The following is a 144,179-nucleotide window of genomic DNA, read 5'->3' on the forward strand; positions in this document are numbered from 1 at the left end:
TGCTGCAGCTTCCATAGTCCCTGACAGCCATATTGTTCGTTGGCCCTGTGTTATTGGCCCCAACTTGACCTTAAAGTTCATTTGACAACTTTTCAATGAGGTAACGTTATTACAAGCTAAGCTTGCCTGTCGGTGTCGTAGACGATTATTTGTAAAACTGCAGCGTGCGCAAAACACGAAGGACACAGGCAGAGTTAACAAGAAAGCGCTGGTAACAATTAAACACTTCTTGGGTATTTCGTCTTCTGTGCGCGCTGCAGTTCAATAAATAACTCATCCAACTTACAGTCGCAAGCGAGTTTGTAACGGATATTGATCTGGGAGGCAGTATAAAAAGGATGGCTGGGGTGATATTGATACCAGGGGGCCGTATAGGCCGTATTAGGCGGGCCGCGGCCGTATATAGGCGGCCGTATGTAGGCGGCCGTATATATGCTACCGTTTATAGGTGACTGTAACCGCCACCGTCGCTCAGTGGCTATGATGTTCTGCTGTTGAACCCAAGGTCTCGGTTTCGCTTCCTGTCCGGGGCTGCCGTATTCCAAAGGAGGCGGAATGCAAGAAAGCTCGTGCACTAAGGTTACACGTTAAAGAGCTCCAAGTGGCCGAAATTCATCCGAAACCCCCATAAAACCAACCCATAAACCAACCACAACGTTTCTCATAGCCACGTGGTGTTTTGGGACGCTTAACCGTGTAATTTGATTTTTTTTTATTCTTCTGGCCCTCCGTCAGTGGCTGCCATGACGCCAATCCATCTTTATCGCCTGTATTGACGACTCGCTGCGATAGGTGATTGGAAACGACTAGAATTGACTGAAAACAATCATTGGAAAGAACCCATTGCTATAAAATACACTGGGAAAATGTGCCAATAGAAATGCAGCGCTTTCACCTTGGCGATTGCACGATATATTTGTGTTTGATTCATTTCAATAATGTTTCGTGTATATTCAGTTATGTAAATGTGTATTTACATGTGTTTATTTGTCCCTACGTGTGGGTGCACATGTATCTGTGCTTATGCATTTTTATGGGTATTTATATACGTCAGTGCGCAGATATATGGGCACGTAGTATGAATCAATAATGTGGATAACACTTTTTGGGTTGTCACTACTGCGGGCTACTGGGCCCCCTGGCCTCCGTCAAGCTGCATGCTTACCGTTTTCTCGCCAGACGAGCCTTCAACCCGACGTTCGTGTGCATTGTGAATAAATAAAATGGAAATTTGAATTTATGCTTAATATGTCCTGCATCACATATACGTTGCCACTGGCGCTTTCTTATACTTCCTGTTGCACCGCAGGGGGTCTGGACCTCCGCCAAGCAGCACTCAGGGTGAAGCGGCCTTCCAAGTGCTGCTTCGCCCTGGATCTGTCCACCATGCAGTGGAGAAGGTGAGCAAGACGCAAAGCTGAGCACGTGACTCAAGCGCCACGACTTAAGCGCCAAGAGCCAGCTAGAGAAGCACGTTCTTTTGAAGAAGGTGGAGCCGTAGTGTGAAACGATATTTATCGTTTCATTTCTCATCCTTTTTTCCTTCGTCATTGGCTGGCAGGACGCCACGCCTACGTTATCACCGGCACCGGCCACGCGTAAATAATATACAGCCCCAGTGTGATATCAGGGTTGGCGCTCAGTTTCGCGGGAAATCTACCAGATACAGGAAGATTCGCGAGAGCGAAAATTTGCATGCATTCAAAAGTTGCTCCACCTTGCGGATTTGCGCAGAACCCATTAGGTCGATTCGTGGTCCGATCTCTGAGGCCACGACTGGTTATTGACGAAGCGCTTCCTGCTGTAGATTATGTTGCCCTGCCAACTGACAGCCTGATTACCAGAGTCACGAATCGACACGACGTTGAGTCCTGTTAATAACGGTGTAAATGTGCTGCAAATGCCCTCCAATCCTTATTTGTTTACACTTGACAGAAAACTTTAAAAAGTAAACAAGAAAGGCTGCCATAATTCGGCTACCTTTACGTTACACATGAAACCGACAATTGCAGTTCCGGTTTCGCAAACACCGGGTGGGGCTGCAACTTTCGCTATACCTTTAAAAAACAACAACGCTGAAGCCTAATTTTCGCTGCAAAATGTTCTGCGATGGATCGCACAATTAAATCGGCAAACAAACAAAAACAATTTTTAATGAAGTATTAAGCTTGGCCTCACCTCATGCATTACAGTGCTCTAAACACTGCAAGGTACAAGCAATCCGATGTCTCACTGTATGCAAACGAAGAGACATACTTGCCTCCGAAAGCCCCGAGTTGGTTTCGAAAATACAAGTGTCGCTGTATACACGGACTATAGTGAGCAACGGCACGCAGCCCGATACATCCTAGGAGTACCATTCAGCCACTGCGAGCCAACATGCATAATGAAAATATTTCATGCTCTCAAAAAATGTATGAAAGCGTTCAGGATGAGCTCCCGGAACGATGTGCGCACAAATCTTCAAACACGCTAAAGTTCAGCGTTCTGTGCGGGTCAACTGAAAGTTTTATCAGCGAACCCGCGCACAGGGCAAACGGGAAGCGCTTGAGGTGCCGTGAATGTCTGAGATGGCGTCAAGCGTTCACTTGAAAAGGCACTGTGTAGAAGCCGTACGTGCAGTGGCGAGCACTGTTAGGGTGAACACCTCATTAGTGTTCACGAGCCTATAGCAGTTGATGTTTAGTACGAAATAAAGAAAACTATTGTTTCTTTTATCGGCATCATCATTAGGCGTCGTATTCGGCAGATTTCCCCCCCTGAAGTAGAAGGTAGGTTGAAGTTATACCAACTTGAATACTAATGAGGTGATCACCCTAACAGTGCTCACCACTGTATACATACTTAATGCATACATACTACATACGTACGTACGTAATACACAAATAAACAAACACACACGCAAACACCCATGCATATATTTCTACTAGTATTTCAATTATTTCATGTTGCCTCCTTAGCTAGTACAATAGATTTCAAAGTATATATTTCAAATAACATCTAGTAATCGCTTTTAAAAAGGCATAAAACGCTACATGGCCGTCCTAAAGCAAACCGAGAAAACACACGTATCTCTTATTTATTTAAAGCACTACTCTACGAGCCAAGTCGAGTCACTCAGGCTTAATTGCCTGCAATGGCCTTCGCGAAGCACGCCTTTAGTTCGCTTCATCCTGCTCCAGGTCACGACAGGCGTCGGCTTCCCCGTCTTTCAAAAGTTGAAGCTGCAGTGATCGTCAGGGAGTTCACGTTTCCTTTTCTACGTCACTGCACGCTGCGGTACTTAAACTTTCAGACGACAGTGTGGACTGTGTTAACGTATCTCTTCTCGTAGCGTTATGCCGTGTTATAACCCGCTCTGCGCTACAGTTATACCAGCTAACCAAACTGTTCATGCACTTTACAAAGTCAAGGACGTTAACTGCGGTTGTTTTTTATTTCTGTTATCTTTTTTTTTTTACACTCTCGAGGAAATACAGCGTACTTAGATGCTGGCTCAAATAAGCAAACACTACGTAAGTGAGCAAGGAAAAGAGAGTTTTCAAGCAAGAAGAAATTGCCGCTCATTTTAACTGTCGCGGAAGGCTACAAATGGGGCCATTTAGGTTAGAACGACTGGAAGTCGAGCATGTTGGTAAGGGTTCGTTACATTGTCGCGATTTAAGCGTGCTTCAAAATTTGTAGACGGTATAATTCTGTTCAGACGAAGTTAGCCTTACGGTTGAGGCATGGCGGATCGTTAATAGCGGTAAGCACGTGCGTATGTGTCAGCCCTCGGTTATGCGCCTAAATAGGCACGCCCGAACTTCTTTCGCGAGTCCCCGCACGTGTCTATATTTGACGGGATGGTGCTGCCTTGCTTTGAGCATGCTCAAATAAGCTTCTTTTTTTATGTCTTTCTTCTTTTCCGCCAGTGCGCGACTTTTCGGTTGATAGTCGGCTTTTATGTTGCACTTGTAGTCCCGCTTGTGATCTTCAATGCCGATGCAAAGGCGCTGATGCAAAGGGGGCGTGCTCTCGCTCAACGGAATGGCGGGGGGCGCTCGACGCCGAACGCCAACTATTTTAGCTCTTTGAGACGCACTCGCTGTCGCGCGAGAGCTTTTTTTTAACACGCCTTTTTTAATTCTAGGAGAATTTGCTTATTTGTCTGTGGCATACAGCACAAATCTATTTACTGAGCTGGGGGTCCGGGGGGTAATCTTTGTGTGTCCACCTAGCGGACATGTGCATTTCGTCTGCAGCTGAAGTGCTGATTGGCTGGGGGCGCCCGTCTTCTTCTCACGCATGTCCTAGCCCAGCCAATCAGAACTGCTGAAGCAGACGAAATGAACATGTCCACTAGGTGGACATTCGACGAGGTGTACATTACTTCAAAGTGTATAAAAGACGAATTAGTCATTTTTCGCTATAAGCTTTTTAACTACATAGTTTAGGGAACATATTGCAATTTACGAAGTGGTCTTCAATCAATAAAAAAAAAACGTTGTGGTTATGTACAGGCTGGCCGACATGTCCCAGGGCCGGCTATTCCATATCCTGGTAGAGTACCAGGGCAAAATCTATGCCATCGGTGGGTTGGGCGACCGCAATAGGTGAGTTCACGTCCCCCATAAGGCTAATCACGTGACCAATGAGGTGGATAACCTTGGATAGTTTCACGAAGGCCACTTAAGCCTTAATTTAACTACAACCTCACGAAGAAGCTTTGGTAGAGGCGGCAGTGCCACATATTATTCTTCACGAGTACTAATACAAATTACTTGTGTTTTGATTGTTTCTATTACAGTTTACTACCATCGGGCTCTTTTAGAAAATAGCAGGCAGATGAACAGCGGACACACAGATAGCGGACGGACGGACGGACGGACGGACCAGATAGATAGATAGATAGATAGATAGATAGATAGATAGATAGATAGATAGATAGATAGATAGATAGATAGATAGATAGATAGATAGATAGATAGATAGATAGATAGATAGATAGATAGATAGATAGATAGATAGATAGATAGATAGATAGATAGATAGATAGATAGATAGATAGATAGATAGATAGATAGATAGATAGATAGATAGATAGATAGATAGATAGATAGATAGATAGATAGATAGATAGATAGATAGATAGATAGATAGATAGATAGATAGATAGATAGATAGATAGATAGATAGATAGATAGATAGATAGATAGATAGATAGATAGATAGATAGATAGATAGATAGATAGATAGATAGATAGATAGATAGCCAAACATAAACACGACAATAAAGCAGTCATTCTAAAATAAACCGCAGAGCGCTATCGTCTGCTGAGTGCTACGATCCGTCTGCTGGCCGGTGGAGGATGTTGAGCGGACGGCTGTGCTGCTCTCGCATGGCGTCAGCCTCCGTGATCCTGGAGTCATGTCGCCTGGTGCTTGCGGGTGGCGCCATGCGTCCTGTCAGGGACGCCGGGAGCGCGTACCTCGTCGACGACGTGGTCTCGCTAAGGTTGCCGCAGCTCACGTAAGAACGCCTAATGAATAATTTGCGCACGCGCAGTCGGCTACACTAGTTTACGGGACACGGGAGTTGCGAAAAATCTGAATTCCTGCGATACCTAAGCACGTCGCCTCGAATTCAAGGTTTCGCTGTGTAGTAATAGGTTGTGTCCAAATTCATTGCCCCAGCAACGGCTGCCTCTGGGTGACAGAAACCAATCTCGAGGGCCGTGCTTTTGCTGACAGCTTGCGCCGGAAGCGATTGCGGAGCCGCAAACACGTAATAGACGATATATTTTGGATGTAGTATATTATCTTTGCAGTCTACATAACAAAGCATTAAATTAGAAGCGCTATGCTTCGAGAAAATACTGATATGACATATCTATTAGTTTTCATTTGCCTGCGTTCTAATATTGAAACCCCAGAAAAGATACAAGCAGGCCTCGGAGTGCCCCCTAAATAATTTACTTCAATAACTTTCTACAAGCGACTTTCGGTTTCGTTTCCAGGGGAGTGCCTGTGTCGTGACATCAAGATACAGATGGCGGTCACGTGGGAACAGCACGTCGCGACGTTTTGGCACACGCTCCAGCCAGAGACTCCCTTAGGGAAAGGGAGCCTATACAGTTATTCTAGCTGCAGCCATCTCGGTCGTCTGCTATGCTGCTATTTATTGCGCGGGCCGACGTAGCAGCATTACAGACCGTTTAACGAGCCGGAGCAAGTGCCAAAACGTCGTAATGTGCTGCTCCCACGTGACCACCTTCTGTGTCATGACATCACGACATTACACCTCTTAGGAAACTAAACCGGAAGTGGTTTGTAGAAAGTTATTGATGCGAAAGCGTCAAATGGCTCCCTGAGCGAGAAAGCCGGCGTCCGGCGTCTGTAGCAGCCTAAATTCCCATCGGCTGCGACGCCACGGCATGAGCGCGCCTCGACGGAGCAGAGCGGCCGAAACTAGAGTTGCTGTATAATGCTCTAGCCGAAACTCACTGTACCGAAACAGGCACCAGCGCGCCTGGTGTTGCATGAGGGGAGAGGGCATCGCCACGACGCTACGTCTCCCTCGCTCTCGCTCTCCGAAGCATGTGTTATCGGCGCGTTCTTTGTCTGCGTAAGCTCTCACCTGCATTCTAACCAAGGAGGTCTAAGATCAAAAGTTAAACCTCCTTGGTACTAACTGCGCCTCGGTGCGGTCAAATCAAAACGCCCCAAGCGTTTCAACGCGCTCGGTTGCCCGCGAGGAGTTCATAACTCGAAGGGCCGCTCAGCGGCGTTCAATTGGACATTAAATGCTTCCGCATTCACAACTCACAGGAAGTGCTTAGGTATCCTCGGATTTTTTTTTTTTGGGGGGGGGGGATAATTTAGGGCATTTTCAGGCTTGCCAGCGTGTTTTCTAGCATTTATAGGCCCAGGACATTCATTTAAAGCCAGAAAATGAAAAGCTAGAAATGCGACGTGAGTAACTCAAAGCATGGCGATTCTTATGAAACTGAGAGTTGGCCCCTGTGCACGCATTTCGGAGGGCACAGCAGGCAACGCTGTAGCGGACTAACGCGATGGTGTGTACATCGCAAAGTTGTTCTTGTGAAAGTAGGCAAGATGTTAAACTGCAATGAATATGGTAAAACCTCATTGGCTCATGCAATCAGGCTAGATAACTATTTGTCGCCGCCCCGTTTCAAAGGTGGTGCCAATAGAAATCATCGTCATCATCATCGGATTTACTGCCGCCACAGTAAAGTTCAGAGCCAGAGGAATCGTTGAAGAATTGAACAATGTAGTAATAAATTTGAAATGTTTCATCCATGAGATGATGTATGCATTGCGCTTACATATTGTGTCACAAGTTCATTTCTAGATATGTACTATTTCTATTTCAATGACATATACATTATACCGTACTCTCTGCCTTCGAATTTTTCAGGCTATACGTAAAAATCATGGTTCTATTTTTTTTTCATCCATTCCAGATCCTTTACTACAAAATGTATGATTGAGCTAGTGCTCGCATGCATAAATATTACCTGACCCCATGACTATAGCAGTAATGCCACGGGCTCAGATGAAATGCTCATTGATGTTGTATGTGTATTTAACTGAATAAAACATTCATTCATTCATTCATTCATTCATTCATTCATTCATTCATTCATTCATTCATTCATTCATATAATAGAGCCGATTAATCTTTATTTTCCTCTGGAGATGATAGGACCTAATAGAAAAGCTGCACTAAGTTTGACAGGCTCTCGATCTTTAGTGGGGTAGAAATGTAGCAGTACTATGAATACAGAGAAGGGTAACGCCCCATCAAGCGCAAACGGACAATATCAAAATATACCGCGAATTTCGTGCTGCGAGAAACAAACCAAGAAATCAGAAAAGCAAGATACTGTTAGCTTCACCATACATACAATCATTAGAATATACCTACAGTGCAGTGAGAAGAAAAATTAATAATAATAATAATTATTAGTACGTTGCCTCTCTCAAGATAAGCATAGAAGAAAAAATCGGCGTGACAGCATTTTCTAATTTCACGTGCATTTGGATATGGGTCGTGAAAGTTAATTGATGGAGTGATTGATTGATTTATTGACTGATTGATTGGGATTCAACAACTCAAGCAACCCTGAGGCTATGAGGGACGGCTGTCGCGTAGGTCTCCGGATTGAATTTAACGACCTGGGATTCCTTAACGTCCACTTATGTCTTAATCACCAACCGTGCTTGCATTTCGCCCCATTCTGATTGCGGCTGCCGCGGACGGGAATCCAACCCGCCACCTTGCGCGCAGCAACAGAACGCCAAAACCTGCACTGAGCCACCGCGGCGGGTATATATAAGTCGAAATCTAATTTCAGCAAGCGCTCGACAAGACATTCATTGCAGTAATGATGCGCGAATATTCGAAACGTTCGAACAACGAATCGAATAGTGTCCTAATCGATTCGGCGTTCGAATCAAATATTTTTTTTCGAATATTTCGAAACTGTCAACTGCGCGCAATTAAACTGAGAATTCGAGCAAGATTGCGATAAATTTAATCCCCGCGGCCGTATTATAAAGGCATAAAACATGAAAACTTACGTCTACCGTATTTACTCGAATATAAGGCGACTTTTTTTTTCTTTCAATGTTACCCAAAATACGCTATTGAGCGATATTCGTGAACAAAGCTTTCAAAAGTATCGAGCTCACGGAGTTCCTCCGTGGCGTCCGCCCGTAAAGACAGCCTGAATTAAGAGTACCCAGACGAGCTTTAAGGAACGCTGCGTCTCCAACGCACTCGACGGCACCGATGACGACGTTGTTTGGGATGCCGAGGACGCCTGCGAAGCATCCCACAAGGTGGTGGTGGTACAAACTTCTATTGCCTTTGATGGTGGGGGCGAAGCTCCCTACGTGGCACTTGGGTGCTCTCCCTTATATACTGTGAGGACGCACCCTTACAAAGCGAAGGAGAGCCACTGGAGCGTAGACATTCTCATAGCACTGGAGATGATCCGGCACTGGTCTTTTGGGGAAGTGCAGGATCAAAAGAAGGATGGCTTCTCTGGCAGTTCCGACGAGGGGATGCAGTTTGTGGCACCGACTGGTGATATTTAGTAAAGCCGAGCTTACGGTATACAAAGGTGTATCATGTTCAAAAGTTTTCTGTGTCTCTAAAAAAAATGTTGGTCGACCTATATTCGCATTATATATTATTTTATTTTTTATTTCTCGGCGAGTTCAATATGTCGGGTCGACCTATATTCGTTTTCGGCCTATATCTTTGAGCAAATATGGCACGTTGATCAGGGAGCCAGACTTTACAAGCTGTAGAAGCAGAAGAGTCCTGTGTATGCTCACAAACAGCTTATTCCTGATAGCCCATGCATTCGTGGTTTTAAAGAAGAACGCTTCGTAACGTGCAACGTAATGACAGAAACTTAATAGTACTAGTTTGTAAACGTCGTTTTTTTTTATCAATTGTAAAAACGGTTGTTCAAACGTGCAATGTAATGAGAGAAACTTGCTAACGTTAAAAGTACTAGTTTGTAAACGTCGTTTTTTTTTTTATCAATTCTGAGAACGGCTGTTCATTATATTCGAAGAGCATTCGAGATTAGATTCAATTCGATTTGGCAATATTCGATTCGTATTCGACTGGGCTTTAACAATTACTATTCACACACCCTTATATTACGGGTTGACATTTAGGTGAGGTGTAGGTACGTATTAGTGGTGAAATGAGGGTAGCTCGGGAAAAAAACGAAAAAAAAAACAATGCCGAGAAAGAAAAGACACCACAAGCGCCTATCCACAACCAAAATTAAGTTGAACGAAACAAGTATTTAGAATCGAGCAGTACTAACTGCGCAGTTGACAAAATTGGACGAAAATCACACGCACGGGTGAATGCCAGCAAAAGAACCGAAAAGCAGAGCGAATGAATAAATCAAGATTCATTGCACCTGATTCCGGTACAATCCAAACGGAATCCCTGGCAGCTGCACTTGGAATTGTATTACATTGACCCGCAGTACATAATCGTACGAAAGAGAAGAAAAAGCTAAGAAAGATCCTTCACTTATAGCTCCAGTCAGCGGGAAAGCTCTCTTTAAGCGTTCTGTCTTGCGAGAGCTTAGTGCTAATAATTAAGCGACTTCCAGGGTTGCAAACGGATTAGCGAGGTTGCAGTAGAGGCTTCAAACAGCGGCCCGAGCGAAGTCTCAATCGAGTCCCCGAACACTTTCTGTATACAGCCTTAGGAAGCAGCGTTTTCATGAGCCAGCGACGGCCACTCTTCTGCAATCAGGCCGGGTGGAAGTTTTAATTAATTTATACCCCCTTTCGCGATACAGCCGGGATGGCAGCGTACCCTTTCTAGAATAAATTTGATATACCAGATGATGTTGTTGTTGTTGTTGTTGTTGTTGTTGTTGTTGTTGTTGTTGTTGTTGTTGTTGTTGTTGTTGTTGTTGTTGTTGTTGTTGTTGTTGTTGTTGTTGTTGTTGTTGTTGTTGTTGTTGTTGTTGTTGTTGTTGTTGTTGTTGTTGTTGTTGTTGTTGTTGTTGTTGTTGTTGTTGTTGTTGTCAGGTGAACGCGTTTGTTGTCACGCCGAGGGCATTCTAGAATTGAAAAACGTTCCGTAAAGTAATTTGTTCAAGCTTCTTAATTATAGTCAACGCATTTCGATTTATTGTGCCAGTAGTGTCCGCCTCTTCGTACTGGACAGTTCGAGAATTAGAATTGAGCTATCTGTCACAAGCAACTTGAAAAAACGTTTGTTCAGTAAAGAAAAACAAAGGAAACACCCCATGTAGCAAAATGCAACACTAAAGCGTCGGGGTTGTAACGAAAGAAACTACAATTTGGAGACGTTTTTCTTTAGGTGTCACACAAGAAATCAGGCCTGAAAATCTCCAGTTCTACTCTCTACGGCACAGTCTCTGAATTGGCAGGCTATAGTCGTCTCGCATCCTATGGCAGCCTGTAAAATAGCCCTTATGGCGGCGATGACGACTGCAATTTCTGCATTTGAATGCGTGAAGCCATGCGAGTTTCTTGGCGTGCTCACCCTCGTTGGTACCTTTGCGTGCCGACCATTGTTTTCTCAGGCTCACAAATAGTCGCACGCCGATGCGTTTTCGTCGTTTGAGTACGCACGACTAGAGCGTACTAGATAGCATGACGTCAAAATCAGGGCTACATCTCTCACGCAAGAGTCCCTTCCGGATTAAGAAAAGCTCAGATTCAGTATGTCGCGAAATCGCGACAACAAGCTAGAAGAGATCAGGCTAAAAGGCAGCAACAGACAACAAGCTAGAAGAACCATAGAGGACATGTGCACAGCTAATATTGCATTAACCAAGTGTATTCTACTTAGCTGCTGGCGCAAGTTCTCTGCGGCGACGTATACGTTAACACGCAGCCTTGCTTTTTTTTTTTTTTTTCGATCGCCAGGAATTTCTCATGTAACATGAAAACATCTCTCACGTCGTAGTTGGAAAAAGCGTCACAAGCTTTCGCCACAAGCGCTGTTGCTGACGCCTCCGGAAAATCGATTTGATAATAATAATACCACAGCCACTTCTACAAAGCAGGCAGCAATAGCAAACATATTCAGAATGAAAAAGATTCAAGTCAATGCACTTCCATATGAAACAGTCACAGAAATTAATGAAAAAAAGGCAAGATAATACTCTTTACTTATCATGTAAGCAAGGATTGATGAAATGTTCGTGTAGTGTAGAGAAGTAGTTTGTAAATCAATATCTGGTTTATAAAATAAATTTAAATATGGTTGGCAGTGTGTATTATATTTTTTGCATAGAATAATTGGTATACCGTGAAGATTATACGCTCACGTCGATATTGAATCACCAACTCGCCCAAGCTTGTACTTTATACGTTTACGGACGAGCTGAAATGATCTATTTAGAAAATACTGTAAATCAGCTCTAGTCACATGATGAACGCTGCGCATACAACACTTGCTATACAGTTAACCCTGGCGCAAGTGTCTAAAGGGAGCTGCAAGCTTGGTGGATCAGCCAGCATGAAAGATAATGGGTTATAATTCGCCTATACATTGCGTACTTCCGGCTTCAAAAGTATTTGTGACGTTGCAAATCAATCGTTTTCAACAGCATATTTCGTAACGAGTGCAACAGTTTCGCAATGTTTATGCATGTGAGGAGAGACTTAATGCCTTGCCACGAGCGAGAATAAGAGATTTGAAGTAGCTTGATTTTTTTTTTTTATTAGTTACAGCCGTATGAAAAAAAGAGAGAGCAACAGACCATGAAGTCGGAAAAACGAAACATTTATTTGTGGCGAGCTCCTTCACCGGAAGAGTGGGAGATGAAGACGAAAACTTACAACCCGGAAGACCAGATACCGTTGGCGGAATGGGCTGATGGCGTCGCGGCAAAACAGGCGCCACGCTAGCCCACTCCGCTGGGAAACAGAACTCCACTCAACCTCGATAATAAAAGTTTATTCTCTCTCTTTCTCTTTGTTGGGATGCTTTGCCACTATAGAGGAAGTCAACTGTTATATCTAATTGAAATGCAGAAATCATAATAAAAAGGGGGAAACGAAAATGGAGTTGCTGTTCAGGAAACGGGGATTGGTTGGAAATTTAGAAAGATAAGTGCCTAATAAGTAACGCCATAAGAATGCCTGGAGCAACAAGAACAAAAATCAGGGAAAATCCATCTACTACCCAATGCATTCCCGTGGTAGCCCAACGTTCTCAGCGCCGTAGCTCTATTTATTTTTGTTGGAAACTCAACGTTCTGCCTGGTTAGCTTAGGTTAGGTTAGATTATGCATTGGTTATGCATTGTGCAGACCCGAACACCTCGTCAGCGACCATCGCTTCCCGAGGCTCCCATCGGCTCGCCTGTCGTCCTCCATGACAGTGCTGGCCAACGGCGCTGTGCTCGTCGTAGGGGGCGCCACGTATGGCCCCTCGGGCTTTCGTAGCCTCGACGACGTGCTCCTGCTCAAGCATCCGGGCGCGGATGTCACGTGGACCAAACTGTGCCCGATGCCGTTCCGGGTTCACTCGGCACTGTTGGTCGCCATCGGTGAGTACGGGGCGCAAATGATCGAGTGTATAAATGGTGCTCCAGACTTTAGGTGCGTCCATATAGCACCATTATAGCACCCCTTTTTCTCGTTATATAGGGTGTTCGTCAAAATAGCACTTTTTTATTACACATCAAATAGGGTGTGAACGTGCAAACTGGGTGCGAAGACATTAGAGTGTGTTTGTGTTCGACAAACGTGAAATGCGACATTGTTAATCAACGAGCAGAATGTGCTGCACTGAAATACCCAATTTTGTAAGCTATGCGTTTACGCATAGTTCATGATTAGATGAATGCATCATTTTGCTAGGCTGAAACGCACGAAGAGAAGACAGCAACTTGTCGAACCGAACGTAACTAATCTGTCATCGCTTCAGTACAGTGACGAAGGAAATTCACTAAATCTTATCTCGCATGTCATATTTATTGAAGGAGGTCTAATCTGAAATGCGTCCCAGCTCACCACGTACAACCATATATACACGTGCCCGTAGAAAACAATGATTTTGAAGGTAAAAAAAGTTCACCGACGATTACGATACTCCCTAATGCGAATTTCGAGCACAACTGTATACGTGTTTTCATTTCGCGATATGTTGGGTGGCTCGTGCGGCACGTTGCAAACGGAGCGAAGTGTGGCGCGACTGCCTCGCTGATCGGGAGATCGCGAGAGGCAGCGCGTGGGTGACGCGTGGCCGCGATTCACAGCAGCCGCAGCTGACAGACATCCGCTCATGCAGCGCTTTGTTTCCATACAGGCAATACGCTAGGGAGCCTACATGCAACGCCGTTTTAGGGTGGTGACAGCCTTTGTAAGGGCACTTGCCGCCACCAGCTAAATTGGCGGGTTAAATCTGGGGCACAAAATGGCGAAAGACCAGCTGACAGACCACATTTCCCGCAACCTTTGGTGACGTAAAATTAATTAACTTCTTTTAATAAACTTTGGAGACAAATGGCGCGTCTGAGCGCCGTACACGGCACGTCTACCTTTTAGTTAAACAGACTAGTAAGGACAGTCTTTATTACAGCACACTTCGAAAAACACCCTTTATATATTATGCACAACTGGAAGGCAACGACAATGCTTAATGCAGTTCACATTCTTGGCGTGAGATAATACTACCACGAGCACGCCATCGTGCCTTATAACTTGTTGCTTCATATGTGTCGCACGACATGCAATATTAAAGTAAGTTTGATGTGTTCAAATAACACGAAAAGGCAACTATATATAGTAATGATGTATGCAGGTTTCTTGTGCGCACTGAGGAAAAATAAAGAATTTAATAGATCGCGTGCCAACATTTGTACATCAGAGCATGACAAAAAGAAAGGCAGAAAGACTGGTGACCAAAATGGTTACCCACCAAATTTGGCGGTAAATAGCGATCACAGTTTTGGTGTTGTCGCCACCCTAAAACAGCGCTTGCATGTAGGCTCCCTACAATACGCGCTGCTCTGGCGCCATCTCTTAGCCATCGTCGCCGCAGCGCCCGTCTTGCGCTCTCTTCGCTATCGCTGTCTTTCATCCCCCGCTGTGCTCCTTCGCTCGGTTACGCTGAGGGCGCCGACGCTCACAGCAAGCACGGGTCCCTAAGAGCGGCGCTCTAAAACAGCGCATAAAACGATGACGGAAGAAAATAGAATACTTACCATGAAGCACTGACTAACAATTTGGAGAGCTTATTGCGAAAACAGCAAAAATAAAGAGGAAAATTAATTAACGTGACACGACTACAAGAAACATTGTCGCAAGATGAAACATATGCGTTTGAGAGCACCCATATTCAGCTCTAACTAAAAAAAAAATGGCAGACCTTGACTGTGAATGAAAGAATCGGCGCGCAATACTGCACATGTTTTATCATTGGTTTTTCTATTTCTTACTGCTGTCTTCGCAATAAACCCTCCAATTTGTTAATCAGCCCTTTGAGGTGTGTGATCTCTTTTCTTATGTCGCCGTCGTTTTATACGCTGTTGAAGAAGTAAATCTTCAAAAGTATAGTCGCGATAGAAGCGATAGCTGTATATTCGATTTTACTAAAACGAGAAAGTTCGATTTCATTAAAACGTTACTACTTGCTCGATTTTACTAAAACTAAAGCGAGCAAGTGTCTGCAAAAAACGGAAAGAAAACTTTCAGGCGTGACCTTTTAACGAACCATTAACTTACTCTTTCTAGGCTTTCTACTACAGTGTTACAAGGAGGGGACAGCAATCATTAGTAGCGTATAGAACAACGGTCATGGGCAGTTGTACGATTCTTGAGAAACACCGGCAACACACAAAGGTAACAAAATAGTAATAATATCGGTGTAGAAAGCACGGAGAAAACCTGCCGGCAACGCTTGTCATTTTGTGCAGCGCGGATGACTCGAGTACAGCGTTCACGCTGTCTGCCTTATTTTTTTTTTCTCTTTAGTTTTTTGTCTGTCTGCCATCTGCAATGTACAGAATTGGTTATATGTACGGGACGTGTGTTTTCCCAGGCTCATTGCTGGCGCAGTAACTCTCACTCACCTTTATCACTCACCTGCACGTACCGTACAAGCACTCTCTTTCATGTCGTCTGAAGCGGACAAATATGACGTATTAGTTTGCAGCTTTACGCGAAATCGTCGCATTTCTTTCTAATATTTCTTCGAATTTTACACCGAAGTCGCAGCGCGGGCAAGTTCGTGTGTGACGTCACGGTCTTTCTCCGCCCATGAACGGCCAAAACACTCGAAAATACTCTCTAATTCGTGACGTAGCTCTGATGACGTACCGGCGCTTTGGATGTGCGCGCGACATTCAAGAGAGGGAACTGTTGGCCCTAATTTTCTTCCGTAGCAGCGAAGGTTCCCGGCACATAACTGAAAACAGCGTCTTGGAAGAATACCGCGCGGTTCAAAACTGACTCGCAGCGCGTGAATCCGCGATTGGCTGACGAGTATAAAATGGACGTCCCGAGCGGCGACTGCACAACGCAGGCGACGGGAGGGACGCATCGTTCGGGAACGAGCAGGGGCAGTCAAGTGGCGCCGACTCGCGGCAACCGAGGAAGTCGCAGAAGCGGCGGCGGCGCGGCAACTTCAACGACGGCAGCGTCGTCGTCGGGAGAAGCGGCACTCGCAGGGGCATCGGCGGCACTGCCGCCGTCATCGCCGGAAGCGGCAACGTCACGGCGCGCGCGCCGTTCGACATTCCTTGGGTCGTCGACGCAGTTCGCGAGAAAGCTCACCGGCAGCACGTTTGCCTACTCTTGCGACGTGTGCGAACCAGTGTTACCAAATGGTTTTTTTTTTTAAGCGTGTCGCTAAACTGAGACAAAAACGTGGCTAAATTTCCGCTAAATTTTGCTGAAAGGTCGCTAAAAATTGTCGCTAGAAGTTTTGAGTAAATTTTAGAGGAAAAGCGGTTCGGTGTGAGAAAAGGAAAGATTGGCGCTCTCTTCTGCTGCTCAGCGTAAATTTTAGATAACGCAGGCGCTCTGGAACTATGTAATATAAGCTAACGTGGCTTATGTCTAGGGTCCGTGCCGGCTGACGATATAGCAATAAATTTTCCAGCAGCGTGTGTAGGGGGCTCTTACCTTGCTGATATACTTGCACAACATCGAACGATGACAGCTGAAATTCGGCGTTCGCACTCAGATTTTGAGGTTATAAATTCAGCACGGATCCAAAGAACACGGGTAATCTGATCTTTCTAAGAAAGCAAGCGAAGGCACAAGGTCCTCGTTACCCTGAAAATTGTACCACATATATGCCCTTTATCAAAGCACGCATGCGCAGAGTAACCGCTAAGCCTAGATAAAGGAAAGAGGCACGTACGCGTACTTCCACACGGCGTCGCACCACAATTTTTGCTATAGGCGTGGACGGCGCCGAGGTTATACCCACGTACAAAATAACACGTATTCTCGTTTCAAGAGGAATGCATCCAACGTCGACGCAAAAGGCGCGCTCAGCTATCATGCCATTTAGAGTTGCTTAAATAGGAAAATTCATCAGTGTTTATGACTATGTCAATGACTTTCTTTTCTTGGGGGGGGGGGGGGGGGGGGGCAGCAGATTTTTTGCAATTTTGCGATAATCAAAAATACACTGTTAACACTAAATGAAAAAAAATTATTCTGAGGTTTTACGTGTCAAAACACCGTATTGGTGCACGCCATTTTGGGGGAACTTGTAGTCTTGTATTAATTTTGACCATGCAGCTGGCGTTCTTCAATATGCACGCGCCTAAATCTAACTACGCCGAGCGTTTCTTCGTTTACTTCCCACCGCACGTTGAATGACTTACCTGGAATTGTCGAATCGAAACCGCATTTGACGACTGCTCAGGACTGCATTTCAAGTAACATTACAATCGTAGACCACATATAGCACCAGTTTTGAAACATGCTCTGCGAAAGTTTCAGAGTATCATTTCCAAAGTCACTTAGGTTCAGCAAAGTGCTGTTCGTAAGACATTTCTGCAGCAGTTATAGCACAGCTCGAAAACGCGTGGTACGCATACGCTGCACCGACTTCCAACCATCTAGATATGCATATCTAGCTGCATAGTTAGGATCGCAATATATAAGGCGTGCTGAAAGAAGAAAGCATACGAGAGATAAGGAGCACGAGCGCCATGAAAGAATAAAAAAAATGTGGGGAGCTTGCACTAGTGGTGCAAGGCTGGAGTAAACAGCAGAGCTGGTGATCGACCTAGCTTCTTCCAGGTTTTACTAGGCTTGGCTAAGTTTTGCTGGGAAATGCTAAGTGCTGCTAGGCACGGTACGTATTCCGAATCGGCTCGCCGCCGACGCGCAGATAGGGTGGCTAGAATTCTAGCCACCCTAGCGCAGATTCTCGCTTGGCCGCGCGACGAGCTTCAAGATGAGCGGCGGCTTCTTCGGGTGTCCGGACCTTCTTTGGTCATGGGTCAAGGCTACATGTACTCGCCATAGAGTCAACGAGAGTTCTGCCGCCATCGCGGCGGCTCCGAGCTTTTATCTCCCGGTGACGTCAGGACTAAGCTCCCGCCTCCACACTTGCCGGGCACAGCCAGACAAAGCCCACACAGCCCGCGAACCGTGTTTGCGCGACGTGACGTCACGGATTTTGGCTCCGTCTACCCGGCGGAGGGAGGAAGTTTTGGCGGGAGGGCGGGAGCCGGAGTTCTGGTCAGGTCACGTGATCCCTCGACGGGCGCGCGATGTCTGTGGCTAGGCCACGTGGGCTATTCAAGTACGCTGTAGCTAGGCGAAGCATGTGCGTGGTAGCTGGGAAGGGTGGCGTGAAGAGCTTGGCGAAGCGATGGCATACCTCGGCTACAGTGTACTAGAATACTTCGGTATTCTAGTACAGTGTACCTAGGCGAAGCGGGGGAGCGGCTATGCCAGGTGGTTGCTAGGCGACGCGAAGTGACGTAATAGCTAGACGGATGGAGATGCGCAGTCGTAGCAGCTGGCGCGGCGGCGGAGGAGCGAGGCGCAGATGTTCCAAGTTGTTGCTAGGCAACGCGGGGTGACGTCATCGCCAGGCGCAGTTTCAGGTCTACGCTACGCGGCGCAACGAAGAGCTTAAACATAGGGAGCCTACAAGCAAGCGCTGTTTTTGCATGTATGCTCCCTACTTAAACAGCTCCGCTGTTAAAAGGGGTTTTTCATTCACTGCTACGCAAAGGTACGAACAAAGCCTCATACACATGGCAAAAAGTGACGTCATCGCTGTTGCATTCTGAGGACACCGGACAACGCAGCCGAAGCATACAGATATAAAACAGATATGGCAGGATCGCCAAGCACGCATATGGAAGATGCGACCCTGAACTTGCTGGCGGGAATGATAAAAAAACTCGTGACAAATCACGTAATGGCCACGATTGCGGGCGTCTTTATCGCCACGGCAAGCGTGTGAGAGATATGCTCGCAACTGGTATATAAGTGCTGGGATTACTACTGCGCGAACCCGAGAAAGGTAGTATAGTTCGTCGCGGCGCTTGCCCACGTGAATGAATCGGCCGCTGCTCATTGGCCTCCCCGACCAGCGGCGAGCGGCACGCCGCAAAAATGGCTCCGAGACCCGTTGTATTCAATTCGCTCCGCGGCATGAAAGCGTTGCCGCAAGCCCTTTTTCGCGGCGCGCTTTCTGCCGCCTGCGTTTTAGCGCGCAGCTCTTAATTTTTGACGCCCGTTTCTGAGGCGAGCGTTGGCGTTGTCCCTCGTAACCGAGCGAACGAGCATAACGAAGGATGCAATCGAACGCGGAGCGGAAGATGAAAGACGGCGATAGCGGAGAGCGCGAGGAGGAAAGCGGAGGAGGAGGGTACAGCGGTGCCATGAGGCGGAAAGCGGGGGAGGAGGGTATGGAGAAAGCGTGAGAAGAAAGGCGTAGTGCCCGACGGCGCCAGAGTAGCGCGCCGTCGTCTGTTCACCGATGGCATGCGGCGAGCGCGTCCAACGATAACATATATGAAAACAAAGCGCTGCATGAGCGGAGGTATGTCTGTCTGCGGCGGCTGCTGTGAATCGCGACCACGCATAACCCACGCGCTGCCTTTCGCGATCTGCCGATTAGCGAGGCAGTCGCGCCACACTTGGCTCCGTTTGCAACGTGCCGCACGTGATAGATCAATTGTCTGCGCCAGCCAATATATCGCGAAATGAAAACACAGCTGTTGCGGTCGTACCACTTCGTTGCTGGTTTGCGATTGCCATGCGAGTCTGGAACACTGTGCCCTCTTCCTTGCAGACACGGACGCGTACGCCATAGGCGGATGCACGGACCGCCAGGACGGTGCCGGCACCCGCGCGGACATGCTGGTGATGCGAGCAGGCTGCGCGGGGCACCACCACGAAGACCAAGAGCTGTGCTGGGAGCGCTGGGGCACGCTGCCCGGCCGATTGGTCGGCATGGAAGCCGTGCTCTTCCGTGCCGAGGACGCCCGACCCAGCGACCCGAGCGCCTAACGGCGGCCGAGACGCACGTTACTGGGGCGGTCGCGTAATATTGCGCGCGGCGCGAGATTCGTTCTTCGTAGAAAAGGAAATATACGTATACATTTCAAGTTTTAAAATAAATCAGAACTGTATTATCAATTTTTCAACTAAGTATTGGGCACTTCACTACGCAAAAAGCTTGAGTGTGCCTATGCAGGTCCTTGTAGACAACAGAACATCATCAACGTACTGCAAAAGTTGAGCAGACGTTTGCATAACCAATGACGCATACAGAATTGTGTTCAGCGATAGGTAACAGTATCATTAATGTATGCGCATCATTGACTTGAAAAATACATTTGTACAGGCTAGACGACATACGTACAGTCAAACACAAAAGTTTACCGACCATGGGGTCTCAGAAAATGTTCAATTCCAGAGCAGCCGGTAGCTGTATCCAGAAAAACCGTATACGACAATGTTGATAGCATATTCTAGTCAAGCCCCTAAATGAAAATACCAGGTTGCATTGTGAGGCTGCGGAGATATTCAGCTTTTTCTCAGATTTCATGGTTCGTATTACTTTCTGGTTGACTGTACATGTGTGTGATTGCATATGAAAAAAAAAAATCGTACGAATGCACTTTGGTATGAAAAAGAGTGGGGCTAAGTACTCCATGTATTGATATCTTAAGTATTCTGAAAGTATTAAGTATTTTGAAATATTATCTAAAACGAAACCTGAAAGTGATCCAACAGTACTGTCTAACTTGGTTATAATGAACAGGCTCATGCAATAAAAACAGTTGACTATATCAGGTACCGAACCTAAATAAACTTTTGTGGTGCATTTGGCACATATGCATTTGTTATCTGCTACAATAGAGAAATATAACAAGCAAGAAACCCATTTAATTGATGCCAAAACAATGCGTGGTAATTTTTAACTGTGCCTTGCATTGTTTCTTAGTCACTTAGAATGGCATGCAATTAGGCGGCTTTATAGCAGTCAATGGACGCCCGGAAGTTCCACATATCCAATGTCCAGTTCATCATATGGAGCTCTCTTACGTAAGTACCGGTCAGCATGTTTGGCATGTTAAATATGAAGAATAATTTCGCTTTATCCAGGTTCGACTGTAGACATTATTCAGGCTAGACTGTATTCAACTTTGCTGAGTAACCATAAGCACAAAATTAAGTACATAGCAAGCGTGCTTACCACTGCCAAGCATTTGGTGCTACTCGGACAACTTTCAAGCAGGTGTCGCCAGACTACAGTAGTTAAGATTCTGGGTCATGTCAGCACGTAATTTTTCACAGATCCAGTGACATTACAATGATTCACTACAGGATGAAGGCCTCTCATAAGCATCTCCAATTGTCTTGCATCAGCAGACTCCTTGCTTGTAAATAATGGCTCACTGCAGGATGAAGGCCTCTCGTAATGATCCCCAATTACTTGTCTTCTATTAGCAGACTCCACGCCTGCAATTATCCTCATTCCATCATGCTACTTAGTTCTCTGCTGTCCTGCACTACCCATCCTGTAATTCTAGTAGGCCAGCAGGTATCTGCCCACTGCATTACATGACTTGCTCAACTCCATTGCTTTCCCATAATCTCAACTAGAATGTTGGTTACTGCTCCTTAATGTCTTGTACACACCACTGTCTTTCAGTCTCTTAATATTCAACTTATTTTTATTCCATTGCTTACTCCATGGTCGTTAACTTCTCGCACTTGTTAACTTCCAAGGTTCTGCACCTTATATTAGTAATGGGAAAATGTAGTGATTGTACAGCTTCTGTTAGCGGTAAGTATAGCGGTAAGCTGCCAGTCATGACTTGGTAATGCTGACCTTATGCCCTCCAACCTATTTTTATTCTGTAAGTTTCCTTCACATAATTGGGATCCCATGTGACTAATTGGCCTGGATAAACATACTCTTGCAGATTGTAGAGGCTGACTACATATCACAAATTCAAATTAACTTGCCCGGCTACTGGACATTATCTTAGTATTCCACATCTTTATACAAATCTATACTGCAAATGATACACATCTATATACTGCAAAGATGAGACAATGTACAGGACTCAAGATAGAGTTGATCTTTTATTTATCTCTCAACGCAAGGAACCACCAGCTCACACAAATACCTCCAAGGGCATCCAAGTCTTCTCCTAGTTCTCAACTGCACGCATAAGATGGAAAAAAAATTCTCAGCATGACTCAATCACTCACTGCGCTCGCTCTCAATGAACCACAGCCACCGCAGTTCATGCAGCAGTACAGGGCAATATATCGAGCAAGAGAACACGGCACTATAAACACAATGTAAATCACCAAAGTCCACAACTCCGTGTTTAGCAGCAGTACGCAATCAATGATGGCACGACACAGAGCTACTCTGCAGTGCTGGAGCAGTGCAATTGGAACGAGCTGCAGGAACAAACCATGCACGGTTCATATACTTCGTACACTGTTACAAGTTTGTGACCTTCAAATGAGCTTTCAGTATATCGCCGAGGCAACCCAGCAGACGCAATATCCACAAGGAACGAAAGAATGAAGATTGGACTACTACTTCACAAAGTCGCGCACACTTCACAGTGGGTGCTGTACACACAGTTTCAAGTGTTGCTAAGAAGGAAGAGGACTTGCGGAGCAATAAATAATGTACAAGTCATCCGCACATTAAGATGTGCTGTCCGAGTTTCCCCTTCGCTTCTACGCACAGTGCTGCCTAACTGTACAGCTTCCAAACCGTATCAAGTCTCGCAAAACACTCTATTACATGATCTCAAAATGTTTTGACACACAGGAACCCAAACAATATTTTGGACACACACAAGAGCAATCCTCTGTCCCACTCAAGGTAGGGCATATTGCACCAGCTTTACATTAAAAAATATGAACAAATAATCGATAAACTAGCACTAGTGTAAACTGCTAATTCCTACAGTGCTGATCCTTCATACCCAACTGGACTAGCTGGCTCGGGTCGACCACACGACACAATTTAGTGGTAATCAAAGACGGGATGCAAAGCATGGGCAAATAGGGAACACACGGACCTACAACTACGTTTGGTTTCATTGCTGCCTATGAAGGTTTCTGTGGCGATCTGCACACCACATCATTTAGATGTAAGCCCCTTGCTTTGTCTGCTGCAAACGGTGCTTGAGGTTTGCACAAGGTAGCGCACCTCTGACGACTAACGATTCGGGAGATGAAATAATCCTGTCACCAAACAGGCGTGCATTCAAAGCCGTTCACGCTCACTCACTCACTCACGCAGCGAATATTTTCATGACAAGACTATTTTGGCAGCTGCACCAGAAGCAAACGAAAATAACTGAAAAAAACCTGAGTCGGGCACGCCCTTAAGTGCATCAAAAAACTGCGAAAAAGGACACAGCATTTGGGCAACTGAAAGTGGTTCGAGAACGCTTGCGACCTGCCAGTCATAAATGATATGAAAAGTGATAATTTGGCAACAAAGCGATGATGCAAACAATTTAGCCCTTGAGCCTCTTAAGAAGCAGCTTTTGACATTGAGAAGCTAATGTCATCACGCATCATCAACAATGAGCCCACTGTGTTGCTCTGTCACCTCTGTATGCAGATGCATCTCGGCATTAATCTGTATTCAGCTTAGGAATGAAATGTTAGGTTTTTCATGAACCCAACACTGCAGACCACCAAGTATAAATAAGAATTTCATTCCCACACAGGTCTAGATATCTTGCAAACTAAAATTACGCAATACAAATGCCATTAACTTGAGAAGTCGGACTGGATGTAAAGACATGGGAAGTGCAACATACAACACTGTATGCCATATAGTATTTGCACCTTATCCAAACATACAAATTAGCTGAACTTATATTGTCATTATGAAAAAAAAATCCAACTTGCCCCATTGCAAGCTTTTATAATGTGTGTAGCAAGAACTCTAAACTAGACCGATGCATGTTTTATCATTTGATACAACTGTCCCATAAAAATATATAAGCCAGATCTAATGAAACTCAGCCTGTTATTATGCTTTTACCTTCCCAGATTTGCCTACCATGATTTGTCAAACACCAAGCTGGTACCCAGAAACAAAATGAGCGCAGCAACTGTACCATACGCATTTCCTTTCACAGATCATGGAACTGCAATGCCAGAAGAGACATAAGCACACATATTTATGTCAACATGCACATCGCTAGATACTTGTATAACTGGCGAGAGTAGTGTTATGTACAAAAAATAGATATGCAAAACCATGTCACGAAACAACATATACTTTTATGACACGCATGCACAGCGTTTTGTAGACTTGGAGGAAGATGATGCGAACATCAACACCATGCTTCAAAAGGTGCCGAAGAATAGGTACATGGCTAAGCAGACACTCTACAAGCGGTGGAAAAAAGATGAACACTGATGGTACAATGAACCTATGGTTGTTAACAAAAAAAAAAAAAACCTTTCAGTAAAGGTGAACTGCTCAACAATGACAGATTATGCTTAAGAAATTCCCTAAGTGATTGCACATGGTATACGCTGTACAAGCTCATGTGCCGCGCGTTGTAATCGCGTCGCCAGCTGAGCCAAAGCTTCACAAAAAGTGCCTTCGCCAACATGATCGCAAAGCTGCAACAGCGAGAGCGACTTGCTTGAATCGTGAGGAAGTAGTTCAGCGACTTGCGACTCGGATTCGCAAAACAATCGTTTCTATCGCTCTAGCAGGCAAAGCACGCAGGAACCTTATCAGTATGTCACCTTATTGGTATGAACCTTTGTCACTATGAATACAAAGGGTGCCAAGTTCTCGGATTCACTAACTGCCAAGAAATTATGGCTAATCTTTTCGAAAAGGGTGTGCTGAAGGTCCTGTGCTGCAAGGTTTAGCTGCAGCAAGAACTAAATGTAGAGGTTGTTTTAAACGTTTCAAGAAAAAATTAGTGCATTTTAGAGAAAAAACAATCCACTAAATTTTCAGTGAGAAGAGAAAAAAATAAAGAGCATGTGCGAACACTAATCTGCGAACATGCTGTTTAACTGCGTGTCTGCGTTGTATCTAAATTTCTGGAATTTTTGGTGCATGTGTTACACATGAAAATAAAGCAACATGTACAAGTAATAGCATGCTGTATCATGACCCAATCGCTACGATGTGCTCAAGAGGCACATCAAACCAGTAGTCTATCAACAAGAGCTTGGCGCCCTCCACATTCAACCTGTAATCGCATATACTTTCTTTTATCTTTTTTTTTCATTCACACGAACTTTGCCGTGCCTCACTTATCTGGTAAGCACAGTTCTGGAAGCGAACACTTGACAACGAATAGCAGAACACAAGAACATCGCAACATCCCCTCCCTGCTTCAATTCGCTCGCATCACGAGACATGTTTGAATACACGGCCTTTACAAGAAAGACGCTCCGGAGTTTTCTCATGCACTGTGGGCGAGATTAGAGGCATCAAGAAATCTGGCATCGAAGTGAAGATAGTCGCTATCCTCTTCAGCAAAGCTGGCTTCCAGAAGCAGCTTTCAATGCAGAAAATCGCCAGTAAAGCCAAAGAGCTTCTACCACTTTTAAACGACATCCACAAGCTGTGTTATCATAAGCACATTGTTGTAAACGTTTAAACAGTCACGTATGACTTATGCTTTTCAACAAGAAACTTCATCTGTGTTTTATTCCCCTCACGTCTGTGTCATACCTTTTACAGTTTGGGACGTTTTGCATAAGACAATTGCACATGTTAATCCGAGTGGTACATTTTATTGAAACCTTAAGAATTTTTAAGTAATTGGAGCATTCGTTTCTCTTTAAAACAAGGTTAGCCCTGGATTTACTGGAAAAGAAAAGAAAAAGTTTATATACACAAAACAATTTTGTTCTTGCAATTTTTTTACAATGTAAATTTGTTCTAAGTGCCTCATAACAAGAAGCAGACATTTCCCAACAAATATAAGCTTAAAAAACCAGTGATAGAATGAGTACATGACTGACAAAGACTTGCTCAAGAAACAAAAATATCAGACAATCTGGGCGCTCCACTTTTTAAATTTCACCGTGAAGCATGCGAAGATCTGTATGATAAAAAGCTGCAAACACAGATGTGTTGAAAGCTTGCTTCGTTAAAAAGCGGCATTATGGTTGAGAGGCTCAAAATGCAAGACTAGAATGTTGCTATCACACCTCCGCAAAAATCTAGTCAAGCATTTCTAATGAGAACGCACTCCAAAAGTCAATTCTAAGCAGAGATTTTACTTTTACAAAGCATGGTCCATTTAGTAGACACATCCAGTTGGAGAGATCTTGAAGCCATCTATGAGGCCATTACTGGTGCCTATTTCGCACACACCACGTGGCTATGACCTTATGTACAAGGTTTCAAGCCTACATCGCAATTGAAGCAGACTAACTGCTGGCGAGTGCAGCAATGTCCTGACAATCTAAGATACACAAGCTGCCTTTCTGACAAAGGAGTGTGGCTCGCTACCTTCCCGGAATTTTAACTGCACACCAACTGAAGGGTACAACTGTCCTCAGCCTAAAAAAGAAGTAAATCTAAAAATTCTTGAGATTTCTTACCCTGTGAAGAATTTCAAAACCAGCGCACTGCACTAACTTTAAATTCAGGTGGCTACAACTGCACGATTCCACTGAGTTTGTCTCTCAAACCCTGAACTTACAATAGCTGAAATTATACGAATGGAACAGCATCAGCATCTATGCTGTGCACAAGGTAGTATGCTGTGCACAAACTCGACACGCAATATTTCGTCCGACATGGAGGATGCTAATTTTAGCTCGACGTAGCTACCAAAAGACCATAATGTTGGACGCTTTTTTCTTCCAATGCAGGAATCCCATGCAAGAACTGCAGCCATTCGCTGTAATCAGCGTAGATGTATACACTGCCAAGCTCTATAAGCGGGTTCATTTGCTTCCTCAAACAGTTTGTTTACTCAGTGCCCTATGCCAGAATAAAAAGGCGAAAACATTCATGTAGAACATAAAATTCTAAAACAACGTTGTTCAGTTTCAGTGCCCTCACAAAAATCAGGTGTGAATATTTCATAGCCTATCATGACGTCGAAACAAACATGACACGAGGTAAAGCCGAGAAAACAGGTCACAGAAATAATCAAGTTGTGCACATGCACAAAACATCAATAGGAAAAAAACACCCTGGTTAAAAACATACAACATCGATTGAATAAAACAGCCGGGTTGATGCTGTGCAACGATCACTTCTGTCAGTGCTTTCAACATACACGCAACATACATATCTGGTGCATTGGTCAGCACTCCAAAAATGTCACCATGTTTCCGCTGCCACATGTGATCCTGTCATACCCGACGAAGACTCAAATCGTGCAACTGAATGCATAAAATTCATACCTCAGCTTCAAAAACGAAGCCAGAATGATTCTGTAGGGGCATCAATTGGCTCATACAAGTGAGTGGTAAAACATTACATCAACTTGGCCCAACACGGGAGCACATATAGGGCAAGACTAAATGGTGAGAACACATAATGAAGACAACAAAAGCACAATTAATGTGCAGTCGTCTTTGTGCATGCACTTTTAATTAAAGTCTCGTATTACTTGCACTGATTAGCTCAAAATCACACCAATCACGGGGTTCAGAGAAAAGTCGTTTGGCAACTGCGAAAGATTCTTCGGTTCACTGACCCTTGTTAATGCAGCGAGCTTCTTCGCAATGAGGACACTGTGCTGGTAAGTAGTCCACACACTCCTGTTAAGCATAACATCAAGTTCTTCTGATGTCTCAAGAAAGTGGCACGAGCAGGCAATGATGCTCCCAGGAATGATCGTTCCACAACATGGCCCCTGTATTTGTACACTTTAAATAAACTATATATAATAAACATCGTATAGCTGTCTCTCTGCACACATTGAAAAACAAGTGCAAGCTCTAAAACAAGCTCAAGCATGAAAGACACTTGAAAGTAAGCGCAAACCTAAGTCCAACGGCTCGAGTGACTATGGCATGGGTGAGAGCTGCTGCACCGAGGGGCTAAGCCTGTATCTGGCACGCACGAAATGCAACCACAATTAGGAGCCACACGGTTTGGTGACGCAGATTGTTGCTGCCTTGCTCCAAGTCTGAAACAATGCTCCAATAAGTAAAAGCATCACTTGGGTGGCAGCAGTGATAGTTCTTCGACAACTGTCTGGAGACCCTGTGCCATGAAGCATTGGCAAAATGCCGCTTAGAGAGTGACAGTTGAGGAGGCATGGTTGTCAAGCCTAGATGCTGCACATAAAATGTAATAAGGAACATGCGTACGTGTGCAAGTCTTTCTGTTTAGCAGATGTGACTTCACCCGAATCGAACTGAAAAGGTGCAAAATCTTATCTGCTACAGGCGATTTTCTAAAATTACTTTTTAAACAAAAGAAATAAACATAGAAGTCCAGGCTAGCAACTTATCACAAGAATAACCACTGGCTATGGTCAGCACAAGGGTATGCACCTTCTTTCCTTTTAAAGTTAGTCACTGTCATAAGCGCGGTACTGCCAATGAAAAAAAAATTCATCCTGAATTTGTGGTTTCTATTACTTAGATATGCAAAAACTCAAGGAGACTACGAGACACAGATTTTAACATTGCGATGACATGTCGTTCATACAACTTTGACAGTTGTGGAAAGCAAAGAGTCTCCAAACAGTCTCACATTCGTTTTCATGAAGCAATAAAAAAAAGATCTTTCTCACGAGCGAGCCCAGCGCACTTCTCATAATAAATACGTCTCACACGAGACAAAGTGAGAACAAAGAGAACAACGGTGTAGCCCTAGCAACCAGACTCCCCAGGATTCTGTGGCGCAAGCGGTTCGCAGACTTCAACCTCCGGCTAGCCTTGGACGCCAGTCTCGCGATGCATGGGTCGAGAGCCGAGGGCCGAGGTCGGCGCCAGAGTAGGCCGCAAAAATGATCCGGGGCAAGCGTTGCTTCTCGGCGACTCCTCTCTTTACGTTGGACATAAAACTGCAAAATGCAATGCAAGACATGCAGTGAACCCTGCCACTGTACTCACCTTCAAAAAAAGCTCACCACTCAGCAATGGCAACAGGTGACAACCTCCGACTGGCGACAATGGCCGACGTAACCCGTTTCTTATATAGCAGGCAATGTTACAAAGGCTAGAGATAGAGCATACCATATGCGGGATGATGCGACTGGATAATGAAATGATTAACGCACCACATCATGACAGCACAAGCCCAAAGACAGATAAGTGTGAGCAGTGCAAATGAGAAGGTGCTGTGCCACGAGCTTTCCCACACAGCATGCCATGTTTTGCACATACCATGCACATCCGTTGGATATCGAGAAATGACTGCTGCACTCACGTTGCAATTTCGATTTATTTATTTTAAGAAACTGCATACTAATAAAATTATTCTTGCCAGCTTTTGACCACTTTGACTCCTCCCATACCCTTTAAAAAAATTCCCAAATTTTTCCCGCTTCTTTTTTTATGGTGCCTCATTTCGTGCACATCTTGACCCAATTAAAAAATGTATATGTATGAGTAATCATTTCATGCATATTCAGCAAAAATTTGAAGGAAATCAATTTGTGCCAGAAATGAGCCTTGTCTAACCTGGCCTTTAAGTCAGATGCAAGTTTAAAATTAAATTTTCCGAAGACATGGCAATGGACAGATGTAACATGCAAAATAATGTGAAGATACGATAACAGAGAGATGTAATAAGACAAATAGAGTGTATGTGAACCGAAACTGATTTCGTAAATCGGACTTTCCTTTAAAAACACATATCAGTTTCAAGCATCATTTTCTGGACACATGGCAACAGACAGATGTAGCACACAAAATGAAGTGCGCGATCGCAGAAACTCAGTTGTGCAGGACTGAAATGAGCTAATGAGCATGGTTCACTTCTGGTATACAACATTAAAAAAAAGTGTGCCTTGCACAAATGGGACTTGTCTGTGATGATCGTGTTGGTAGGATAAGCACAGCTTGGCCTGATAGCTGAAGGGTTCAGATGTATGGATAACTACCATATTTATTCGAATATAGAGCGAGGTTTCTACCCCAGAATCCTTAGCCTCGAAGTCACCTCCCGCCATATCCGCTAATTTTGCCTTTAGGTGTGGCTTCACGGCAGCGCGAATTTCGCCTTATAATGTGGCTTTACGGCAGCGCACACCGCGATGCCATGAAGCTACACTATAAGACGATATTTTTTTTCCTTGGGTCCTCCAAATGGCATTCTCGCCTTAAAATCGTGACTGCCTTATGATCAAATATGGTAATTTAGACACAGCTGAACAGCTTCTACCCAAGGCTGTGACAAAACAAACTTGGCTGGTCAGCTTGACTAATGCTCTCGTCAATATGGTTGGCCAACCTACCTTTCAGGATGTAATCTGTCAAGAGCGTCGGCACTGTGGGGCTGTCATCATTGATGGCGCGGAGAACTGAGAGTGAAAGTGGGAAAAAAACAACTGAGTCAATATTCCGATGAAAGTTACTGAAGTCATAATTGCAGTCAAAAACTCAAACTGTCTGATCAAAGCTGTCATGTTCTCATGATGACAGCTAATGAAATCTGTTGCAGGTGATCACCTTTAGAGAAGGGATTCCAATGAGAAATACTGAAATATCTTAAACAGCAGGGGTGTGCAAATAGCAAACAGTAGATGAAAAAAAAGGTGAATATCATTCAATGTAACAAAAAATTTCACAAAATTTAATGCTTACAAATTTTGGGCAGAAAAATATGGTGCTGCACATGTTCGGGAGTCTCCCAGCATTGCATAACAAGAATGTATCAAGCTATCAATAACATAGGTACATAGAAATCAAGTTGTACAGTTCAGCCTACCCTTACTAACGGGAACACCAAGTTACAATGCCAGCACTGATTACAGCTCAGTTATAGTGCATATATGAAGGTCTGGAAAATATTTTTATATGAATAAAATCTCTGTTCAATAGAATGAAGTGATTTTTTCTCTCTGAAACTAATGAATCAGTGATGTTCTGCTGTACTGAATACCAACGAGGTCCTCAGTTTGATAGTGGACCTGTGTTTCATGACAATCATTTATTTATTGCGTAGAAAAGTTTAGCTTTCCAGTTTTTCTTCTAAATACAGAAGGGCTATCCCAACTTTACTGCAGGTGAGCTATCGTGAGGCCAATCTGCACGACAGATGAAAGGACCGCGCATCATGTCACTCTATCACCGCTCCGCCTTCACCGACAGTGAAGAGCAGGTGTCATCTCCACCGTTTCATTGTAAGGTTCAGCAGAGTGATTTGCCACCTGTTAAAGATTATGAAACCTGCTGCTAAGCGTGCGACACTCGTCCCGCTTTCCCCCCCCCCCCTCGCACTTCCTCCTTCATCCGCCATCCGTGCAAATGCGTGCAACCACGACACTTTTGCACCCATCGTGTTAAGCTAAAGCTAGTCTTGTGACTGGTAGCACGAAGCTACGAAAAAAAAGTCATCAGAGACACTAAAGACTGCCTATGTGAGAGAATGTGAAAGCATTATACCGTGTGTAGACCTCGAAACGTCATGAATGCGCTCATTTTATACACTCATGACGTGGCGCCACCTACTCCGCATTGTCTGCACCGTCATGTGCCCAATGACGCATGCACTAGGCCACACCTTTAGTCAGCCACATGGCTGCCACATGATGTGCGCAATCACACATGCACTAGGCCATAGCCTTCTCACCAAGCTAACACTCCTCACCAGGCACCAAACTAACTTTATAAGACGACGCCCGATTAGGCCTAATGGCATAGGCAGTTTCGCCATGACATAAATTCAGTGTAAGCAGCCGCGAAATGGTTGCCGATAGTATATTTATGCGGGTGGATCATGTGATTGGTCCCGAGATAACACGTGCAGGTTGGATTGACGGCTGTTGAAGCGGCCTGAAGACTTTTGCACCCACCGTGCTAAGCTAAAGCTAGTCTTGTGACTGGTTGCACGAAGCTACGAAAAAAAAGTCATCAGAGACACTAAAGACTGCCTATGTGAGAGAATGTGAAAGCATTATGCCGTTTGTAGACTTCGAAACGTCATGAACGCGCTCATTTTATACACTCATGACGTGGCGCCACCTACTCCGCATTGTCTGCACCGTCATGTGCCCAATGACGCATGCACTAGGCCACACCTTTAGTCAGCCACATGGCTGCCACATGACGTGTGCAATCACACATGCACTAGGCCATAGCCTTCTCACCAAGCTAACACTCCTCACCAGGCACCAAACTAACTTTATAAGACGACGCCCGATTAGGCCTAATGGCATAGGCAGTTTCGCCGTGACATAAATTCAGTGTAAGCCGCCGCGAAATGGTTGCCGATAGTATGTTTATGCGGGTGGATCATGTGATTGGTCCCGAGATAACACGTGCAGGTTGGATTGACGGCTGTTGAAGCGGCCTGAAGATCGTCGCTGCGTATTCAACACGATCCACGTGCCTATCGGCGGCTAATCGACTCACTGAAATACGCGCCGCTTTTGTTGCCGTTCCCTCTGTCCACGTCGCGTTATCATTTCGCTCAGTCCTGACGACCCGGCTGAGCATTGTACCAACGGAGGTGGCCCCGACCGGCGCGTCACCGTTCAGCGAATTGCGGCACTTGGGCTCCGTGTGTACGATCCCAGCCTCGGGCTGACGTCGGGTAGCGCTCGCAGTGACAAAGTTGACTACTGCGTTAGACGGGGCGGCCCGTCCGCAGCACGCTTGGCGCTCCTTTTGAGACACAAACAAAGTGAAATGCCAACTTCGAAGGGTAGTGCTTTGGCCAGTTGGTTGCTAGATAATATAAATAATAGATATTCGAATCGAATTATTGTAACGTTCACTATTCGATTCGGTGATACTCAATATTCGCACACACCTATTAAATAACACAAATCCCCACACGCACTCTGTGGGGTTACGAAAGCAGTATTCAGGAATGCCTGGAACCATGCATGCAAGCCAGAGAAGCGTAATGGTAGCAATACCACGTTGATGAGACATGATATCATTGAAAGGATTGTCTGACAATTTCAAAACCAGAAAAAAGGCATAATAGAGACAGTGCATGAACACTGGTTCACCAAGGGCTAGTTAGTGTTCATCATTATTGTTACTGTGCTGCTTCATTTTTCGACTTCGAGAAACAGAAAAACAAGAGGCAAACCCTTACGCATGTATAAACAGGTAAATACAGTATGCTCCACTGTTGAAGGGAACACCTAATTAGTATTTAAACTAACGTAGCTTGAACATATACCAACACGGCAGGAAAAAGGTGCTCGATGTCGTGCTTTAGGCAGAACTGAAATAGTAATAAAAAAAAATATTGCCGAGGCCTTTATACCAGAACTGAGCTGTAGAGAGTCCCAAAATATGACCTTCGTGTTCCCTTTAAGAGCAAGCCTTAGCTCGAGACTAACCCGAATTTCTTTACTTAAATATACATGTAAAATGCAGAAATCCTTTCACCAGACCACCACTGGACCGCTTTTAAGGAAATTTGTAGCATTTTTGCGAGAAAGCTAAATTTCAGCAACTGTAGGAAAAAGAATTGTGACTCAGGACGTCATACTTTTTATGAAAACTGCTGAAAATTGGTATGTTTCAGAAAAATTGAAGCACAAATTATAAACTATAACACGGCAACAAAAACAGCTATTGCAGTTTTATAAACTGTATCTGTTAGAGCATCTCAAGCAGACACATTTGATACATGAGTTTACAACTTAAGTAAAAATGTTACAATGTTTATGAAGGTATAAAAAATAGTGCCACTCACTAATTACCGGTATACATTTCGAAGCAATGTAGAGTAGGTAAGTTTTGCCCACTTGAGATGTCTCAATAGGTCCAGCTTACAGAATTTGTGACATCATTCTTATTGCCGAGTAACAGAGTTGTAAACTCGATGCTTCAGGTTTGTTATAGTATATGGCGATTTACATCAATTATTGGCAAATATTTGACAGCCCTAGTGAAAAATCTGCTCTCTGCAGTCAGTAAATGACATTAACTTTTTTAATACAATAACCCTCACCACATTCGGTGCAGTGGATGCCAAGGAAAATGATTTCTCCATTCCCATGAATTTAGATAGGTGCTCCCAAGGTAAGCGTTCCTCTTAACAGTGTACCATACAGTACATACATGCTTCTGCAAGCATGTGTGTAGGTGCTTAAATCCTGAGCAATGAACTTTGAAAGTTTCACATTTAAAATGAACATATGAAGAAACAAAACTATGTGGCAAGAGAGATCTGAAGAAGTGAGATAAGGGAAGTAAGGCAGCTTCATTACGATTGCAATGTTTCCTGAAAAATCATCTTTGGCTGTACTGCCCTAACTAATTTATGCAGTGGTTTGTGTGACAGACATGCAGCTTGGTGTGACACTCACTTTTGATGAGGATCTGTAAGGAGGCGTTGTTTGGAGGGCCCTTGTCAACGTTGTAAGGGATCACCGTGGTGAGATACTGCACAGTGGAGAAGGAAAAGGCAAGAAGTTTATTCCCTTAAGACTGGGGGGCGCACAACGGGACTGTTGATCACAAAGGCAAGGCCGATATGGAAGAAAAACGCTTAACCTTGTACTTGGCCGCGCAATGCTTGAAACAGCGAAACTGGGCGATTGAAGCCCAGCATTTTCCGGAAGTGTGCACAAACTTTTCATCTTATTACTCATGATGATAATTTCTTTTCGCGCGTCTCGAACTTACAGCTGTCACTGCACGTTGCATTGCGCAGCTTGCAACACTGACACCGCGTTCCAAGAGACCCGCTCCGTGAATGCATCTCTCTCTCGCTCTCATAGCACGCAAAACCTCTTCACCTCGCAGAGCATGAACGTATGAATGCGCCAGCTGTGAACGAAGATGACGACGCTCGAACGCAATCATATGGTTCGCATAAATGCATGCTCTGCAGGCGTGGCTGTATAGCTTAGTGGTTACGACGCTCGCCTTGGGACCGAGGGTATGCGGGTTCAAATCCCAACTCGGCAAGAAAGTTTATTTTCTTTTCTTTCTTGGTAATTTCTTGCTATGCACCACAAATTACGGCTGGCTTACACAGCTTCGCTGTTAAAAGAAATCTTAATCTGAGCATGAGCAGATTTAACCATTTGGCTGCCGGTGTTTTTTTTTTTTTTGCAGCTGCTCCTTAACCCCCGACGTGTTTTTTTTTTTCCGTGTTGGCTCAGCGTACATTTATTTCACACAAGCGAATTCTTCACTATCATCATCACTTTCTCCCAATTCAAGGAGACAGGCCCAGTACACACCTTGGGTTCGGGCACACCGTGGTTGGCCGGGCGCCCCTTGCGCCGGTCGATGTGGAAGTGCCGACGCTTGTTCTGCACACTGAGCAGCAAAGAGATGAAGGTGTTCTTGAGTTCCTTCTCAAACTCGAGCTCGTCCCGCAGTGCCAGCTCCTGGATGAGCGTCTCCGAGTGCTCGCGGATCAGCCGCTCCAGCTCCACTAGCACCTCGTTCAGCTCAGCCGTCGAGAGCGTCTTGAGCCCTGTAAGGCGCCAATAACAAAAAGACATCCGACGTGTCGGCACTGCTACCATGGCAAGCTTTGTTTCACAAATCAGTCCTGCGAAAATCTGCAATGTGGAAGAAGTTGCAAAAAAGGTTAAAACTGTCACACAAAAGGCTTTGCAGCGAGTTGTGGGGATCAACCGTAGAACCAACACCTTTCTGGGGCGGTTGCTCTACCATCTGAGCTAACCAGGAGGCTAGCAGATTGTCGAGGGAGACTAAATCGACAACTTGGAGTGCAAATTTCTGCAAAAGTGATTTGCTGAATTCAGTGTCTCTGCGCTTCCAGTTGTCGATTGGTTCGGCATCACTCTGCAATCTGCTAGCCTCCTGGCTAGCTCAAATGGCAGAACAAGCTCCTCAAGAAAGGTGTAGGTGTCGGGTCCCTGGAGCCGGACAAAATTTCCTTTTAAAGGAAAAGCTTTCTTTTTTAGAAACCCGTACAACTTCCTTTCTAGCTTCATGCTAGTACTGAGTGGATGACAACTGGTACTTTTCATGCTTAGGCTGAACATTGCCACATGTCCGGTCAGTCACTCTTTGCTCATCTATGCTTGTCTTCTGCTAGGACAATGTTGTGGGGATCATCAAAATCACGTCTGCTGCAGAAAGAAGCAATAAAGTGACCACCATGTGAGGAAACCATGCGTAGGAGCATGTGCAATTTGGAGGCTACAGAGTCAGAAAAAGGCTCCTTGCGTGGTGCGACCAATACTCGAAAGAAAGCATGGAATATGCAGCGTGGAATAGGCTATATATGTAGACTTATTAAAGAAAACAAGGTATAGAGGTTGTACTATAAGCAAGCAGCAGAACTGCACAAAGGACTGACTGACTTCCACCATAGGAAGTGCATTTGAGCGCAGCATGTGTCCTACGGTCTAGAGATACGAAGTGCGGAAAAAAAGCGGGAAAATTCCGGAAAAAAAACAGGTTTCTTTCCGTTTTTCTCGGCGCACTTGGAAAAATTGGCCAAAATTTCCACGGGGAAAAACGTACAGAAATAAAACTTGGGCAACACCTAGCGTTGAACGTGAAAGGGAAACGCAGAACGCGAAACCGAAACGTCGCACATGATACTGAAACAGCATACGACGGCTGACCACTCGCCATCGATATCACATAATGTCAGCTCCGGCGTCAGTGTGGCTTCGTCATTCGGGTGCGGTGTCTCATGTTTTGGTGCCCGTTATTGTTCAATTTTGGCTTTCCCTCATGCACTTGTGCAACCTGTGGCGCAAGTCCGCATATGAAGCCGTGTGGAAGCAGATTCTGCAATGGTACGGCCAATTTCCGACGTGTGGATGCACTTCACGGTCGGGGAGACCTTCACGGTCGGGGAGACATCTTGATCCATGTTTCCATAGCCGAAGCCACGACGAAATAGCCACAGAAGAGACATTTCAATGTTCTTTGTTCTAACTGCCGTAACAATTCTAAGAAGCCGCACCCGTCCACAGAGAACTAAACGCGTTCGCGGTGATGTTTCTGGCTTGTCTTCGATTTGTTAAACCCTGCATTCATTTGTGAAAAGGCAGAAAGCATTTCACTTCTGTTATTTACATAATCAGAGTTATGGCTTTTGACATTTCGCAATAAACTATTAATCGCATGCTCAAGAAACTTTGTTCTTTTCCATTTTTTCCAAAATTTCGGGAAAAAACGTGAAAAAAAACAGGTTTTTTTCCGACTGCTCAAAATTTCCGGAAATTTTGCATCAAAGATGACCCTTGGCCATGGTAGGACTCCTAAGGGTCACGGTAGGACCCTTTGAGTGTGTGTCATTGACATCCTAGTTTATTCAGAAGTACTTTGGCTAATTTTGTGCATTAGACGTGAATGCTGAGGAGCTAGCATCAAGCTTATTGTTCCATATTTCATTTCGTGCGTTGCCTTTTGCAGTTTGCAAAGCGCTGCTCAAAAACTACTCCAAAAGGCCGAGTCGCTTCAATGTTGAAATCTTAACCAATATTTACTATGCCAGTTTTTGGCAGCTTTCGTAGCAATCTATCACCTCGTTTAAACCTTTTAAAAAAGTTTTGTTTTCATACCTTCACGATTAAATAATCTACACAATGAACGTAATATACACCTCAGAATAATCAGAAAGGAGTCATCTTTCGATTCCCATCATGCTTATTTCGTGAGCAAAAGTGTGATAAATAGAGGCTTTGTTTCTAGGGTTCTATTTATCTCCACAAAACAGAGCTGCCAACTCACTTTCCCCATAGACGAGTGACGAGATGGCATGTTTGGTCATGGCATCGTTGGCCGTCTTCTCCGGGGAGCCGTCCGGCGATGGAACCCCTTCGGAAGGGCCGTTTTCCTGCAGAAAGAAAGCAAAAACCAAACACAGGGAGCTTCAGTATGAGAAAATATTTACCTTGGCCGCTGCTGACTGAGCTTGCAGACTTTGTTTCTGATGATTATTTTGGGATCTTCCTTGGCATAGCCAGTGCAAACATAGCAGAGTACACAGGTCAGCAACTATTTCACAACTTTCCAGCACAAGGTTCCTCTTGAGGCCCAACTCCGGTTTTGTGTACAGGACCCAGAGGGAGCAAGTTCTCTCATCAGGCCAGCAGTGAAAAAAATTTGAATAAAACTAGTGGCTTTTAAAACATTTGTGCCACGTTCCAGCGATGAACTAAGTGAAATGTAACGGCAAGCAGGCTGGAGAACAAAACTACCTCATCTCACAGGTTCAGCATCGCATGTGCGAAAATTCGAAATCATATCTTTTGGTCGGTTTGCATTTTTAGGAAACCCTCTTCACATTGTATTTCAGCTCAACACTCTACAGCCTTAAATATAGCTGGGCAAGAAGCACAGAACGTCCTATGCAACAAGCCGCCACTTTGAAGCAGGCATGCAAGAAATCATTCAAGATTAAGCCATATAATGACTGCGAAATTTGAAAAGAGACACACTACCAATACTCTGTACATTCAATGGTGCTTGAATAACAGTAAATGGCAGTGACAGCTTCATGATGTTTCTGTACTCTGAATAATGTTTACCGAGTAATAGTGATAGTATATCAAGGTGACCAGATGAGTTTGGGCCAGCATGTAGATGGTGCTCTCAAAACAAGCGCAAAATAGTGGCACATACAGTCTAAAAATAGCCAAAAACAAATGGAATGTTCTTCTCCAAAGCATCTAGCCTCTGAAAATGTGGCTATTAAATACACACTCTGTTTGTACATTACACATTCATGTGCATCCAGAAAGATGACTGAATTTGCTAAAGATAGTAACAATGAATGGTGGAAAACTAGTCATCATCATAGCTGAGTGATTGACGTGGTTTAACATACCAAATGAAAGCATACCTGTTGGGCCTCCCGCGTCACGTAAAGTGCTACTTCATGTGAATAAAGCTCAAACTTCAAATGCAACACAGGGAACATCAGAAAGAAACAATAGTAGTGGAGTGCTCCAGATTAATTTTGACCATCGAGAGTTCTTTAATGTGCACAAAAAAGCACTGCACACAATCATTCTGCCTTCTACCCCTATTAGAATGTGGCCACCATGGAATCAACCCCACAACCTCCCATATGATAAAATTTGCATATTTTAACGAACGCTACAGTGCACACTTTCTGAACGCTTCCTGTAAAAGACTCTCAAATTCATACATTACAGATGCATAAGTGTACAGAGAGATGACTGAATTCAACTGAATTCAATTAGGTTTTATTTCCTTTTGTAGAAAAGAGGAGCCAGAGCGAAAAGCTGAGAAATCAACTTGAAAAGGGGTTCCGACTTCCTACAACAATTTCTTAAAAGGTATTAAAAATCAGTCATTGTAGTCAACGCCACTACTTTGAAGTAAACAACAATAGTGACAGCTTGTGGGTTGCTGTTATATCACTTCTGACAAACGTTAAGTAATTGACGGAATTTAACCCTGTAACGTTCAATATTAGGGTACCATGTATGGTAGGCTGTTTTGATACCTCAAAAATAAATTCAAATATGCTGGAGCGAGTTTTCAGTTGTAGCTAGTTCAGAAAAGAAACCGCTAATTATTCACTAATTAATTATTTACTATACTAATTAAGCTTAAAATCACATTAAAACTTCACCATTCTTTTTTACAAGTGTACGTTTCATAGTCAGTAATGAAAGCGTACAAGTCAATTTAACTTTTTCTTGATGCAGAAAACATTTAACTTTTTCTTGATGCGTTTGGTCATTACAGGGTTTAATGTCTCAGAGTACGAAAGGACTCGCGCACACGAATCCTTTCGTTGGCAGCGAGGGAAATAAGGATGCCAGGATTGACAGATGTCGAGAGAGAGAGACAGTGACAACCGAGTGTACTGTGAGATTAGTGTGATGGTCATCAGTTTAGAGAGTTCTGTTCATCCATAGTTTTTTTCTTGCTTTTTTTTACGTGAGGACAGATGTTCTGTCAAGTGTTCACACCATTGATTCCCTCCCTACCTGCATGATCTCGTCAATCTCCTCAAGCACCTGCTCGGCTGTGAAGATAGGCTCCTGCTGTAGACTGGAGAGGATGAGTGCGTGAAGGTCCAGGTCCTTGGCCAGCTCTTCTTCATCGTCCGAGCCATTGTCAAGTCCACCATCCAGACGCTCCGATTTCTGCAACACAGAACCAGGCCACGATTTTTCACAGAGAACCATTTGCCACTCGGTTGCTATTCACCATTAATATGAGAGCCATCTTAATGGCAATATTTCTCCGCTAAGCGTAAGTGTTTCTATTGTGCACCTGTGTTGCTGCTGCAATGAAAGATGTCAAGTGTCTCACCGCTCGTTCATTGAGGTTGAGCGCTGGCAGCTGCAGTTTCCTGGCGTAAGACTTGGACCAGTCGATGGGCAGGATGTTGCCAAAGTTGCCAGTGATCGTCCACCAAGTCCTGGTAAGGAAGGAAAGAGGCAACGAAATTGACTGACCTAAACAGCAACAATTTGATATCCCTTACATGTAAACATGTGCACAAGTACATGTGCACAAGTATATGTTAATGACTAAATTGCCCGCGAGGCAGTCACAAATAACTTCATGCTAGAGACACAGTACAAGACAGCTATGTGCCCGGTCCAATTTCAGCGATGTGCCTGGTCCAATTTTATTTAAAGGTCTATGAAACAGATGCGGGCCACCATATTTGCTCTCGACCTATTCTGAGCATGTCAAAGAAGTAAAAGCAAAAGGCATTATAATAAGAAAGTCATCAGTCCCAGAACTTTTAAACACAAGAAAAGTGTGACTAAAAATATTGGGGGCTCTATATGCCGCACTTCACTCTCCCACGTCGTTGAAATACAGTAGCCAACAGCAGCAGGGCATTGGTCTTAGGAAGCAAAAGTTGGTGCACCATAATTGCCAAGCCTGCGCAGCATGTTGATGGTGTCATTTCTATAGTCACAAGAGCTTCTGCAGAACATAAGTTGGCACGCCATGTGCTTGGTGTGTTGATGGCATCGTTTCTGTGCTTACCCCACCTTCTACATGGTTGTCATGACAATTAGGCGATAATTAAAATGGCTGTAAAACATAATGTCATAGTTTTTTCACAGTGCTCGCAATATCATGCGTACATAAATCACACATTAGATTTCTAACCAACGATCGCGGCACCGCAAGTCAATGTTACATCCAATGAACAAAGTGCACAAGTTCGGCAAATTCTAATGATGCCATCAGCAGTGCCAACACGCTTTCTCAGACGTGTTCCAGGGACTCTTTAAGGGCAATGTACCGAAACATTTGGCTCGCTTGTTCTAAATACATATACTCAAGGCTTCTTTGCTGCAAGATCTGGCAGTACTGACTGTAGCTTACAATCCGTTTTGTTAAGTAATATGTTAGATCTTTAATATTATATTAGTTATTATATTAGTTACGGCCATGTAATGCGTAAAGCAGATAACCAGTGGCCTATTACAGTAATAAATGGGGTGCAAAGGGATGAGAAATGCAGTTGAGGCCCACAAAACTAGCTAAGTGGTGCAATGAGATTAGGAAATTTGCAGGCATAGGATAGGGCCAGCTGATGCCAGACAGAGTTATTTCAGGTCTCTGGCAAGGGATATTCATCTGGCAATGGACATAAGTTAGGATGACAATGTTGATTATGAGGCATTTACAAGCCTGTTTTATCCAAATGAAAAGCAATAAGGTTGTGTCATGCTGTAATGAGAAAAATAAATACAGTCGAACATGCAAACCAGCCTTGTAGACCACAGGGTAAGATTGGGAAGGCAATCCTGTCTCTGCTTCTACAAAGCCGACACTTGGGCCCCCAAAACGTAAAAACTATTGCAATCTGTTTTTATTCCAAATCTGCCATTAGCCCTCCATAATAGGTCAAATTGGCTCGGGCTCCGCCCATTCGCACATATGAGCTGGACTCTAACTATTCTGACCTATCACGGATGGGTAATGGCAGATTTGGAATAAAGCCAGATTGCAACAGTTTTACATTATACCGGCCTTGGTTTCACAAAGGCTGTTTGCTTGAGACAAGACTTCTAAGCAACACTGGCTTTGTAATTTTTCTACATGAAGCAGAGAGCGAACATATACCGAGGTCAAACGAGATAATGAAGAGGTAGACATATCTGACTGATTATGGCATGGAAAAGCTAGGCGTACAGGTAAGAAAGCTTCTGAAGATCATCAAAAGAACTGCAACCCACTGCACGGGGGAGGTAAAGAGTAAAAAGACGGCAAAAGTAAGCATGATTACGCTGAAAGCAACCTCAAATTGGCGCCTTGCTTATACGACAATAATGCCACAAACACTTCATTGACTCGACATAGTGGGACCTCACACGACCACACATACCGATGATGCTATAGACCTGATCAATGAGGAAGCGTGCTTTTCTTTTTATTCTGGGGACAAAAGCTGAAATATTGAATGAAAAAAAAAATCTAATGAACGGGGCTAATAGAAGAATGACACGTTTCAATACAATCGCTTCCGCAAGGGGGCGGCACGATCGTTAGGGGCTGCAGCGGCAGTGATCGACTCGCCGTCCCGCCGCCGTAACGGAAAACACGAGTATAGCAGACGACAGTGCACAAAGCAGAAAGTAAGAACGAGGAGAGCTGGGGCCGCGAAAAAAAAAAAAAAAAAAAACAAAAACAAGCTTAGAAACCCGCGTGCGCGGAGTGCGCTTTATTGATTGACCCAACGAATGCGCTCCATAAACCGCGCCGACACCCGACCCGACGCCAATGTATCAGGCCAGACGGCGCCACTGTCCGATGTCGTTACTGTCGCTTACTTCCTCTCTCCCTCTGTCGTCTGGAAAGCGCTTCGTGGATTGGGACGCGGAAAAGTATACCCCGTCACGCTAATTGCGTGCAGTAGCGTGCGTAAGCTACAAATGGCACCTTGCAGCCACTGAGTGTGTGCATACGGTCACCATCGTACTTAACCGGACCCCGGAGTTTTAAGCGCCTCTCCGCTGGAGACTGCTACATTTGATGTTTGCGCATCACGTTCCGCGTTCGTTGAAGCATGGCCGGACTAGAGAGGGGATACGCGCGCTCTTTGCAAGAGCGCACAGAGTCGTTAAAATTAGGAGCACGTGTACGACACCCGCCCGGAAAACTGAATTTCGTCGCCGTTGTCTTTCCATGTCGCCTTTTCATGAATACGTACATTGATAGCTAAGTACACTGTACACAAAAGCATGCACTTGTGTATAACACGGGGGGGCTTGCTTGGCGCTTTTCGGCCGGACCTGATCCTAGCACACCTGATCCTTGCACCATTAAACATACACGTGCATCATCATCAAAGGAAGCGTTGCACCATAGTGGTTCGCCAAAAAAAAAAAAAAAAAAACCGACCCGGCTGCAAAGGGAACGGGACAATAGTCACAACGAATACGGTTCACTATGTTTCTTATTAAACAAGTTCTTCGTAATTGGATTAATTCTGCCCACATGATCCGCGCACATCGATCAACCCCCGGCCACCTATTTTCGCCTGCGCTCCCAAAACTCCCATATCGAACAAAAACAAACTCAATAGCTCCGCATGCACATAATGATCACATTCATCTTTTATAAAAGCCCGCATGTTGCCATAATATCATGTGGAATCTCCATATGTTTACAAGTCCGACATGATACATATGGGAACATGAGGGGTTTTGTACACGATCCCCACGTGTTCATGCGGGATTACTATAGATACGACGCTTATGGGCTTTCTCCCATGTCCTCATGACGTCACGCGCTGCAGTTAAATGTCACGTGATAAACTAATAACCAGGAACGCGAAACACGAAAAGGCTTCGCCAACGAGTTTCTGGAAGGATTACCGAAGCAAAGCTCGACACCCAACGCAGAAAAAAACACGATATAGCTCTAAGCAACGAGATATTGTTTTTTTTTTTTTTTTTCACAGCCAAAAACGCATAATCCGTAGCGATTTTTTTTTTCTTCCTGTTATTGTAGTTGTTGACGGTGTCGGCGCGGGTACATGGAACCCAGGCACGCGACAGGCCAATCGATGCGTCCAGTCTCCCGTGTGAGAGACCTTAACTTTGGTGCAGCAGCATCGACGGCGCTCTGCGCGGAGACGATACGAATGCTTTCGGGAGCAGCAGCTCTCCAACGTATCGCATTAGAAGAAATAACGAATGTGCGTGAAGAACAAGACGAACGTACCGAGGGGTTACTTCGATCTCCCATCAAACGTGCGAAGAACAGGCAATGAAAAGCCGGATAAACAATGAAGTACAGTGGAATCTCTTGAGGTTCCGTTTAGAGAGAGTCCAATGTATACATAGCTGTTATCAATGTAGTTCAAGCGTATAACTGATAAGAAAAAGAGAAATTAAAGTGAACGAAGAGACAACTTGCCGCGCCGATGGGAGCCGCATTTACATCTTCAGCAACGCGCGTGCGGTGCTTTAATATTCCATTACGGAATAACAAGGCAAGAAATCATGTGATGCGACGATAAGATAACAAAAAAGCGTCACTCGCTGGACCAACTATAGCCCACAAAGTGCGCGAAACTTTCTCCCTTTCTCAGCTCGGCGCAATTTAACAAAAAAGCGTCACTCGCTGGACCAACTATTGACCCTTTTCGCGGCGATCCCGTGGGCGCTGCCATGTTTGATCACGTGGTGACGCGTCCATTGCTTGCCTCAATTGCCTCCTTGTTTACAATGGAAGTGTATGACGCCGGCGCGGCTTAGAAAACCTCTGTTTACGGAGATATCATAGACGGTGACTAGGTGGACGACGCGAAGCTTTGATCACAGCTTCAGAGAACATGCAAAAGCGCTTTTGGAGCTGATTAAGCTATGTCCAAACGGCGCAAGCAGCGTACATGGTGCTTGTTCTAAAGAGTGGGGCTAAATATGTATTCCAAGCTATCCAAGCTTTCCGATTATGAATTCAGTCAGGATTAGTGTGTCTTGCTTTGTTCTTTATTCGGCAAATATTTTGAAGCAGTGGCTTGTCAGTTTCTGACTGAGTGAAGTTCCTCTCTGCGGCCACTATCTGATTATTTTCTGCCTAATTGCTCGCGGGTGTGCTCAGTTCCGATAGATTTGTTCTTGCTGCGCACAAGGCTTGAAATGTAGCTGTTTTGTACAAATTGTAATACCTTGTAGCAAATATACATATATTACAGCTAGTAACTCGCTTACTCTTGTGGACCGTCACGAAACATTCAGTTTCGACCGTTCGTGAGCCATATGTGTAGTCCGTCATTTAATGTGCGTATTCTGTGCATATATTCAAGTGTGCGCCCATTCACTTATTCTTCATACGTCGGCGATAAAGTGGGCTCTAAGTTTTCCTCCCACTTGGGACAGATGTGTATAGATAACGTGCGCGAAACTTACTATGACAGGAAGCGGCGCTACTCCCTTTGTCATTGTTTAACGAGTGGTACTCACTCTTGCCAACGTTCTGGGGATGAAGCCCTTTCTTTGAAGGTTAGCGATACAAGGCTGGCGGATGAGCAAATTTCTGTATCCTCGAGGAAAGCCGTACATAACGAAGTGCCGGTAACACGTTCGGACAGTTGCAGCAGCGGTCCGCGAACTTGACCACACAGATTCATTCCATTCTTTAACATGCCAGTCACTATTTTTGCAGCCAACTACTGCACAGTTCTTCAATCCACATGATTCAATCCAACATGATTGGAGCACAGGTGGTTAGCGAAAACTCATTTGCATTTCCGATAATTGATCGCACAGAAGCAAGGTAGAAGCGGTAATGGTTTCGTATTCGTGCGCGGTCGCTGAGGAGAGGTATGGCGCGCCGCCGTGAGCGCCATCTCGTTTCTCTAAAACAAACTGCTCCGCGAAAAGGGTCAGATAGCCCACAAAGTGCGCGAAACTTTCTCCCTTTCTCAGCTCGGCGCAATTGCTGAATTCTTATCTTTGAAAACAAGTATACAGACACTTTTTATGTTTACAGAGTTCCCGGAGGAGTTCCAGTTAAGCCCTCTGGAACCAACACAAGTTACAATAGCCTATATATTTCATAGAACTCTCCAGCTGGCACCTGTTCTGCTGTGGAGTTTCAGTGTTCGACAATAAATTTTTTATTGTTAAGTACAATAGCAACAACAACAAAAAGCCGATACATATGCTCGACGCATGTCTCACACAAAGTATATGTGCCTACAGTATACTCTGCGACAAAACACTTCTTTTTTTTCTTGGCTAACTTGACCGTCGGAAATGCAGGACAGGAAGTTTTCTAGGGTCCTGAACACACTGCCGTGACAGAGCGGAGAAAAGGGTCTATAGAACAGTACCGTTGGTTAGCTACGCTGGTTATGCGCTTGCTTCCCACTGCCGTTCAAGACATGCATAACTCGGTTAACAATGGAGCACCTGATAACTTGTTCGACGTCTCTTTTTCTCTCTTTCTATTTTATTTTGTTACTATTGGTAGTATTTTTTATAATTTTTTGCGGTAAATCAAGGTCCAGACCTTCTAAGCCATACAAAATTAGCGGAAACCGCCCGAGCCACTGCATCAGTGGTAGCATTAGCAGCATACAGTATCAGAGGAGGCCATATTCTGGAACATCGATTTAAAAAAAGAAAAGAAAAAAAGTCATACGATAAGAGGGACGCCGCTAATCACCTGCAACGTCAACTAACAATGCACTGTTATAACTTCGTCACAGCCAACCCGAAACAAAAAGTTATCTCGCATGCTAAATGAACCGAGAATATGTGGCTTTTGCCTTGCCGTCTCCTCCTTGGATATGCAGCTATACATGCAACTACGGCTACGTGCAGTAGTAACGCAAGAAAGGGCGACGCTACAGGCCATTTATGGCACCACACGAATTATCAATTAACACAGCGGAAGTTCACGGTGCTGTCGTCAGTCACCGTCCGCCTAAGCGGAGAGTGACGTCACCCTGCGTTCAACGAGGAAACGCGTATTACCCGTTCGTATAACCAATTACGCACAGTCATTTAGTTTAATGGGCACAAGCGTAAACACGACTATTAAACGCACAATTACGTGCAAAATATTGCTGCGTTCACACTATCGGTTGGACTCTGTGCAGAAACGTCACAAATGTCGTTCGCTTTACAGTATTCATGTTCAATGTGGCTTGTGGCACTTGTAGAGTTTTTTTTTCTTTTTTTAACTTCGAAAGTGCGTGGCTTTGAAAGTGACGTAGGGCCCTCGGTGGTTGTCGAGACCAGCGCAGATGATGCGCCGCTGTTCTTGAACGAAGTGCACGTAAAAAATGCAGAAACGTATCTTTCTAGACAAAGCGCGCGACCGATTCGAATGAGAGTTGTCGCATTTGAGACAGAAAAGCGAACGTTTGATCCATGGCCTCCAGCTAGTCTTGCAAAAAAAAAAAAAATGCCGAGAAATCACTAAGTTAAAAGAAATCGAAGCACGGCAATTAAAAATCCGCAACTCTGCACAAGAAGAAAGATATCGCCGGTGCACATTATTATTATTATTATTATTATTATTATTATTATTATTATTATTATTATTATTATTATTATTATTATTAACAACAACATTATTATTCAAATGCACCTGAACAACAACTCAAGCAGACAAATGTAGTGTATTATTTATTTCACAAATTATGCGAAACTTTTGCTACTACATTTACGAAGGTTTTTGGGAAGTTCAACTCAGAAAATAGTAGTATATTTCAAAGCGATGTATAACATCAATCGTGTCTGCTTTAGATGTCTCAATATGCACATTTACAGAATTACGATATCGTTTTTTGTTGCGGAGTTAGAGCTGTAAACTCGATGCGTTAGTTCCTGCCCTTCTTTTTTTAATTCTATTTTCAGTAACTTATACCAAGAACAAGAAAAAAAAAAAAGAAATTGGCGGAGTTTATAAAGAAATCTCCTAACAGTCGGTAGAGTTTTAACTTATTCTTTCAAATGGAACAAACCGTATCGAATTCGGTGTCGTGGGGTCCGGGAAGACCATGGCGCTATCAGCTAAACCTTCCTCTTAAAGAAACTAAATGCGTTAATCTCTTGCTGCCCATTTCGTGCCCGAAAATAAACACCCGTAGACGAGCCACAGTGAACATCTGAAACGCCTCGAATTTCGATAGTAAGGAGCAATAAACACGCAAAAAAAAGAAAAAAAAAAAAAAAAACGCTCGACGCACCGGTCTTTCCTCATAGAGAGTATGTCCTCAAGGCAAGTTCAGAATGTGAACAGCAATATAACATTTTTACTAATCATCGGACAGACCAGCGCGCCGAGCCTCGGGCGTGAAGTACGATCGATCCCGCAAATAAGAAAACAAGATGCAAACAAGACGCCTCGCGAGGGGATTCGAACTCACCACCTCGCGTTGCACTGAGTCCGCGACTCGACACGTTAAACGACTGAGTCACGGACGCACAACGCGCGAAGCCATTGCAAACGCAGCTTTTGTTAAGTTGTACACTCGCTTTTGTCGTCCAATATAGCCAGAATGAACCCATGCCGAATTCCGGTAACCGAGGCGCTCCGGCACGTATTAAAAGCACGTCAGTCAGTTCCCGCCAAAATCTCGTTTGGCGCGAAATTCAAATTCAAACTTCGCAGCCGCTGTGTTGGTATACGTGCAAGCAACACCGTCGCCCTGTACAACTACATGCACTTACACAAAATGAACTGTATGAGCCAGCTGGTGCACGTTCTCGAGGCGCTCATTATTTACTTAATTAGTTACTCAATTAATCGGTGAGCTCATTGAGCAGACATAGGCTGGATTGTCAGTTGAAATGCAGCGGTTGCAGCTTGACTGGGCTTAAGACGATTATTACATGCATTTATGGCAACAGCGACGCATAGAACAGCAGCGGAACACTGTTCCACGTGAGTGTGGTGACTGAAAGCAATTCACAAACCATCAATATATAAACTGCAATAGTAATATCAACGTATTATTTCGATGACTACACAAGTGTCCCTCAAACTACAATCCAACAGGTATCAAAACATCATTACACTAATAACAGATAGTATCGTTATCCCCTCCTCCCCCTAAACGCATATATTACCGCCGAAATTCCTTTCGGCGCGAAATTTGAATTCAAACTCGGCCGCAGCATTTTTGACGCTGTGTTTTCGTGACATACGGACTCAAAACGTGCCGTGAAATGCATTGCTGTTCCAGCTGACTTTTTTTTTTTTTTTTTTTTTTTTTTGTGCCTCATATTTTGCGGGCTTTCTTTCAGACTTTGTAAAAACGTACTGAGCAACAGAAAGCTGGATCGGAACTTTTTCAGCATGGCCTACAATATTCTAATCGACACTTCTTGCTCTTAATATAATATTTGAGCGATTGATTATTACAACTAACTACGTAATTCGGCGAGATACAAGAAATTGTCTCACTTGGTCAAAGCGACAGGAAACATTACGAAGGTTGTGTGCAGCTACCTCGCACTTACACTTTTTAACAGCGGAGCTCTTTAAGCCGGCCGTTAAGTCCGTTAGTCGTCCACAAAAAACGTGGGCCGATCCTGGCGGTAGTGCAGAAAGGGTCCAAGCACAACGGCACATACCCCTGTGAACTAGCGAAGCTGAGCCGGGCGAAGTCTAGCTAGGCATGGTTGGGACTACTTAAGCTTATCCAGTCATCGATAGGCAATCGATAGCCAATCAATAGCTAATCGCTAATCGATCAATAATCAATAAATTCCGGTAAATGCTGGGGATGACTTGGTATAGTGCTTAGCCTAGCCCAAATACGTAGTCGATACCTTGCGATAGCCTTGCTGGGCACTTCGATGGTCTGCGACGAGAATTGGTGCATTCAGCATTACACGAGCGTTGGCCTGAACGCCAAGAACAAAAAACAAGTATATCGACTGACACAACAGTAATTGCAGACGACGTGCCCCCATCACAGCGGTGCCTGGAATCCCCACTACACTACTACAAATATAGTTGTCTTTATTTGCCCCTTCTCTCTTCTCTACTTTGAATGACCTCCACATGCCTTTTCAGCGCTGAAGGCCAACGCTGCCATCTATCACAGCCGAGGCATCCGCGAAGCAAGCTAGCGAGTAGCTTGCTTGCTTATTCATCGTTTCGTGCTCTCGTTTCGCCGCGCCTGCTTCTGGCGACTCGTGACGTAAGCGACCCAGACCTCCGCGTTCCAAAATAGTTCCCCTCTTGCCTCCGCTCGGCCAACGCCTCGAAATCGTGTAGTGGTAAATGCGCGCAGCGCCGTGGAAGACCACAGCGTCGTGTGTGCTGCAGCCATCCAGGGAAGCGAGCGCGCAGACTGTGTTCCTCCGCAGCAATGTCGTCTGCTATCAGAACGATAGATTGCACTGCAAGATCCACGGTAATGTCGTCTGCTATCAATCGGAGCGACAGATAGCGCTGCAAGTTTCGAGTCGCTTGCTTCGCAGCGATGTGCCGCATTGCTGTGCGCGTTGCCGCGCTTTTCAAAAGCAATGTCGTCTTCCATCAGAGTGACGGACGAAACTGCAAGTTGCGCGTCATCTGCTTTGCAGCAACGTGCAAGTGTATTACGGCGAGCGTTCGCTGAAGTTCAATGTCAACTGCAGCGATGCTGGAGCTTGCTTTAATACAGTACCACTCGCATCCCCCGACTTGAAATATAGCATTAAATTCGGGAGTGTTACGTGCCAAAACTACAATACGCCACTACGTCACCACGGCGGGTATCTCCCTACTCGGTGAAAGCTACAGCACGGCTAGAATTTTCCAGAACGTCGCGGAGTTTCAAGCGTGACCAGACGCTTGGACTGTGCGCGGCGGCGAAGTGCCCGCGTCGTCGGCCCGGAGTTTTTGCAACGCAGTAAAGCCGCGCGCTGCTGCGTAGTCTTCCTCCGTGGCCTCTCTTTTTTGTCCCCCACGGATCGATGCAGCAGCCGTGACGTCATTGCCAGCGGATGGGATGCTGCTACGCTACGCTTCTGCAATAGCGACTGCTTCTCCTTCATCCGCCGTCGTCTGCTTCCTCGATCCTTCCCGCGCCTATTCGGAGCAGACCGACTCATGCATCCCTCGGTCCCCTGTTCTCTGCCAACGGTTCGCGGAACGAAAAAGCTCTTTCTGCAGTTCGCGGAATAAATGCGCAGCAGCTCTTTTCGCGGCGGTAACACGACACCTCGCTATCGCCTGGTCGTGGCCGGGGCACGTTTTTCTCAGCCAGCAGGTTTCGTGCGCACTTCGCGGTCCTATAGCGTGTCGTCTGCGCCGCTATTGTGCAGCAGACGAACTGTAATGTGACGGAGATCCTTTGTCTAGGTTCCATGCCTATATGGTCATAGGAGAATGATGTCCCTGACGTCACCCAACCCGGCCAAAAAGTCTTCTGTCGGAACAGTAGCTAGAGGCTATATTGAAGGGCCTCTTTCAACACAGCCCTTTCGAAGTGACACTGCCGACGCCGTCTGTTTACTGTCTGCGCACGTTTCACTGTCGACAGTTTTCGTCTGCTTCAGCAGACACGGGACGATCCAGACGGCATGTGTCGTCTGCACCGCTATTGTGTCGCAGACGCATGAGCAGGGATCGTGAGGAGCGTGCCAAGCGACTGATCTCTTCGGCGACACAGAACGCACCTACGCAGTTAACAATTCACGTCGCTAAACCGTTACCGGGGCCTTGTGTGCCTTATAACTGCAGCCCTTTCGTAGTATGAGCGCAACACCAACTTCCTCCGCTAGTTCGTTCTCTCCGAGTTGTGTTCCTTCCAGACGGCAATTTATTTGTCTGCATCGGGGTTACGCAGCGGCAAGTTGAGTGCCGTCAGCGTATCGCCTGCAAGCCGTCTGTACCGACAAAAACAAGCGAGTTACCAGCGTGAGTTGCGATAAACTGGTGTTTTGCAGCACCTGATTCGGTTTAGCCATTGAATTAACTGATATGCAGGGCTTCTCGCGTTTCGCGTATCCAACAGGGATATAATCAAATCGCTCATTTAAAAGCTATACAACGCAAACTACACAGCAAACCAACACATTTCTGGTCGCGCACAGGACAGCTACGTTTCGAAATGAACGCCCCGTTCATTTTTAACATTTTTAACAGGATGTATACTGTGACAACTGAAGAAGAATTAATTAGTAGATCTTGCATTGGTGATCAAGAACAATAGCTCAACAACATGACAACGCACACAGGAAGAGGAGCGAAGTCTTTGTCAATTCCCTTCGTGTATGCGGTGTCTTTTTGTTGCGCTAATTTTTCTCATCAGCAACCGTGACAATTCCTCTGCGAAAACAACCTGCAGGATCTATGCAGTGAAGTACCAGAAGCACTATCACGTATGTTTGAGACAGTTCAACACAAACAGGTGCTGTATAGGCGAAAATAACAGACGGCTATCACGCTGTTTTCCGCTTTAAACAAACATCTTCGCAAGGCAACTTTTGTAAACTTGGCTGCGGTTATTAATCTTTATTCCCGTAGTAAGCATTCATTCTTCTGATGCCCATACGGAATGCGACGGCAGCGCCACCGCACCTTCGTGACGTCACACTGTTCTGTTGCAGACATAATTGTGCAGCCATCTTCAGGAGACCTTCGTCTTGCCGTTTAAGTACGAACTCTCCCAGCCAACGTCGTCTGGATCGAAAGCAGTGCCCGCTAAAAGAAGGCATTGTGCAAACAAACGGAAGGAAGACTATTACGGCACGCTTTAATTGTTGGCCACCGAGGCTCCCTTTGTCGTGGCAAGCGCTTTGCATTCCCAAGAGCGGCGGACACTATTCAAGGTTTCACTTCCGTCCTTTGTCTCAGAAGAGCGCACCTATAGTATTTTGCTCGCAACGCGTGCGCGTTCGTGCAGAAGCGCCAAGGTGCAAGGTCAGCCACGCTTAGCTGAAACAACGTCATGACATTCGGATTCAAGCGCTGATACGAACTTAAACACGCGGAACGAAAGCATGTAGACGAGTATCTCATTTACAAGTATCTGCATTAACCGTCATGTCTGTCATGTTTTATGGAATGAAAGCATGCAGACGAGTATCTCATTTACAAGTATCTGCATTAACCGCCATGTCTGTCATGTTTTATGGAATGAAAGCATGTAGACGAGTATCTCATTTACAAGTACCTGCATTAACCGCCATGTCTGTCATGTTCTTTTCTATGACGCCGACATGTCAATCTTTGTTAGCGTGTTTCTCTCACGCCTGATGTACTGCTGTTATATTCCGCAGTAGTTACGTTAAATGTGTCATTTTCCGTGCCTGTGTAAAATCGACTTGTAGGCCGCTTCTTCGGGCGGTCGAACTAGCCGCTCGACTGGGGCAGTCCTGGCATTTAGAAGCCAGGGTTGATACCAGCTAATCCTTCCTCTTCTCTTCTTTTATTCCCCTCACCCCTCCCCTGTGCAGTGAGGTGTCCTCACAGCGAGAGACAGTTACGGCGCTGCCCACTTTTCTCTTCAATTTACTTCCTTTAAAAGTCACATACTAAATCGACTTGTAATGTGTGAATGCAAACCTCTAAAATAATGCCATGAAGAGGTGCTGTAGGTAACCTGTATAAGCAAACGTAAGAAACGTCGACATATACGGACTGAATAATGCAACCACGCACAGACCCCCCCCCCCCCTCCCTAACCATTCTCTGTAAAAATAAAACATAACAATAATCGAACGACCCGTCGTCCTGTAAATCGGTGTTGGGGAGCGATTTACTCCCATGACTACCATATTCTAAAATATACTCGAATGCTCCTACCCAAAGTAAAAGCCTAGTTATAATAAACTTCCAGGAAATTCCGGAAGAGGAGCGACGGAATCTTAACAAATCGGAAAATTCTGACGGACAGCCACAATATTCCGAAGTAAATTTGCCCAGCCGAGAGGCACAGACTTTTTTGTTGGCCCGTCTTGAAACCCACTCTACTTCCAAGTACAAGACTACTATGCTTAAAAGAACAATGCAGAAGGAGCTTCCGCGAGCAGAAGGAACAAGAGAAAAACAGAAGTTTCGTCTGCTGCCTCGTTAGCAGGGATAAGAGCCGAAGCGAACCGGAGCATTTCGGTCGCGCTGACTTTCCGTACGAGCATATTTCGAAGTATTTCCTCACCAAGACAAGCTCTAAATGTCGAAAGCTAAGAAAAAATGCCGCAAGCGCTTCTCCCAAGAAAATAATGTTGAAAAAAAAAAATCGTCTGCTCTAGAGATGGCCCTGCTAGCAGACGACACGAATGGCGGCCGTCGGCGCTGGCAGCCTGCCCGGAGTCTGCGGATCCCCGGAAGGAAGCAGACGACAAGCTACTCTCCCAGCCGAAAAAAAACGGTGCAGCAGAGCTTCTAGAAGCCAGGGCTGGCACAAGGTAATCGGGATTCTGTATTTAAAAGCTATAGCCACATGTAAGAACTTTCGCTCTGGCGCCTAGCGATTATCGTTATTATTTGATAGACAAACCCACGGATGCAGGTCATTAGATAATCATTTTCAACTTCCAAATAACTCCGCGAATTCGGCCCTGGCTTTCGGAAGCGCTGCATCGTTTCTGCAAGACGGACGACCCCCCTACGCCTTGTCGTCTGCTCGCTCCAATGCGCGCGCCTACGACAGCCAAGGTCGTTTGCACAAAGGCGCAACGAACGATATAACAAGCCGAGGCGAAACAAGAATTCAAGAGCGAAAAATAAAAAGAAAGAAAGAAACAGAGCGAGGCGCCAAGCGAAAGGGGAAAGTGCGTGCAGATGCATCAAAATGGAGGCCGCGTCCGCTGGCTCTGATTAGAGCCTCTTTAGCGGCTTTGGCCTGGACATACAAAACGGCCCGGCAGATCTGATAAGGTACCCGCTCACTCCAAAATGCCGCGCACAAGATGCCGATCAGAAAGGCCTCTCTCTCATGCGGTCCTGGAGTCGACTTTTGATACCATCTTGGCGCTTTAATCAACGCGAACATTCAGCCAAAAATTAAAGCGTGACCTCAGCGTGCTCAATAGCTGAAACGTCGATCAGCCATTCACATGCTGCAGCTGTAGCAGTTTGCAGTCCAACCGGCTAACTTCTATATTTATTGATGCTTCAGAATAGCAGTGGTCAGGTTCCATGTTTATCACCTTTTTAATTTTTATTTGTTCTTGCTGACTGTACCACTAATGTAGTTCGGTCTGAAAATACTAATGCTGACATCCTTAATGCAAAGTGACATGCTCAGGAAAGATATCACTTGAGATCTGTTGAGACCATCTCATCAACAAAGCTGATGCAACAACCCCACATGGGGCATCACAATCCAGCACAAAAATATGTGCACACCTATGGCAGATTCTGCTTGTCAATTCATAGCAGCAACGTCTCCGCACTATGATATGCAGTAAACAAAAAGAGCACGCTTAGCCGATTTATTCATCACGCAAAACTACATTAATGAAACGATGAAGGTTTTTAGTTTGTCCAAATACACATAGCATTTATGCAATACCGAAGATGTAGACTTGAATAGCTACACTAGTGGCGTCATCTCATGACGTTGAGTTCCACCAGAGTGTATAAAACTATTATTTTAACAGCAGGTAATGTACTAGTCATTTACTGGTATAAAGGTATTTGCAACAAAACAATCGTGAATGTTTGGTCGCTTTTCTTTTCGTTATTCGACAAGAACAGCATGAAACAAAGAAATGTTTCTGATGCTCCTGGTTGAACAAACAGCTGCACGGTGACGCTACCAGCACAGTTACTGCCATTCACATTTTCCGGTATGCTGTAAAGTGCGAGACGTAGCCAGACACACCAAAGCTCTCCGATTCTTCTCACACCAAACTTGCCAAAGAAACTAAAAGAAGAAACAAACCCTCTGCATATAAAAAGACTTCTAAGAGAAGGCTTCTAACAAACCAGTGATATTCATTACAAGATGCACAACCTGGTACAATGAACCCTTGTTATAATGAAGTCATGCAGGACAAAAAATATTTTCTTTATAAGTAGCATTTCGTTAAAAGCAGAGCTGCCCTAAAAGAGCAGTAGTAATAGCATGCGCACTCCAACAGCACAGGAGCTTGTAGAATGTTTGTTAAAGCAAAGCAGCACTCAATAGCGGTGAACTTTGCCTGCTGACTATCCTCATGTGATGCAGTCCTTTGTAGTGCTGTTTGCTTCTCCAGGTTAATACAAAGAAATGCAAAGGTTCATCATATATACTGAACCAAGCAGTCCCTGTACATTACCCGTTTTCACACTAAGCGGAGTCTGGCACGCCACTACATCTGGAATAATCCGGGATGAACTGCACGCACTGCAGTCGGAAGCACAAAAAGCTTTGAATTAAGCAATATTTTCACATAAAGTAATTTCATCATAACAAGGGTTCACTGTGCTTTGCTCAACCAAACCATACACAAGTCTTTCGGTTAGTAGAAATCGCATTCGAGCTGAAAGTGGCATGCTAGAGAGATGCAACAACAGGAGGAAACTGCCAGAAAATGGTGACATTTTATTACTAGCACACCAGCTCTTCAAAGCAGACAAAACTTCAAAAGCGGCAACAAGCAAGAAGGCCAACATGGAAACATTATGTAAACAATTACTTGCCAGAAGGAACAGGACAAACACAGCAAGCAAGAATGCATGCACATTTATAAATCCGTTAACCTGTGCCACACGGGTAAAAATAAAATGACAGTAAATGCACACTGCATTAAAGGTCGATGTCATCTGCGTGATGCCTCACGAAAACGCTTAATGGTGTTAAAGCAATGCAACTTGCGATGTAGTGCGTTCTGGCATCTCATTAGGCCATTGAATACATACGCTCGATCCCAATGGTGGCAGTTACATCTGCACGCAAATAACATGTTCCTGAAATAAACTGAAATAATTCTACATAAAATATACTAAATAACGTTTTAGCATTTCTTTTTGCAGGCTAAATCAATTTTGTCCTGATTATATGACAATTGGAAAACAAGCTTACCCTGCTATTATCAACGCAATATTTCGAGTCATTAAAAATCTGCCCTTGCAGCAGCAACTTTGGATGCAATGGCATTAAGAAGCCTAAAGTCTTGGACAACTAAAAGCATTGGCTTCAACCTGTGTGGCACGGGTATCAGCTTCCAACATAAATGTAAAATCAGAATAGTGCATGCAATCGACGGCATGAACTAAATAATAAAAATTGCAATTACGTGCAAGTCTCAGACAGAACAGAAGAAACTAGACTGGACACAGTGAAACAGAAAGAAATATGCATGGGGAGACAAATGCAAAAAAGAGAAGCACGCAGATTACATTGTTGCAAGACCGAAACAAACAAGTTGAAGTTTCAGATAAACAGTATCGACACTAAGGCAAGCTTACAGTAAGAGGCAAAAAAAAATGTCAAATAAAAATCCAGCATTCCAAATGGCCTGTCAATGCATCTGGAAACACTAAAGGATAACTTTGAATAAAACGCAGAGATATGTAATAATACACCAACACAATAACAATCAAGGAAGAATGTATCAGGTAAAGAGATGTGTTTGCGCGCTTCACAATGGTAATTATATTCCACACATTCTGTCGCAAAGCTACAATTTCATACTTACACTGTCACAACACTGTCACTACAGTAAAACAAAATGTCACAAATCATTGTGACAAAGATGAATTCTTGCTTGATGCAGCTGTTTGAAACCGATACCATCTATATCATTACGACTTAAACTGATAAAACAGCCATTTTACAGAGGTGAAAACTAAGTGTGACAAAAATAGTAATACCCACAACCTAAAGTTCACTGAGCTCACTACTGGAATTTGTATCAGCAAGCCCTGTGCAAAAATATGAAAATTAATCACTGCTTTCCCTAAGGTAATGGTGGTTATTCTGAGGTTTTGACAGCGGCATAGTTATGAAAACAGTAACACTTACTTTCTACATGTTGTTCACGCTACGAATGGTATTACATGGTATTACAAAGCCAGCAGTGATACACGAATTCTAAAGGTAACATTGACATTGACTGTATATATGACACCTCGTAGATTTGCAAAGCTTCATAACAAAATGATTCAAGTGAAACACGTTTATCCTCCGAGTCTTGATGCGTTCGGTGTAGATGCGTATCACACCACACAAGACATAGCGGTAAATCAGAAGTCTCTTCAAAAGGTTCAGTCACGGAGAGGTGGCCCCGACTAGCTGCCAACTACATGCATGACTAAGACTGAAAAAAAAATTTACGACTTTTATTGCCTCCACAATTTCAACACACTAGTGGCCGTGACAATAAGCGATCTTTTATTCTTCCTACGAGTCACGACCGCTCTAAACAAACAGTGCCAGGAGTTACTGCAGTAAAAGGCGTGTCAACAACCTCAAATCCCACCCCTATATCGGCTTCTAGAAGCTAATTCTTCAAGGCACACATGTTGTCACTTTCCGTTAATGTGCTATTGTACACATAAATTATGCAAAATATACTTTCCTTCAGTGCAAACTTTTTCTGCCTTACACATGCATGCTTTGCAAACATTACTGTGGTGAACCAACAGGTTTCACATCGAAAGTTGTGAATGCTGCCTCTGACACATCACGAACGTCTATCTAGACAAACAAGAACTGAAATTATACACATTAACTGAGTAACCTATACTCTCCGTAGGAATTAAAGTAAGCATGACAATGTTATGGCATATCCCACTGGGCACATCTATTTGTCCTAGTTTTAAGATTAGCGTACATTCACTATGTGCTTCCAGTGCACAATTTAGACTGAAGTCAACGAACGTTATCAAGACACAAAATCCAGCCCATTGTTAAAAACATTGTTAAAAATAAATGTGACACTCTCCCAAATAGATAATGACAAAGTTTTAATTCTGCTTATGTTGCTTCTCTCACAGATAAGATTATGTGCACCAATATCGCAGTACTTGACAAATGCAGAAGTGGACATGACCGACTCTCCTTGCACAAGCTTTATCTCCTCTCAGTAAAATTCTGCAACAATACACAAATAGTGTAAGATCTCTGAGCGTACAATTTGTAGCTCATTTACAGATTAGGATACGTATGCGATAACTTTCATTAGCTAACATTTTTCTCTTGCCTAGAATGATAGCATCACCTTTAGTCAACTTGGAATGTTCAAAACAATCCTGAAATGCTAAGTATGGTTTGAGATCAAATTACGAGTTCACGAATCAAATGTTTGCACTGACACAGGAGATAAATTGGTCTATAGGACGTAAGTTGTGCCCAACTCTGCTGTTGTAACATATAGTAGTGCATTGCCTGATTCGTTAAAATGCAAGGGCACTTTAACTGACATTGAGGGGTTTTGCCAGATGCATACATTTGAGATGCCCCACCGCATAATTCCATCTAGGTCATATTCTCTTTTAATGCGACCACACCTAAGGGTTAAAATTTTTAAAAAAATTAAAAAATAAAACGCAATGGAAAGACGACTAACTTTTTTTTTTTTTTTCCCCGGCTCGGTTCCAATACGCTACAAGGATCTCCGATAACACCGGCGACACGATTCAATGAGGAAATGCCCGCTTATACGAACCGTGAGAGACCCGAAGCGACCGAGGCAGCGGGAGGTGCTATATTAAGCGGGACCCTCCCAACGGGGCTCTCGCCTATACAAACGCGACCCCATCGTGGCCTAGATTTACAAAACGGCAGTAGTACCACACCGACACCCTACACCCGACATGCCCCCTTGCACGCACATACCCTTCCCCGCTCTCACCTACCAGAGAGAGAGAGAGAGAAAACGGCTAGAGATAAAGACAACAACGAAAATTAAGCAAGTAGTTTCGATACAAGTCCAGCACGACGTCAGAACGTGAGGCACGAATTCGTCTCCTGCGCGACCTATACGTCGTCTATCCTCCTTAAATGTCCACGAACCCGACCCTACATCGACAGGTTACAACCATCGCTGAAGCGTACGGGACCGAGGGGGGCAAAAAATGAGGGGTTGGGGGTGAAGATGCTGAAACAGCTAGCAGACGAAAAGTTTCGCAGACGTCGTGGTTTCTGATGAAGGAAGCGGCTAACAGGCCAAAAAGTTTTGCAGACGTCGTGGTTTGTGACGAAGCGGCTAGCAGACGAAAAAAGTTCGCGACCTCCTAAAGCAGGTGTTACGAAACGTTCGCATGCGATAAGCAAGCAGCGCAACCTCAACTCGAAAGACCCATTAGCATGACGAGAGAAACCTCGAGCAGCAGGCAGACGAAGCGGATAAAAAAGAACACATCCGCGGAAAGGCGAAGATAAGATATAACGTTTTCGGATAACAAGCATACAGGTATCCCGCGTTTCACCGGTGAAGGAAACGGTCGCAATCTTGTCGGCAGATACGGGTATCAATTACGTAAACACGTCGTTAAAGAAACAGTCTTTTAGATCCGAAGTGTACAACGATCACAGAACTTCTATACGCCTTCATTCCACCCTCCTCTTATACTCTTACTTATTTTTCTTAAATTCTTACGAGGTGTTTATTTTTCTGAATAGTTTAGGCAAGAAACAAGCAAAGCATTCTGTACCAAAATTACGCACGCGTTGTGCTCGTGTTGACATAAACCACGATGACAAAACGGCACCTCACATTTTCGGTGCTGCACCACATGCGTAGGGGAAACATGCATTTTTTTTTTTTTTCGTTAAGTGAAGTCGGTTAACGGAAATAGACGAAAATAGTGGCACACACAGTTGCTTTATTTTATGTATCTTTTTCCTTTAGGCGAAGCCCGACATAAGAACATCCGAGGCGTGTTTTCCTTTAAAGCAAAGCAGCTAGGACACAACTGAAACGCGTCGAGCGCTTGCGCTCGCTTGAGAAATACAGCTGATTTCCGAGAGCATCCAGCGGAGTGGGAGTCGCTCCCACGGCAACATCCTCCGTACGTCGCGCTTCAAACTGCGCTCCGTCAAGCCAATTAAAGCAAGCCATCAAAAAGAAAAGAACGAATGAGAATGCCGCCGCTCCTACTTACTGACACTCGTTCAAAATCTCCTCCTGCGTTCGGATTTGCACGGGCGCTAGCTTCTCCACGTTCTCGTCGTAGTCGCAGAAGCACTTTGTGATCTTGTCGTCGAAGGTGTTCACCAGATCCTCGAGCGAGTTGGAGAACGTCTCGCTGAAGTTGCAGTCCGCGAAGGAGTTGTCGTTGGCTGCCACGCCGTTGTTGCCGCCGCCGCTACTACTGTCGGTGGTGGGCGTCGATTTGGTCGACGCGTTCGAGTTCTCCACGTCCTCGGAGCTCTGGAAATCGCTGAAGTCTGACCACTCTTCGGTGCGCGCTAGCGGCGCCTCCACCTTCAGTTCCGCCATCTTGACATCTCTCATGGTGCCGCTCTCGTGTCGTCTCGCTGGCGACGGTGCCTCGCGAGATGCGGCAGCAGACGACGCTCTGAAAAGGAGAGGAGGGCAGGAGGGGGGGAAATGCGCAGCGCTGCTTCAGTTTCAGTTTCGGTTACGAACGGCGTTCGCATTTTCCTGATCGCTACGCGCTCAGAATCCTTTCCATGTGCTCAACCGATGTTCTCACCGATTCTGCGGCAGTTGCCAGAAGCGTAGTAAAAGAAAAAAAAAACTAGGCATCGCGCTTCAGTACTCATTTATGAGAATGCCGCCACTCCTACTTACTGACACTCGTTCAAAACCTCCAGTTTAAATTAAAGTTATTAGGCTTACCTAACTTTCCGAGGTGGATAAGAAACCTGGGAAAGCTTCAGCTCATGGCGTCCTATATAAATACATGGGAAAGGAGAATTCGTTTTTCTCGACAACCATTTCACCGAATTTGGGTAGATTCGTTGCAGTAAAAAGAAAAGGTTAGAATCTCGGGACTGCAAGAAGCGGATTTCTTTTTTGGACCGTAAATTTTTTATTGAAAATTGATGAAAATCGCTCACCGTAAGAAAACGAAACTGTCACGCTTGCAACTCTAACTCAACAATGAAAAACAATATGGCAGGTCTCTGAACTGCACCTAATAATACATATAAAGCGGACAAAATTGATGTATTATACGTGGTCGTCAAATACAGCCCTAATATGTGAGTAGGACTTTTGCGAAACCACCGTAATCATTGTAGCAAAAGCACGTAATATCAATATTAATGTATCAAATTTGTACGCTTTGATTGTTCTAACGGATGGAGTTTACAAAACTGCGATATCTGTTTTTGGTGCTGAGTTACGGAATTGTAAACTTCGTGCTTTTAATTTTTTGAAACATATTAATTTTCCGCAATTCTTGTAAAAAAAGATTCAGGCCTTATTGCAAAATTCCTCTTTCACCAGTTACTAGAATTTAACTTTCTCTCTGAAATGCTACAAATTTCATTAATATCGGTCCAGGGGTTTTCTCAGAAAAGCATTTCTGCGTTTTACGTGTATTTTAATAGGCAATCAGTGCTAATGCTGCTGTCCTCAGTTTAGCATCTAATATTCTAGGGCTTTTTTCTGGGTAAAAAAAGAAAAACATCGTTTGATGTTTTCAGGAATAATGGAACAAAATTGGCAAACAAGGAATTAAGCTGTTGTAGAATGTGTGTTTAAAACGTCCAGGAAAGCGTGAGCTAGTCGATCCTTAGCACAGAGGATCATAATTCAAGGCCATCCTTTCCTAGCCACAGCAGTAATGACATCATTGCCCGAAGTTACGGTTGTCGCGGTATTACTGCGAATTTGGGCGCTTTCGTTTTCGTTCTCCTGAAGGCCACGACTGTTAAATCAATGTTTACATATTACCCTCAGCCATAACTAAATAGTAATTCATTGCAGTGAATTGTGACGGCACAGGAAACTGATTCGGCAATTAGAAGGCGGCGTCCCAACCCGCCTTTCGCTATCACTCCGTTTTATGCCAGTTGAACTCGGCTGAGTTTATCTGCGATTGCCAGGAGTGTAGGCTATTCGCGCTACTTCTGTTTCGGGCGTAGTTCACTCTAACCAAACTTGTTTTTTTTTTCTAGCGTCGCTTTAGAAAACACAAGAACCAGACGAGTAATACTTTCGGTTTTCTTCGTTATATCCTAATCTTCGTTATAGCGAATGCGGAGAGTAAGCGGGGGGAAACCACATGTATCTCACCTCTTAGCGGTTCCTTTCCGTGACAGCGCCGTGGCCTCGCACCAGCGCCTGGACTTGTCTACCTGAAGAATTAGAATGAGAAGAAAAGCGAGAAACGGTCACGTATCTTGCCGCTAATTAATTAATAAGGTCTAATTAATCAAACGTGACCACATCCCCGGGAACGACGAGAGATGCACGATGACATCGCATAAATACCACGGAATAGTTCAGATGTCCCCCTACACCTCAACCTCGAAGCAAGCACTGTTTTTTTAAGGCAACCAACGATCAAAAAAAAAAAAAAATTCACCCGACGATCGACTTCCGGACCAGAGAAATTACTCACCCTCCCAGGCATCTTGGCCGGCCCATTCGCAGATGAAACTTCGAAGCAGGAGTATATGTACTTCCTCAATTCGCCGTAGTAATCGGCTCAGTCACAAACAACCCTGGTGTTTAGGACGAAATGCAAGTCGTTTGAAACCAATAGACTTCTGAGACAACAGCAAACTTCGGCTGAACCGCATAAGCGACATAGAGGTCTGGTCCAGCAGAAGACGAGTATGACTGAAGCCCCGTGGAAGGCCAACCGAAGTCAAAGTCAAGAACGGTCCCTGTCCAAGGACGACCTGCGCTGGGCTATGCGCAGTCGCGAGCAACGGTCTATGTGTCCGTCCCCTCAGTGGTCAGCGGTGTTCTGCGCCTCTCTCTGTCCCAGGTGTGACCCTTTAAGAAGACGGTTGCGGCCCCCGGCAAGAGGTCAGCCGCCAAGGTCAAGCGCGACAAATCGGATATCGTGCCGCGAGGTGGTGGTTGGTGGTCGTGACAAAAAGAGTGAATATCCGGGACTTTTTCTGTTCTGTTCTTTTCTCTTTTTACTCCCTTCGTGCTGCCATTGGTGGGCCGGCCAAGATGCGCGCAGTTGTGGACGTTTATTGTTGCCGCTGGTATTGTTTGTTCGAACGGGTTGTGTTGGGCGCTATATTATAGCGTATAACAACGGTCTACCCTTCATCGGCCGTATCAAAAGCGCACGCGCATGCGCGGATCTTGATGGACAAGTCAAAGAAAGAAACCCTTCAGTGCTGCGCCCATATAAAGCACACTAACTGCATCCATGTGTATTCTCGCGTTAGCGTCCGTATTGGATGCATGAACTGACCCGGTTATTTCACATTATATATATATATATATATATATATATATATATATATATGCAACGCACAGAAGCGATACGATCGAAAGAGGACGCGTCGAACAACGTCAAGGTAACGTCAAGATGGGGTTTGCTGGGTCACGTGACTTCATTGTGGAGTCAACGTCTTTATAGGAGGCGTTGGTGGAGCGCGGTGCCGATGACGTCTTCTGTGCATTTTGGCTGTGTCTCCAGCCGAGAGAGGTATGTTTTGCGAACGCTACATATTATGATGCGTTTAGATATCATGTTAATAAAGCGAAAGAAAGCAACTTCGGAACAGATTTCTTCAAAATGTCTTCCTTTCATTTCTCACGAGTCACAAGAAAGCTGCCATGTAGCTGTTATGTCCAGTGAAATATTCGCTTTGTTCTTGATGTTGAGTTGGCGATACACGCTCGCTACACGCCTGCGTAATGATGGCTTTGTTTCGTTACCTGTGGTCGATAACTTCAATTAGCTTATTGCGCAGTTTGTCAACCTTACCCCTCACAGCCTACTCACGAAAGCACACATTGCGACGCCATCATTCAGCGCTGATGATGGTACATGATAAATACATGACATTTTGGGGCTAGCTTGTTTTTGGATACGGCGCACCAGGCCTCGTTGAAGTGTGCCTTCTGCTAATGCTGCAATGTGGACTCGTTCGTATGGCATCTTGGAGTACTGTTGTAGCGCATACAGACAAGGACGCCAAAATGCACATCCATGTCAAGGACACGGCGCTGTGTCTGTCTTTCGTGTGCCTTCTTGGTTCCACTTCTGTATGTGCTACAATATTACTCCAAGGTCCCGTCTGCGTTTTTGTACGCGCAGCCATCTACAGAGACAGCGGGATCCCACTTGGCTGCTTTGCGTACAGGCCTCATATTTTGAGTTGAACCACGTTAAACGCACCAGGAGGGCTCAAGTCAAGTACGACGCCTGCTGCGCAGTCGGTTGTATACACACGTTTTCGTATACAGTTCTAAACAAAAACAGAACAAACAAAAATCTTCGGATTTACGTAAATCCGAGCAACTGATACATCGAAGACAGCAAAGCTGCAAAAGGCAGTTCTTCGGACGTCCTGTATAGGGTCTAACAATCCTAAATCTACACTTCAGTTTGCGGCCTCAAAAAGTGTTTAAGGATTATCTCTTGCTTAGTTCAGTTGAATAACGCTCTTCGTGCGGTGACGTATCTGGTTCTGCTGCGGTCGTGTTAGTCTTTTCTGTATCTTAAATTACTGTATTAAGTGTCGCACGATTTCTCAACCTTGTTGTTTGTAAGAATTATTCCTAACTGTTTCGGCATTACTGAGAATAGTATGCATTTAAACAATTTTTAGCTTCGTGTATAATTTTTCTTGCTTGCGTTTTCCATAGATTCTTGTTTTTTCTTTGTTTCTGTGTTGTTTCTCTCGTGTTCTTGTTGCTTTCCGCCTCTGGGCAATGTACGGTATAGGGTTGCCTTCGTCAGGCAGTTGCATCTGCCTTTAGTTCCCTCATCCCAGTCATTGTATGTCACGTGTAACCGCTTGCTATAGAGAGCGAGAGCTCTGGTACTCCCCTAGTGGAATAAACCTTTACACTGCTGGGTGTTCCCAGCAGACGTATCTCTATTAGGGAGATACGAAACGGTGTCGAATAAGAGACGTATACAACCAATTACTCCAGGCGAAAAGCAGCTTCGAGGCCCACCTGCCCATTGGATCTACCAGTGATTTGGTATCGCTTACTCATTCTCCCTTAAACAGCTAGTCTTTCCTACCAGGCTTATATAACTCGGCCGGCGCGGGTCTTGTTTATTCGCCCGTGTAAAGCGCTCACGTTTTTCGCCCTTTGTCGCGGTGGCAGAACGTAATCACGCGCGCGTGTGCTGGATTCAAAAGGCTATGCGCCACACCTTCGTGCGCAGTTTGTCGAGATGATACGCTGCTGGCTTTATGCGCAGACGCAGCACCTTTCTTCTTCCAACGGCACAAAGCCAGTCTTTGTTCGCCGGTGATTGTGTAAGCCGTGATCGTCCGCGACCTCCACGGAATCGCTTGCGTTTGTCGTGAACGTGTAGCGCGTGGTTTACGTATATACGCGTGTTTTTTTGTCCGTGTGTGCGTGTCTGCCACGGAGTCTTCTTCGTCAGGCAGCTGATGAAGATGCTGAAGGCATATGTCAGATATTAGTTTGCCGGCTATTACGAACCTGGCTTCACCATGTTCGTTATCGCCATCAATTAAGGCCGCAGTACATCACGAGGTCGGTGGTTTACATGCTACAAGCCCATGCTACGCAGCAAATAGTCCATGATCCGATTTCTTATAGCTGTTGCGAAGTAGTTCGAACGAGTGATTGCGCATATATTCAGTTATTGCGTGAGTGACTGCATGTGCTTACTTTTCACGCACTGAGCTTATGCGTGTGCGGTTGTTAGTGCATTGCATTAATTACGAAACTATAGTGTGTATGTGCGTGTACATGAGTGTATCAAATGTGAATGTTGCTGATTATAGTGGATATTAAAGGCAGCTTGCTGCAACTTTCATTCTGAAAACTCCGTCTTCGTGCTGTTTCAACAAAAGGCACCCAAGGTAATGATTGCAATGACAAATAAAGAAACGATATACTGCATATCAATCGCATGCTTTTCGGCAAGCTCAAAATGATTATGAAGCTCGTTGCAAGATCGGACAGTTAGGACTAATACGCATATGAGCACTTTAAAGCCCGGGACCACCTATAAGACGACCAGTTGCACTATGACCGTGACAACGTTCAAATATACCCGTTTAAAGCATTAATTCGAAACTGTATGCAAACAAAATTTGTTTAAGTGACGATGACGGAAATCACCGCGAGCATCCGTTTCAGTGGCCAAAGGGAATATTGGTTTCGGACAGAAGACTTGCATAGCGCTATATATAATATACCGGTTCAAGGTTGGTCCCTCATTAGCGTTGCGCAGCAATGGATTCGCGTACATGCGTCGATCCATTCCGACATCCGGTGTGCACTTAGGCAACTGCTCATCCAATGCAGAGAAGCCGCCCCTTAATTAGGATATAACGTCGCGTCGACTGCCATAAGTATAGTTGCAGCGGTTACAAACAAAACTGGCCCTCGCGGACACCGAAGCATGCAGCTATAGATGCGGAGACGACGATGACCGCACCCATGATATCATTACTCTTTCAGAAGCAGCACTGCAGAAACGCCGGATGAATACTAAACTGCGCCGCTGTATATGTCAGGTTTGCATAACAACTGCGACGCCGTTTATCGACGAAACTGCGTGAACACAGTCTGCGACGCGCTTCGCGTAGCAGACGGGGACCGTCACGGCGAGCGTTTACTTTCAAGGTCATTTGCCTCCGGGTCCGTTGAAGATCTGTCGTCTGCTATGAGAGGCGAACGAGACAACCGTTAGGCCTAACTCGGTGGCTCGGCCCGGAGTCCTCGCATCGATACCGAAGCGTATAGCGCGTTCCGCGAGTGGTGCTTCCGACGCTCACGGAGTGCTCTAACGCGAGGAGATGGTTCTCCGGACGTCCCTTTCGTCGAGTTCGCGCACCTTACCTCAAATGTTTCCGGCGGGGGGTTTCCGGGTGGGGCGGAGGCGCACTCGGGCCTCCCGGTCTGAACCCCGACTCCTCCTCGTCGACGCTTTCACCGCCGACAAACGGTGGTCGGAGCAGGTGCCCGTAGGCGCCGCACTGTCGGGTCCGCGCGGCCTCTCGTTCTCCGGGTTACCGAGTCAGCGCCATTATCGAACCGCGAAAGCGATCGATATTCGCGCGGCCTTCGAGACTGCCGACGCCGCCAACGTCTGGGCACATCCATTCACAAATCACGGAGGCTATACACCGCGGTGGGCATGCATAGAGTTTCGTGCTATACCTTGCGCTGCATTCCGATCGCATTTTGCACCCTTCGAAGGGGGCTCATCGGGGCCCCCACATATAATTGACACCAGTCTATGCGTACACTTCCTTGATTTAACACCCTGCGTTCGCTATACTATTATGTAAGTCTCAGGAACGCTATGTCAATTTGATACACACGTGCCGTTGATGTGGAATTGTCTCAAGCGCAGCGTTAAAATAGAAAAATGCGCGCTGGATAGATTAAAGTTATTGTTAGGAGCTATAAGGTAAGCCCTGAAAGCTTAGGGGCTATATTTTTTTAAATTTTGTTAGTGTATAGTTGCTAGTGCGTGCTCCAGACTGACACTGTCCCGAGTTCCAATGTCTCGAGGTCGTTGCCATAAATCCTAGCTGCGCAGTGATCAACTTGTCTCACCACCTCGCAAGACACTGACCCCAAAGGAAAACACTTTCACGCTCGTTGGGGCATCTGGCCCGTTCGCGGAATTCTTTCGGCAGGCGGGCGTTCACATATAGGCGATGGGTTGACTTCAAAGCAACAGTACCGCTTCTGAGAACCGAATGGCGGAAGTCCCGCGTCAGTTAGCTTCAGTTAACCACGGGCTCTCTGTAAACCACGGCTCCCCCACCGTGGCTATAACTCTCCGCCGCCCGGCTTGTTGTCGGGCCTTTGACAACCGCCGCTCTTCTGTGTAGCCGCCCCCACAAACAATGCTGAAACTCCACTAACAGTGCCAGACGTTTTTTTTTTTCTTTTGGCTATTCATACCTTAAAACTAGCTAGTATGTATTTGTAAGTATACTGTGTAGATTACGTGTGCATAATCTCTGATTTCACCGGAGTTTGTATATATTGGTCTTATAAACTATACACCGGGAACTGTGTATGTATGTATGTATGTATGTATGTATGTATGTATGTATGTATGTATGTATGTATGTATGTATGTATGTATGTATGTATGTATGTATGTATGTATGTATGTATGTATGTATGTATGTATGTATGTATGTATGTATGTATGTATGTATGTATGTATGTATGTATGTATGTATGTATGTATGTATGTATGTATGTATGTATAAAGGGTTGTTTCAGCGAACACTTTCATAATTTATTTAAAGTTGCCTGGGACAGATAGCCCAATTCTAGTTAATGAGCTGGTCTACACGAAGAGGTGGACATTACTTGCACAAAAATTGAAATGCATAATCGACTAATTAACAAAATTAACTAATTAAGTTTAACTAATTACCTGATGACCCATATTGCACTTTACAAATTGTAGCCGCGGAGTTCGCAATGCGGATCTACTTGGAATTAATTCTCAGGATAACACCACTTTCGAGATATTATTTCCCGAACTTTGCGGAGAAATGCATTGGCGTTCCAGTTAATTTTGTGCTTCAATGCATAAACCGACGCTTTGTTAAGAAACTAACTGGAACGCCAATGCATTTCTCCGCAAAGTTCGGGAATTAATATCTCGAAACTGGTGTCATCCCGAGAATTCGTTCCAAATGGATCCGCCTTGCGAACTCCGCGGCTACAATTTGTAAATTGCAATATGGGTCATCAGGTAATTAGTTAAAAACTTAATTAGTGAATTTTTGTTAATTAGTCAATTATGCATTTCAATTTCTTGTGCAAGTAATGTCCGTCTCTTCGAGGAGACCAGCTCATTAACTAGAATTGAGCTATCTGCCACAGGCAACATTTAAGAATTTTTGAAACTGTTCGCTGAAACACCCTGTATATATATAAATATGCGTGTGTGAAACTGGCAGTAGTGAAAATTAAAGAGAACAAGAGCGTTATTAATGCATTCGCGACATGGGCAAGCTTATTATCATTAAGTGTGGACAGAGTACCTCTCGTGAAACGCTTTCATACATACAAAAGATATACGACAGAAATCTGTTCATAAGTTGCACGGTTTACGCAACCATACGAAGCGAACACTGAAGACAGAGAAAACAAAAGAAACAACCGTTAGTCTTTTGTTGACATCTATATTCAATTTTAAAACAGGGGCAAATTTACAATAAGCTTCATATTCTTCATAAAGGAAAATGTAATTGAAAAGGGAACAAAAGACAACTTGCCGTCGGGGGCAGCCGAACCCACTAACTCCTCAATGGACGCTTATAGCAGTGGCTGGCCCTCTGTGCACGCACTTGTGTGTTTGTATATCGGATGGACGTTATTTACAATAAACAGGATTTTTAAGTTTGCATCGACACCGTCAATGAAGACCGATGAACGTCATGTACACAATGTTATCGCATCAAATGGGCACTAAAGAGGAAGACCGATTCAGCTTAGACTGATAAGGTACGTATTCCATGCAAATAAAAAAAAATTGCCTCAGACCAGAAAGAACGCAGCCTACTTCAAGAAGAAAACACAGGCGCCAACTACCAACTGAATTTATTTACTCGTAACTACATCTGGTCTTGGCACGTAAAACCCCAGAAAGAAGAACTATACATCTGCACGTACAAAATGATTTTTTTTTAATGTTTATGGTCCAAAAATTAAACACCGCGGTAACGTATCATCCGAAATTATTTTATTTACGATGGTGTAAACTTGGAGGTTAACAAAGAAGCTCGAGAACAAGTTAAGGACCGCACAAAGAGCGATGGAACGAAAAATGTCAGGCCTAACGTTAAAAGACAGGAAGAGAGCAGTGTGGATCAGAGAGCAAACGGAGATAGCAGATATTCTAATTGACATTAAGAGAAAGAAAAATGGAGCTGGGCAGGCCATGTAATGCGTAGAATGGATAACCGGTGGACCATTAGAGTTACAGAATGGATATCAAGAGAAGGGAAGCGCAGTCGAGGACGGCCAGAAAACTAGGTGGGGTGATGAAGTTAAGGAATTTGCAGGCGCAAGTTGGAATCAGCTAGCGCAAGACCTATTTATGTCCTGCAGTGGAGATAAATATGGGCTGCTGCTGATGATGATGAAATGCGCTTAAAAGACGATGACGATAGGTGAAGACGAGACACACGTTGCACTTTGGGTGTCTCGTCTTCACCTATCGTGCTCGTCTTTTAAGCGTATTTACAGCATCGTCATGCACAAACTAACTCGCCAAACTATGTGTACTGACCGACTTTATTATTTTTTTTTTTTTATTTTGCAGGAGGCAGTTGATTGACAGAGGAGAAAATTCGGTTGCTTGAATTGCGCGCCGGAACCACAGCGCCCGTGATGTCACCGTGACGTCAGGGATTTATAAGTATGTTCTCGCGTTGTGCTCCTACTACTCTATAGAAGTACGAGAACATACTTTAACATCCGTGCTGTTTTGATAATTATTGTGGGTCGAGTCCAGTCGATTTTTTTTTTTTTTTTTTTGGTTAGAATACAATGTAGTGCTTCTTTATCGGTATGTTAGCTAGTTCTGAGCAAACACTTTCAAAATCTATGACGTCACGGGCAGTGGTACGTCATCACCACGCGTCGTTCGTTTTTACGCCCTTTCTAGTTTATCTAGCCTTTTCTCGCGGGTAAGAGCAACTTTTTTTTGTGCGTTTGTCTCAATTTCAGTTCTTTTCAGTTCAGTGTCTTTGCGCTGCTGAGCACGAGGTCACGGGGTCGAATCCCGGCCGCGTTTCGATGGAGGCGAAATGCAAAAACGCCCGTGTGCTTGCGTTGTAGTGCACGTTAAAGAACCCCAGGTGGTCAAAATTAATCCGGAGCCCTCCACTGCAGCATGCCTCATAATCAGAACTGGTTTTGGCACGTAAAACCCCAGAAAGCAGAAGTTCAGTGTCTTTAACAAAAAATAATAATAATAAAATTAAAAAAAAACCCGGAAAGCAAAAGGCACCGGTGGGATTCGAACCCACGATCTCCTGTTTACTAGACAGGCGCTTTAACCAGCTAAGCCACGGCGCCGCGTACTGCACCGTTTTATCGTCATTGCTGCAGAAACAGCGCAGAAGAAGGGACCGGTTCTTGAACGCTCACACACACACACACGCGCGCGCGCGCGCACGCACGCACGCACGCACGCACGCACACACACACACACACACACACACACACACACACACACACACACACACACACACACACACACACACACACACACACACACACACACACAAAAGAGAGAAAGGCAAAACAAAACGAAACAACATCAGCGGCGATTTAGCGGCAAATGCGAGAGAACTGCGTTAGCATTACGTTCGCGCGTCTTTGAGGTCCCGGATCCATGAGTGAAACTGTGTTCGCCGCATTGCAAAGTGTTGTTCAACAGGAGCTCACCCGACACACGTTCCACCTCTTCGAGGAGCGAAGCGCATCTGACGGTGGTCTGCGCCGGACTACAGTCAGTATATATATATATATATATATATATATATATATATATATATATATATACAGGGTGTTTCAGCGAACACTTTCAAAATTTATTTAAGGTTGCCTGTGCATGGCAGATAGCCTAATTCTAGTTATTGAGCTGGTCTACTCGAAGAGGCGGACAGTACTTGCACAAGAAATTGAAATGCATATTCGAATAATTGCCAAAAATCCACTAAAGAAGTTTTTAACTAATAACTGATGGCCCATATTGCAATTTGCAAATTGTAGCCGCTGGAGTTCGCAAGGCGGATCCACTTGGAATTAATTCTCAGGATGACACCATTTTCGAGATATCAATTCCCGAACTTCGCGGAGAAATGCATTGGTTCCAGTTAATTTTGTGCTTCAAAGCACAAAGCGACGTTTTGTTAAGCAAGTAACTGGAACGCCATAGCATCACGGACGCACGGTCCCGCTTACGACGAACGTTCGGATGTTGCGAATAAAGACGCGGCGAGACCATCATACATCAGTACGCACGCGAATATATAACACTATTTCTAACAAGACTTGGCAGCGGGGATATAGTCGGTAATTCATGAGTACAATTGAAGCGCGAAATGGCATCGGAGACAGGGAATTGGACATAGACACGGCGCTATTTCTAGAAACTTCTAGAGACTAAATACAGTCTAAACACAAAGACAAAGCTATTTCTAAAGCAAAAATATGCGGACTAAAGGCTTACGGTTACTCGGTAACGACTGTCCTTGCAATCAATCAATCAATCAATCAATCAATCAATCAAAGCAGTTTTATTTACCCCATGCAGTGATGGTACGTGGTGAAATGACCTTACACCGCTCCGGGCGCCCGCTACAACAGTGGCAGGCTCGTGCTACTAAGCAGAAGCAACAGTAGATAGTTGTATGTATACACATATGTAGTACTTTCCCTCAGGGACCGGGGCTTGGACCTGAAGTTTCTAAGTGTTGCATTTTTTTCTGAAGTTTGCGCCTACATATGCTTGCCGATCGAATGCCTTGATCAACAGTTGAGCGAGGGGAACGGGAACCAAGGGACCTCCTTTTTTTGTGTGTTAGTCACAATCGTACCAATCCTACAGATGAGTGGTCGATTCATACGATTGATCAACAGTTGCTAATCAAGATAATGAATTATTCCTCAGCCTGCAGCCAGGAAACAAGAGGACTTGTTTTCGACCTCTTGCCAGTAAAAAGAAACACTAAATGGGTTTGAAGTGATGATGCATGCTTTCAAAACTCTCATCGTTAATTTCGCTGCAACAGATTCATTACTAACACGGGAAATTATGATCAAACTTCTGATTTTTTAAAGTTTCCCGCCGAAACCTCGGTGCCTCTACGTCAGCATGGCGTCAGGCATTTCAAGTTGATTTCTCCCGTATATGGGCTAGCTGCTGTGGCGCAGTAGAAGTTCTCGGATCTTGCGAACTTACGTCTTTGGCTCTTTGAGATTGCAATATGCAGCCTATATCTCTACCAATGAAAATTACCCATAGGCGCCAGCAGACTCCTTGAAAATGCGTGGTGACACAGCGAGATTGTGCGGGAACTTCAAGGAGGCATTTATTAATACAGCTTATATAATTCTTTACCTTTGGCGTAACTCAGCCTGAGGCTTCTAAGTGGACCCTTTACGTTGTTAACCTGCACTGTGGCAAAGCGTTTCTGCCGAAACTTCTGAACGCGTGACCAGCGATAGCCTTCGGAACATTCCCCACATTGTCCTTCTGGACAGAATGGACAACGCAGAATCAACGCGCGGACGTGAATTTAAGCAATTGCACTGCCTATCGGTTGCACCAGGTTGTAGCAGGCTTGGGACGCAAGCAGGCAACGTGATCTGCGAGAACGTGACTTCCATGCCACAGAACGAAAGTTACTTTGAATGTCCACCACAGATGTTCCCACAAAAAGCAGTTAATATTTTTTTAATGCAAATGGAAATTCGAATGCGCAAAAAGAAAAAAAAAAAAAAAAAAAAAGCCGCGGAACATGTATGAAAGAAAAGCGAACAACCAAAGTGGCAAAAGGCACCGGTGGGATTCGAACCCACGATCTCCTGTTTACTAGACAGGCGCTTTAACCAACTAAGCCACGGCGCCGACGTTTCCGAGCGCTGCGAGAGTGGCAATAGCATCGTGGAAAGGGCGAGTAATGTCCCAAGTAAAGATTCCTTTCGATCGATTCTATTCTTTTCTGATCATCTACCCTTCACGGCCGGCCAATCCCGTAGATGACGTGGGCGGATGACGAAGCGCGAAGAGGAGTGTACCATATTGCAAGAGAATCGTCACATTACCACAGCCCAGATTTTCGCGGGATATCAGCGGTGGCCCTTCTACATGTCTAGAAGACCCTTCTAGACATGTAGAAGTTCATAACCTCGTTGCGAGTAGCGGGAGCACCCCGGGGCCGTTGGGGGGAGGTGTACGTGTCGGCTCTCCTTACAGAGAAAGCGCGGTCGGTGAGGTCGCGCGCAGCCTCGTGAGCAGACTCAGTTGAGGTTCGGGGGAGTACCCTCGACCGATCCTCGGACATGAGCGGGAAACCAGTGAATCGAATGATGCGTGAGAGCATCCGGATTGGAGACGCTAAGAAGACGAGCAGCTTGCTCACGTGATTACTTAATTATTAAGTCTAGTACGTTTAGGCGACGTTCGTTGAAGCGAGCTGTACTAGAACTGAATAGATGTATTAGAATGCTGAAGCTAATTACGTATGGCTGTAACAGATTCGTCATTTCGATGATATCGCCGCGCACAGAAAAAAAAAAAAAAAAAAAAAAATGGAGCGACATTGTTTCGCATTTTCTAGCCACGACACAAATCTGAGATGCATGAATACATTGTACAACGAGTGAAGTAATTGCATTACCGCAGATATTGCAATTGCCGAATTGGAGCCCTTAAGGAGACAAAATAAAAATTGGCAGTTTTTCCGAAGCCCGCCTTCCCGCGGCATTCATTCGCGGTAGACGGTACCATAGAATAAAGAACCAACATAGAATAAAGAACCGTCGTCGTTGTGACGGCAATGCCATCTGTTGAACAATGCAGAAGATTCAGACCAGCTCAAACACTCACCAGTAAAAACTAGTGCTGAAAGAATACCTTCCAACAAATAATTGAACAATACGTTAAAATAAGAAAAAAATTTAAAATAAAGTAGGGCTTTTGCTATCTTTCGCGAAAACTATTACTACTTTTGAAGCCAGTATGAGTCAAGCCAAGCCCATAACGAAACGTGATCCGCGTCGTCTGCCTTATGCCGCTGTTTCAGTTGATGTATGAATTTAGCGGCCGACCAGAGTTTGTTAACGCGACGTAATTTATCTCACGAGATTGTTATGACGGCACAATGGAACTTGTTGAGCTTCACAATCATCCCGAGTACATAAACGCCTGTTGCAACATCTTGAACAACGAATGGAAACGCAGCCATGCAGCTCGGTACGTAGATACCAACCTACGGTAAAAAGTATTTTCCGCCATGTGATCGGTCTTCAAGAAGTCAGCAAAATGATGTTGAGTTCCTTGTCTTACCAGTACTGTGACAAAAACACTCAATGCCATCTTATGTGGGAGTAAACTTTTTCTGTTAATGCAACGATGTAATGAGTGATGGTATTTTGAGTTACATGCCTTTCTACCGTTACCTCCCAACTGCGCATGCGCGGCAAACCACACATATGCGCATTCGGCGGCCGGCATCAGTCGGATGGTAATGCTTAAAGTCCCTAGATTTCCTGCTCTTTTTTAAGAAAAAAAAATATATATCTAGGGACTTTAGTAATGCTATGCCAGAAATTGTATGCCGTTTCCTACAAGGTGCAGCGAGTTATGCCTGACATGCTGAATTCCTCTTAACGTTAAATATGGTCGCAGAAGTAAATTATTGCGCGCACTTGACGCTTATCCGCGCTACATTCACGTAGCACCTTGTTTGGAATCGTCATTTATTTATTTCGCACCATTTCTAACAAGCTCCGCTGCTGCTTAATTGTCAAAGCCACATTAATAGCGTTCTTGAATATATTAAAGAAAAATCGAAAATACGTTAAGTCAGCCGCAACGAGCAATTAAGCTTGAAAGGTCTATGGCGAAACCATAATGCCTATGTGTTCACTCGGCACCTAATTCTTCAAACCATCAGATCGTCTCAGGTAGTGTCACCAAGCAAAGTTCAAATTCACGCCCGCTTAACCAGTGATGAAGATAAGCCGCATCTGTAATAGGTTACACGGTCTAAGTACCATAAAGTGCTGCGATTAGCTGTCTTTATGCAGGTACCACAGCCTGAGCAAGTCCTGCAGTAATTTGCCCGTTTCGCTGGCGTTGGTCAGGCACAAAGAGGGCTTGGACGGCCAAGTGGTTGGCCATGCCAAGCTCTGTCGTGTGCTGCAGGACGATAAAGCGTGCTTTGTCGAGTCTGGTGAGTGGTTTGTTGTTCAACGCCGACGCGGGCAAATTGGATCTTGCAGAATACTTATAGAAACCTCATGCTGCAGAGAAATGTTACATGCGTGTAACTCATAGTAAACACTCATTATAGCTCTATTGATTTATTCGAATAATTATTATTGCTTCTTTTGAGTTTTGCCATTTCAAGTGTCAAGTGACATAGGCCTTAATTCAATCTCACAGAAGAAACACACACACAAAAAAAGAAACCTTGCTATACACAGAAATGTCACATATATGTCGTTCAAATTGTACTGAACATCGCTTTATTCAAATGATCACTTTGTTCGAATTTTGTCATTGCAAGTGACACGTGTCTTAGACATTTTATTCAATCTCCTAGAAGAAACAAAAAGTGTGCGTGATCCACTGGCAAAATGTATCAACCCAAGCTGGCTTTAACACATTTCACTGTTATAATAATGACAACAGTAATAAAGAATGTTTCTCTTCAGTTATAGTTATCCCCGAGGAGAGAGGAAAAGGTTTCGGAAAGCTAGTCATGAAGCTGACTGAAGAGTACGCTCGCAAGTAAGTGTTTCAGCTTTCGTGACTGCTTTCACATGCGCTGGTTACCGGTCATCACCCGCCATGGTGGCTTAGCGGCTACGGTGTTACGCTGCTAAGCACAAGGTCGCGGCATCGAATCCCGGCTGCGGCGGCCGCATTTCGATGGGGGTGAAATGCAAAAAACGCCCGTGCACTTAGATTCAGGTGCACGTTAAAGAACCCCGGGTGCTCAAAATTAACCCGGAGTCCCCCACTACAGTGTCTCTCATAGCCTGAGAGTTGCTTTGTGATATTAAACCCCATAAAATAATCAATCGATCTGAGTACTAATTGTCTTGCACTCTTCTTTAAGGAAAGGCTTTACAAGGTGCTACCTGTCGACACACGACAAGGAACCGTTCTACACGGCCATTGGGTACACAATCTGCGCTCCTGTCTGTGGGGTGAGGCCTTTTAAGCATCTTGCCTGTTACGCCTTACAGCTGTTGTGTGCCAACACATTTGTTCTGTTGAATCTGGTGACAAAAAACCAGTTTAACATGGCTAGTTAGAGGGCTATTTGTTTACCTGATATTTAATGTATTGCTACTACAAAGGGGTGTTTTTTATTTACGTTACCATGCTTGGCCCATTCTGGTCTGATGCATTGAGTCTACGTAAGTTATGTGTGTGCTGGCTCTCTTACGACTCAAGTTCGTTATGCCGTTTTTTTTTTTGTGTCACACATTCCTTGTAAAGCATCATAATTCATATGGGAATCATAGAGCCAGAAAGAGCTGATGCAATTCCAATGTTGTCACAACCTGAGCATTTAAGGCCTTCATCAGTGAAATCTAGCTAATTAACAGCAATAACTAGCTGCGGGTAAACAGTGCAGCAAATTAAGAGAAAAAGACGACAGAGGATGACCACTGTCGTAACTATGATAGTGCTCATGACACAGGATGACAACTTTCATTACTATGATGGTGGCATAGCAGCTACAGTTGTGCCATATGACATGACTATGTCATATGGCACAACTGGTGAACAATGGGGATGGAGCTGTGTTTAATGGAAATTGGTGAGCAGTTTCATTGAAGTCTGCCAGTATGTTAAAAATAAATATAAACCTTTTTTCTTTTGCTTCTCAGATTTCAGGCACAATGGACCACATGGACAGGTTTCTCAGGCTCTTCGACAGCAAACCAAATGAATCGCTTTCCGAAGACAAACCACTTAATGATGGGTCTTCACAAAAAGTCTGCTCAGAGCTGCAAAACCATCCACCACCTCCCCCACCTCCCCCTTTACTGCCCTCATCACCACTGCAAGTTACGGCAACTAAGCAGGTGTGGATGACGAAACAGCTGTGAAGTGCTTTGGACTTGAACTTTATTATATTAAAGACGCTCTCAATCAGTTTCATTACATTAAATTATTTAACTAACGCATAAAAACAAGTGTGGTGTCTTTACAAGAAAGAATGTACAAACAGATTTCTATCACACTTTGTTTGGCAAGAGTATTTGTAGCATGCTTGACGTTTGCGATCTTTGGGTTTTGCACAGATTCATGGTTGGATTTTCGCCTTCATGCGTCTTCTATTGTCAGCCATGCCATGAGGCATTTAGGCTTAATACTACTTTGACTGAAAAAAAAAAAAACCTTTTGCTACCCTAAATATTAAAAAACACTGTTTTGAACACTAATCCAACCACGACTGGAATTTACATCTACGGTGTAGAATTCTATTAGCACCCACCAAAGTAACTTAATAGAAGCCGTCCAATGTCGATTCGTTCACATTTACTCGAACAAACATATGTCTAAGCCGATGCTATGACAACTCAAACCTGTTAAGTATGCCTTTGTTGCATGACAGGAGACTCGTGCGTGATTTTTAAAGTTCTTATGGTAAGTCGCACGATGCGCTGATTTATTGTTCCGAGTGACTAGCATTGCAACAATTTCTGGTTCCATCACTGTAAACCTGCAGCTGTGCCAACATCTTTTAATTTATATCTATCTTGCCCCATGACATCGCTGCAGCAAGTGTACAGTGCCAGTTCATCTGAAATCAATACTTTCAATTGAGCATCTCTATAAACTTCGTACACAAAGTACTGTTCAATTTCTTACTCAAGATGATGCTCAGTGAATTTACTTTAGCATGTTTATACTCCTTGTGCGTACTAATGCATTACTGCCAAGGCCCTTCAGTTGTTAACAGGTACTGATATAAACAATGATACCTGCCAACCTGAAATCTTTAAAGCTTGCAAAAATTACAGACACGATGGGAAGGGGGGGTTATAGCATGCATTATTCCAAGGTTTGCCTTGAGTGCACACCCTTTCTTTGTGGGATACATATACACTTTATTAACCCTGTATAATGCCCAGTGTATCATGTACCGGGTGTTTCATGTAACTTGGACTAAACTTTAAACGTAGAGTGGTACACCATAGAAAGACAAGACTTGCCACGGTGACTTAGTGGCTTCTGCGTTGCATTGCTAAGGCCGAGGGCGTGGGATCAAATCCTGGCTATGGTGGCCGCATTTCAAAGGGGATGAAATGCAAAAGCACCTGTGTACCAGTGCATTGGGTGCAAGTAAAAGAGCCCCAGGCGTCAAAATTAATCCAGAGTACCCCACTAAGACACGCCTCATAGTCACATTGGGGCTTTGGCACGTAAAACCACAGAATTTAATATTAATTTAATGGAAGAATGAGACCAGGGTATATCATTTGTAGTCGTCTTGAGTTACAATATTTTTTCAAGTGCAGTCAGCTAATTGGTCACATTTAAGTATGCAAAATATTAAATATTCATTGTAGGACATAAGTATGAGCATAAAAGTTGTAGAGCATGCTTAAAAACACCCAATGAAGTTATCTTTGTGACATCATCTCTTACGGTAGATTTTTTTTCGGGGCTCTGAAGAATGCATGCAAAATATGAGAAAGAAAGTTTAGAAAAGTCGCATATTCTCCAGAAAGGCGAAGCATCAATTGCAATAGCAAACTAGTAGACAGCTATTACAAAGTAAGGAAAAGTAGTTTTATCGGCCGTATAAACTTGCAAACATTCGCTTACTAACTAAATTAATAAGCATGGTGTCACGTGCACACAAGCAAACATGAACGCATCTCACTCTATGACTGCGGAAACTCCAAGCCAAATGCTGTAGTGAGTAAACGCGGCAGCAGCAGCGGCGAGCGAATTGACCTTCGTGCAGCGTCTCGCATCAACGCGAACTAAGCCGCAAGAACACAGCACAGGGAGGACTCTGCCCCCAGCCGCAGATGGCTTTCAAGATACAGCGGCCCAGATGGGTGCGCGCGCCTGGGTGGCTGTGTTCTAATTAAACGAAAGACCTGGTATGATACGGCGCGTATGATGCCTCAAATTCCATGGTTGTCTTTCTTGCTATTTTGGAGTGAAGGCCGGTGCAGCTGTGGATAATTAAAAAAACAATTACTAATTAAGTTTCATCTCAAATAACATATAGTAGCGTCTCATACATGGAGAGAAATAAAGGCAGACAAGTTGTTCCGATTTTCATTGATGTGGATCTGTGTTAGGGCATTAAATGGTTTGCCATGCACAAGCAAACAAACTTAGAACAGCAGAAACTGACTGGCAACACTGTTTTTATGTCACATTGACTTCTTTCAGCAATTTTGCAGATACCAACTTCACGTGCAAGAACTTGTCAGCATAAAATAGTTCGAAACAAGTACTACCCCACTGTTATATGGCAACTTGTGCCATCACAAGAGGGCAGTGCAGATGCCATGGCAATTTCCTTTTTGGAAGCATTTTTTTTTGTGACCCTGATCCGCCCAACCTTTCGGCACCTTTAAACATTCTGGTGAACAGTACATTTACTTTTTTGTTAAAAATTGCTGTAAAATCTGGAAAATTGTCGAACGAACCCAAAATTACAAACCTTAAAAAAGTACCCAGGGGAACTGGCACGAATGTACATTTTAATTTGTGGCACCAGTGAATTGAGATAAAGGGAACCACAAGCACCTGCTTTGGATAACGTGCACGAAATCAAGCATGGAGATGTCGTGAAGCAATCGGCATAAATAAAATCAGAGCTTCTTTGTCTGTGTACTGCACACAATCGTAAAAACACCAAACATCTTTTCCTTACGCACTTGGGATACTGGTAGTGATAGGAATCAAATCCATCGCATCATGCTCAGCAGAGAGGCAAATAGCATAGCACCATCAGTCCACCTGTCAAGCAGACAGAATTGTGATCAAGCTGCTAGGCATTCATGTTGTAGTTTGTGCAGTGCTCCAGAATAGTTACGTGCAGTGCACAAGACATGTGTTCCGCTGTACAATACCCATAGAGCACCCGTTTTCTGCTGCAAGGTTTCGCCTATTAAATGCAGAAATAAAGACGTTAAAAAAAAATACACAGCAGAGCACAAAACCTGTGTTCTTTTAATGGCTTGTTCTTGGCCTTCTGCAAGTGCTGCACAAACAAGAAGACATCTTGCAGAGCACACTTTGCCAATGCCAAAGTGGGCAGATGACAGTGGTTTAAATATTCACCAGAGAGCCTCACAAGTGCTGATGCTTCAATTTTTACCCAGTGATATGGCCTACAGTAAGCAGCCTTGATGTAAAATATCAGCATCAATAGTCCAGAATTAAACAGAGAGCTATAGAAAAAAAAAATTGATAAGTATACAGGGATAAGTATACATGTTCCTTCGGTGCATATCATAGCAGCCATTTCTGCACAAATTGCAAGTTTGTGCATCCACTCGGCGACACTACAGTGCTGCCAGTTTTGCTTGGTACTAAACTCGGGCAAAAAAATACCACACTACAAAGAAAAGCCTGTTACTTTTTTTTTTATTGCACATTTGTAGATTCTGCACAGCAACTCGTGTAATAGGCACATTCATGCATAGCACATCAGAGAACAAGGTGCAGTGAAAAATTTGATGATTCACTCTCCATATTGTCGTCAAGTTTACTGTGAATACTTGCCACTCCAATTTTTCTTCTCTTACCGAGTACCCAATACTACGCTCAAAGCAGGCATATATTGTCATCACAGCAAAAATAATGCCCAACTAGAATGTTGACTTTGAAATTGGGCTTTATCACATATCACACACTGACAGGGGTGCACATAAGAGTACTTTGAACTTGAATCTGAAAAATGCTGGCTGGTGCTACACTAATCAATTCACTAGTGGAAACCAAGCCTGTGTCAATTTTAAGTAGTTGCACAGATTTTCACCAAATTCTGTTGCATACACTGATAGGATCGATGTACGAAAGGATCGATGTACGAAAGGATGGATGCTGAACTTTAATCTGAAAGACACATGCCATTTCTATGCTAATCACTTCACTAGCGAAAGCCGAGCTAGAGCCAGTATTATGTACAGATGCATAGAGGTTCACCAATACAGTGAGCAGTCTAATTCTTGTGGCATTCATGCAGAAATTTTCTCTAAAATTCTTAGTGTGCCCTTCCTGAATACCAAAATATGTACAAAGTCAGCTTTGTAAGCAGATGCTACCACATCCGCCGATGAATGTGTGTGCAAAAGGATTTTGAATTTCAATCCAACCAATGTGGGCTGACACTATGCTAATTGCTTCACGAGCGGAAATTCAATCCAACCAATGTTGGCTGACACTATGCTAATTGCTTCACGAGCCGAAACCGACCCAGTGTAACAGTTAATATTTCAAAGAAAAATTACTTTTAACGGCCATCGTTATAGCCACACAACCCACAGAGCGTGCACATCAAAGCAGTAGCACAGATTTTCATCAGAACAATGAACCGAGTGGTTTTGTGCCAGTCTCTCAGCAATTTTCTTGAACCTCGTGGCACATTTTACTCTTCTCGAATGTAAGTACTCCAGCCTTTTACAGACAAATGCTTGTCCAACAGAACATCACGAGAGAGCTGCCAAAGTTTAGCACCAACTCTAAGTCTCTTCTGACCGAAGCCCTTGTTTAAGATAAAGTTAACACTTTTGATAAAAGAGTTAGCATTTTTCAATGGGCACCTCCTCCCTTTCACTTAAAACAGGGCGTCAGGCAACTTCCGCGTGCCGGTTGTCTTCATGCTGTGCTCTTTGGCTCTCTTCGTGGCCGGCTGGCTGGTGAGGGTGTGGCTGCGGCTTTTTTTTTTCCACCGCTGCCGTCTCGAGGTTGAGTAGGTTTCCCTCGATTTCCAACAGGTGCTGGTCGCGGATGTGCGGCGCGATGTTTCGCATGCACTCGATGAGTGAAAGGAGGTACTCGCGGTTGGAGCCGCTTGGCCCCTCGGCGCTGTGGATCTGCCGGGCAATGTCCAGTGCGTTGGCGGGTCCCAGGTAGAAGGGGTTCTCCTTCTGCGCTACGTAGATGGTCAGCGAGAAGGGCTTCTCGTCGGATTTGCTGGGGTAGAACAACACCTGCACCTAAATTGTGTCCACGTGGAGTCAACCAAGGTCCAGAGAGAGATTTGTTAATTCACGACACTGCGGCTCTACATGAGTGACTGTAGGTGTTGCAGGATTGCAAGGGATCGCACGCGCGTGGCGAAACCATTCTGTCGAGTCTGGCACTGAACGTGCAGACGACGGGGAGTAGTAGAACGGGTACACTCGTCAATTCAAAATAAAACATGTATTGACCTTTCGGCACCTGTAGGGGTGCCTTGATCACAAAACGAAATGCATAGCAAGAGCCTGTTGCTATGACCTTCCCTTGTCAAATGATTTTTTGTTAGACCCTTGACTGCAGACGACAAAACTGTCCACTACAATCTATCCGGTGTAAGCCAGGGGTGCTCCAAAACCTTGTAACAATTCTGGTGCAATTTGCTGTAAGCATTGACTAAAAAGGTTTAACACGTAGTCACACTTGGGCTATGACACACATTGTATCAGAGAGGTCCAAAGTAATGTTTGGCCATCAGGTGTTTTAAATGTAATTGCATGGAAGAAAACATGGACTGCTTCTCGGACTCCTTAGCAGCTTCCCAGTTTGTGACAGGCAGAAGTGCCATGTATAGCGTTGGAAGAAATTGACCGAAGACGTGTTTATGTAATGCAGGGGAGGCTTGACTACTTTTGTTCTATATTAATTAGAGGGAAAAGGTGCATACAGTGTACTTGTTGTACCTGCCAGGTGAAGATAGCACAATCTAGAAGTCACTACATGCTTCCACTCAGTTATTCCAGCAAGAGCAGTTTTTTGTTTCATACAAATAATCCAGATAACACTACATAATATTGACAAGGGATAACAACACTCTCTCTGCAATCATTGCAACATCGTAGCAAGAAAATTCACTGCAAATTCAGATTAAATGCAGTGAGATTGGGCAGTGCTATACAAGTACTTGTGTACTCTACGCAAACGCACACATGGTCAAGATTTACGGGCAGCATTACCGATACGTTAACAAAATCAATAGTTCTTTGCAGTTGCGTTCAATAACTGCTTATAATGATTCTACTACATGGAAAGATGTTTTTTTCAAAAATCTCATTCGTTTGCACAAAAAGCATATTAACTTTGTAGCTTTTTTTTGGGGGGGGGGGGCCTTCAACAATTACTTAAATTATGTACGTGGGACCACAAATACAGTCGAATGCCTTTTATAACAAAGTGCTTGGTGCCCCCGAAATAATTTGTTAGACAGGTAATTTCGTTGTAGTGGAGGTTGACTAACACTGAGAAGTGCATGCAGCGCGATCAGTCTCTACGAGCCACTGCCTAAGTAATCACTCAACTGACATAGGTATAATAAATAAAGAATACACACACACACACACACACACACACACACACACACACACACACACACACACACACACACACACACACACACACACAGCTTACCCTGTCGTAGCCGTCCTTCTCGCGGAAGTCAAGGCGGCCTATGACTTCATCTTTTTCTGCCTCGGGTATTTCGTAAGCGACGCCCCAAACACAATCCTGTAAACAAGGTCGAAAAGAGGGGACGCGGCATTTATAACTCGCGCGGTTTTGTAAACACACTTTGGCGAGGCAAGTTCTACCTCCCAAGAATAGGCGTGAAAAGAGAAAGCGCGTCGCTCACATTCGGGTCCGACGACGGTACCAAGGTCACCACACGTCCCGGCTGCAATCGGGGACACGTACGATAATTGAAAAGACCGGAAGCTAATTACAAAGCCACGTTACAAAGTGCAAATGTGTGCGCTCGAAAGTCATGCATGTCAAAGCGAAACCAATGCACACTGCTGGTTACAAGCGTCAGCTATGCTACGCAACACTGCGTCGAACTGGCAGCTTAAACCAAGCTTCCGAACTTGACGTTTCGTTAAGCGGAGGCGCGTTAGGCTCACGGGAAACCATAACTAAGCTTACTTTGCCGGGGACTCCACGGTGGTCCTCGCTGGCCTGCCAAAATCGCCGCACGTACCCTTGACATAACCGACAAGCTTACGGTTGTATGGGAAATCCGCTTTCCACATAAGCGAGCCATACCCGAAGACCCACATAATTTACGGCTTCGAAAGGACTCTAACTACCGGGAGCTACCGTTTAACCGGCTCACTCAACGACCATCATCGCCGGTTTACGCCAGCTGCGAGGGCCACGGACACTACAGCTGTGCACAGCAGCTGTGCATTCGCGAAAACCACCGAAGCAGCAGCAAAAGACGTCAATCGCTGGCGCGCATCACGCGCCCGATGACGAAACAAGTCACGTGCTTCACACGGGCCAATGGCAATCAGCGCAGTTAACACTGGATCGACATTGTGAAAAGCCTCGAAGGCATCTGCATAGGTAGCAGCACTATACACCCTCGTCTGTTAATATGCTTTGATAGTTTCTCTAGTACTTTTGCTAGCACGTCTTTTTTTTTTTTTTTTTCGCTTCCTTTTTTACTGAAGTTATGGTGGTATCATGAGGTTGCGATGCCCGGTGCAGTATTTCAATCGTGTAAAATTGCTCCGAGCCCTCGGACCTTTCAGGATGCGTGTACCTTTGAAGGTGTAAGTGAATGTGCCCTCCGATGTTCGTGTCTGCTTCAATGTCAAACGTTTTGTCCGTTTGTGCACCCACTTTCGCTTGTCGACCGGGCTCATGATCGCGACCTTGCGAATTTGCATGTCTCCCTACCGGTGATGGCTAGTTCAACGTCGGAAGTCACTAAACATTCTTAACTATCAGGACCGAACTGGTGTCGGTAATAAATTGCTGCACGTGCACTTACCGACTTTTCTGATCACTGTTCCATTCATTCAAGCAGCACCGCTGTTTGTTTCGAGCTGTATCCATCTAGTGATCATCGCTTGCCGGAGGCTTCGGAATTGTGTTTCAAACCATTTGCGGAGGCATTGCCTGGGTTAGTTACCGCGCTGATTCTTGTGCTCGGTTTAAAAAGGCGACGTTCCTTTGTGCAGCAATTACACAGTTTCGATATTGAGTCTGTCCTGCGTAAGGGCCCCCATCCCATGTTTCTGAAGCCCTCATGCCTTTTGAATGCTTAGGTAGCGTTAAAAGGTGCTGGCCAGAACTAGTACTGCCGCAAGAGACTGCAACATAAGGAACAATACTTTTTGTTTCTTCCGGACATATTGTGCACATTTTGATTGAAACGTAGAAAGAGTAGCATTGTTGTGAATGTGGTTGGCACGAACTTCTCTTACAATGCACAACGTTCACTAGCAGACCTGTGACAATAATCGCTGTGTGACAGTATCGCCATTCTAGCTGTTGAGTGACTAACTGCCAGGCCTTCAGACGGGCCTATTTGACGGTCATCTAGCATGTGAAAGACATGATGGGAGAGGAGTGCTGGGTTGTCGCCCTGTTGATCACCGAATCTGCTATTTGAATGCTCATATTCGGACGTATGAGTCGAAGTACCGTTTAACTCAAACGAGTCTCAAATTTTTTCTGGCCAGCAGGTTTATAGCACTTTCAGTCTAAACTTACAGCTTCCCTTTGGGCAAACACCACAGGAACATGGAAACAGCTGAGAAATATTGACAGTGCGCTGGATGATTGAAATACACAGTACATGTAGAAAACTATTGAATCAAAATGTCGCGTCATGACAGTGCATGCTAACCGCCAAAAAAACAAGTTTGTTCTTAACTCAGGTACACAAACTGAAATTGATGAGTGTACTGGAAACTTCACAATGCCACGTTTACACTGCAGTCCTCAATTTATAGTTACACGTGTAGGTAGCGAAGAAGATTGTTTTCATCCTGCAATCCCTGGTACGTATACTTCTGCTCAGGGGCATAGCATAAACATGGATCGAATATTTGAGGGTATGCGTTGGTTTATGGTGTGAGTGTCTTTCTGCTTAGTTTGTTATGTATGTACGTTTCTTTGTGAGGTGTGCGATTTCTTTTTCTTGTGGCCTTGTATTTAATGCGATTCCTTCAGGAAATGTCAATTGATAGAATCATTTTAATCTGTTCCCGTCTGCATGGTCCACAAGCGTTTTATCTATAACGCGCTACACAACCGCAGATGCGTGTGCGTTCGTAGATCGTGTATACCTGTGCATTGTGCGTATGTCACTTTGTATGTCGAGTCATAACCTTTCTCAAGAACCACATATAGTCCACTTTTCTGATGATTCAAGCTTCTGATCATCATCAGAACAGCAGGAATCCTGTTTTAAGTCCACCGCAGGACAATGACGTCTCCCAGAAGCCTCCAGTTACCACTTTCCTGTATCACCTGAACCAATGTTATGCCTGGGAATTTCCTAATGTCATCACAGCTATCTTTGTCTCTAATTCTTACCTGCATTTTCTTTCCCTTGACTGCCAAATCTGTCACTCCAATTCACCATTGTCGTATCTGCCAACAAACACAATTTCATCTAAAATGCCCCAGTTTTCAGTGCTTGATTACAATTGTCATAATGCCACCAGTAATTCAAATTTTTTATTTTTATTTTGGGGAAAATTTGATTTCGAGAGAATACAGAACAGTTGCCGATCAATTTCTTTAGAGCCCTGATTTTTTGGGAGGACAGGATGATTCCTGGTAAACATTCAGCATTCAATAAATAGTCGGCAACAAAACAATTATGCATATTCCTCAACAAATTTTAGTAATGTCATGCTTTGGCTGTATGTGGTACTTTTCAAATATTATAAGGGCACTGAAGAAAACTCAGCTATATTAGAGAATTACCCACCTGTTACTATACCAGAAATGCCACTCTTATTGTGATAGGATGCTTGGTAATGCAGAAAAGCCTCAATTTTACCAGTCTTGAAGTTGCCACACCAGCTTGCTGTGATGTGGATTTTGACAGCGTCTGTTCGAGCCTCGTTATTTAATTAGCGGTAAATATTAACTACGTTAGCGTTATAAAAAAGAGCCAAATGCTGAACTTAGCAAGCTTTTGGCACCTTTACTGTGCCACAATATCCTACAATATGAGAAGGTACATTAGAATGTGCGGTCTCACAGTGGTAAAAAGGTGCTGTGGTTTCGGAATGCAAAAAAAAAAAAAAAAAAGAGAGAAAAACTTTAACCTTTACTTTATTTTCTAATAATTGACCAGTTACTACAATATAAATGAAATTAGAGTTTGAAAGAATATTTTATCAGTCTAAACGGAGCTGGTGTTTTGTGTCCCCATTATAAGGAGCCTGAAACACTTTTTGAACATAGTAAGAAAACATTGCCGATCTGTCGTAGAGGCTCCTGTGAACATGTGAGCCAAATATTACTGCACTGTATGCAACAGGGAATTTACAATCTCGTGTCAAAAACGGGGAAAAATCGCCTGCTCTCGCTTCCCCAATGTCGTCACGCAGCATCATTGTAAGCAGCTGGACCCACCAACGCTATTGGCCGATTTCACGCTCACGAGAACATTCTCAGTAATACATTAATTGCTAATTTTGAGTTAAATACATGAAACATATATATGTCTGCGATCTCAAAAAAGACAGAAGAGTCATTCCATCTTTGCACTGCCAGTCTACAAACGACAATTGCATGTAGCTGCGCCAGCAGTGGTATGCTCCATAGCTTAGTCTACCTTGGCTGCCACGGAGTGTCACGACAAGTCCTTTCGCCACCACAACACTAAACTTTTGGGTGGGGCTTTGCACTCGTGGCTTCTACCATCTGTAGCTTCCAGCGCTCTAGCGGGGATGAAAAGAGAGAGAAAGCCGTGTATTGGTGCGATAACTCCATAACTCCATTAATACTTCAAGGATCTGAAAAATTTTTGTGGGATGAGATTCAGTTAGCCGACGACCTTTAACAGTGAGGCCATTCTATGATTAGTTAGAAAAGTGTTTCAGGGTCCCGTTAAGGTTGGCAGCTCTGCACTGGTTGCCCGCAGAAGTTTCTTGCAGTTCAAGTGGAAATGCCCGAGGGTTTCGAATTAACGCGAAGCCTGCCGTATTCTTCCTTCCTGCGCACAGGGCGGTGTCCGGTGGATATCCTTCGGCCAGCAGTACACCCGCGAGCAGCAGGACCAGATCCTGAGGGTCCTGAACAACTCGTCGGAAAAGGAGCTGCGCAAGCTGTCCATCAGCCCGCTGAACATCATGCGCATCCTGCACCACCGCGAGGAGAACAGCGGCTTCACCAGCATGGAGCACGTGGGCGCCATCGACGGCATGCAGACGCGCGGCCTGGCCAAGATCTGCGAGGCCATCCTGTACGGAAAGAAGCCGCTGGAGAAGAGGCCGCCCGACAGGGGGAATAGCATCATCCCTCAGCTGACAGTAGAGAGGATTGCGGTGAGTGGCTGCTCTGCGTCGTGGTGACGTTGTACGCTTCCGAGGCTTGCAAGCTAGATTCTGTTCCCGCCAGAAGGAAATAAATTAATCATTCTTACCGTATATAAATTAATGTTACCTGCTTTGGGGCAAAACAACTGCCAACCATAAGCAGATTACTCATGCCTAAAAAAAATGTGGTTTTACAGAGAAAAATGAAAGAAAACTTATATTCTGGCTACCGGTACAGAAGAGCAAGGAAACATTGTAGTGAAAGACGCAACGTCTACTCTGTCAGGTCTCTCTAGAACGTTTCCTCTTCACACACACATGCATTCCCTCCTCTCCTGCCTACGAAACTCCACCCCACCTCAGACGTAAACGCAACAGAAGGGACGTGCTCCTCTTCTCATCAATCACCGAGGGCTAAGATTGCCTCTGTTGAGGTGGTAGCATCTCCGCTCTCCAGGCCGACTGAGGAGGGATCCATTTTGATTTCTGTGGAAAAGCCGTCTCGAGTGCGCACGTGAAGTTAGGACAAATAAAAAAAATGCCTAACAACTTGTTTTTAGTTTTGGTTTTTCTATCCAATAGGCAGATGCATCTTAACGTTGCCATATATACTGGCTCGCTCCGTTCTCGAGATAGCTGTGACTGCTACATGCAGGCACGACCAGAAGAGGCTTGCACAGCCCTCGTGTTAATCTCTTTATGAGAGTCATCATAATACCTAGGATTATTACGGCATGACAGCAAATCTTGCTTTGAGTCAGGGTGTCTTGATAACATCAATTTACGGAATTATGACGTCATTTCTTATTTTCGAGTCTCACAGTTGCCGACTTGACAATTGTTCGTTTTCTTAATTTTGCAAGTTGCAACAATTTTTGTAAAAAAGTTGATGGCCCAACTAAAAAAATCTGCTCGATACAATTGTGAGATTCTTAACTTTTTATCTATGAATGCAAAAAACATTATCAGGTCCAATGGATTATCAAATCCATTCCCATGTATTTAGATAGGAGCTCCTGAGGTATAAGTTTTCCTCTTAAAGTAGTACTGAAATCACATTTTTGACTTGTCATACTATTGCAGTCCAAAGCTTCTGTAAACCCCAGAAAACAACAACATATTGGCATGTGCTGGAATGCCCTAGTTAATTTATTGTTATATTTGTTTCTGCAAATCAGTTTCGATTTCAGGCCCTTTAGATGGAAGAGATGTGCAGTAGAGTTTCTATGGCTTCAAAAATATGGGTCAGTACTAACTGAAGAAAATGTAAGTCTGGTCATACGAAGCCAATAGACAATGAAGCAAGGGTCTCGACTCCGGTAGCTTTGACGCCATCATTGGCCGACCGCCTGCAAACTGACGCACCATGCGACGCCTGCGGTAGAAAGGATGTTCTACACCCACTGCCGTGGCTGTGAGTAGTGGCGCCGGCTAACACTCCCACAGCTACATCTAGCACACATGAACAAGCACCCAACAAAATGGATGAGAGAAAATGGCGTCGTAGTGACTCAATTTTAGGCAAGAGCATCATATGTGTATACGTAAGGTGTGGGTTTGGTACCCACGTGGGGCAAGTTGTGTATTGGTCTGCTTTCATTTCCCTTTACTCTATCGTTTCCACTCTCCAGTTAAAGCAAGTAATTTCCCCTATGCCTTCCTTAACTTCATTTGTCTGTTGGCTTCATATGGACTAACAAAAACTGGGCTCCTCGTTACCCTTTTTTTTTTGAACTCTGGTCATGCATTTCACCGTTATTTGTTTGTTGCGTTCTTTCAGACCGTCACCGACATAGTGGCTGTAGATGTGAGTCCCCCGTTCATGACGTGGGCCCACATGACACGGGACCATTTTGTACTCGCCCTCGAAAGAGTGCAGTTCCTCGACGACAAGGTGCAACCTCACTCTGTATAACTACTACGATGCAGTGAGTATTGTCATACATTATTATACCAGCTGATCTTAAAAATGTAAATATACTCGTTAAGGATCTCCTGAGCGAATGTCATAATAGCTTGGTTACTCAATGAGACAGACAATACTTGCATGACAAATACAGCTAAACTACAATTTAACAAAGTTGATGGGACCTGTGAATTACTTCGTTAAATCGGAAACCTTAAAACAGTCATGCAGATAAACATTTATTAACCCCGTAATTCCCAAGCAGAGTTCCACATCTTGATTAGTGTAGCAGTTAATTAGTTGTTGGTTTGCTTAACTATTCATCGGAACTCACTCCAGCTTGTGAAGAATGCCACTATAGGCTATGTGTTAAGGTTCCCGAGCATAAAACAGAATTTTGAGGCATCAAATTCAGCATAGCATATACCGGGTATTTCAGCGAACACTTTCAAAAATCCTTAAAGGTTGCCTGTGGCAGATAGCACAATTCTGGTTAATGAGCTGGTCTACTCAAAGAGGCGAACATTACTTGCACAAGAAATTGAAATGCGTAATTGACTAATTAACAAAAATTCACTAATTAAGTTTTGCACTAATTACCTGATGGCCCATATCGCAATTTACAAATTGTAGCCGTGGAGTTCGCAAGGCGGATCCACTTGGAACGAATTCTCGGGATGACACCAGTTTCAAGATATTAATTCCCGAACTTTGCGGAGAAATGCATTGGTGTTCCAGTTACTTGCTTAACAAAACGCCACTTATGCATTGAAGCACAAAAGTACCTGGAACGCCTATGCATTTCTCCGCAAAGTTCTGGAATTAATATCTCGAAACTGGTGTCATCCTGAGAATTTGTTCCAAGTGGATCCGCCTTGCGAACTCCATGGCTGCAATTTGTAAATTGCTATGTGGGCCATCAGGTAATTAGCTCAAAACTTAATTAGTGAAATTTTATTAATTAGTCGATTATGCATTTCAATGTCTTGCGCAAGTAATGTCCGCCTCTTCGAGTAGACCAGCTCATTAACCAGAATTGTGCTATCTGCCACAGGCAACCTTTAAAAAATTTTGAAAGTGTTCGCTGAAAGACCCTGTATAATACATTGAGCATTACAAGGCTAAAGAGAGAAAAAAAAAAATTTGTCTGCATACACACTTACTATATACAGCGAGCTCGTGGAGCACATTTTGTGTTCCCTCATAATTGGGGCAAACCTTTACAGGTCAAGGGCATTCATCTCCTGAACTGAAACACGGTGTAGAGGCATATTAACGCAACAGCGTTAAGGGCTTCGTGTCACAGAAAATCAGGCGTCGGTGTAAGCACCGGTGTTGTTGGCGGAAATAATCATGCCGAACTACATCGTCCCGAACCACCCCGACTGGGCAGGCCCTTCGTGTGGCACAAGGCGTTAGTAAACAAAAATTTCATTTCTCCAAGTAAAATCCTTCAGAGAAATCGTAAAGTACGATTTAACCACAACCTACAGATGTGATAGTGTTGGATTCTAATTTGAATATACAAGAAGAAAGCCTGATAAGCAGCCAGGGATCTTTCCATGCTATCGCGTTCCACTCTTAAAGACGAAGCTTAAGCGTCCTCCAAATTTTTTCGCAATGATTTACCAATATTTAAAAGAAAAGAAAAAGAAAAAAAAGAAAGAAGAGTGTTAAATTACGTGAGATGTTGAGCTCACTTCATTGTTTGAAGGTTTTTCAATGCATCGTGCTCATGACAATGTGTTGGGAAATCAGAAGCCCCCCCCCCCCCCCCTTTTTTTTTACACCAAAAGGTTTGCAAAATATGGTTTTGCTAAATCAAGGTTTGACTGTATTAGTGTGATGTGAACTAATTAACTTTTACTCTAATTAACCTTGTAATAATTCACTTTAGGGCACATGTTCCCACTGTAAAATTTGCAAGAATATTGCTAAGCAAGCTTTGCCTGTTCGATGTTGAGCATAACTTGCTGCACTCGGGTTCCACATAATCAGGTTTGACTGAGTGTTGACGGTATGCTTGTCTGTGCGATCCTGCATGTTTTTAAGTCGTCTGCCCGCTTCAGGTGCAGCAGGTCCTGAGCCAGCTGCCGGCTGCAAGCCTCTACGTGGTCGAGCAGAAGGTCCAGCGGCACAAGGGCGAACTCGGCCATAGCCAAAGCCAACTGGCTGCGCAGGCCATGCTGGTGGCGCTGCTGAGCCATGGCAAGCAGCTGCAGCCGCAGGTCAGTTTCACCGAGAAAGACACGAATTGCGCAGGAAGGCGTGGTGACGAAAGGAGAGACAAGACACAAACACACCATCTCTCTTCTCTTGCGTCTCCTTGCAGTGCTTAAAGGGGTGCCGAAACACTTTTCTAACTAATCATTAGAATGGCCTCACTATTAAAAGACGTCAACTCACGAATCTCATCCTGCAGGAATTTTTCTAATCCTTCAAGTGGAGTTGTCGCACCAATACGTGGCTTTCTCTCACTTTTCATCTCCGCTACTGCAATAAAAGCTACAAAGGCATGAAGCCGAGGGGGCAAAGCACCGCCTAGAAGTTGGAGTGTTGGCAGGGTAAGGGCTAGTCGTGGCCCCCCCGCCCGAGGCAGCCGCGGTAGACTACGCTGCAAAGCATGCCGTTGCTATCTGAGAGGCCATGTGCAGCAGACGCAGCTACGCGCAACAACTGTCGTGCATAGACCGGCAGTGTAAAGACGAAATCATTTTTCTATCTTTTTGACATTACAGACATATGTATGTTTCATTTATTTACCTCAACATTAGCAATTAAGTATTACTGAGAATGTTCTCGCAATCACAAAATCAGCCCAATGCTGTTGGTGGGTGCAGCTCCTTGCAATGATGCTGCATGACACTGTGGAAGCAATAACAAGCCATTTTTTTTGCTGTTATTGAAAAGGGTATCTTCTGAAAATAATATCTGGCTCGCATGTTCACAGGTGGCTCTTGTACGGATCGGCAATGCTTTCTTACTATGTTGAAAAAGTGTTTCAGGGCTCTTTTAAAAGCTGTACTGACATCTTTTTTTTTAGCCTTCCTAGAGTGTTTTAACCCTTTCCATACTCCAGGAAATAAGAAAAATTGTACCAAGTTTCCCAGAAAGGTGGCGCACAGGCAAGCATTCGCAGTCAGAAATCAAGAACGCTACTCACAGGCCACCTAGTGTCAAAAACCGCAACTAGAAGCAAATTGACAGGTGCACTCACCATCTGTTCACACTGCAAGGCACTTTTCCTTACGACTATATGTACTTGTCAGCGGTACAGAAATGGTTAAAGGGAGTACAGTGGATTCTCGATGATACGATCATGGCTAATACGAATTTCCGGGTGATACGAATTTTTCTGTGGTCCCAGATGAGCCCCATTACTTTGCAACGTGCTAGAGAACGGTTGTTACGAATCGATTTCACGAATAAACGCCGCCCCACCGACGGCCGCGAAAGAGAACAGTGCGCAGTCACGCGCGTTTTCCCTTTCTCTTTTCGTGCAGCGCGGACGCGGCGCCGGACAGCGACAGCACGGAAGCTGCGACTGGGCGCGAGGAGCTTGAAGCGGTGGCGCTTTTGTTGCTTTTGTGCTTTTCTTCTTGTCTCTTCGCTCGCTGCGGCGGCGGCCGCGCTTCCCCACGCGCGGTCGCCGCAGCAAGCGAAGGTTCGTGCGGTCTATCATTTCAACAGAAACTGAGCGGCGTAAGCACAGCTCATACAAAGGTCAAAGCCGCGTGGAGATCGCTTTCAAGATACGGTGCGCGCGACAATACCGACGGCCGGCACAGGCGCAAAGTACAAGAACGCATTTGTTGGCAGAGTAGGTGCCACCCCTCCCTCCCGCGCTACCTTCCCGCTTTGCTCCTTTCGCGTGGGGAGATTGCGTCGCCAGTTACCCTTGCGCTCGGTTGCAAGCATTTCGCGCCGCAGCACAGCGTCGCCCCCCCCTCCCTCCCATACCCCCACGGCCTTTAGCGCAACGGAAGTCGCGTTTGCTCTCCACTGTGCGTTCGCTGTCCGTGAAGGCGCGCGTCCCCCGCGCGCTTTTGCTCGCACATACGGCACGCGGTGACGACTTTATCGCCCTTGGACTCGTGCTCCACGTCTCATGCTCCTCCTCCGCATCGCCCTCTTTCATCTCCTCTCCCATCGGTGGGCGCACCTCGTGCTCGCTACCACCCTTGTCGGCGAGATTTTCCCGCGGAAGCCGCAATTTCGTCTCGCGCGGCTGCACTGTAAGCGGCATGCGTATACATGGAGTTCTATGGGAGGGTAAACGGGAGTCGGAAAAGGCCGCGTTGTAGCCAGTTATGCACTATAAACGGTTACGTTTTAAGTGGTCTATACTGTAAATGCTTTTTACGTACATGTGCCTGAGTGAGTTCACCTCTCGACTCTTTAATTTAGCTAGTTTTAATTGTGTTTCGATGATACAAATTTCGGCTAATACGAATTTTTTCCGTGACCCCGTGAGATTCGTATCATCGAGATTCCACTGTAGTACTATTACCGACATGACATTGATTTGCCATTACTTTTGCATTAAATGCACCATTATCGCACATACCCATTTTAGAAGCACTGACCAGCATAATTTTGACTTTTTGAAGCCCTTGGTTATGACCGATGTACGTGGCATCAGGCGCCGTTACCGTAGCAATAACAATTTGCCTTTCAGAGATCTCAGAACGTCAGCCCCAGTATCATTACGTTCACTTATATAATGCATTTACTACCGTCACCTTTATGAACGGAACACGCAAGCACGTGTCAAAATAGCCGCATTTGCCACACGTTGCGCGGCACCACGGCAATATGCGAAAACAAAGAGATAGTGTGTTGCAGTTCCTTCTACTGGCCAGCTGTTGCATGTTTCAATCTTTCCGTAGTGATACTGCTTGTGAACAGAGAACGCAAAAATCTGAGAAGGCAATCGTGCTACCTGCCGTACTGTTAACTTTGATTGCTAAGCTGCGATAGATGCCATGCATTCATATCAAATTCAAATGAAAAAAATCTAGTTCACAGGTGTGCCCCCTCCCCCCCAAAGAAGAGATGCTCATGATAAGGGAAGCAGGCAGAAGAAGGAACGGTGTCCTCTTTCTTTGTTTGTGGCATCTCGCCACACAACATGTGACTGACGAGTTGATTTGCCTTGTCCCTGTGTGTTTCCTGTCATAAAGACGACGGTAATACAAAACGGAATAAAAAGCAAGAATATTTTCTGATGCTCTCCATACTGGGCTTCGTCGCAGGTGATTTCCATAAAGTCGTCTGCTATCACAAACCTCTTCGACCTCAATGTCGGCAGCGAGCGAGTGTCTGGCCAGGGCACCCTCAAGAGACTGGTGGATGCCGGCACGATCAGCTTCCAAGGAAACTTGAGGAGCACCTACTTTAAAGAAACGTCCATGAACAGAGAACACTTTTGCGGAGTCCTTCTGCTGGCCAAGGCTTTCTACATGCTCGCCAAGACTTGAAACTACGTTGATGTTAGAAATGTGTACATAACTCTAGGATCTGTACAGTGTGAGGGTCGTTAACGCTTACCGAGCACATGCAGAAATGTATTGTTACAATAAATGGTGTTCTGAAGGAGTACTCGCTGTGATGTTTGCGATTTGTCATTTCTTTTGCTTTAAATGAATGTCCAAGCTTTCTAAACCCTAGAAAAAGTACTGAGAAGCGTCAGTGTGCCTGTGAACCAGTTTCTATTTTGGTGCCCAGGAGATGGATGATCTTGACACGTTGCAAAATTTCTATTTTTTAACGAGCAACGTCGCCATACATAGCCTTATTGCTACACGACGTCACCAAATGCAGTAAAACCTCGTGAATGCATAGTTGGCGGAGAATGTGGACCAGGTACGCGATGTACTAATTAACCGACAATGGCAGACGAGTGGCTATTGACTAACCGGCCAGAAAAAGATGTCTTAATTCTCCGTCTAACACAGATGCAGACAATTTTTGTTTGCGAGCAGGCAGCAAGAAATCCGATTTTCACTTGCCGCCGTGGTAGCCTTGCAGTGACGACGGCATCCTCATACTCTGCAAGGCCACGAGCCAGTTTCTCCATCACTGCTCTGTGAACGCCGTCATGGCAGTCAACGCATGCACCGTGTCGGACAAGGAAGGGCCGTCATGCACATCATCGTAGAAGCTATGGGAGCAGGAAACGCGTCACGTCTACTATGTTTTGACGTTACTATCGGTGGCGACTGCGGTTCGGGAAAGGTCCGTGCACTGCAATTGCACTATCTATGGTGTGCAGGCAGGACGTGTCGCCAATTCTGCACTCGTATGCGTCGAAAAATAGATATACTATGCACTAGCCGTCTTGGCATGCATTAAGTGACTACGCTTGAAGTAGTCAGCCCAGAGGTTTAGGTTCAATGGTGACGGGGCGGGCGATTCACCGCGAGTGTATTTAGACCGGAATTACTTATTAGGCAGGTACGGATTAACGAGGTTTTACTGTATAGCTCAGTGTCGTGACGCTGCGGTAACATTTATGATGCCTGGTATGCCAATTTCGAGCCAAACATCAGTATCCACTTTGAATAACGAGTTTCCCAACTTGCATACTAGTGAAGTGTCATCCTTTCATGTGTGAGATGCGTGCGGAAGAGTTTCTACAACCTCAAAAATGGGTACATGCTAGTGAACACGCAGGTGAATGTTTGAGACTATATTTTCACTGGAATTCCCTGTCATATGTTCGAGGCTTCTCTTTGTCCTCGGCGTTGTTCCCACCTAAAATTGAATAACCAATCAGTGAAAGCTTTCACGTTAATGACATTCTCTTGGCAGCTTATTTCCAATGTCTACACTTCCAGGAGCTGTAATAGATAACGCTACTTTTTTTGGTGATGCGACAGATACATTGCAATGTCGCTGGAATAAACAAATTGCTGCAGTCATGTGATATTGAATGTGTACATGTAGATGTGCAGGTGTGCTTAGATGACTAGTTGTTGGAGGCTTCTCCCAGAAATTTTTGAGGGTTGGACGTCTTGCGGGCCGCCCGACCGGAGGGAGGTTACACATGCAGCTAAGTCTTCCTTTCTTATTTCCAATACAACCATTTTACCATGTTGAATTGTAATTTCACAAATTTTGCATTTCGGATGCATTGACGAAACTAATGTGAGCCAACGACGCATCCTACCACGTTCACCAAACTTTGGCATGACGAAGAAATGCAATGCTTGTCACTCAAAATGCGCGCAAAGTAAGTGCCGGCGATTCAAACCTGCATCAGCTAATAGGAGTGCTTCTTGTGTCCACGTGGCAGTAGTAACAATTAAGGAAGAGAGTTTTTTTTAACTTTTTGTCAATTTCTTTTGCTTTTATGTCTGCATGACTAAATATGCCACTGGGGCTATCTGAAACTCGGACCTGCTCTTGATGATGGTTCCACAATGGCGGCATTGCGTCCACAGGACCTTGAAGTAAGTGATGTCACAATTATGCACCGGTGTTGGGGTTCTGGTGCAAAATAATAATGAAAAAAAAAATGGACCTTTGATGTTTTTCTGTTCTAATAATGAACATATTACCATCAAATTAACGAAGATGTAGTTTAGAAAGAATAACTTATCTGTATAAACTGATTTAGTGTCTTTTTAAATGGCAGTGTAGCAGACGACACACACACCTAGGGGTTAGAAGGTATCGCGCAGGTTCCAGATAACTTTTCAGATTTTCACTGCCCAGCTAGATTTGTAGGTCCATGCCCAGGCACTGCACTGCCTTTCAACGTTCCACATTCTGCATAATTTTTGGCGAGTGGTTATGTGGCTTTTTTCTTTGTTTTGTTACAACTAATGTCAATTTTCGCCACCTTTTTGTGGTGCATCCACTCATATTTCAAACAAAATTTTGCATTGAGGCTGTTCTATTATCTGCACTATCTGAAACTAAGCATTTTATCAGGTAAAACATTTTGTTGCAGTTGGCTTTTAAGAGAAGCTGAATGCAGACGTACAGTGCTCTCTATATAGAGAGGTATTCACGCGTTCTGAACATTGTTGAAATGTCAATTCTACCTTATTAACAATATGCGAATCAATATGTCGGCTAAATAAATGTGGCGACGCCATGCCCTGCACATCTCTCCAAGGAGGTAAAATCTAGCACTCGTGGTCGGGGCAAAATGAACAGTTTGTCCAATAAGGCTCTTACACTATAATCTCGGGTATTAAACACGCCAATGTCGAAATGAGAAACAATAAATGTTTATGCTTGTGCACACAAAAATGCTTGCTAGCGTGACTACAGTTCATTCGGCACCTATCTCTCCCGCAGTCTCTTGACAAACGACAGCTGCGAGTTGTTGCGAATTCCAACGTCCCGCAGGAGCGCCTTGTCCTCTTTTAAGAGCTCCCCATCGAAGGACAGCCAGTAAGTCTTCCAGACGTATTTCCAGCTTGGAGTGCGCTTCACTCCCTTGCGTGCCTGCAGGAAAGAAACATTTTTTAAAAAAAGTGACGAAGTACCCTTTACCCCAAAATTATTAGACACGGCAGGAAACAATTGTTACAGGACATCTTAAACTTCATTTAGTCATCATAATTGGATGCCACCAATATTTTGTGCGAAGACTGAATTTCCTGCAAATTTCTGGGTATGCCGCGAATTTGCACTTAGGCCCTAAAAATGTTGCACATACATCTCAAGAAAAAGAAATCAGTCTGAGGCAGTCCCTGGCTTACATTGCGCAAAACTGTTTTATTTTGCACTTTAGATGACCACATATTTAACGAATCGGCAACACTACTTTTTTCTGGAAACCCATGGCTGTTGAAAATATTAAAAACAGTTGACACTTTTGTTCAGGCAGAGGGGCACACTGCACTTTGTGCCCAAATAATACTGTCTGCCCGTTGCACCCTGGTCGATTGCATGATTGGTGTGTGCTGGTGACGGCTGGCCGGTGTCCGGTGCTGTCGGTGCTATTGCAGGCTACAGGGAGGTGGTGTAGCCAGAGGGGGGGGGGTCACATTGGGCACATGCGCTTCCCTTCCCTCCCACCCTACTACCCCCTAAAATTTATGTGTGCCACCAATTATCAGATATAACAAAAGAAATCTCAAATCTTGATCGGCGATACCAGCATGTACGAAATATATGCTTATTTTGAATGTCAGTTGTGACGATCGTATTTTCGTGTCGGATCGTTATACAAAAGTTAAAAACTGTATTGTAGGAAACTCTGTGGTGCACAAGATGCAACACATGTGAGCCACTAGCAAAGCTAGGAGAATAAACAGATTCGAGGGGCGCAGCTTGTTTTTGTTAGGCACAACCATACGAAGAAACGAGCCATGAAGTCAGAGAAAGGATAGGGTAAATTGTTGTGTTTGATTGAAATTTAAGAATCTCTGGATTCCAATCATTACTTCTATACTCGAATTAAACATGATTAACTTCCCCATGCTTACTCTGGCTTCATTGCTAGTAAATCTGCAAATGGGGCCAGATGGTTACATGTAAATTGTTTCGTGCAAAACGAGGCGTTTATAGAAAAGCAGGGAGGTTATAAATAAATTCCTGGAGCGGGAATTATGTCCCAAAAGTGAAGCAAGACCGCCGCCACTTTAGGGGGGATTTGTAAAAGCATCACCTTCTAATGAAGAAAAGGAAGCACTTTCGTCACACTCTCTACAAGTTTAATTAAGATGGCCGATTTTGCCTTGCCTATCCTGCTCAACGTGAATCTTTGCGTCACTAGTTTTAGGATGAAGCCTGAACTTCCTGGCAAATTTTATTGCACATCATGTTATCAGTGCTCAGCCAATGGTAATTCGTACTTTCACTGGGAACAAGCAGCACTAATCTTCTAATTAGCCTAGATTTACTTAAAGACCAACAGTAAAGAAATTTGAGACCGTGTAAAAAAAAGCCTTGCTTCAGATAATGTAGATACTGTAAAGACTCGCGTAAGGGCCCCCACTTGGCAGCTGAAAATTTGGAAAAAAATTTCCAATGGACAAGCAATCGCATTCGGTGCCCCGATGCTTCACTTGCGCATCGGTGAATTATCGCGTGTGAATTACCCTCGTCTTATATACCCGACATTAGCGGAAAAACTACACAAGTCTTGCAACAATGGGCAGATGAAGTAAACAGCCGCCTTCGCCATCGCATTTAGGCTGCTTTTTCACATTTTGTTTCAAAATGAGCGGAAGCTGACGGCAATTCACCGTCCTTTTCAAGAAAAAGGCGATTGAGTACGCGGAAGCCCTCGGCAACCCGCCAGGTTGCCGTGGGCTTCGTATCGTGCGACCATCGACCCGCGTGTTTGTCAGCACCTTATCACGGCACGGAGCAGCATTTAAATAAATACTGTCACCATTGTGCAACCGGCTGAGTCGCATTTGATTAAAGGTAAGGGTGTCTTTTGGTACTTTTGCCATTGAAAAAGATTTTTTTCATTTTTAGAATTGGTTAGTTGGGGGGTCGACCTATATTCCGGTTCGACCTATAGTCCGGTTTTTACGGTAGTTATCACGAGCGAAAGGTCTGTTTGGCTTGGTTTTGCGAAGACTATGCACACAGTGTTTTATTAAAGCTAGGCTTTATTGCAAATCTGATGGTGTGTCTCTTATGTTTCTTGAATGGTGACGAAGGCGGTCTTATGGTCCGTGAAGTAGTTAGCAATAGTGGCAACTTAGGCTACACACATTGAGGAAACAAGTGGTGCTCGCTGGAAGACCAAGTCTAAGGTTTTATTCCATTGCGTCATTGACATTGCAGGGTCGGAGGAAGCTTCTCTATAACGTGCTAATCTGGCCTCCCTTTGCTCCGGTGTTTCAGCAGCCAACTTTGCCTTTCTCGAGATTTCGCAGCCTGCCATCTAGCTACATCCACTGGATGATTGGATTCAGCCTGTCGCTTGCGCTGAAGCGCACGCACAGACGGCCCAGCCGGCGTGCCATCCATGGTGAGACCGAGTGCCCAAGCGCTGGCGAAGCAGCCGTTAAACCCTTGCCTAGTCACGTGGTACCGCAGCAGCAAGGCTCCGAGCGAGCGCAGCTGCGACGCTTCTCCGCAGCGGATCACGTGGCGTGACCTCGCACCTGCCACACTTGTGCTCCTGCGGCTCAATGTCATTGCGACGCAATGAATGACCTTGCGAGACATGGCGTAGTAGAGCATTCGTTCTGAAAATGCTGCCATTACTGCTAGCCAGAAGTATGACCTAGAACATCGAACACTAGCGCAGCATCTTGGCACAACCTTAGAGATTGGTTCGTGCCCACGGTGGCCCGCGGCACGCTGATAACTCTCGGAAGCGACGCGCTGGAGACTTGCGTCATATCTGCAAACCACCCGGTGCATGTGTTGTCTGCTTAAGTGCTACTTGAAGGCTGCTAATAAGAAAACTAGTCAATTACCAGCCCTGCAGTCTTGCCAAGATTGTTTCAATAGCACACGCGCACACACACACACACACACACAGACAGACACAGACAGACACAGACAGACAGACACAGACAGACAGACAGACACAGACAGACAGACAGACCTTATTTACGACCAATTTAGCCAAAGTGAAGTTTTGCTGCAGCTGGCCTTGACCACAGGAAAAGCACTCGTGTTGTGAGCAGACTCTAGCTGAGGGGAAGTAGACTCTAGCTGAGGGGATTTTTCAGAGGGGAAGTGGAGGCAAGTGCTGGCTTCACGTATCTCGGCAAGAAGATGCGCGAGCTTGCACTCCAGGAAGCTTTATTTTGAACCTCCTTATCCAAAACATGGTACGTCACATGACCGCCGTTGCACCTAGTCTGGAGACATTACCATGCGCAGGGTGACGTGCCGCCGTATGGCATTCTTCAGGTCCAGGACCGTGGCCTTCTGCTCGACGACGACCGTGTAGTAGTCGCCGTCAGCTTTGTGCACCACCAGGGACATGGCCTGGCCGTGCTCCAGCGCCAGGTACGACTTGAGCTCATCGGTGGTCACCTCGGGGTGCAGGTTGTTGAGGAGCGGGTCGTTGCTACGAGCAACGCAAGGTCGCAGTGGCAGATAGAGTCAGCACAGTGTTGTGCGCCATTTCACTTTTTTTACCAGCATTTGTTTGCTATAGCACCATTTTAAGCAGTGGCGTACCAACTATTTTCCGAGTGGGGGGGCTAACAGCAAAATGATCTGACTCTCTCTCTCTTTATGTATATACAGTTAAACCTGGATGTAACGAAATTGACAAATTCCCAAAAAACTTCGTTATATGGAGGATTTCGTTATATGCAGGTTCGGCACAAAAATTCGAAAAAGAAATGCTTACCGTATTTACTCGATTCTAACGCGCCCTCGATTGTAACGCGTTTTCCGTGACTAAAAGAGAGGAAAACAATCATTTACAGTACCACGCACCTCATGCTTTGCAATCACTCATCCTTGGAATTTCACACCAGGTACTGGATGCGTGGATGCATGTTGCTTCGCACAAGCGCGAGGCGTCGGAAACGAAGCGTCGTATAGTGTCACCTGGTGTCAAGTTAGTGAAGTGCAGAGACTTGGGCAGTAATCAAAAAGTGACGCTGCCAGCGCGTTGAAAAAAAAAAACGTATTTTTTTTTCCTTTCAGCAACATCAACTGGAAAAGCAGAGTGCCGTGCCGGCTTGGCGGGCTAGGCCAGCTGCAGCAAGCGGCGGGATCAGGTTTGAATGAAGGGAGGGGGAAAGGTCACGCCCGTGGCATCAAGGGATGCAGGCCCGCCTCGCGCACGCTCGCTCGCTCTTGCCGTGAATTCGGCATGAATTCGAGCGCGCTAAGCGCGACACCGCCGCTTCGCATTCCGTCGCGGCGGAGAAGGTGCTTCCGGTTGCTGCTAGCGCAAAAATGACAAAATTTGGGGTGAAATCTCTAGGTTGTCGGTGGGGAAAATTCATTATTTCGAGGGGGTCTCCCGCTGCCACTTCGTTAAATAGAGGTCTCAAATACATGTGCTTCTATGGAGTAACGGCGGGGAATAGAAAAACTGTTGAAACCAACAGCTATGTTGGGACACTGGTAAGCATAGCTAAAAGCGGCCATATCACATGCTCAAACGCTTGAATAAAGAATTTTTTTTACGAAGACTCTGTTTGACCCAGCCTCATTTAACTCATTCTTGGTATAAGCACGAAGAAGACATGGACGGTGGCAGAAGAAGACAGGACAAGAAGACACGGACGGTCTGCCATCGTCCGTGTCTTCTTCACGCTTATACCAAGAATATGTCACTGTACCAACTCGCTCAACTATCCATCCTTTTGCAGCTCATTTAACTCTGCACAGAGAGTTTTCATAGCGTACCACCAATTTTCGCTAAATCTGGTCTTGGTGGCGTTAACAGCTCTGTTTACAGTGGGCTCAATTCTGCCCCGCTCGTTAGACAGGCTCATAACACTCTAGAGTGCTTGCATATGCAATTTATTGCTAAAGTCCCAATTACCCATCTAAACTATACCTACACATCAAACGTTACCTGGTCCTCAGAGCCACAAATAAAGAAGATGCTTCCTTTAGTGAATTCAATGAGGACACCATGCGAACCCGATATATCACACATGAAAAAGTAAAACGAAAAAAAAAAGAGGGTTCAATAAATATTCAAAACGCTCCTAAATAAGCCAGAAAACGTTAAAACTCCGCGACACATTGTACTTAAAATGCTTCCTATTCTGTCAAAGTATAAAATATCTGAAATGCAGAGTTCTCTTGGGGACATTGTGAAACCTGGCTAATAACAGCAGCACGATACTTCTGAATATTTGCTAACAGTTTTTTTAAAGCTGTATTTGATCCAACACGCAATTTGTAAACTTCGTGCTTCTATTTTTTTAACTTGCTGATTTTTCGGCAATTTTTCTACATTTGAAATGTATTTCTTTAATTATGTAGGAGCAATTGATACCCTGTTTAGTGAAATCTGAGGAACTCATATTTGGCCATTCTTAGCAGCAAATTAATGAAAGGGCATTTGCATAAAATTAGAACCAAATGAGATAAACAAAAACGTAGCTCATATTCAAAATAAACACATTTATTCCCATATATGTACACGTTTTAAACGCTGTTACTAAACGAATAGAGATTAAACAAAAAGGATGGCATAAGACTGAACTCGTCACTACAGAATTAAGTATTCAAAACTACACAGTACTAAAAAAATTTTTTAAAATTGGTGCCTACCTAATCAGGGCATGGATCTTTTTGTCAGCGATGGCCATTGCTTCTTGAAATGACAGCACTTTCTCGGCTTCTTCATCGTTAGGAAGCGGGATGTTGCCATCCTCCGTCTTGACAGCTGTTTGTGCTGCCTCTGCGTCGCCCATGGTCTAGTTTGACGTAGCTTTTGGCTTCTCCTCGAAGCCCAGCTTTGACCATTCCTCTTTTGCCATCAAGTTTCTGTTGACAAGAGAATGGGATGAAAGCATTTTAGGCAAAAGCAGGCTTGGAGACGAATTACAACAAATGATTGAGGACCTTAATTGAGAAAGCGTAAGAATTGGGTTGAAGATGAATATGCAGAAGACAAAGATAATGTTCAATAGCCTGGCAAGAGAACAAGAATTCAGGATCGCCAGTCAGCCTCTAGAGTCTGTAAAGGAGTACGTTTATCTAGGTCAATTACTCACAGGGGACCCTGATCACGAGAAAGAAATTTACAGAAGAATAAAATTGGGTTGGAGTGCATACGGCAGGCATTACCAAATCCTGACTGGGAGCTTACCACTGTCGTTGAAAAGAAAAGTGTACAATCATTGCATTCTACCGGTGCTAGCATATGGGGCAGAAACTTGGAGGTTAACAAAGAATCTCGAGAACAAGTTAGGGACCGCACAAAGAGCGATGGAACGAAAAATCTTAGGACTAACGTTAAGAGACACGAAGAGAGCGGTGTGGATCAGAGAACAAATGGGGATAGACGATATTCTAGTTGACATTAAGCGGAAGAAATGGAGCTGGGCAGGCCATGTAATGCGTAGGATGGATAACCGGTGGACCATTAGGGTTACAGAATGGATACCAAGAGAAGGGAAGCCCAGTCGATGACGGCAGAAAACCAGGTGGGATGATGAAGTTAGGAAATTCGCAGGCGCAAGTTGGAATACGCTAGCGCAAGACAGGGGTAATTGGAGATCGCAGGGAGAGGCCTTCGTCCTGCAGTGGACATAAATATAGGCTGCTGATGATGATGATGAGGCTTGTAAAATGCATGCAGAGAACTATTAGTGGTATACAATACTTTTGGTTTGCAAAGGATACCTCCAAATCATCTTTGATATTATTCTTTTGCTAAATATTAAAATTATTTCATGACATATGTGATAATGATACAGTAAAAGCTCGTTAATTCGAATTTCGCGGGGACGCCCAATGAGTTCGAATTAAACCGAAGTTCGAACTAACGAAATTTATTGAAAAAACAGCAGGAATTGAGACCGGGTTGTTGGAAAATCACTCAAAATATTTACTTGCGAAAATAATCCGTGATCACTGTCTGTTTCTCTTATTTGAATGCGATCGCTATAGCCTTGTTTTCCAACGCGCGAACGTGGCAGAAAGCATCCTCTGCGTCTTCCTCGAAGCTGAAGAATAGACGCGCGACACGCATAGCCTCCATAGTTCCAAAGCTGAGGGCCGCGTGGGTGCATCATCCTCTTCGTCATCCGCACCTACATCGACGACGGGCGCTTCTCCACCAGTCACCTGCGCGATGATATCATCGTCGGTGATTGTGCCGCAGACTGCTGCACAGCGATCTGCATCGACGTAGTCGTCGAAGGTCACGTCCTCCAGCGCATCCCGCAATCCGGCAGGAATGACCACGGCCTCGCGCTCGTCAGGCTCGCAAGCTGTGCCCTCATTGGTCACACAAAAGCCACTGTGGCGGAAGCAATTGGCAACAGTTGTTGCCGTGACCTGATCCCAGGAACGCACCAACATATGCAAGGCCGTGAGCAGCGTCACATCGTAGCAACACGGCACCGCACGACTTCGTAGCTCTGACGTACACGAGGCCTAGCGACTGAATGTGCGGCACACAAAGGACACGGAGACTACGCAGACACGTCCGGCACGAACCGCCACACGATGCGAAGAGCGAGCGCAATGACGACAGTGACGCCGCTGCGCTCGCGCCATCTATCGTTGAGCCTTGAAAGCTTGCGGTGGCAGTATAAAATACCACCACGCAGCGGCGCGCAGTTCGAATTATCGATAGAGCAGCCGATGCGCGCGTGAACTAACGAGTTGGTTAACCCATAGACGCCTATACATTGCGGCCGGACCATGACCATCAGTTCGAATTAACCCGAAAGTTCGAATTAATGAGGTGCGAATTAACGAGCTTTCACTGTACCAGAATCAATGACATTGTATCTTCTGGAGCCAATCTGTCAACACAAGGTCAAAACAATAAGCTTTGCACTCATTCCTCATAATGGCTATTAATGACTGGAATAAACTTCCAGAGGAACCGGTAAATGTAATTATAACTGTGACTTCTTTTTTCTTTCTAACAAACAATTCACTGCTCTTGCTAGCTTTGATTTTGCATTGTGTCTGAATTCTGATGCTCTATTGCATTGTTATACAAGTTGCCTAGACATGCAAATTCTTTGACTAAATAAAAATAAATTACTGGATTAGGTAAATGTGTGTCACAGTGGTAAAACTGCTTTCATAGATGTACCATGGTGCAAGCTGTGGCCACTTCAAGACATGTCGTAGAAAGCTAAAAGTAAACACAGTTAAAAAGAAAGAAAGAAAAAAAGAAAGAGAAAGAAAGAAGGAAAAGAGGCCCACTACATGTGTAACGCAACATACTTTTCCTTATCATAAGAAGCCAACAAACAATGACACCAAGGACAACATAGGGGAAATTACTTGTACTTACTAATTGAATTAAAGAAATGATATATTAATTGAAATGAAAATGGATGAAAAAACAACTGTCCGCAGGTGGGGAACGAACCCACGTCTTCACATTACGCGTGCGATGCTCTCACCATTGAGCTACCGCGGAGCCGTTTTCCCATCCACTTTCTGGGGTATTTATGTTTTACAACTAGAACTTATCCTGGGAGTGTTAGCCAGCGGCACCACTCACAAACCTAGGGGCGGATGTGGAACATCCTTTTTGCCGCAGGCGTCACGAGCACGTGATCTTTTTGGGCGATGGCAACAGGTCAATAAACCCACATGTAAGTACAAGTAATTTCCCCTATGTTGTCCTTGGTGTCATTGTTTGTTGGCTTCTTATAATATGATAATAAAATTCGGGCCCCTCGGTTCCCTTTCTTCTTGTTCATACTTTTCTTTAGAAGCTTAGTTTTTTTAATTCCTGCACATCGGTTTGCTTCAATCATTCCATTCATCACACTCTTTTTCCAAGCAGCCCACTTCTTCCTGTAACCTTTGTTTCCATGGCAACCTAAAGGTTTCCATCAATGCTTGATGTCCTCACTACGGCATCTTTCTGTGTTCTGCGACTTAGATAAGCAGGAACAGAATTTGTTAGCGGACGTTTTGGCGTATGAGACCACCACAGAAAAGCCTTTCTGAATACAATCTGGCTCCACTGCCGTGAACTAAATGCACAATTAAGAAACTCATCTACGAAAATTATTGCCAAGGGGATGTTTGTGTGCCTAAGAGCCCAAAAAACAGGAAAGGTTGCAGTGAACACTAATCTGGTCTCATACTCACGTCATAAGGTCACTTCTGAGCATGCCTGTGTTACTGCTGATTGAGCATTGCTGCATTTCAAGCACACTTTGCTTCACTTGCATCAAAGCTCATGAAGTTCAATGCACATCGAGTTCAATGTGAACCCACACTGCCGTTGTGACAGGGGTATCAAACGAGAGCCATCGCAGCAATAAACAACGCAAGAAATTTTTGCGCGAGTTGACCTAACTCCAGATTATAAACCTCAGGCCAAAAGATGGCTTTGAATATTGTGACTGCTCTATACACAGCTGTCATGAAAACAACATTGTTATTTTGTTAACCAACTGCAGACTCCCACCTGTTCATTCTACACTCCAGGTAATCCTTGGCCAGGTGTCTGCAGGGTTCCGCGCTGCCGTTGTGGTCTTTAAGGCACAGCAGGTACTTCAAGACTCCTTTCTTGCATTCACCTTGAATGTAAACGCACGAGTAAAACACACTGACAAAAACAGATGTCGCATATGTATATACAAATCTGATCAACGTAGTCGTACATCAAAGATGGCGAAGCTGCATAAGGCGAGTTCTTCCACCTGTCAGAAATGCTTCACTATTATCTGGTGCGAATTATTCCAAACTTTTCACGTTATCAGAGCTGAGTACTTATTAGATTTACTTCAATATATCTCGATAATTCGTTATATCGGTGTTCCAGATTCGACTGCATACTCTCCATTGCATTCGACAAATGTTCCTGCATGATGCGCTGGCTCTACCGATGCCGGCCTCAGGCTGTGCGTTTTGACAGCCTGTTATAGCCTGGTCGTAGCCTCCTATCTTTTTGAATGCCTGCCCAGTCACTCCACAATGCATGGGAGCCATTGGTTCACTGCGGTGGCACCACATTTTCACTAATTAAATCCCTGTTGTTGCTGGAGTATGTGGTAAGTGTAACGTTGTGTTTCTGGATGGCGCCACAAGCATTGTTCTCACCTAATCACGCCACAAGTAATCTCACTTGTATATATACTTCAGTGCTATGAAATAAAGGGATTCATTTGTTGCCTTCGATCGAAGCAGATCCTTCGGCTCGAGTGCATAAGTAGGCGCATGCGCAAATACGACAGATGGCGACGAGGGCGACACAAAGCAGCCGCCTACGCGTTTCTAAGAGGAGCCTGCGGCAGCCACCAGAATTCCTGTCAGCACCAGGGAAACCCACCGTCCCTTGGAGCCAATGGTGTCGGATGTTCCAGTATTATCTTGTGGCATCGGGCAGCAACGCCCACTCCGAATGCCCGCCGCAAGGCTCTCCTTCTACATTGTCTGGGGTAGAAGGTCAGCGGATTTTTTAGTGCATTGCCGGCCAAGCAGAGCTCACTTGCGTTGAATAAACTGGAGGTGTCAGCAGCGGGGAAGAAGTGTACAAGTGAGACTGACGAGTATGCGATTGCGCTTGCGACGCTTACTTTGCCACTGTCACCGACGTTGTAATGGAGAGGCACCGTTTTGGATTGCACGTCCAGTTGCTGGGCGAGTTGGTGGATGCTCTCATTACAGCCCTAGGTGAGCTAGCAGCTTCATGCAACTTTGGGTCTCAGGGAGACGATTTTATCTAAATGGTGGCAAAAACAAACCAGCGTTCGCTACAAAAGCGATTGTTACTGGAGGGTTCCACATTGACCTTGGACCGCAGCCGTAACCGTTGGCAGAAACTTTTGATGCAACGGCGCAATACTGCATGGAGCTATCGTCGCCAGCCCACATCTGCAGCGTTGACGGAACTTGTACACAAGCCACAGGGGCCTTTCAGCCCCCACTTGCACCCCAGTCGTGCTTCCGCTGCGATTCCCATCGTCACACTGCAAGATCCACCGCATGCAGGGCGAGAAATAACACGTGCAGAAAGTGTGGAAAGATGGGCCACGATGAATGAGTGTGCCGTAGCGAGCAAGCAAGTAGAACCTTTGCTATCCAAGAAGTTGCATCCGAAGATGCACTAGAGGTCCTGACTATTGCACTTGGGCCACAAGGGCGGAACAGGCTTGCACATTGATGTACAGGTACATGGCGTTACAATATCCGTGTTAGTCGACACCAGCTCTGCAGTGTCTATACTGTCTTCTGCCAGCTACCAGAAGCTCCGGTATTCTGTTTCTCTGCAATCCTTGACCACAGCATTATTCGACTTCTCGCACCGCCGCATACCTGTCCAGTGTTGCTTCCTTGCTCCAGTCGCATTCAACAACCGTCAGGCTTTGCTGATATCCTACGTAGTTTCAGAAGGGACCGACATCCCGGGCCTAGATGCCGACGTGGCTTTACAACTGCAAATTGATGGTGGGTCTCTACATTGCCTTCACACTTGTCAAGGGCCTGATGAACTCCCGGCTAATGTAGCCGCCAAGTTTTCACACTTATTTGATGGCATGCTTGGGTGTGCTAAAAACTCCATGCATAAAGTAAGAATTCGTGAGGATGCCAGCCCTGTCGTTGCTACGCTGTGCCGATTACCATTCTCGGTGAGGGACAAGGTTTCTGAAGAATTGAAACGGCTTGAGAAGGAGGGCATCATCGAGAAAATCGACAATTCTCGATGGGTTTCCCCAATAGTGAATGTGCAGAAAAATAACGGCTTGATAAGATTCTGCATTGACTTACGTGGGCCAAATAAGTCAATTGTCGTTGACAAGTTTCGCACCGAGGAACTATTGAATAAGCTGCACGGTGCGAAGTACATCGCCAAACTGGATTTGGCCGCCACCTACCATCAAGTTGCCCTCGCCCCAGCCCCCCACCCCCCCAAGCAGGGATTTGACATCCTTTATAACAGACCGCGGTCTATACAGGTTCAAGCGAAGTATGTTTTGGTCTTGCATCTGCTCCATCCGTATTCCAAAAAAATGATGGTTGAAATTCTGCAAGACTGCAAGAAAACGCTTTGCTATATCGACGATATTACCATGTGTGGAGGCATGCTCGAAGAACATGACGCAAATCTACAGCAAATCTTGCAGTGCATTGATGAGAGCGGGCTGAAGCTAAACGACAAATGCCTTTTCAGGACGACCGAACTGCCGTTTTTGGGATCCTGCATGGTCTCAGTGATGAATTCTTGATGGGCCACGCATGGCGAAATGAGACATACTGTTTCTTCCGCCACTTCATCTTCTGCAAATACAAAGTATAGATATCTTTAGCTGGGCGCTGCTGTCACTCCTGTACCCCAGTCACGGTGGATTTGTAGGAGGACGTGACGGCAGCTGAGGAGCCGTGCCTGTCGTCCAAAACAGCCTGCGCCAAGGCACTGGCTGAGAGCGCCGACCAAAACGGCCCGCGTTGCGCAGTCGGTGGGCACTACAGATTCTTCCACCTCCACCGTGGCCCGATCCTTAGCTTCTGTATGACGTGCGATCACATGCCAGGTAAGATAGTTGCCATGACTCTAACCACGCCTCCATAGACTGTGACCAACTACTGGGAAAGCAGCGCCCTCTCAGTGACCCCCGGTCTCTAAGAATCGCATTGCGACGCACGATTGCACCGATTTTGAACGCAACAGCATTAAGGGCCCCGTGTCGCAGAAAATACGGTGTCGGTGCCGTAGCCGTGTTGGCGTCCCGCGAGCTAAAATTGCCATAGATATTCTATACGGCACTGAAGTTCTTCTATCACCGAAGATGCTCATACCAGGTACGTTCGATTCGCCTGCACCGCCTGAACCAGTTCACGAGGTGCTGCACCCTGCCATTCGTTTCAGCGGTGCAGCAATGGCACCCGCTGAACCACGCCATTCATTTCAAAAGGTGCAGGGCTGGTTCACGATTTTGCTGCACCCACTCCAGTGTCGGTGCCACCTTGGTGCAGGCGTACAGGTGTGAAGCAGCAGCGCAATAGACGACGCAGCACACGGGCGCCATTACAAGCCTGCTTATGCACGTCTGATGTATCTATGCAAGTGTGGCGTGTATTTATGCCCGAGAAGGCGATCATACCTGCAGTTCAGGACCTCTCAAACTTACGCACTCCGTGCACATTAGTCGGACATAACATAACACCTGCACCACCTTTGCACCTTGGTATTCGTTTCCAGTGTCGCGCTGTGCCTGCACTGCAGAGATCAAGCTGCACAATTTCTGAACATCTCGTGAACAGCTGTGAATTGGTTCACAGTGGTGCAGGCTACCCGCTCGTAGAATCAAACGGACCAACCTTGTCTTACATTACAAACCTCACAGACCTATGACGTCACTGCGTTGCCTAGCAACCCCATACCAGCTGTGCGATAGCTTCGCAAGACTCCGCACCTAGGCACTGCGCGCAGCGCGTCTGCTCCGCTTGCCATAAACGTTCCGTGTAGCAGGTGTGAAGGCGGGGTTGTTAGTGTGCGGGCCGTAGTATATAGCAGGCATGGGGAGACCGAGGAAAAACCGCACTCCCGAGGAAGAGGCCGCTTTCCGGGAATCACGCCGCTTGGTAAACAAGAATACAATCGCCGGCGTCGAGCTGATCCTGTACAGAGAGCCGAGGAAGCCTTAGCCAAGCGACGGCGCAGAGTCGAAGCTGCGCCTGGCATCTCCTAGCTCCTGCAATGCTCCTCCGCAGCCGCGCTAGCGATGGCGTCACTGCGCGTTGCAATGCCGTCACCGTGTTCCAGCAGACCCGCTCCGTCAATGCGGTCGCCTTGCTATCACTTGCCCAGCCTCGCCCAGCCATGTCACTTGTTTCGCGCCGCAATTCTTGTTTTGCTTAGTCACGACAACACTTTGTGAATTTCGCTCCAGTCGCAACATGTGAAAAAGGCTTTAGGCCATCAGTGGGCTGGCATATGAAGGCACACTGGCCTGGCCAACGCCTCCTAACTTTTTTAGGAGGCGTTGGCCTGGCAGAACATGTGTTGGGCGTTCGTCACCGACGCAATCTGCGCTGCTGGGCTTTCTCTCGATCCTCACCACGCCAACACATCAAAGACGTTGCGGAACTCCCCTTATTCGCTGTGAAATAAATGTCGTTAACTGAACGATATTCCGAGCTTGTTTCGATGCGTGTGTTGCTCAGAAAGCATGTCGCGCACACGTGAGGTCGTGAAAGTCTTACCTTCGTGGTCGAGTGGGAAACTGCCCTTGTCTGGAGGCTTTGGAGTGAATACCTTCTGGCCAAATGTTAGCGATGACATGTCGCAATCATTACGAAGTGTTGTCAAGGTGCTGTTACGATGTACCAAGTGTTAAACGCGAGCAATGCAACCAATCCTCGACGAGCACCGCAGCACCACAACTACAATGTACTAGAAACTACAACACCGCAAACAAGCCATGATGATGATACTCATGCGCTTCTGCTGACTGTCCTGCGGTTTCGGTTTTCGTTCGTTCGTGGGGATTTTGAATGGCCACTGGGCCAGCACATAGCAATTACGATTGATCGCATGAATTCTAAAGTCTCGCTTTTGGGTTTCTTTTCGCAAAGGAGCGAGAAAGACAATTTCCATTGCAGAAATGTGCGTAAGTAAAAGGCAGTAATCCGCATAGCGGAGTTATCCTACAGTCTAGCGTTATCTCAATGTTTGCGAAAAACACCTTTACATGTTCAAAATGGCTCTGTTACTGCGCATTAATATCTGTCGTGTTACAACCACATGAAGCCAACAGGTAATGCATGAAGCATTGCCTGTTGACTTCTTGTGTCCATCTGACAAGCTCCATCTGACAAGCAGCAACGCTCTGAAATTCTTCGTAACATTGGTTTGCAGCACGTACTGTAGCCACTGTAACGTACTGTATTATGGTGGCTATAACTCATGAAACAAGCTCGGAATATCGTTCAGTTAGCGACATTTATTGCCCAGCGAATAAGGGGGGTTCCGCAATGTGTTTGATGTGTTGGCGTGGTTTATTTCAATAGTTGTTTAGAAGATGCCTGCCGCGTGAGCCGAGAAGCTGGTTCCTGCCCTTCTCTTTCCTCCTCTCCAACAGGTCAGCTGCTAGCGATAGATGCGGCGACCGCTCCAAACCTACAGCACGTGACCCTGCCTCTGAGATTATAGCGACGTCTGAATTGCGATCCCGGAGGCAGCACCCACGGCATGGAGGAAGTAAAAAGTCCGCGGTCTCTCGTCAAGCCATTGGTCGAGCGCGCGCCAGCCAAGGAGGTTATACTAAACCTTCTGGAGCGGTGGTCGCCCGCCTATGTGTCGAAGTGAAGCCTTGAGAACCGATCGGCGGCCATCTTGCTTAGGGAAAAAGGAGGCGGCAACTGCGTAGAACTGCCGCCGCGTCGTGAGTGCTTGCAGCCGCGCGTTCTATTACAGGCGACGTAAACAGAAGCAGTTCGCAACATCAGAAATTGTGGCAATTAAAGCGCAAATGTGCATATAAGTATAAGAAACTTAAAATCGCAGATATGTATAGCCGGCGCTACATTTGCTAGGTACTTTCGAGAAACAAGCGTTGTACGCATCGTACTCACTGGCTTCTGTAAGTGGGCTGGAAACGCTGGAAACACGGTAGGAATGCTACCCGCTCGTAGACTTGTCGTTTGTACTGTCCTGTCAAAGCAGTCGGCTTCAAAGTGCACAGAACATAGGACGTCAGAGGTGGTCATAGCGCTAGAAGACACGGACAAGAACGAGAGAACAGGACGAGCGCTAACTTTCAACTGAGTGTTTATTTCGAGAAACAACCGTATTTGTAGGCCCGCATACAGAAAAGGCCCAATCATCGCACATGAAAACCAGCCACATCCAGGAACGCAAATTCATTTGTAGTCAGCGCATCTGAAGGGGAGCTGATGCAGCTATCACCGGCCCTCGCTATCAGAGTGGCTTCAACAACCTCTCGCGTAACTTTATCTACATTTCTATACAAAACGGAACACTCATTGAACAAGGGTTTGCACCCACAATCACTGCAATGCACAGAAACATGACCATCTCGGTATCGGTTGAATTTTTGTTTGTGTTCTCTTAACCTATCATTCAGGCACCTCCCAGACTGCCCAATGTAAACTTTCCCGCACGATAACGGAAGGCGATACACAACATTCTTTACGCATGCACGACACAAAAGGGGTCTGATGATTCTTTTTACAACCTCCGCGTTTCTTGGCAAACGGATCAGTGGCACTGCATAAGCTAAGCAATTTCTGCGGAGCGGAAAATATTACATGTACTTCAAACTTTCGTCCAATCTTCTTTAGAGCGTGTGATACGTTATGCATATATGGCACAATTAACAACCTTTTTCATGTTGTCACTACTGCTCACGTGCCTGCCATTCTGTTTCTTTAGGTTCCTTAACGCATTTTCTGCTACTGATATAAGTACATGGTTAGGGTATCCTGCGTCCAATAGACGTTCTTTAATTTTGTATGTCAAAGCTGCTAGACATTTTATGGGGGCATGATTTGCGGAACGCGTTGTCAAGACACAGATTAGCGATTGATCGTTTCACCAGCTTAGAATGTGATGAATGATGCGGAAGCAGCATCTTATTGCCACGAGGATGATATTCCCAACAAATATGATGATCGAACAGAAAAATTCTTAAGTCTAAAAACTGGATGGAATTATTGACTGGTAGTTCATGTGTTATCTCCAGATTGTCGAGACATCGAGAAAAAAGGTTAACTACATCATTTACAGATTGAGTTGAATTAAACAGGACTAGGTAATCATCCACGTATCTAAAAACTTTGGTGATCTTCACCGCTGACATACAAGTTTCTATAACTTTGTCATAATGGGCCAGGAATATATCACTGAGCATGTGTGCCAGACACGACCCAATGAAAACCCCTCTCTTTTGAATGTAGATGTGTCCATCGCACTCAACGTAGGTTGATTGTAACTAAAACGTAAGAAGTTCTAGGAACCCACTAGCTGATATGCCTGTCTTAGTCTGAAACCCAATTACTCCAAAATGATCAATGCATTCTTCAACACATGCCAAAAGGGGGCTTTGGGGCATGGAGTAATACAAGTCCTTCACGTCAGTAGAACAGGCTGAAATGCCCTTGTCACAATTCGTTCTAAAGAACTGCACCACATCACTCGAGCTTCTTGCAATGAACGGATCATCGATGTGCACCATGCGTAATGAATCCTGAAGAAAACTGGCGAGCGCTTTCTGCCAAGTACCTCTCTCTGACACTTTCTCTCTAAAAGGCCAATCCGGTTTGTGAGTTTTCACAGAAAACATGACTTTCAAGTGAAGGTCCTCACTTTTCTCCAAGCGCTTCCCTAGCCGGGCTAGGTTGAGGCGAGAGCACAACTGCTTCCCTCTAGCCTTTACTTTCTTTAGTGACACCTCATCGCATCTTTTCATTACAGAAGTTACTGCTTCAAAAGCTTTTGATGCAAACTCACCCTCAGTGAGGACAACAAAACCACCGTCTTTATCAGCTTGTAGGACGCACAGGGAGCTAGTTGACTTGTAGAAACTGTTTCATGCGGCGAACAGGCTGATGGGTCGACGCAGGTCTCTTTCGGGACACAACACTGACACATTCATTCACGAGAACGTCGTGATCTTTATCCGGTGCGGCCTTTGCTACACGTCTCGCCATGGAAACCCTTGTGGGTGCAAACCCTTGTTCAATGAGTGTTCCGTTTTGTATAGAAATGTAGATAAAGTTACGCGAGAGGTTGTAATTGAAGCCACTCTGATAGCGAGGGCCGGTGATAGCTGCATCAGCTCCCCTTCAGTTGCGCTGACTACAAATGAATTTGCGTTCCTGGATGTGGCTGGTTTTCATGTGCGATGATTGGGCCTTTTCTGTATGCGGGCCTACAAATATATACGGTTGTTTCTCGAAATAAACACTCAGTTGAAAGTTAGCACTCGTCCTGTTCTCTCGTTCTTGTCCGTGTCTTCTAGCGCTATGACCACCTCTGATGTATCTAACCAACTAGCCCAAAAAGCCATACTCATAGGACGTCATTCTTTGGCGCCCAACCATCCCGCCACACAGCACGCTCCCACGCACTGCACACTGCAGTGTCTTTGGGGAACCTGAGTGTTTTATGACGCCCAGAAGCAAAAGGGACTTATGTTTACGCGCGAATGCTTTTGCACTCAATAATAAGCAAAAAGAAAGAAAAAAGAAAGAAAGAAAGAAAGAAAGCGCACGAGCGCGAGCGAAGCCCGCTTACTTGCACGTGAAAAGTTATCCCCGACGTTTTCTTCACGCGATTCGTGCAGCCAAATGCTGCGCAAGAGCCCGTGCACCATCGCCTTTAGGGTTGATCACAGTCGTCTTGCAAAGACACAAGTGGCATCGCACTCACCAAATCTAGACGCACTCGCACAAAAACAACGTGAACACCACACACGCCCGCAAACGACTCATTGCGCCCGTCCGCTTTGTGCCCTGGGCAATATGGCGACACGTCGGCGTCAGCTGCGGAGCACCGGCGGCACTCCAGAAGTACACGTGACCTCTTGCGTCGAGATAACGGAGAATCGAGATTTGCCGAGACGTTTGGTCTTGGGATTTTAGTTTGGTCGCGTGTGGCGCGCTCCCGGAACACGCGGCAAACCTCCCTGCCCGGCTGCTTTCTGCAGCTGCCGGCAAGCGGCGACACAAGTTTATGCTAGCTAAAACCCCTATATATAAAAAGTAGCGTCACGCTTTGAAGAATGCCGCCGCCTCCTCGCTCACCCTGTCCGAGGCCGACGCCGCGTCGGTATTGGCCTAATGGCATCACGTGGACCGTCGCGCCGCCGCTGCGTTTGTTTACGATCACGCTCCATCGCCATTTTCGCCCGAGAAGCGTCTACCGACTGCGAGGAGCACAACGATAGCGGCGAACACAGTCGGCGATCGTCGAATCTGATCAGCGGCGAAAGATAAACAAGTGCACGTGTTTCAAGCGGTGTAGGCGGCGCAACGGTCGAAAAAGGAGCGCGAAAGAGAGGAGAAACCAGGAGGAGGGAAGGCGGAGGAGGAGAGTGTCGCTACTTTTTATATATAGGGGTTTTAATGCTAGCCCCGTCGCTATACCGTCGCTGCAGCAGCTCGCATCGCCCATAAGTGAAGGCAAATTTGCACTTGTTTCTTAAAAACCAGGCAATTAACTGTGGTAAGTGTTATACTAAACGAAGCAGACACCAAAATGCGATCGTTCTGCAAAATTTGAGCAACTGTGCCGCGGTGTGCGCAATATCTTTTTTTTCGAACAGGTGCTGGAAAACATACAGGACCCTGTATATCGTGGCCCCCCTCTGTTCTTGATCAAATTACAGTGAAGTGTTCACGTACACTGTAATCAAATTGAGCGTTGATCGCGTTGGTCATCTGCAATCATCGCTCCCTGAATTGTGGTGCCCACTCGGCTTTCGCTGTCAGAAAATGTTACGCTCGTTAAGTTTCATACATACAGCATAATAGATTCTAAGCTTTATAATGCTGCAAAGTTCAGTTATTGTAACGCGAAATTTTATATGCTGTGTATAGCTGTGTTTCCCAGAACTGGACGATAAGAACTCTTGTCACTGCTTTTATTGTTCTTTGACAGCTACTAGTGCACCGAAGTGAATGAAACAGTCGTCCATTTGTAAAAACAAAGAACAAGAAAGAGTTTAATTTAACACAAACACACACTTGCAAGAAAAAAAAAAGTCCGCCCAAGAGTACGCGCCACCAGATCAACGCTTCACATCGGAGACACGAAGGTAGGACAACAATTCCCGTAGGCAGTAGTTGTTTAGGCAGTCAAACATCGTCATCCGCTTCTTGCTCCTCGTCCTCCTGACACAGACGAGTGGTCCCTTCACGACTCCCGTGATCTGAAAGTAGTTGTCCTCGATGAACCGCTCCGCTTCCTTTATGAGCAACGTCGCCGCTTGTCGGCCCTGGTTCCTGTTGGCCTTGGCGAGCTCCTGGTTGAAGAACGTGCTGTCCTTGTACAGCTCGAAGGCCTCCGCCAGCGCCTTGCTGACGTTCTTGGTGAGCGCGAATTCGATGGCCTGCATCATCATGCCCATGTTGCGCCTTAGTCGCTCCCTGATCTTCAACGCGGGCGCGCTGGTCGTGGTGTAGCCCATGCACATCATCTGGAGCGTACAGTTGCGCTCCAGTGCCGAGCTCACTATCCTCAAGTTGGAGTCTTCCGCTGTGGCCCGGCCCAGTGTCATGCAGGCGAGCGTCCTGTTACTCTCTAAAGCGGTAGCAATGGCCGAGCACGCGGTCGAAGTGAGGCTGCCGCCTTGGACACTGAACCACCAGATGCTGTTGTTCTTGGCCAGACCGTGAAAGAGCCGGATGAGACAGGTGTTCTTCACCCTCTTGGTGATAGTCACCGCCTGGATGGTAGTGGTCGTCTCGAACAGGCGGCCCAGCGCCGATCCGTCATCGAGGTTGAGAAAACAGTTGATCTCGACCTCCTGGATGGACCGGTTGTGCGCCAAGGCGGCACACAGCTGCTCAATTTCGGGCCCGCACGTGCAAACACAGAGGTATTGCAGCGTCTGCGTAAGCGGCAGCATGTGAGACAGCTGCTTCATGGCGGGCGTGCCCCACACGAACAGCTGGACTCCTCGCATGACAGTGTTGGCGGCGAGCGCTTCGGCGAACGCGTCAAGGTGTCTCCGCGGAGCCCCGTAGGTTGACTCTAAGGTGGCGTTCAGCCTCACGAGCGTTCGGTTGCTGGCCACGAGCTTGCCCAGCGCGGCCACGCCTTCCTCGCCGAAACCATTGGCGAAGAGCGAGAGCACCTTGAGCGACGTGTTGTGTGCCACGGCCTCGGCGATCGCCACGATGCCGTCCTCGGATATCACGTTCCCGCACACGTGAAGTTCTTCGAGCTTCGCGTTCACCTTCAGCATGGCCGCGAAGGCCATCGCACCGCTGGTGCCGATGGCGTTGTCCCGCAGGTCGAGCACCGTGAGCGACGTGTTCGTCCGGAGCGTTTCCGCCAGCGCTCGCGCCCCAACGGCCCCGATGGAGTTGCTCGCAATTCGCAGGCAGCCCAGCGTGTTGTTGTCGGCCAGCGCGGCCGCTATGGCAACAGCGCCTTTGGCCTGCAACTTGACCCGCTGCAGCGTGACCGACCGCAGGGTCGTGTTTCGCCGCAGCAGCGTCGCGAACTGCTTGGCGCCTCGGATTCCGACGGTGTTCGTCTCGAGCCGGACGTACTCGACCGTCTTGCTCACCTCTAAGGCTTTGAAGAGCGCGATGGCGTCGGCCACCTTGAAGCCGGTCTCGACCAGCGCCAGCTCCTTGAGTGTAGAGGTCGCCTCGACATAGATGGACATGGAGAGCACGTCCGAACGGCGCAGCGGTATGTTGCACAATTGCACGCTGAGAGGCCTGGAGCGCCACACGGCCCTGAGGAACGTGAACGCCTCGTCGCGGTCCATCGTTTGGCCGTCGACGTGGAACTGCTCGATCGACGAGTTCGGCAACAGGTGCTGAATGACGCTGGTTTTCATTCCGAACAGCCTACCGGAGTAGCCGAAGTGCACGAAGTAGATGCACCGGTGCGTGGCCAGCAGCTCGGCGAGCAACGTCACGCATACAGAGCCGTAGTCGTTCAGGCTCGGGTCACAGCGAGCGAAGGTGTAAAGTGACAGGCGTCCCGGGCGGTTCTCGCGCAGCTCCAGGCCAATGTTCTCGAGGAAGCTGTTCCAGACGCCGATGTTCCTGACCAGCCAGCACAGCTTGCGCATGGCAATCGGCGAACACGCGTCGGGAGTGGCGTCGGTACAAGGTGCTCGCATGTCCAGGGAGTATCGTCTGAAGTAGGCCTTCAGGCCGCGGGTGTAAGTAGGTTTCTTCATGTCTTGCGGCTGCTTCTGGGGCCGCTTCCGCTTCATGGTCGCTGACATGGTAACTCCGACGCGAGCCGTCATCAGGCGCCGCTGGGCGACGCAGTCATCAGGTAAGTCCAGAACCGTTCCAAGTTCGACGAAGTGATGCGCGTCCCGGTTCCACTGTTCTGGCCACTGCGTCGGGAAAGAAGAGGGACGCCGGAAAGAACGTGGGCCCGTGCGAGCCACTGGATCAGCGCGACGCCAATCGACTAGGCCAGTGTCGTCTTCTTTCCGAGCTTGATTCGACTGGAACCGCCTCGAAGTGGCATTATATGCCTCCTCTTCTCACCGATGCCAGCGAAACAAAGAGCAATGTTCCACTGCTGCTGAAAGCTGGCAGCAGCGCGCGCATTAAACGCGTCTTGACGACGCGCCAATGTTCTTTTTCGTCGTCCTCTTCGAAATACCTGACCGACCCACCAGTATGCTACTGCGGCGATACACGCTTTGAATTCAGGCTCGAGCCGTGCCGTCACCACTGTAAACTCGGAACGAGTGTAAAAAGCCAAGGCTAGATAGAGCTGGGACGGTAGTGCCACTGTTATTTTTTTTCTTCCTTTTTTTTTTCAGTATTTTCATGGGAGTGTCTCACTGCGCATGAACTGCCGCTATCTGATTGCGCTGTGATCGAGCTGCTTTGCTGTGATAAAGCTGTGCTCGTTTCAAATCGTGACCGTAATCACGGCGGCGAGGACGCCCGCGCTCTTGCTTGCGTGAACTGTGTAGCATGACAGAATCTGTGTACAGCGCGGCTACTTTGTTGGTGCGGTAGCTGCAAGGGCTGGTCGAAGCCACATGTCAATGCTCTGCGCATGTGTGTACCAAAGCGGCCGCGCTTGCCTCGACTTCACCTCTGAGAGCCGCGCAGGCTATATACATATACAGTCCGCGCACACTTTATGCGCTTTTGTTTTGCTAATGTAAACGCTAGGGTAATTGGAAAATAAGGGTCGCTGTTTCTAGCTAAACTAATATATGTGGCTGGGTATTGATGTCGAAAAAATCTTAGGACTAACGTTAAGAGACAGGAAGAGAGCGGTGTGGATCAGAGAGCAAACGGGGATAGCCGATATTCTAGTTGACATTAAGAGGAATAAATGGAGCTGGGCAAGCAACGTAATGCTTAGGATGGACAACCGGTGGACCATTAGAGTTACAGAATGGATACCAAGAGAAGGAAAGCGCAGTCGAGGTCGGCAGAAAACCAGATGGGATGATGAAGTTAGGAAATTTGCAGGCGCAAGTTGGTATACGCTAGCGCAAGACAGGGGTAATTGGAGATCGCAGGGAGAGGCGCGGCCTTCGTCCTGCAGTGGACATAAAATATAGGCTGATGATGATGATGATGATGTGGGTTTTTCAAATCAGCTAGTGGCTGCCTCACCACCGGACAGTCATGTACGACTGCGCACATTTACTATCACCGATAAAAACTGGGAAGTAAACTGCACAGTGCTCACTTGTCTTTAGGGATGCGGTAGAATTTCACGTCGCATGGCTCACTTCGTCTTGATGTGTTCGCACACCACTGAACCACACACTAACAGCGACAACTGCGAGACATTGCGGGGAAAAGCCGACAAACGTGCAACGGTAGGGTACCACACGGACCACACTGCTAGCGCGGAAGGCGAAAACCGCAAAACGGACCGCATAATGCCAGAAAAAAAAATTGCTGCCATTTTTGGCCGTTATCAGCACAGCCGACGACGAGCGTGGGCCGCGCCAGCCGCGCCGCCGATAGTTGAAGGTGAGAGAGAAACGACAAAGTTGAGAGAGGGTTGACAAGAAAAAAAAAAGTTGTCGCAGTTTCACCTGAAAGGCGAAGCATCAATTGCGATAGCAAATTTGTAGAGAGCTATGCGGAGTAATGATATTAGCTTTATCAGCTGTATAAACTTGGACATGCAGCAGCACCGGCAACACGCAGAACTGTTGTCGACGCCGTCGGCGTTTTGCCCGCGTTCGCTCAAAATGCGTGCGGCGTTGGTGACTGTTGCCGGAGCCTCTGATGTAAATAGGCACTTGGTGCCGCAGATAAACGTCGCCTCCCTTCCCTCCCCCCCCCTCCCCCACGGCCTCTCGCACGTCGGAAGAAGGCGCGTTTGCTCTACATATATGGTGATTGTAAAGGAGGAAAGAGACGCCTACTTCTGCAGCCCTTAAGCGAGCACGCCGCAGAACGCGCGTTTGTTCTCCGCCGTGCGTTCACTCCCCGTGAAAGCGCGCGCCCCTCGCGCCCTTTCACTCGCACATACAGCGTTCGGTGCGCGGCGACGATTTCATCTCCATTGACGTCATACGGAACCTCACGGCGACGGCGACGGCGACGGCAGAAATCTGCTTTTGAGTGTCCATATAATTGCTATCGCAATAAAAAAAGGTATAGCGATTTTGGTTTCGCATCCATCTCATGGATGGCGCTGCAATTCGCGTGGACAAAAAAAATCACAGCATATCCACGGGGTGAATGATGATGAGTGGGCGAAGCTCCGGAGGGAATCATCGGATCTCCCGCTTAAGGGGACGCTAGCATAAACGCGTTAGAAACGTGCAGTACTCTCTAGTAAGGGGGAGCGGCCACAGCATCTTACGCTGTGGCCGGAACATCAGCATCTTACACTGTGGCCATGTGGCTACACATGCCGGAACGTGCACCGCGTTTGCCGACGCCATCACATGACTGCCGAGAGAGTATACCCCCCGTATTCATAAACGCTCCTCGACTTGAACTTGACTTGCCACCGCCTTGGGCAGCGCGTTCGAAACGCGTTGAAGGTAAGGCGGAGAGGCCACAGCGTCTTACACCAGCTTCTTACACGGGCCGTAACGCGCTAGCACAAACGCGTTAGAAACGCGCTAGAAACGCGGCCTTTCGTTAATGTTGGGTATTTATTGCCATCGTGGTGCGTGTGTCTATGTGCGCTTCGTGGCGTAGTGGGCTAACGCCGCGCGCTCGGAAGCGAGGGGTCCCTGGTTCGATTCCGCGCTACGGACTCAACTTCGGAATTTTTTTTCTCATTTTTCTCAGACTGGTTACACACTACTACTACTACGACGGGGACGGAACGGGTGCCGCTAAAATGAGCTTCGCTCCTAAAAACCAGCGGAGTTTCCGAGGCCTGCCCGTGTCACAGAAAATCCGGCGTTGGCGTCGAAATTGGCACCCGCGGCCGAGAAAGCCATCCCCAATCACGTTTAGGTATGCCACACCATTCTATCATTAATGTTGCTCATACCTTGTCTTGCATTCTTGGCAAAGCTATTCCTCGGAATTTTGAGAATGACAATCCACAAACAAAAGTCATGAAACAAAACACCCACAGCGCATGCCTTTAACGTTAAATCTTCTCAGACTGAAATATTAAAAGTGTGAAACAAATACGGAAACCTGAAAATTTCTTTGGCGCGGTTGTGCACTATCTCCGGGATCGGCCCACGCAGGAGGCCGCGTTTCCACCAGAAAGCTCGCCTACGTGCATAGCGTTCGCCGCCAGTGTTTGCCAGTAACCATTACGGTTGCATAAGCTGCAGTCGTCGGGAACCGTGAGTAGCAGTCAGGGATATTTAAATGCTATCGCGTTCCACTCTTAAATGGGAAGCTTAAGCGTCCTCCCACTTTTTTTTTTCTGCATCCGGGCGCGACCATTGAAGAGCGAGCCCTTAACAGCTTCGCTGTAAAGCATGTATAGCATACCTGATTTAATCAAGCAGGCTAGGTGACTACTTGTCACCCCTCCGTTTCAAAGGGGATGCCATTAAACCATCATGATCATGATCATCATCATCACCATGGCACCTGCTGCCGCTACCGCGGATGGAACCGGATCCACAAGCGTTTCCCGGTAAGGATCACGGTTGCGTAAGCCCCAGTTGCCGGAAAGCACCGTCACGTAGTAGTGACGGTGAAGAAAACAGTCGCGAAACTGCGAATGACGAAACGGACTTTTTATTGGGCGAACCTGTGCCCACAAAAGCCAGTTGCACTCGAAGCACAACGATAGCGGCGAACACAGTCGCGATCGTCGAAATCTTATCAGCGGCGAAACGCGTCGGCTTTTAACACGAGTCATCGAAGGTTCCGAGTAATCCCTGGTGCCCGCGTGTCTTCCAGAAAGTACTAGACAATTCGCGTCGCTCATACAATCACATTACAGACAACGGATAGAAGCATCGATAACGTTCGAGAAACTTCCGATACATGCAGGTGCGTCCTGCGCCGAGCAATAACGTTTAACATTTGTTAGCCGGTGAAAAGCGGTCACCGGTGAAAGATAAACAAGTACACGTGTCAATATATACAGGGTGTCCCAACTATCATGCACCGAACCTTAAAAGTATGCAAATGCCACGTAGCTGTACAGAACAAAGGTAATGTTGTGTGCCGTCGCTTGGAGATACTCGGATTGCTTTCTTTTTGCATTCCGCTTAATTATATAATTAGTCTTAATTATTATTTAACTTCTGCGATATTATAATTAGATGAAAAGTGTAAATGAGAAAATTGTACAGCCACCTGAGAAACTCCCGATGTAGCTTTCTGTCGCTTTATACGTGCTACATGAAAGTGTTTTTCCGAGCGAGAAAGAAGCCCGCGAACACACGGAAAATGCCACTAGCGGCCAGTCACGCGGCAATTCTTCGTGTAATCGCGGGCTTCTTTCACGCTCGGTAAAACATTTTTATGTAGCACATATTCAAGCGAAGCTTGTATTGCCTCACAAGTGTCGGCGGCGGTGGTGGTGCCATGCTAAATAGTGGGCCGATCCTGGTGATAGTGCAGAAAGGGTGCAAGCTCAATGGCAATGGTTCTGCCCTGTGGCTCGGGGACCTGTAACGCGCCCTTGAACTACCCTTGTCACACGCGGGGCCCAAAGAGACAAAATCACTAGCCCTTACCCAGTCGAGAAAATGGGGGTAACCGAAGCTTATAGCGTGAGGGCTTCCGAAGCCGAGGCAAAACGTCAGCGAAGAGCCACCGACCCTGAGTTTAGGGCAAACGAATCGGAACGCCTGCGACAGCGTCGTCTTGCTCCAAGCTAAGCTTACCCCCTATTTTCCTGACAGGGGAAGGGCTTTAAATTTCGAGGAACAGAAAGCTGCATCGGGAGTTCTTCACGTCGCTATACAATTTTCTCATTGACAGTTTTCATCTAACTATAATATTTAAGAAGTCGATTAACTAAGTAAGAGTAATTATGTAGTTAGGCGGAATGCAAGAAATAATCTCAGCATCTCCGAGCGACGGCAAACAACATTACCTTGGTTCTGTTCAGCTACGTGGCATTTGCATATCTTTAAAGTTTGGTGCATGATAGTTGGGACACCCTGTATATAGCGTCGCGCGTCGTGCCTCTGTCAGTCGGTGCGGTGATTGGTGCGATGCCTCAATGTTTCGCGAAATGAAAACACGTATACAGCTGCGCTCACATTTCGCATTAGGGAGTATCGTAATAGTCGTGATTTTGTAATGCATTAACATTAGGAGCATCAGAGTGCAATAAATGTGTATGTGCATGTGAAGTGGGAGATGCCGGTATAACGTGGTAGAGGAAGAGGGGATGGCGGAGCCTAGAAGAGCATGTATGTGCGTATCTGTGTTTATATATATATATATATATATATATATATATATATATGCGTTGTTACTTATTATTACTCGATTTCTCCCACCAAAGGTCGTGGTTTAGAGTGCCTTAATTGACGCCACCTTAATTAACTGTGCCTTAATTAACTTCTCCCTAATTAACAGCAAAGGTCGTGGGTTCGACTCCCACCAAAGGTCAAGGGTTCGAGTGCCCGAATTAACTCTATCTTAATTAACTTTGCCGTTTTTTGCCATGATGAGCGGCATCGGAGCCAGCTGTGGAAGACGACGACGAACGCGTGAACGGTGGCACGAGCGCGTCTGTGCGCGAGGCGTGCTCACGTGACCACCTGTACCGCACTGTTATCGAGGCATGAGGCGTTTGAGGCTTTCGCTTCGAAACTCGACCACGTCGACAACGCTGTCAACGATCGTATCGGTACCGCGGCATTCCGATGACACGATGACTGCGAGCTGTCCGCGAAAGCCGTTTAGTTGGAAGATGCAGCGGAGGCCGAAGACGGCATGAAACGCCGTAGCGGAGCCGTAGCGGAGCCGTAGCGGAGCCGTAGCGGAGCCATAGTCGACGGCTCCGCGTTGGTGTGGCCTCCAAGATCAGCGCGCGCTGGCAGGTTTTGCTGCGGATTAAATAAAATCCGCGTGCCCTACTCCGTGCGTTTTTGTGTCACTGGCTTGCCACAGTTTCAAGCATGGATGGCACGAGGCATGTTGCGCGTAGCGTAAAATGATAACTTATGCAATCATTTGTTCGTTTCGTAGTATATAATATAATTGCCACACAAGCAGGCATTAAAATATTTATAAACAAGTATGATTCAAAAGTTCATTACACCGGACACAAAACTACTAGTCGCTCTTTCCCGCGTCTGCCAATGGCTTGTTCATTTGATTTAAGAAAATGTGTTTATTGATGAATATCTTACAGGTGTTCAGAAATGCATTGGAAAAGGGGGGAAACTACGATTACATCAACGTAAAACAAGCGTTATTCAAGAAGACATAAAAATATTCGGAGGGCCTGCGTGGTTGGGGATGATTTTCTCCGCCACCCGCCGACATCGCACGCCGACGCCGGTTGCCGATGCCGGACTTTCTGCGACACGGGGCCCTCAACGCTATCGCGTTAAACAGCATCAACGTAACGAAAGCTTTATTGATGCGAAAGCGTCAAATGGCCCATTCAGCGAGAAAGCCGGCGTCTGTCGTCTGCAGCAGCGAAATAGCACCTAAAATCGCGTTGCCATTGGCTGAGACGCCACTTCACGAGCGCGCCTCGACGAAGCAGAGCGGGTGAGAGGGAACACCTGCTGCTCCAGTAGCGCTCCAGCTGTAGCGTGATTGGACAGGGCATCGCCGCGACGTCACGCCACCCTCGCACTAGCTCTCGGAAGCCTGTGTTATCCGCGCGTTGCTTGTCCGCGCAAACTCTATCCTGCGTTCTAACTGCGCCTCGGTAAGGCCAAATCAAAGCGTACCAAGCGTCCCAACGCAATCGTTTGCCCGCGAGGAGTTCAAAACTCCAAGTACTGCTCAGCGGCGTTGCACTGGACATTATTACTTTCGCATTCACAACTCCGAAGTGCTTAGGTGTCCTCAGGATTTTTTTTTCTCGCATAACGTAATGACGAGCAACATCAATACAGTCAGTACAAAAAGTACAATTCAAATGAAAACGGGAAAAACAGGAAAGCGTACGCACGGTACAGTACTAGTAAATATTACACGAAGCTCATCATACTACACAGTAGGTGTGCAAACGCGACAATTGCCACATGAATTACTGAATCACCGCAATGGCGAAATGCTGAAGGAAGGATAGGAAAAGAAAGAAACGAAGTAAAACAAGGCAACAACAATTAAACTGCGGCATTTACGATACGCTACAAGTTCAGCGACAATGAATAGCGTGTGAAACCACACGTGACATGTTTAGAAAAATAAATTGCTAGGTAAAACATAATTAAGCACTACAACATCAATGGATAAAAATATAGGAAAATACTGGAAAAATAAACGCACTAGAGAAGTAGATGGTTGAGGCAGCAAAATGTTCGAGGCGGAGCTGACAAATTGCCTGATATGTATCCTAGCTGCGAAAATCTTCTGCAACACCTCAGAAGAGAGCCAATGCGCACGTTGAGATCTCGCGCGGTTGGCCTTCTATGGTTGCCTTCGCGTACGCCAGATGATGATGATGATTTAATGCCATCCCCTTTGAAACGGGCGGTGACAAAGAGTCACCTAGCCTGCCTGATTTAATCAGGTATGCTATACGTGTTTTTACAGCCAAGCTGTTAAGGGCTAGGGTCCCCAGGATCGTGACCGCGTGTAGAAAAATCTATCATCATCGGCATTGGCTTTAGCGTCGTAGTCTTTTTGAGCGCACGGCCCCTCCTCCCTCCCGGCCGGCTGAGCCCCCACTATCTTTCTTCTCTTGCGCCAGTCGACCTTCTTTTATGCCGTGTTCCCCCATGAGTAGAGTTGGGCCTGGCTGCGAGGCTAGCGCGGCAAGCCTGCTGGAAGCTGCGCCCGGCTTGAGTTGAGCCCTGCTGGGAGGCTAGCGAGGCTAGGCCGGCGGCGCTGGTTCTTTGCGTCCCTCCACGTCGGCTGCTGACGCGCGCTCTTTCCCTCGCCCCTCCGGCTGCTCTGCGTGCGTCTGTTGACAGGGCAGCTGATAAATGGAAGGAAGGCGAGGAGGGCGCGGCGCGGTGGCCCGATGGCGGGGAGAGAGTAGGCGGCTGCCACGCATGACTGTGCGTGTATGTATGTGCCCGCTCTTCGACTGCGGCGCATGAGCGCAGCGCCAAGGAGGTTGTCTCAAACCTCCTTGGCGCAGACCTACCGGCCTCGGCTGCGTGTGCCGCCGGCTCCCTCCGGGCTCCCGACTGTATACGAAAAAAGTAGGTCAACGGAGTGGTGGGGTGAGAGGAGTTCACGTTAGCGTTGGTTGTTGTGATGATGTGGATAGTGGCGTGTGGCGGTGACAAGACAAAGTGTGTTACAAGCCAGCTTGAAGTGATGGTGATTGTATGGCAGCAGCAAGAAGAGAATTGGTGATGATGATAATGGAAGAAGACGGCCACGTGCCACGGACAAGGAAGCGACGTGAGAGCACGAGAGCGCGCAGAGCGTGAGAGCGAGCGGCAGCCTCGAACGTCAGCTCGCAGAACGGCGGTTCAAGGCTCGGGTACCGGCGACCGGGTGTCCTGCTACCGTGGGGACCTGGTCGGAGATCCCGCTCGTGGCTGAACTTTCCTGTGCACCAGCGGCCTGCTGTAATAGCGGCCTGGTGCAGTGCTTCCTGCTGGGCCACGGGCGCCTGAGCTACCTGTCTGCCGACCGAGCCCGACGTTCAAGCGGCTGAGGCGTTAAAGGCCAGGCGTTACGGACCAGCTACAGCAGTGGCCTGGTGTTCTGCCGGCCTGCTGTTCCCCTGCTTCCACGTCGCGACAAGGTGCGGCGTGATGAAGATGGCGTAAGACGTGGCCGTCGCAAGCAACACGCCAGCTGTCTTCAAGTGTCGGACGACGCAGCGACGCACTACGCAACAACCGCCATGGTCACCGCAACGACACACACCGGCGAGTCGTGATGCATGAGTGCTAGGCACATCCTTGTATGGAAGGACAAACGACTTCGCGAACTCTAGTCCGTGTGTATGTAAAGCGTCTGTATCGTGTTAGCGTGTCTGCATAAAGTCTGTTTCGTGTAATAAGCTCCCGTCTGCCGTGTCATTATTAAAGGATCCTGGGCCCAACGGAAACTGCGAGTTTGTTTCCCGTCACAGTTGTATTGACCCTTTTCGCGGAGCAGTTTGTGTTATATAGAGGTTTCGATTTGGAAGCTCACATGTTCCACACCCAGGGGGCGCTGCTCGTAGCTGCACCCTACTATTTAAGGAGCCGCTCACGCGAATAAAGGAGTTCTTCGCCTCGGTACCCATCTGCGTCTGCCCGAGTTGCTCGGCCGCCGTCCCGGCGTGCCCCCGCGTTTCCCGCATGCCCGGCGTGGCATCCATGGCCGCCACGCCGATACAACAATTGGCGACGAGGTCAATCTACATGCATCGCAGCCAAACGTAAGTCGTCGACTGCGAGCTTACGTTAGCGGCAAGCCCTTACGCCGTGCTTCTGCCTGCAACAATTATTTCGCGTATCCTCTTTCGTCTTTTCGGCAAACCTGCCTGCAGCAAGCCTTCTCCGGCGTCTCGCATTCGCCTCTTTTCCTGCTTTACGTCCTGCCTCGTTATGAACGCCGCTATACCTCCTCCTCCCTTCCTTCAGTACCCGGCATGCCAGTAATTCCCTGGCGTGATTGGCGTCGTGTCGTGCAGGTATACATCGACGCCGCCGCCAGGGACGTACGCCACGTCGGCGCACAAGAAGCCTCTCCTGCTGAACGTCTTGGGAGTGGAGGGCGTTCGAATATACTTCGCTGCAGTTGAAGACCAAACGCAGACCAGCGACGCCGAGGCAGTCGACGTGTTTGAGGAGGCGCTAGCGGTTCTCGGCAGGTGTTTTGCGCCGGAAGAAGACGAAGTCGTCAAACGACTTCAATTCAAAAGGAGGATGCAACATGCGGAGGAATCGACTACGACTTTTCTAAAAGACCTCCACCGGCTTGCAAGAGCGTGCGGGTAAGGGACAGCAGTGGACGCTATGTTCCGTGACCAAGTCCTCGGCGGACTACTGTCCAACCCGCTACGACGCAAATTCATCCAGATGGGCAACGAGTTCACCTTTCAAAAGGCCGTGGAAATTGCAACAGAAGAAGAACGCACGGACAAGCTGATGCAACAACTCGGCGTTCTTCAACTAGACGCGGTAGTACGCCAGCAAGGACCGCAACAAGGTCGACGCGACGTGCGTCGCCTGCGACGCGACATGCAAGATGACGGCCTTTGCCCCCAGCCGAGCCGAGGAGGTGGGCCTCCCCGTCAGGGTAGAAGGCAACCGGGCGCCTCCCCTTCCTCCGCATCGTCTGCTTCCGGCGTCTGCTTCCGCTGCGGGTCGCCACATCACTGGGCAAATTTTCGGGGTTGTCCAGCGCGTCGCAGGTTCTGCCAGAATTGCGGGAAGAAAGACCATTTTTTTTTCAAATGTGCCGTTCGGCTGAAGACACCCCGAGACTCGTTGACACGGTTGAGACGCAGGCCAGCGCGGTTGCGCATACTGCGACCGTCCTACATGTGGAAGACGCTGTCGGCGCCCTGGCTCTCTTGAGCATTCCCGTGCTCATCAACGACGTGGTGTTGGCACTTATGATTTGACACCGATGCGGCGGTGTCCCTGATGCACCTCGGACACTACTACCAGTACACCACCCGCATCCCACTTCAACCGTCCATCTGGTACTCCAAAATTACTCGAGCGAGTGGTAAAGATTGTGGGAGCAGTTCAACGCGGAAGTACGTCTACAGGGCAAGTCAGCACCCGTTACGTTTCACGTGACGGAAAGAGGGTCGTCACTACTTGGGCTCGATGTCATTAAGGCATTGAAGATCATCATTGACGCCGAGGCCTTATCCCTTACCGCGGTCTCGTCCAGCCCAGTGGTCTCAGGCGTTACGTCGCGTCGGACTGATGCAAACTTGTACGCCACAGCGGACTTTGCAACCACGCCGCAGGCCAACCCCCGTTCGACGTTGCGGCCAGCAAGTGTGAACCTGTGCCGAGTGGTAGAGCCCCCTGCTTTTGCGGACTTGCACAGTGCAGCAGACCATGCGGCTGCACCCCGCCCTCCGTCAGTGCCAACGTGCGTCTCCCCGAAGCAAGCGTCACGACAAGCTCCACGGACAAAACAGGTGAACCGTAAACCATACGTTCAATGGCGAATGTGTTGCTCCCGTGCTGCATCACAAAAGCAAACATGTTACATTATGTGTGCATAGGAAGTACGAGTTATTGAAAAAAGAAAATCCCACATGTTCTTGACATTTCTCGTCCCACTCTTAATTTTGTTTCGCAATCAAATCGTGAACTTTGCCATACATTATGTCATTTGCTTTCCAATTGGCATGAAACGCAAATACGTTTGCTTCAAGCTGAATATGTAACATTTGTATGCAACTACATGCTGTATGAGAATTGTGTGCCCCGACAGAGCGAGATGAATCACACCAATTCTTTATGTGGGCACATGTACAGGTGCAAGATAATGTCTTCGAGGCACATGTAATTAATGGGCATTCAGTAACAGCCGAACAACTTTGTCCCAGCATCCGTTATAGTCAATTTCATTGCCAAATGAGTGTGCAGCAATTGATAAGTCACAATGTTGAATATATCTATGTACCAGCTGATCAGAATTACAGTGGCATTCTTGGCACAAATGAATGTGTATGCGGGTGTTTGCAGCTGCTAAATGATAGAAGAATGCAACATTTATAAGGTATACTGAAATATATATATATATATAAACTAGTGGAAAATGTGGCCTTCACTATGTGCACTGGACCCTGCATAATAGTATGGTAATCGTTTACATCTTTAGCATGAGTCGTGGACGGATACATCAAAATTTGCTTTTATGGGCGAGAAAAATGCAACGTAGGACATTAGCTGCACAACAAAAGCAACGAATGAAGGCAAGTTTGTTCGTGCATCCAAGAGTGCTCTAGAAGTGCGCCTTCCTGTTCCGTGTTTGTCATCTGCATTATATCTCCCAGCTGTAACTTGTTTCTTCTCTTTTATTTGCCTGGGCAGTAATCCAGAAGCTGCAACTGCAGACTGATTGTCAGGCTTGAGTTTACTAATTCTCACCGTTCCAAGCGCAGAACTTTTTTAGACATGTGTTCGCTTCATCTGGGGCGCTATAACGTAAATGATTCCAATCTGTTTTGATTCCAATTTCTGCAATCAGCCACCACGATTGGTCAAAACAACTTCGGGCCACTCCAAAGTTCGCCTGTCTGTCACGCGACGTCACGAAAACCGCGATAGCTCCCCATCTGATATAACGTGTATACACTGATTATGCATCATTAAACCACACAAAAGAAAAATAATTCTTGATTCGACGCCTTTTCACCATTAGCCCTCTGCTATTGGTCCAATGTTTTCTGGCTACGCCCACTTCGCCTGTCTGTCACGCGACCTCACAAAACCGCGAAAACTTACCACGTCAAAGTGACGTGTACGCAAAAAATGCATTAATATGCCGAACAAAACTGCAAATGTTTCTGAATAGCCACAGACTGCCCCGTTCCGAAAGGAATAGAAGATGGCTGCCCGCCAATCGCTCAGGCCATCGCTACTCGCACCTGCCGGTGAGCATGTATTTATTTGCGCACGATAAACCTTTTTGCGTGGCAGTAAAACGTTATCGAGCCCTTTCGGCATGCATACAACATCGCTCTGCCAACTTTTTCTTGCTGAGGATCCGTTTTAGCGGCAGTATTTTCCTTCCGTTGCACGCCGCCGCGATTTTCGACCAGCCACCGCAAGCTAAGTAAGGCGAAGCGGACTAATCGGAGAAGCCGGCACCACCCTCTTCATGCGGTTATCTATTTTGACTGTGCTGGCTCGGACCCATCGAAACCCTCTTCACTAGAGCGTGCTCCTAGCCTCTTGTCAGCCAATTAGATAAAAAAAACGCGGAGTGTAGACAATGTTATTGGTTTTGAAAGCGAACAAAGGTGACCTCTTATAAACGAGGAGAGTGTTTGATTGGGTTGTTCAGACAACGCTCCGGGTCACCGCCCGATGCTTGCGTCGGTGGTTACGTAAATTTGACGTCAGGAGTTTGCAGTCAAAACAGTTTGGAATCACTTTACGTTACAGCGCCCCTGGTTACCACATCTGTTTATTAGTATTCTTAGAATCTTGTGTGCTTTAGTGTAGGCTCACATTCCCTTTGGATATTATTGTGCATGTAATTTTACCTTCATGCAACAAAACTCCGGCAATCTTACTGTTGGTATATTTTCTGCTAAGTGCTCTCATCTCACTGCTTCTTTTCTCAGCAGAACCTTTGGAAACCTTGAGCAGCTGCCTGCCGAAGATAGCTCAAGCACTGATCAAGAGGCCACTCCTGTAGTTATGGAGGAAAGCCTCTTTATAGAGATGCTGACAGAGACAAGCTCATCGTCAGAGCTTGAGGCGGACGAATCAAGCAAAGAGGCCAGCACGAGCTCAAGAGTAGGCGCACATGGGAAACGTAGTCTACCTAGTAAAATTAGTCAGCCAGAAGGCAGTTACCCAAAAGCGCAGAAAACCATACGACAATGAAATTCATTCACTGACATCAATAGTCACAAAACAACCTGACGAGGCCGAATGTTTTGGCCAAACTATAGCGTGCAAGTTTAGGCGATGCCCAGAATGTCTGCGAGAAGCCATGGAGATAGACCTGCTGAAAACAGCAGCCAAATACCTTCACGAAAGGAATTCTGGTGATTAAACTGACACGCGCTTCCTCATGTTTATATTAACCACGCTTTCGCACAACTGAGTGCAATTTATATCAATCTTTATTTCATCTCCACAGAAGAAAAGGAATAGTCACGTAAAAGCTGCTTAGGAACAGCTTGACAAAGCACAGTTTCCCTATGTACAGTTCAATGGCAATGAACTATGTGGTAAGAGCAAAACAAATAGTCAAAGGTGTCCACAGCAGCTACTGCTCTTACACATATGGCATACATAAAAGAGTGAAAAAAAAAACACAACAGGAGAACAAACGCAAAGCATGTGTACAAAAATCTGCAGTTACAAATGTGAAAAAAAAAAAAACGGTGGAAGTCTCATTCTCGGATTGCAATACAAAAGGAAGAGCGCAGTAGCTGCTGCGTTTCAATGTGCTTCAAATGCAAAAAACTCCTGTGTACAGTGGACTGGGTGCACTTTAAAGAACTTCAAGTGTTCAAAATTATTCTAGAGTTCCTTACTACGACGTGCCTCATAATGAAATAGTGGTTTTGGCACGTTAAACCTCAGAATTAAAGAAAAGGAAGAGCACAATCACACTGTTTTCTTGCGCTGTCATAACAAATAATTCCATTGTTTTTATACACCGATTATAACCACCCGATTCATGGCCAATCCACACTGTGGGTGTGCGCCACAACCACTCGGGTCAACGACAAAGAACACAGCCTGAGGGCCAGTTCGGGGGGGGGGGGGGGGGGGCGATCACGTTGCATAATACGCAATTTCCTTGCTTTAGCCAGATGAATCCAACAGCAAATAAAATGCCTAATAATTGTAATAATATAATGACACGGAGGATGCTGACGATGTTTATTTCGTCAGCGTTTTGCTCAAAGTAATTTAAGAGTAAATGAATAAATACAAGACAGTGATAGAGTGTTTTCGTTAATCAGGAAAATTCAGCCTCAAGCCACCTCCTGAATTATAATGACAGTGTGAACAGAGCACTGAAGGTATACGTTGGACTGGTGGGTGGGCACGGGGGGGGGGGGGGAAGCTCGGCCTCAGGGGGGGGGGGGTTACAACGCCCGAACCCCCCCCCCCCCCCCCCCCCCGTCGGTGCGCCACTGCTTGTACACATTGGAGCACGAACTTGGCATAAAAAGAAAACACTGAATCTGTGCATTCACCACAGTACTCATAGTAGTGTGTGTGCCTAGATTTTGCACTACCACAATCTTTACGAAAATATAAAAAATTCATTGGCCAGGTGGCTGCTTAAGGCATATGTTGAAAATAAAAGTAGCCATTGTATCACTCAGCACTGTGGTAATCTGTGCAAAAATGGCTTAGCTTCTCAGAATTATTGCTAGGATTCTGGCTTTTAGTTTGACTCTTCTGCTTTGGCACATGGTGCTACAAAAGACATGAAGCTACAAAAGACATCCAACAAGTGTCTTTAAACAGTTTGGAACAGAAAAAGAATGCATCCTGCTCCGAGGATCATACCCGGGGCCAACATTTTTCCATGGTGGTCGTCATCTGGGCCAATTAGAAAGCTCGCCAATCGCAGTGAGAGGGATAGCTCAAATCACATGAACACCACATGGTGGTCCTCATCTGGGCCAATTAGAAAGCTCGCCAATCGCAGTGAGAGGGATAGCTCAAATCACATGAACACCACTTGTGATAAATATGGCAAGTAAGTTCTGTTAAGTTAGCAAAGTTAAGTAAAGCTTATGAAAGGAAAAACCGTCATCATTCTGAGAAATCATTCTGAGAAATGAAGTCGACAAAAGTAGCGATAGGGGTTTGTTGGTGGTTCATGAGGAACACTTTTGTGTTGTCGTTTTTACTTGTGCGTTCTTGTGTCCATGTTATTACGTTTAGCGCTGCATCAAAAGTGTTCCTTTTTCTGAGAAACCAACATGGGTTTCCTTTGCACCTTCATGCTACTATGAGGTGGATGGCAATTTTTCTATTTCATGAACTTAAAAGGACTTGACATCATTAAATAGTGTAAAAAACACACAGTACCCCTTTTATTTGGTGCTCTTGTTTTTTGCACTAATTAATTATGTCAAGTATGCACCAACTCGGAGCTAAGTAAGTTATTTTAAAAGGGCTTGCTGAAGGCCTAGTTGGTGTTTACTTGACATATTTAGTGAGCGCAAAAAACAGACAGCAACAAAGTCTGCAGTACAGTCCTGTGTCTATCGTTGTCTTTCATGCTGTGTCTGCTTCTTGCAAAGACACAGCATGTTTATTCCTATCCTATCCTGCTTCTCGCACTCACTAAATATGCCGTTTCATGAAGTTACCTCCACCTTGCAGAATTAGAACTTTGCCACAAATATGTTTTTCGTTGGCTTGCAGGTACTCTAGCAATTTCATAACTGTGAGAAATTCCCAGGTAAAACAATAACTGAAATAGACACGTCCAATGCTACTTGCCCATGATGTGCAAAGCAGTACCTACCTTGCACGGATAAGACGATAGTTGAACACTACGTCCTTTGCCTCGGTCCGGCTGCCTGGCAAAGGTCTCATGAAATCAGGACGCTGCTGAAAGGCCTCATCCCCAATGAAGACATAAGGGGAACTTTTGCAAGATCCTGGCAGTTGAGTAGCTCTTGAGAAGCCAAGTTTGCCCTTTTCTAGCCGCTTTCCAATGGAAGTCCGCCGCCATCACTCAATCTCCCAGGGGCTCCAACGTCTATGAGCCTAAAGGGGTAATGGCTGTCTACAACAGCCATCAGGACAACTGAGTAAGTTCTGTGCAAATAAGATCAAAAGCAAAATAGAAATTGTTTTGCGCAGCATGCTGAAAAGGAATATTGCGTGCTGTAAAAATGACGTCATGTACCGCAACCTGCAAGCTCTTGAACTGGCAAAAATAATTTAAAGCATTTGAGCTGCCGACATATAAAGATGCAGCTTTCGATGTGCTTCAGTGTGCAGTACACTTATTACCTTATAGTTGAAGTACTAGCTTCCCGACTTATTCGGGCACTTCATTTGTACATGTTTTCCATCAACTGTCCCAATGCAGTTGGGAAAGTGCCAGCGTTGCCAGAAACCCTCAGCAATATCTCGCCACTGGGCTTCACTCGGAGGCTGCAAGAGCAGAGGCACAACATTAACATGATTATGTGACAAGTGTTGGAAGCCAAAACATGTGAAGGAAAGGGCATGTTGAGGGCGCGGTAAAGGGAAGTTGGAAGGCCCTTATCAAGTATTGAGCTTTTTCTGCTATGTCACATTACTAGCTTCTATTGCTGGAACAACCACATGAACTTTCAATATTGTTACAATTCATTAAGTCATGCTGATCTGGGTGTGGCCACAGCATGGTTGCTAGTGCTGTTCAACATGCAGGGCACTCCAAACTTGAAGATCTACAATACTGATATCTATTGCTCAGCAACACGCTCTCATTTAACAATTGCAGCATCAGTGCCATGATATCAATGCACAGTTCTATGCTAAATGTGAAGATTTTCCCAGAGCAAGAAAATACATAAATGTTTCATTGTGTTGTGTGTAGGCTCTCAAGTTCTAATTTTATGTCCCCGTTCCCCCCTCCCCCTGTGCAGAGTAGCAGGCTAGAGCATGCTAGCTCAGGCCGACCTCTCTGCCTTCCTTCAAATAAATTATCTCTCTCTCTCTCTCTCTCTCACGTTCTAAAACTGAGACATGGTTTATTATGCATTTCGGACGAACAAAGTATTTCTTTTGTGTACACTGCAGCGCGAGGGAAAAGGCAGAGACAGCATGTGAGTGATAAGCCGTTCAATAACGTTAATGAGTGAACTAACCTACAAATGCTGCAAAACATGCATGCCTTATATCACAGCATGGCTACTGGCATCTGGAACTTTTGGCAGTAACATTAACAAACTTAACTGCCTAATAACTGCAGCGAAGCCCATGGATAGGACGTTTCAATGTTGACTGGTCATAATCTTGAAAAAGCCTTGCCTATTTTCACTTTAGTATTTTCTGTGTCAAGTCGGCTTCACTTTTAAACAGAAATGCATAGCTGGCAAGACGTTTTTCCGGGGGCAATATAAGTCATCTTATACTAAAATGTGAAGGCCCTAGGACGTTTTATTATTATTTTATTAATTGTTTGCTATTGCGCCGACGCGCGCGCGCGTGCAAAAGGCATTAGGCAGGCGAAGTCCCAATTTGACCTGCCGAGGATGCGAGCGCCATCTGAATATGATTTTCGCAAGTAAGCAACCCGAGCGCGCCGCTGTTATTATGGTAGAAATGCTGGAAAAGGGTTTGAGTTTCCACGCCGTAGACCACTACGGCGTGCCTCATAATCAGAACTGGTTTTGGCACGTAAAACCCAAGAACGAAGAAGAAGAAGAAATTACAATCCGATGCCACCATGTCTGTAGGTTGTGGTTAAGTCGTACTTTACTATTTTTCTGGTGGATTTCACTGTGAGAAATTCATTAACACCTTGCGCCACGCGGAGGGTCTGCGCGGTGGGGGTGGTTCGGGATGCTAACGCGATAGCGTAGGGCCCTGTGTCGCAGAAAATCAGGCGTCGGCGTCAGCATTGCCGCCCGCGGCTGAGCAATTCATCCCCAACCACTCAGGCCCTTCAAGTATATTTTACCGCTAAAATTTCTCACACTTTGTCTTGCATTCTTTACAAAGTTATTCCTTGGAATTTTGAGAGTGACAGCCGACAGACAATTGTCATGAAACAAAACACCGACAGCGCATGCCTTTTATGCTAAATCTTCTCAGGCTGAAATATTAAAAGTGCAAAAAATAAAAGAAGGCCGGCCCACGGAAGAGGCCGCGTTTCTACCAGAAAGCGCGCCTTCGTGCATAGCGTTCACCGCCAGCGTTTCCCGGTAAACATACGGTTTCATAAGCTGCAGTTGCCGGGAAGTGTGAGAAACAGTCAAGGATCTTTGAATGCTATCGCGTTCCACTCTTGAAGGCGAAGCTTAAGCGTCCTCCAATTTTTTTTTCTGCAATGGGCGCCGACGCCGGATTTTCTGCGACACGGGGCCCTTAACGCTATCGCGTTAAAGCGCGGTACAACTTGAAGAAAGGTATGTATAACAACGCATACTTATTGTACGAGTCTATTTACCTTATAAAGTGGTCGGAAAGGTGACAGTATAGGTGGTTAACTACAGTTGCACTCTCTCCATTGGAAGCAGGACGATGGGCGGCTTTCCCAATTTGCGAGGCGGCTATCGGCATCGCTATCACTTCTCAGCGCTGCTGGGGGAGGGTCCCTTATTTTTTAACAGCGGAGTTGTTTAAGCTTGAAAAAATTCCGGTGTGCAACGCTGTGGTTGAGCGGCGCGCGCTCCTCCTCGCTCGCCTGGACATTGACGTCATAGCTGCGCCGAGCACGTGTTCAGCAGAGTCATGTGACCACGCTAATGAAAGCGTGTGCGCGCCGGCGCCCTAGCATTTCTCCGCTCTACCGAGATATGGCTCGACCTAAGCGCACCTTGACGCCGGAAGCAGAGGCTGCCCGACGAGAGAAGCGTCTTCAAGCCACGCGGGAAAAGAATCGCCGTCTTCGTGCCGATCCAGCCAACATCGCCAACTAAGCCGCCGATATGCGACGTCGCTGAGACGATCCGGAATACTGAGATCGTGAGAATCAAGCCAAGCGTCAACGCCCAGCCTTGCCACGACAGCCTAGCCTTGCCCTGATATCCCAACCTTGCCTAGAAAAAAGCCAAGTTAAGCCACGTTGAGCCTAGATCAAGGAGTTGCTAAGGGACGTCGCCCAGCTCCACTGTTTCTTCAGACTTGGCACCGCTAGTGTCAAGCTGGCCGCATTCTTTTTAGATGCTGCGCAGATCGAAAAGTTTTGCTTACAAAATATCCACGCGCTTTTGGATGTAACCGCTGCAGGTGTAAACAATACCGAGGGTGAGCTTTTCGTTTTGCTATAAAGATGTGAGTCCACAAAAATCGGTTGCGAGTCCCTTTAACTTGACAAAACTTGGATTTTGCCCGTTTATCCAGATACATCGATTTCGAAACCAAGTAGCCACAAGGTTTTATTTCGTGGGTAAAGTTTGTTACTTGCCACTAAGATTTCCGTTTGACGTCAGCAAAATGTCATCGACGTCCTCGCGAAATTGGAACCGGTTCCGGCAACCGACGCATGCAAGTATCTAATAAGCCAGTAGTTGGGGAAATACTGGGGACACTGTTGCGCATAATTATCCAGATCGAGGTCGTAGAGGAGGGCACATCGCGCAGGGACGTTTACGGGCAAGCCTCGGTAAAAAATGTCCCGCAACGTCACCTCGCTGTGGAACACATGGATCAGGAGATGGTAAAGGCTTGTGGAACCGCCCACCGCAAGACAGTCGTTTATATTTGGAGCTGATTGACGCACTTCACACGGCATCGGTGGTCCGCACATCCTTAAAGCACTGCTCATTCCAGGATCGCCTCCCAATTGCGACGTGGGGCTCAGTCTGGTTAGCATGGGCACCGCGCTGCCGGATAATCCAGGCAAGGCTTCCACCAGCCATGGAGCCACGCTGAGCACCGGGCAGAACTTGGGCTCGTTTCCATTGTAACCTGGAGAGTTCACAATTTGCTTTACTATTTCGAGTGCTAGTGGTCTGCAGAATGCGTACGTGGGAAGCAACGGAGGTCTGAGCTGCCGCACGTCCAAAAACACGTAGTCGACAACGTCGACAACCTTACCGACGATGGCATCCGTGCTGGACACCTCCGTCGGTACGATGACGGAGAGGAGTCCGGGAAAGCCGTTCAGCTTGAAGATTCGGCGGAGGGACAAGAACACGGCGTTCAGTGCCGAAGCGTCTTCATCTGCCTGGCTTTGGCATCCGGGGACAGGTTCCCGCCAGTGGATGACTACACCATCAAGGATGTGGGACTTGACGAGCTCCATCGTGCCTCGGACGAAGCGAGACAGAGCGCCGTTATCTCGACCCATAAGCGAGAACTGAGGGTGGTCCGAGCTGTATCCGCCAACGGCCAGTACAATCTTCACGGCCGGGGCGCCAGAGTTGTTCACGGTGTACCTAAGCTTGCTGAGGCCATACTCTTGGTCGAATTGCGGCGTCCTACTGAACGGAACGCCATTGTCGATCCCGAAAGACCAGTAGACGACGTACTTGCAGAGGGCCAAGGGCAAGTTCTGTGGTAAGAAATCAACATTTGCACCCCTGAAGAACTTAGTGTTGTTGTACAGGCAGAAGAAATTGTGACGTTGCATGCGTTTCAACCCTGGCGGCGTCAGCGGTGACACAGATCGGACGTCGTCACCGATTTGCGGTCCCCGTCTACAACTGACCGGAACTCCCGCCCAGGGGTCCGCAGTGGGCAGGGGGGACAGCCGTGCCGGCAAGGTGAACGAGGGCGCAGCCTTCGTGCTTGTGCCGGGGGTTGAAGCCATTGTAGGGTCGGGGCTGACGCTGCTCAAGTCCGGCTCCGGCGTGGCCAGGTAGGAAAGGATGAGCATTATTAGGGGCATGACTAGCGTTGCAGTCGCCACAATGCAGAGCCTCCA

General features: G+C 45.9%; 6 protein-coding genes, 2 non-coding genes and 1 pseudogene across 12 annotated transcripts; 3 read left to right on the forward strand and 6 right to left on the reverse strand.

The window, feature by feature from the left end:
* Positions 1-12,894: 12,894 nt before the first annotated feature.
* Positions 12,895-21,974, forward strand: LOC119463755 (uncharacterized). Its single transcript, XM_037724582.2, has 2 exons — positions 12,895-13,078; positions 19,807-21,974. The coding sequence occupies exons 1-2, from the start codon at positions 12,904-12,906 to the stop codon at positions 20,022-20,024; spliced, it is 393 nt and encodes a 130-aa protein (XP_037580510.1). The 5' UTR covers positions 12,895-12,903; the 3' UTR covers positions 20,025-21,974.
* A 119-nt stretch (positions 21,975-22,093) lies between these two features.
* On the reverse strand, positions 22,094-68,023 carry LOC119463401 (fasciculation and elongation protein zeta-2). 3 transcript variants are annotated; one of them, XM_037724250.2, is made up of 10 exons: positions 67,880-68,023; positions 63,146-63,207; positions 61,041-61,457; positions 40,386-40,494; positions 40,058-40,216; positions 37,824-37,929; positions 35,342-35,580; positions 34,460-34,535; positions 30,422-30,487; positions 22,094-29,026 (listed from the first exon to the last, which is right to left on the reverse strand). In XM_037724250.2, exons 3-10 carry the CDS (start codon positions 61,391-61,393, stop codon positions 29,010-29,012), a joined length of 1,125 nt encoding a protein of 374 aa, XP_037580178.1. In that variant the 5' UTR covers positions 61,394-61,457; positions 63,146-63,207; positions 67,880-68,023; the 3' UTR covers positions 22,094-29,009. The 3 variants fall into 3 exon arrangements, with proteins under 3 accessions (XP_037580178.1, XP_037580177.1, XP_037580176.1); XM_037724249.2 differs by lacking the exon at positions 67,880-68,023 and adding an exon at positions 63,474-63,820 and having other exon boundaries at positions 40,088-40,216; XM_037724248.2 differs by lacking the exon at positions 67,880-68,023 and adding an exon at positions 63,474-63,817.
* A 4,003-nt stretch (positions 68,024-72,026) lies between these two features.
* Positions 72,027-72,100, reverse strand: Trnat-agu (transfer RNA threonine (anticodon AGU)). Its single transcript has one exon. It is a non-coding gene; the product is annotated as a tRNA-Thr (tRNA).
* Positions 72,101-74,586: 2,486 nt separating this feature from the next.
* On the reverse strand, positions 74,587-74,660 carry Trnat-agu (transfer RNA threonine (anticodon AGU)). Its single transcript has one exon. It is a non-coding gene; the product is annotated as a tRNA-Thr (tRNA).
* A 1,038-nt stretch (positions 74,661-75,698) lies between these two features.
* Positions 75,699-78,930, forward strand: LOC119463405 (N-alpha-acetyltransferase 80). Of its 3 annotated transcripts, none has more exons than XM_049656678.1 (5): positions 75,719-76,007; positions 76,830-76,989; positions 77,474-77,549; positions 77,881-77,971; positions 78,662-78,930. In XM_049656678.1, exons 1-5 carry the CDS (start codon positions 75,984-75,986, stop codon positions 78,881-78,883), a joined length of 573 nt encoding a protein of 190 aa, XP_049512635.1. In that variant the 5' UTR covers positions 75,719-75,983; the 3' UTR covers positions 78,884-78,930. The 3 variants fall into 3 exon arrangements, with proteins under 3 accessions (XP_037580181.1, XP_049512635.1, XP_037580180.1); XM_037724252.2 differs by having other exon boundaries at positions 75,740-76,007; positions 76,844-76,989; XM_037724253.2 differs by lacking the exon at positions 77,881-77,971 and having other exon boundaries at positions 75,699-76,007; positions 76,844-76,989.
* Positions 78,931-81,281: 2,351 nt separating this feature from the next.
* LOC119463404 (putative glutathione-specific gamma-glutamylcyclotransferase 2) lies at positions 81,282-86,214 on the reverse strand. Its single transcript, XM_037724251.2, is given in 5 exon segments — positions 81,282-83,968; positions 85,398-85,493; positions 85,618-85,659; positions 85,908-85,960; positions 85,963-86,214. Coding segments are annotated over 5 exon segments (639 nt in total). The 5' UTR covers positions 86,042-86,214; the 3' UTR covers positions 81,282-83,599.
* A 178-nt stretch (positions 86,215-86,392) lies between these two features.
* On the forward strand, positions 86,393-97,783 carry LOC119463406 (uncharacterized; annotated as a pseudogene).
* Positions 97,784-100,395: 2,612 nt separating this feature from the next.
* Positions 100,396-110,317, reverse strand: LOC119463407 (U11/U12 small nuclear ribonucleoprotein 25 kDa protein). The gene is made up of 4 exons (XM_037724255.2): positions 110,206-110,317; positions 106,362-106,577; positions 103,983-104,181; positions 100,396-100,637 (listed from the first exon to the last, which is right to left on the reverse strand). The coding sequence occupies exons 2-4, from the start codon at positions 106,502-106,504 to the stop codon at positions 100,473-100,475; spliced, it is 507 nt and encodes a 168-aa protein (XP_037580183.1). The 5' UTR covers positions 106,505-106,577; positions 110,206-110,317; the 3' UTR covers positions 100,396-100,472.
* A 10,006-nt stretch (positions 110,318-120,323) lies between these two features.
* LOC119463408 (NLR family CARD domain-containing protein 3) lies at positions 120,324-123,182 on the reverse strand. The gene has a single exon (XM_037724257.2). It carries the CDS (start codon positions 122,696-122,698, stop codon positions 120,494-120,496), a length of 2,205 nt encoding a protein of 734 aa, XP_037580185.1. The 5' UTR covers positions 122,699-123,182; the 3' UTR covers positions 120,324-120,493.
* Positions 123,183-144,179: the final 20,997 nt, after the last annotated feature.

This window comes from Dermacentor silvarum, chromosome 9 (assembly GCF_013339745.2).
Source record: "Dermacentor silvarum isolate Dsil-2018 chromosome 9, BIME_Dsil_1.4, whole genome shotgun sequence".
NCBI lineage: Eukaryota > Metazoa > Arthropoda > Arachnida > Ixodida > Ixodidae > Dermacentor > Dermacentor silvarum.

Coding starts and splice junctions, on each gene's coding strand:
- LOC119463755 (XM_037724582.2), top strand. CDS start 12,904: ATGACAGTGCTGGCCAACGGCGCTGTGCTCGTCGTAGGGGGCGCCACG. Junction 13,079..19,806: donor GGCACTGTTGGTCGCCATCG/GTGAGTACGGGG, acceptor TCTTCCTTGCAG/ACACGGACGCGTACGCCATA.
- LOC119463401 (XM_037724248.2), bottom strand. Junction 61,458..63,145: donor CGGAAAGGAACCGCTAAGAG/GTGAGATACATG, acceptor TCTCCTTTTCAG/AGCGTCGTCTGCTGCCGCAT. Junction 40,495..61,040: donor GAGATTTTGAACGAGTGTCA/GTAAGTAGGAGC, acceptor CTTCCTTACCAG/GACTTGGTGGACGATCACTG.
- LOC119463405 (XM_037724252.2), top strand. CDS start 75,916: ATGGAACTTGTTGAGCTTCACAATCATCCCGAGTACATAAACGCCTGT. Junction 77,550..77,880: donor ACTGAAGAGTACGCTCGCAA/GTAAGTGTTTCA, acceptor CTCTTCTTTAAG/GAAAGGCTTTACAAGGTGCT. Junction 77,972..78,661: donor TCTGCGCTCCTGTCTGTGGG/GTGAGGCCTTTT, acceptor TTTGCTTCTCAG/ATTTCAGGCACAATGGACCA.
- LOC119463407 (XM_037724255.2), bottom strand. CDS start 106,504: ATGGGCGACGCAGAGGCAGCACAAACAGCTGTCAAGACGGAGGATGGC. Junction 104,182..106,361: donor AAGATCCATGCCCTGATTAG/GTAGGCACCAAT, acceptor CGTTGCTCGTAG/CAACGACCCGCTCCTCAACA. Junction 100,638..103,982: donor GGCACGTCACCCTGCGCATG/GTAATGTCTCCA, acceptor TCTTTCCTGCAG/GCACGCAAGGGAGTGAAGCG.
- LOC119463408 (XM_037724257.2), bottom strand. CDS start 122,698: ATGACGGCTCGCGTCGGAGTTACCATGTCAGCGACCATGAAGCGGAAG.